General features: G+C 36.8%; 1 protein-coding gene across 3 annotated transcripts; it reads right to left on the reverse strand.

Moving 5' to 3' along the window:
- Positions 1 to 38,692: 38,692 nt before the first annotated feature.
- On the reverse strand, positions 38,693 to 100,733 carry LOC129896345 (uncharacterized). 3 transcript variants are annotated; one of them, XM_055972215.1, is made up of 33 exons: positions 100,544 to 100,733; positions 100,349 to 100,449; positions 97,114 to 97,201; positions 94,020 to 94,128; positions 92,872 to 92,970; positions 91,968 to 92,010; positions 83,856 to 83,927; positions 83,615 to 83,710; positions 83,208 to 83,453; positions 78,645 to 78,828; positions 76,666 to 76,777; positions 76,505 to 76,591; positions 76,187 to 76,325; positions 71,662 to 71,758; positions 71,514 to 71,576; positions 71,224 to 71,333; positions 70,372 to 70,476; positions 69,765 to 69,838; positions 61,937 to 62,012; positions 55,893 to 56,111; positions 49,496 to 49,567; positions 48,956 to 49,027; positions 46,470 to 46,534; positions 46,260 to 46,362; positions 46,057 to 46,188; positions 43,912 to 44,055; positions 40,447 to 40,554; positions 40,184 to 40,234; positions 40,003 to 40,080; positions 39,811 to 39,921; positions 39,388 to 39,584; positions 39,127 to 39,196; positions 38,693 to 39,018 (listed from the first exon to the last, which is right to left on the reverse strand). In XM_055972215.1, the coding sequence occupies exons 2-33, from the start codon at positions 100,439 to 100,441 to the stop codon at positions 38,830 to 38,832; spliced, it is 3,504 nt and encodes a 1,167-aa protein (XP_055828190.1). In that variant the 5' UTR covers positions 100,442 to 100,449; positions 100,544 to 100,733; the 3' UTR covers positions 38,693 to 38,829. The 3 variants fall into 3 exon arrangements, with proteins under 3 accessions (XP_055828190.1, XP_055828189.1, XP_055828191.1); XM_055972214.1 differs by having other exon boundaries at positions 100,349 to 100,463; XM_055972216.1 differs by lacking the exon at positions 40,447 to 40,554 and having other exon boundaries at positions 100,349 to 100,463.
- Between the last annotated feature and the right edge of the window lie 43,446 nt (positions 100,734 to 144,179).

Raw genomic sequence — 144,179 nt, forward strand, 5'->3', positions numbered from 1 at the left:
AAATCTCAATACATCTTAGACATGTCCGGATGAATTAAATACCTGAAATTATGGGTCGCACTAAGGATAAGTGGTATCAAACCCCTAACTCTCGGAATGCACAATTGGCCATCGAATCTCAAAACCTGATATGAATCTAGAGTAGCCTGACCAGTATTACCTGTTAACAATCTATCTCTGACTGCCACCAATGACCCAACCTCAAACTGACGACCCTGAATTTGATCTAGCAAAGATTATTGAACCCTCACATAGGCTAATACTCATTTAGGATTTGAGATGTCAAGTCAAATCATCTAGTTAGCTAAGGACTGGATTTCTGAAGCCAATGGTTGCTCTAAAATAGAAAGGAAGGCTAGACTACCCATACTCACTGCCTTCCAGCTCAAGGCATCCGCCACTATATTTGCCTTGACCGGATGGTAGAGAATAAAGAGGTCATAGTCCTTCAGAAGCTCAATCCACTGACGATGCCTCAAATTAAGGTCCCTTTGACTCATAATGTACTAAAGCTCCTATGATCAGTATAGATCTCACAATTAACATCATACAGGTAGTGCCTCTAAATCTTAAGCACGAAAACAACTGCTGCCAACTCTAACTCATGATTGGGGCAATTGTGCTCATGCAACTTAAGCTACCTCGATGCATAAGTAATAACCTGACCTGCTGCATGAATAAACAACCCTAACTAATATCAGATGCATCACAATATACCATGAAGTCCTCACCCTCAATTGGAAGAGTCAGTACATGAGCGACGGTAAGAAACTCCTTGAGCCTCAAAAATCTCCTCTCACACTCCTCTGACCACACAAATGGAACATTCTGGTGAGTCAATGGGTACCAATAGTAGAAAAGCCCTCAACAAAGCCTCTGTAGTAACATGCTAATCCGACAAAGCTCCGAATCTCTATAATAAAATTAGCCTTGTCCCAATAACGAATAGCCTCAATCTTCATTGGATCAACCATAATACCCTTCTTGGACATCACGTGCCCCAAGAATTCTACATACTTAATCAAAAACTCACACTTTGAGAACTTGGCATAAAGTTGTTAATCTCTCAAAGTTTGGAGCACTATCCTCAAATTCTACTCATGCTCACTCTAGCTCTGTGAGTATACCAATACATCATCAATAAAGATAATGATGAAAGAATCAAGGTATGGCCTGAACACTTGGGTCATTAAGTCCATGAAGGTGGCAGGGATATTAGTTAACCCAAAAGACATCACAAAGAACTCATAAAGGCCATAACGAGTCCTAAAGGCGATCTTAGAGATGTCCGCTTCCCTAATCCTCAGATGATGGTAATCAAATCTCAAATCTATCTTAGAAAAAATTGCGGCACCCTAAAGTTGATTAAGCAAGTCATCAATGTGAGGCATAGGGTAACAACTGTTCATCATTATCTTATTCAACTGCCTGTAGTTAATGCACATCCTCATAGTCTCATCCTTTTTTTAAACAAACAGAATAGGAGCACCCCATGGAGATACACTCGGACGGATGAACCCCTTACCCAGGAAGTCCTTAGGCTAAACACTGATCTCCTTAAGCTCTATAGATGACATCCAATAAGGTAGAATAGAAATAGACTAGGTGCCTGTGTAAGACCCCGTAAGATGAAAAGTCAAACGAAAGGAAAAATCTCAAGAAAAATCTACTGACCCCAAGTCTACGAGTTGGTCTGCGACTTGTAGGGACTTGTACGGTTCATAGCAACGAGTCATAAACATGATTTCAGGGCTGGAAAATTTACTAAGGCAAATATGAAGTTGACGAGTTACTTGAAAACTCATAGAAATGAAGACAACTAGTAAGAACGAGTCATGGTAAAACTTTAGAGACCTTCCACTTGCAGGTCCTGCAAGACGAGTGGTGTTTACGACTCATAAGGAAGATCATAAGACACAACCATGAGTCGTAACCAAATTTCAAAGACTTCAAAATTTATAGGTTTTCGGAATTGCAAGATAAGTCAGTTTGATGACTCATAACTCTAACGACAAGTCATAAGAACGACTCGTCGAAACAACTTCAGAGACCTTTTTTAGGTCTTTCTCAGGAATTTTAGAATGAGTCATTCCTACGACTCATCACTGTATCTATGATTTGTAGACCTTGTCATAGAATTTTCCTATTCAAAATTTAATGAGGTGTAGTTTGGTACTTTTCGTACATTCTAATAATGTATGTGGAATTTTTTAAAGACTAGATTCATTAAGTATTGTATCCTATATACTCCTAATCTCTTTTATTCCCTCGTTATTTCCCCAAACAAATTCTAGACTTTTCTCCCAAGGTTCCTCAAGAGTTCATCAACATTTTATTAGGAATTCTTTAAGATCAAGCCTCCTTTCTCAAATTCGAATCCACGTATGTGTTGATTGATTCACGAGTCCCTTCCAATCATGGATTCCAAGGTTTGTCTCAAAAATCTCATAAAATCTCATTGGTTTTAAACTTCAATTTTGATGAATTGTGTTGGGTTGTTTGAATTTTTTTAAAATCATTATTAATGATCATTATAAGTATATCTCTATGTAAATTATATGATTTCAAGTTGAATTATGAATGCACATGTATGAAGCTATTTTTTATGATGATTTATATGAATTATGATTATAGAGTTCAATGGTTTCAAGGTATTCTTATGGTTTTCAATCAAATTGATTATGTCTATGAGTTTTTCTCTAAATTCAAGTATGAATTACGATCATGCTTAAGATATGAATATCATGAAAGTTATGAAAAAGGTCACTTAGGTCCCTATGTGGTGACGTTGGACCTTTTGATATGAATTATACAAGTATGATTTGAAATGATGAAAGGTCAATTCTCACATTGCAACTATATTATGAAATGAGCTATTCTATGAATTATGAAATTTATGAACAAGTTATGATATATACTAAGTATGTTTACTATGCTATGTATTTCGTGGAATTTGACTTAGCACCAAGTGGAGTTGAGGTGGAGGCCCTACCAAAAGCCTTAGTACCAGCTTCATGTCTCTTAAACTATGTTCCATCGTAGGTTGTCTTCATGGCTTAGCTAGTGGATCCACATATAGCATATAAGATGATTGTGATTGGAGGATATTCTAAGGGCATGTGTGATTGATTTGAAAGGAAGTTGGGATGAGCATTTGACATTGATTGGATTTGCTACAATAATAATTATCACTTTTGTATTCAAATAGCTCCTTTTGAAGCCTTATATGAAAGAAAAAGTAGATCCCTAGTGGAATGGTTTGAAGTGGGAGAGATGACATTGATTGGTTCATATTTGGTAGTTGATGAAATGGAGAAAGTAAGGCTCATAAGAGAAATATTAAAGATGGCTCAAAGTCGTCAAAAGTCCTATTTGGACACTAGATGAAGAGAGCTTGAATTTGATATGGATGATTGGGTATATTTGAAGGTTTCACCTATGAAGGGTGTAATGCATTTTGGTAAAAAGGAGAAATTGGGTCCTAGATATGTAGGAACCTATAGGATCTTGAAGCGTATTGGTAAAGTGGCATATGTGTTAGAATTACCATTGGAGTTGGCTATGGTTCATTCGATATTTCGTGTTTCAATGTTGAAAAAGTTTTTGAGTGATCCAAACTCTATTGTGCCTTTAGAAATTGTGAACATTGAAGATAATTTGACTTATGAGGAAGTTTTGGTGGAAATCATAGACCGTCAAGTGAAAAGATTGAGGAATAAAGATATTGTATCAGTCAAGGTATTTTGGAGAAATCAACAAGTAGAGAGTACTACGTGGGAGGCGGAAGCGGACATGATGAAGCATCATCCATATCTCTTTCCTTCCACTCAAGCCAAAGGTACTAAGTTTTTCATGATCAAATTGATTGAACCCCTACGTATTCAGTTCCATATGTCATTCATATGTATGTATGTTCATGAAAGTTGATTTTAAACCATATTTTAGGTTAAGTGTGAAGTTTACATGTTCTATTCATTTTAAAGTGTCCCTATTTTCATGTTGGGTTACTAGTCCTCTTTTCATGTCATTCCTATGCTAGTTGAAGCTCATTCGAGGATGAATATTTCGAAGGGGGAGATATTGTAAGACCCCATAAGATGAAAAGTCGAATGAAGGCAAAAATCTCAAGAAACGTCTACTGACCCAAAGTCTACGAGTAGGTATACGGCTCATAGGGACGTGTACTAGTCATAGAAAAGAGTCGTAAACACGAGTTCAGGGCTTGAAAATTTACTAAAGAAAAAGTGGAGTTGACGAGTTATTTGACGACTTGTAGAAATGAAGATGACTCATAAGAATGGGTCGTAGTAAAACTTCAAAGACCTTCAACTTGCAAGTTTCTCAAGACTACAAGACGAGTGGATTTTACGACTCGTAAAGAAGACTATAAGTCGTAACCAAAATTTAGAGACTCTAAAATTTATAGGTTTTCAGACCCGCAAGATGAGTCAGTTTGATGAATTGTAACTCTAACAATGAGTCGTACTCATAGAAGCAACTTTGGAGACGTGTTTTCAGGTCTTTTTCAGGCCTTGCAGGATGAGTCATTCATATGACTCATCACTACGTCAATGATTAGTAGACCTTGTCGTAGAATTTCCCAATTTGAAATTTAATGAGGGGCCATTTAATACTTTTCCTACATTCTAATAATGTATGTGGATGTTTTTAAGAACTAGATTCATTAAGTATTGTATCCTAAATACTCCTAAACTCTTTTATTCCCTAATTATTTCCCCGAACAAATTCTAGAATTCTCTCCCAAGGTTCCTCAATAGTTCATCAAGCTTTGGTTAGGGTTTCTTCAAGATCAAGTCTCCTTTCTCAAATTCAAGTCTAATTTCAATCAAGGTATGTGTGGATTGATTCATGAATCCGTTCCACGCTTGGAGTCCAAGGTTTATTCTAAAAATCTCATGAAATCTCATTACTTTTAAACCCAATTTTGATGAATTGTGTTGTGCTGCTTCACTTTCATTTTAAATCATTATTAATGATCATTATAAGTATGTCTGTATGTAAATTACATGATTTCAAGTTGAATTATGAATGCCCATGCATGGAGCTATTTTCTATGATGATTTATATGAATTATGATTATGGAGTTCAATGTTTTCAAGGTATTCTTATGGTTTTCAATCAAATTGATTATGTATATGAGTTTTTCTCTATATTCAAGTATGAATTGCGATCTTAAATTATAAGTATGCTTAAGATATGAATTTCATGCAAGTTATGAAGAAAGGTGACTTAGGGCCCTATGTGGTGACCTAGGACCTTATGATACGAATTATGCAAGCATGATTTGTAATGATAAAAGGTCGATTCTCACATTGCAACTATGTTATGAAATGACCTATTCTATGAATTATGAAATTTATGAACAAGTTATGATATATGCTAAGTATGTTTACTCTGTTATATATTTCGTGGAATTTGACTTAGCACCGAGTGGACTTGAGGTGGGGGCCCTATCAAAAGCCTTAGTAGCAGCCTCATGTCTCTTAAACTATAATCCAAGTAGGTTGCCTTCATGTCTTAGCTAGTGGATCCATATATAGCGTATGTACATGACCCGCTTAGCAGGGTGGAGTCTACCTTGGCAAGTAGATTCCCTTTTTCTTTATTGTATAGGGAGACAACGGAATTCCATGCTATAGCTCGCATGGTCTTATTGTTGGTTATGGTTTCTATCTCACATATGTATATGATTATTATGTTATTTTATGATCTTTAACTATGCTTCTTAAATGCTTTGATCATTATGGTTTTTCTCATGCTTTGATCATTATACTCTCAACCATTGCATCTTATGATTTATATTTTATTTCATGCCCACATCATTAGTACATTCAAACGTACTAATTCATATTATTCCCTAAGTTGTCTTATAATGTAGGGTTGGGGTTGAGGATCATACCCACACATGGCTAGTTGAGTTCATACGGTGAAATCTTGGTGAGTCCTCATCCATCGAGAGTGGTGCATGAGTTGTTTCTTCCTTCAAAGACTTTTTGTTATATTTCATTTTGAGGGTGAGCTAGGGATATGTCTTAGCCCCCTCCATGTTCATGATTAGAGGCATTAGTTGGACAAATACTTTTGAGTCTATGTTGTCAAGTTACATTCTTCTTTTAAGATTAATGGTTTAGACTCTCTTATGTTATTTCTGCATTTACTTTACCTTATGTATGCTTTATGATATGTCAAGAGGCTTGGTTGGAGTCCTATCAGAGTTTTGATCACTGTGTTACGACTAGGCCCTAGGTCGGGTCTGACAGCCTGGCTCTAACTCTATGACAAACTGTAGATCACGATTTGGGGGAAGGCCAGGTAGATACATACGGAACACGTCCATAAATTCACGTACATAGGTGAAGTAAGCTAGACATCCCAAGGCAACCAACCATCGCATCCGCATAAAAGAGATAATCCCTATCGGTGTGTGACTGTAGGAACTATGCTATAACACCATAGGGATGCAAGGCATGACTAAGGTAACGATATTGGCATAGCAGTCCAAAATCATATAGTAAGGGGATAACCCGTCCATGCCCAGAATCACAACAAAATCTAGTATATCTAGCAGAATAAGATTAACACTAGTATCATAACCCTAGATGGTCACTAAACAAGACTGAAACACCTGATCCACTACTAAATACAGGAGGGTGGCATAATTACTTATCTTTATAAGCATCTAAATCATGATTTCATTCATATTATGAACCAAACCTTTCACAATTCATTGGTACATACTTCATCATTCTCATAAAACATGAATAAATCTTTCATTAAAATCATGACCATAGTTCATAGTGAAGATCATAGGCATAATGCATATGTCCATGTGAAATTAATTTTAAATACATAATAAAGTAGAATAACATCAATTGAAGCAAATTAAAAAGGACCCATGAGATTAGACATAAAACTCTTGTTGAATTGGGTGATATTAGATTTGGAGAATTGAGATCTTTTGGGACCCAATGAATGAAAGAAATCCATTGGTGAATTCCCATATACTTTGATAATCAAATCCCTAAAAGCAAGCTCTAACAATAGAGAGCCATTTTAAAGAGAGTTTCTTCTAGTGAACAATGTTCCACTGATTAGGCGGGGATGATCTTAAAACCCTAAATTTTCCTTGGAGAAGAAATCTTGGGAGAATATCCTTGATGCCTTAGGTGGTTTTAAGAGAATCAGAGAGAATGGGGTTAGTTTGAAGGGTTTGGAGAGTTATAGGTCATCCAATTTAATCAAAATGACATAGTTTAAGAGTTAAGAGGGTAGGAAATGTCCAAAATAACCTTGAATAAAATATTTCAGAGATGACCTACGACTGGGACCTATGGGTCGTAGGTCCTTAGACGATCAATCAAAAAGGGTTCATAGAATCCCATACCCAAAAAGTGAGGTTACTGAAATTGTACCCAAGTTCTATGACTTCCTTTGGGTCGTAGATAGTCCTACGAGTCATAGGACTCGCCCATAGAAATCGTGCACCAAAATAATAGCTACTAAAAATTGAACCTTAACTGTACGACTTTAGCCTATGGGTCGTCGAGTGGGCCACGGGTCGTAGACCCTTTCTTGTGCAATCTGAAAATTTACTTTCTAAATCTCTTCTTATAACCACCTTCCATGACTTGCTCAAGCTTCTATGTACCATCTTGTTGGTCCGTAGTAAAATGTTCAGAGGCTTGAAATTTTGGCAACCTTCAAGACCCTTCTACGATCCCTACTTATGGACTATAGGACCTTATATGGTCCTTAAGTTCAACTTGTAGATCGAACTCATACTTACTCATTTTTCCCAACTCCTCTGTCCCAACATACGACTATTTCCTATGGTCCGTACGTCCTTATAAGGGCCATAGGCAGGCTTGTACAAACCTACACTAGAAGAATTTTTCGCACCATTTCTTTCGTTTCAGCTTTCTAAATTCTGGGGTATTACACTTCATTTGAGGAAGAATGATCCCAAGCAGGAGATATTTTAACACCCTAAAAATTTCTAAACTAAGACTCGAATTATTATGCATATGCATATAGATTTTATTAAGCTTTCCATCGATAGTGATAATCAATCAAGCGGAAACTAAGGAATAACGGAACTAAGGGATTCCACATAAAATAAGAGTCCAATTCATTAGAAGATCATACATATTGTCCAACCAAACCTTCTACTTTAAAGACTTGGCAGGGTCTAAGACATTTCCATATCTTACCCTCAAGATATAAGTCAAACAATGCCAAAAATAACTCAATAGTCTATGCAAGCATAAGCTAGAAAGATAGGAATGTTGTTCCCGAAATATGTGAACTCACCAACTAGTAGTAGCCTTCAATGACAAACTTAGCCATGGAGAGGAGAGTGTGGAGCAACACCGGACCCTATATGTTGATATCATATAGGCAAAAGTATGCGTTATTACTTTGAATGTACTAAGTATATGAGCATGCTATATAATAAAGAATATTAAGACATTTATAAGCAATATGAATGAGTGAATTTATGCATGATAAATCATCATATGAAACCTTAAAACATTCATTTTGTGGGAAGATGAGTGTAACCGACATTAATACTATGCGAGATATTACATGGAATCCAGCATAACCCCCTTCATTGGCACGGGAGACTACTTGCTAAGGAGAACTCCATCAACTTTAATTATTTTTTTAACTTTAAGTTTAATGGCTAATGGTGGATCCACTAGCCTAAATAGCCAATAAGGGCTCCTATGTTGGTGCATAGTTAATGCAATATGAGACTTTACTTAAGGAATCCTTAGGTCGAGTTCTTGTTACACCCCGTACTTTGGTACCTTAGAATGCTTCTTAAGCTTCTCAAGTTTCTGGGAAAGCTCTTAAGTTTCTTAAAAGTCGTTATTGAGTCGGATAGTTAATAATGCTATCAAATAACTCCAAGGAAAGGAGAACGAAATGCTTCATAATAAGGAAGATTGGAAATAGGGTTATAAAAATTCGAAAGGAGTTGGAGGCTGAAAAATGAGTCGTAGGACTCGATTGAATCGCGTAAGCTACCAACTTTGAGGTCTTACATACTTAAGCTACTCGAGTGCGTGTTGATACTAAGTAGCAAGGAATACATAGGCTCTTAAAGTGCGATGAAATTACGAACCCACAAAAGAGAAATAAGGAAACGACGCACCTACTTGAAGCAAGTAGGTGACTCACCTACTTGACACATAGAAGCACGTGATAGGTACACATGGCAGCACATGAAAGTGATACATGGCAGAAGGTGACACACCATGGGGTGGACCCCACCTGCCATGTGGCAACTATGGATTTGTTGCATAATTGAGGTGGCTGCCTAAGGGTGTGACACGTGTCACCCTTAGAGGCTGACATGTGTCACTCTCCAAAAAGATATATATCTATGTATGGATAACTATTAAGTCATTTTTAGCCAAAAACTTGAACAAAAATAGGGAGAAAAACGTGGAGAAGAAAGCAAAGGCAGTCATGGTTTGGAGAAACACTAAGTTGGTAATACGAGTATAACTCCTTGTGTAAGGCTTATTTTTGATGATTCAAGATGTTTTGGAAAGCTGTTTCATAGGACTACAACTTTCATTTAGCCTCTAAAACCTAGTTTCGCTTTTCTCTGCTCGAACAAAGGTGATGAAGTATGGGGGAGGTGCTGCCCAGATGTTGTTTTGGAAATCCTACACGGACAGCTGTGGGTATTTTGGGCATATCTTTTCGTACAAAATTGCCGTAGGGGTAATTCAAAATTGTATGCGACTTTGATACACATTTCTATAAATTTCATTGAGGCCACAAATCCTATTTCCCTCAATTACCCCTTCGAAACTAAGCGACAATATAAGACAGTGGGCTGTCCAGATTTCATGCTTTGATAGTTTTGGCGAGTTTGACGAGTTTAACGTAAGGTAAGGCCTTTTCTTTTAAATTGGAGTTTATGGTGTTGTTATAGAGGGTATTATACATTATGTAAATGGCTGGAAATATGAAAATATGATAAATATGCTTGACGTTCGAAATAAACTAAATTAGAATCGCTATAGTTAAATTGTAGTCAAAATGAGGCGTTGTGGGTGTGGGGGATGTTGCAGGTGTGTGATGGTGTGGTTCAGGTCCTAAAGGCATTCTAAAAGAGGTGTGGGAGCTTCTGGTTGCAGCCACATGACCCTTCGTTCCATACGATTAAAGGTTTTACGAAATAAAGGCTAAAGACCCTATTTTGATATCGTAATGTTAAGTAAGTTGTTTGGAGCCTATGTTGTGTAATGTTTCCATGTTTTATGTGTATATGAGTTACAGGTCATTGTTGTTGGTTGGCTGTACTGATTAGGTATGGAAGCGGGAATTCGGATAGGGCAAGTTATAGAGGAGATGCTGCCTGAATTCCATTAACTTCTTAATTAATTAATAAACTAGTCGAGACTAGTCGAGAAAGGAGAATAAGGAGTTGGTTCCTATGGGTGCTTGGTTGTGGATTTAGAAGCTGGAAAGTTGAAGGTTACTAATATTAGTATTACCTTCGTGTTAAATAGGTTCAGAGGACAATGAGACAAGTCGGGCTAAAAGCAGTCGACTAGAGGTATGTAAAGTTATTCCTTCTTTTGGCATGTTTTGGTATAAATATGTAGAGCCTATCTGTTCTTTCTTTTGTGCATGTGTTAGATCTAAGTGACAAGTGATATTTGTATGAAGCTTGGGGTAACTCTATTCATGAGCTCTGAACATGATTCATGATTCATAATTCGTGTTCACAATTGAATGTTAAGACTCTTAAAGTAGTTAAGCTTCCATTCCTCAAGTATTCTATATACTGAGAAGTAGTGTATGTAAAGTTATTCCTCCTCTCCTTTGGCACGACTTAGATGTAAATAGTATGTATATGAAGTTTGAAGTTATTCCACTCTTAAAACTCTGAGGGTGAGTTAAGACTCTTGTTCACTTCCTACTGATTAGAACTCCTGTAACGAGTTGAGTCATTACTTTTCAAGTCTTCCATGTGATAGGAAGTGGTGTATGTAAAGCTTGTCTTTTCCTGCTTCGAGAAAGACTAGACTAAAGGTTCTATAGGACATGGATTTGGATATAGCCCCATTTATAGATTATGGATGTAACTCATGACTTGTACCCACTTTTGAATGATAAGGACCTTGAAGTAGTTGAACTACGACCCTTAAGCCTCCTATAGGTTGAATAGTGTTGGGATATGTAAGCTCGTATATCTAGGGGCTCTTAAACATGATTTAGGATGATATATGTGGGATGTTTGATATTTTACAGAGTTTTACGCACACATATATGCATTATGATATATATGGATCGAGCCGAACGTACCTCGACACTTTTTGCTATGTAAGGATCGGGTCATACGTTCCATAATAGATTATGCATTATACTGATCGGGTCGTCATACCTCGGCAATATTATGCATTATATGGATTAGGCCGTCGTACCTCGGCATTATTATGTATTATACGGATCGGGCCATCATAACTCGGCATTATTATGCATTATACGGATTGGGCCATCGTACCTCGGCATTATTATGCATTATACGGATCGGGCCGTTGTACCTCGGCATCATCATGTAATATATGGATTGGGCCATCATACCTCAGCATTATCATGTAATATATGGATCGGGCCATCGTACCTCAACATTATGATATGACATATGGATCGGGCCGTCGTTCCTTAGCATGTGCTTGTTGTATACATGAATCGGGTTGTACGTCCCACAGTGCTAATAATATGCATATACCTATCATGATAGATGATGTGTATGTAACACCGAGTCCCCAAGCGGACCGGATACGGTACGTGATAATGGTATACATGACTTTATTGTATGAGATGCAGGTACAATACCCTATTAAATGTTATACTTGGTTTCCTGCATCCCTATTTCAGTTGTTATCTCAGTTATGTTATGCTTATATACTCAGTACATGTATCATACTGACCCCCCTTTCTTTGGGGGGGCTGCATTTCATGCCCGCAGGTATAATATAGATTTTGGGAGTCCACCAGCTCAGGATTCCACTCAGCAAGTTTAGAAGAAGCTCCATTGATTCGGAGCCAAGTTTTGGTACCAAACCACCGATGTATATATTTGGTTACACAGGGGTACGGTGGGGGCCCTGTCCCGCCATATGTTGCTGTTTCTATTCTTAGAGGTCTGTAGACATGTATGTGTGGGTTGTTCATGAGTTTATTTTGGATGTGCCTATACGGCACGTTGTAAATGTTTTTACGTTATAGCAGCCTTGTCAGCTTGCATTTTCTTTCATGATATGATATGAATGAAAGAGGCCACACGTACACGAAAAAGTTTTAACTCATTGGGGTTTTTGTGAGTAGTATCGCTTTGCTCATAGTTCAATTTGCCTACAGTTGACAAATATGTATACCGGGGTCCAGGTCGGACCCCAGTCGCGGCCTATGGGGTTGGGTCGTGACAGAAGTGGTATCAGAGCAGTTCGTCCTTAGAGTGTCTACAGACCGTGTCTAGTAGAGTCTTGTTTATCAGTGTGTTGTGCACCACATCTATAGACAAGAGGCTACAGGACATTTAGGATGTTACCTTTCTTTCATATCTATGATCATGCGATAGAGCCGAGTCATAGAGAATGAAATTCCTCATACTAACTTGTGATTTTAGCAGAAGGACAACATCGATAGAAGAAGTTTACTGATGATATTGGAAGTTACACAGCACGCAGGTAAGCAAGGCACGAATGATAGGTGCCAGGTAAGGTATTGAATTACGGTTGACATGTAAAGTTGAAAATTGAAAGGAAAAGTAGACGAAAAGTCTAAACAGGTGCAGTTCGAGTTGGACATACGAGGTAAGTCCATTAATTTATACTATTGCTTATATTGGGCGCCCTATGAGGCTGCGATATGACGTGATATGATACGTATATATGTATCTTTATGCGTATTGCCCCTGTAAGGCATTGTTGGCATTTTCTGCGTGCAGGTGTTGAGATAGTAAGAAATACAGAGGAAACTCTGCCTAAATTTTCCTTAAAATAAAAGGAAAATGATTTAGGAAAGACTGGTAGTTCTGGATAGAACGATATATTAAGAATAAGACTAACTAAGAAGGGTAAGTAACCCATAATAAGAATCGTGAAAAAGGTTAAGAAGTGTTATACTATGGGGTAGAATGCGAACAGGATATGATGTGAATATAATGAGGATAGTTATGAAAATAAGTAAAGCCTTGTAAGGAAGTGGCTAAAGATAGGATGTGGTCCGTGTAATAAGAATATAAGGGTAACTTGGGCGGTGCAGCTTAGCCTACTGGATCAGCTGCTGGGTCATCATCTTCTTCGATAGATATGCGCCCCACGGGGAAGGGTGCGATCATACCAGCACTAACGTATCAGATCCCATCAGAACTCCGAAGTTAAGCGTGCTTGAGCAAGAGTAATATTGGGATGAGTGACCCCCTGGGATGACCTGTGTGGCTGTGATATGAGATGATATACATGTATATATACACGTTGGCCGTGCATGGCATTATTGATATAAAGAAGTATTGTGGATACGTAACTCCACCGTGAAAGATGATAAGACCCCTTAAGATAGGGGATGTAGCTTTGCAAAACAACTAGCGCATTGTGAATTCATTAAAGGGATAAGTGGTACCCACTGGGATAAGGCTAGGACTATGACAAAGCTTGGGACACCGAGCGTCGGAAGGTAAGTACTGCCTATTTGAGAATTGGAAACGACTATAAGCCCTAGCTAGTTGTTGATCAAAATAAATGGAAAATGGCTTCAAATAAATTGCTACGTGACTCGAGTACCCATAATCAGACTGGATTAGCACCTCATGATTGTGTTAAGTTGTCATACCTAGGCAACCAAAGGTATGGAAGATATAAAAGAAGGCATAGATATGGTGCAGTATACCGAATGTGTTGGAAAAGAATCATACGTATTGGAAAATTGGAAATAAGAGCGTAAGGTAGAACACAACAGATAGTGACATGGGTACACCCTAAAGGGGGGAAGTGGCTTCAAGTGAGATCCCATACTAGCACGAGTTAATAAGATCTAAAGGCCAGCAATAAACGGATAAAAGTCATGATACCGGAGACAGTGCGGAGAATTAATAGTAAGGACTTGAATAGTATGACATCAAAGAATAGGTGCATACAAAGGGGATGAATACAACAAGAGAATTACGATGAGAACTTAAACATACTGTAAGGAATAGCCAGGCTATACTCGACTGCAGGTAAGATGTTGGTAACAAAGTTACTGACTACTAATATTGTGGTGTACAAGCAGCAAAATAAGAAAAGGATGAGAGATCTCTCCTATACTGGAATATGAGGAAACTCAAGGGTAAGTAGAGGAAGGAAGTAAGAAATGATACAGGTTTACGTACAGACTAGTATGGTGATGCTAAAGCATCTTTTGGGCTATTTTAAGCTCCTACACATGTTCATGTAAAGGGTGCAATACGATGTGTGGTAAAGAAACTGGAAAGAAGTAATGGAAAAGAAATATCACTTGTTCCCTATGACTACAGGTAATCTACCTTCTTAAATAAACCATATGAGTTGATACAAGGCCTATGAACGGCAGCCAGTACAGAAGAATCTTGAAGCACTCGTAAGACCTTATGAGGCTAGTTAACATTCGGGGACGAATGTTCTAAAGGTGGGAAGGATGTTACACCCCGTACTTTGGTACCTTAGAATGCTTCTTAAGCTACTAAAGTTTCTAGGAAGGCTCTTAAGTTTCTTAAAAGTCGTTATGTGAGTCGGATAGTTAATAATGCTATCAAATAACTCTAAGGAAAGGAGAACGAAATGCTTCATAATAAGGAGGATTGGAAATAGGGTTATAAAAATTCGAAAGGAGTTGGAGGCCGAGAAATGAGTTGTAGGACTCGATTGACTCGCGTAAGCTACCAACTTTAAGGTCTTACGTACTTAAGCTACTCGAGTGCGTGTTGATACTAAGTAGCAAGGAATACATAGGCTCTTAAAGTGCGATGAAATTACGAACCCACAGAAGAGAAATAAGGAAACGACGCACCTACTTGAAGCAAGTAGGTGACTCACCTACTTGACAAATGGAAGCACGTGATAGGTACACATGGCAGCACATGAAAGTGACATGTGGCAGCAGATGACACACTATGGGGTGGACCCCACCTGCCACGTGGCAACCATGGATTTGTTGCATAATTGAGGTGGCTGCCTAAGGGTGTGACACGTGTCACCCTTAGGGGCTGACACATGGCACTCTCTAAAAAGATATATATCTATGTATGGATGACTATTAAGTCATTTTTAGCCAAAACCTTGAACAAAAATAGGGAGAAAAACGTGGAGAAGAAAGCAAAGGCAGTCATGGTTTGGAGAAACACTAAGTTGGTAATACGAGTATAACTCCTTGTGTAAGGCACTTTTTTCTATGTAAGGATCGGGTCGTACATTCCATGATAGATTATGCATTATACGGATCGGGCCGTCGTACCTCGGCAATATTATGCATTATACGGATCGGGCTGTCGTACCTTGGCATTATTATGCATTATATAGATCGGGCCGTCGTACCTCGGCATTATTATGCATTATACAGATCGGGCCGTTGTACCTCGGCATTATTATGCATTATACGGATCGGGCCATCGTACCTCGACATCATCATGTAATAATGAATCGGGCCGTCGTACCTTGCCATTATCATGTAATATATGGATCGGGCCATCGTACCTCGACATTATCATATGACATATGGATTGGGCCGTTGTTCCTCGGCATATGCTTGTTGTATACATGAATCGGGTTGTATGTCCCACAGTGCTAATAATATGCATTTGCCTATCATGATAGATGATGTGTTTGTAACACCGAGTCCCCGAGCAGGCTAGATACGGTACGTGATAATGGTATACATGACTTTATTGTATGAGATGCAGGTACAATACCCTATTAAATGTTATACTTGGTTTCCTGCATCCCTATTTCAGTTGTTATCTCAGTTATGTTATGCTTATATACTCAGTACATGTATCGTACTGACCCCCCTTTCTTTGGGGGGCTGCATTTCATGCCCGCAGGTACAATATAGATTTTGGGAGTCCACCAGCTCAGGATTACACTCAGCAAGTTTAGAAGAAGCTCCATTGATTCAGAGCCAAGTTTTGGTACCAAACCACCGATGTATATATTTGGTTACACAAGGGTACGCTGGGGGCCCTGTCCCACCATATGTTGCCGTTTCTATTCTTAGAGGTCTGTAGACATGTATGTGTGGGTTGTTCATGAGTTTATTTCAGATGTGCCTATACGGCACGTTGTAAATGTTTTTACATTATGGCAGCATTGTCAGCTTGCATTCTCTTTCATGATACGATATGAATAAAAGAGGCCACATGTACACAAAATTTTTTTAACTCATTGGGGTTTTTGTGAGTAGTATCGCTTTGCTCATAGTTCAATTTGACTACAATTGACAAATATGTATACGGGGGTCCAGGTCAGACCCCAATCGCGGCCTACGAGGTTGGGTCGTGATAGCTCCCATCTACATGCTACATTCGATGCTAGGTCAATCCCACAGAATATCATTTAGATATCATAATAGCATAAATATCTATATAACTTTAGACACCAAATCATCATTCGGTGGAATAGCTCATTAAAACATTTTATTTGATTCAAAATGTGAGAATTGTCCTTTCACATTGAATCCTCTCTTTGGGCTAAGAAGCCTTTTCATCATCATTCAACCACTTCATAAGACTCCCTTAAACATAAATATTTACTTTATAAACTTTCATTTGGAGTCAAGCTTTCAATGTAACTTCATTTCAACATAAGGAAACTAGATGGGTGCATTTCACATAACCTTCAAATACATTTAAAATGATACTTCCATGCATGAGAGTGATGGAAATGCATCAATTTAAAAAATCTCAAAACAACCCACCATTTACACCTTTAAGGCTAATTTCAATTCTTCATATAAGAACCTTGGTAAATCTTTCTATTCATGAAATTGGAAGTCAATACATATCAATATAAGTAAACAAACTTTCGATAAGCCATAATCCATGCATTTAGATTCATCATGTAAAACCCATAAGAATTCATCATTTAGAATTTGAAATGTCAAGGTGAGAAAATATTTGGGATCTATGGGTGAAGGAACCCATGGATGAAACCCACATATCTTGGGGAAACAAAAATCCCTAATAAAGACTTTAGGACGAATGGAGACCTAAAGATGCCTTGAGATGAAACACTAGCTTGGCTTGAAGTTCTTGGGAGAGCTTGAGAAAAGAGGATTCCAGTGTCTTGAGTCTAAGTGTGAAGAATGAGGGTTTTAGAGGGTTTAGGGTCTTTAGATGAGAGAATTCAACCCTCAAAATGACTCATTTTGATTTAAAACGCAAAAAAGACCAAAATGTCCATTTTAAAATTTGACTAGAACTAGCTTCATGAGGACTCTTCACGGTCCATGGTGGGATCCTGTGGTAAAGGACTTGGAAAAATATTTTGGAAAGCCTTCAGGGAAGGTCTCTAAAGTTTCTCCACGGAGCCCCTTCATGGTCCATGAAGGGCACGACGGGCTTTGAAGGGTGGCCGTGGTGCAGGTCCTGCAGGAGGCCTGCAGAGTGACCACCACGGGGATACACCACGGACCGTGGAGTGTTCTACGATCCATGGTGGTCATCTGTGGCCCTTCCCTTGGGGAATTTCCTGAGGGTCTTGGGGAGGGGGTCACCACGGAGGGCTTCGGGTCCGTGGTGCTCACCACGGTCTATGGTCCTCCATCGTTGTCCCTTCCTTGCAAGTCTGAGTCTCTGACTATCTACCATAGTTGCCCGCCATGGTCCATTATGCTTAGCATGACCCGTGATGGCTTCTGTGGTCAACTCCTAGTGCCAATTTCTGCAACTTTCTAAGATTTTTCTCATTTATTCCTTGGTTTAGGACCTCCTACATTTTTGGGGTCTTACAATAGCTCCCCTTTGGGAACATTCGTCCTTGAATGTGAATAATTAATCATAACTTTAAAATTCAACTTCGTGAACATGCATACATATGAAGACTTTAGAAAACTAAAACATAAGAGTCTTAAACACTTGAGAAAGAATAACTTAATACCTTAGGTTTAAGTAGAATGAAAGAGATAAGGGTATTGTTTCATCATATCTGCTTCCGTTTCCCATGTAGCATCTTGTTGATTCCTCCAAAAGACTTTAACGGAGGCAGCTTCTTTGTTCCTCAATCTCTTGACTTGTCGGTCCAAAATTTCAATCGAGACCTCTTCATAGGTCAAGTTTTCTTCAACATTCACTATCTCCAAAGGCACAATGGAACTGGATCACCCACACATTTCCTCAACATACACACATAGAACACCAGATGAACCATGGCCATTTTTGAAGGCAATTCCAACTCATAAGAGACTTTGCCAATAAGTTTCAAGATTCTATAAGGCCCTACATACCCAAGGCTCAATTTTCCTTTCTTACCAAACCGAACCACATCTTCCATGGGTGAAACCTTCAAATTCACCCAATCATCCACACTAAACAAGATCTCTTCTTCTAGTATCGGAATAGGACTTTTGATGACTTTGGGTCATCTTCAACCTTTCTCTATTAAATCTCACCTTCTCTAAAGAATTTAGCACCAAATAGGGGCCCAACAAGGTCTTCTCACCTACCTCGAACCAACCAACCGGAGCCCTGCATTGTCTCCCATACAAAGCCTCAAACAGCGCCATCTCAATGCTTGAGTGGTAACTATTATTATAGGCAAACTCAATGAGTGGTGGATGATCATTCCAACTCCCTTTTAACTCTAACACACAAGCCCTTAACATATCCTCTAGTATTTGAATTATTCTTTCAGCTTGCCCATCGGTTTGAGGATGGAATATAGTGCTTAGCTTTACCTTAGTACCAAGGCCCCCCTTTGAAACGACCTCCAAAAGTGAGAAGTGAATTGGGTACCACAATTTGAAATGATTGACAATGGCATGCCATGTAACCTCACCAACTTTTGAATATACAACTTAGCATAATCTTCAGCACTATAGGAAGTCTTGACAGGTAAGAGGTGGGCTAACTTAGTCATTCTATCAATAATTACCCAAATCAAATCATGACATTTCCCAATATTAGGCAAACCCACTATAAAATCCTTATTCACGTCTTCCCACTTCCAAGTAGGGATTTGAATATATTTTGCTAGGCCACCCGGCCTTTGGTTTTGGTCCTTCACTTTTTGGCAATTCGGATATTTAGACACGACCTTGTGTCCTTTTTTCATGCCACCCTACCAATAGAACTCTTTTAAGTCTCAGCATATTTTCATCGAACCGGGATGAATAGAGTATGAAGAATTATGAGCCTCCTTCAAGATTAAACTCCTCAGACTAACCATATCCAGAACACACAACCGACCCTGGTAGTATAGCACCCCATCTCCCCCTTGTGAAAAGAACTCTACCTTCTCCTCCTTCACCAATTTCTTTAACTCCACTAATGTCAGTTCAAGGTCCTGCTCTGACTTGACATCTACCACCAAGGAGAATTTGGACCTATTATAAACAATCATACCACCACCATAGGTACCACTCAACTTCACCCCTAACCTAGCCAACCTATGAACATCTTTCACCAACTCCATCTTGCCTTCATCTACATGAGCCACACTTCTCATAGACACTCTACTAAGTGCATCGACAACCACATTGACTTTACTCAGATGATAATGCACACTTATGTCGTAGTCCTTGAGAATTTCTAGCCATCTCTTTTGCCTTAGGTTGAGGTCCATTTGGGTAAACACATATTGGAGAATTTTATGATCGGTATACACATCCATATGTACCCTATAAAGGTAGTGCCGCCAAATCTTCAAGGAAAAAACAACGGCCGCCAACTCAAGGTCATGGGTAGGGTAGTTATGTTCATGCACCTTTAATTGCCTAGAAGCATAAGCTATAACTTTACTGTTTTGCATAAAGACACAACCTAAACCAATCTTTGAAGCATCACAATAAACCACAAACTCTTCTAATCCTTTCAGTAGAGTTAAAATAGGAGCGGAGGTAAGTCGATCTTTCAAAGTTTGGAAACTCTTTTTACACTCATCCGTCCATATAAATTTTTCTTTCTTTTAGATCAATTTATTCATAGGGGATGAGATAGAATAAAACCCTTCAATGAACCTTCTATACTACCCGGCTAGATCCAAGAAACTCCTAATGTTTAAAGGAGATAATGGTCTAAGACAATTCTTGATCACCTTCGTTTTCTTATGATCAACCTTGATCCCATCACCGGACACTATGTGACCAAGAAACGCCACCTCTTTCAACCAAAATTCGCACTTACTAAATTTTGTAAATAATTATCTATCCCTCAAGGTTTGAAGCACAACCCTCAAATGGTTCTTATGTTTTTCCTCACCCCGAGAGTAGATCAAGATGTCATCAATAAAAATCAGAAAAAAACATCAAGATAGGGTTTGAACACTCTATTCATTAGGTCCATAAACACTGTCGGTGCATTCATCAACCCAAACAATATCTTAACAAACTCGAAGTGACCATATCTTGTTCGGAATGCTGTCTTGGGAATGTCACACTCCCTCACCCTTAGTTGGTGATAACCAAATCGAATATTGATCTTGGAGAAGTGACTTTCCCCTTGCAATTGATCAAATAAATCAACTATTCTAGGGATCGGGTACTTATTCTTAATGGTCACTTTGTTCAATTGGTGGTAATCTATGTAAATCCAAAGCGACCCATCCTTTTTCCTCACAAATAATATGGGAGCCCTCCATACTGAAATACTTGGCCTTATAAATTTCTAATAAGTCCGTTAATATTCCTTCAACTTCTTCAATTTCGTCGGGTACATTCAGTAGGGAGAAATAGAGATAGGTTGGGTATCGGGGAGGAGATTGATACCAAAATCAACTTTCCTTTTCGGAGGTATATCAGGAAGGTCATCAGAAAACTCATTGACTACGAGGACTGACTCAAGAGGAGGAATTTCAGAGTCGACATCCCTAACCCTCACAATATGGTAAAAGCAACCTTTAGCAATCAACTTTTGGGCCTTAAAACAAGAAACGAACTTACTTTCACTATCTAATCATGACCTTTCCATTCAATAATAGACTCATTTGGGAATTGAAACTTCACTCGACGAATCCTGTAATCTATGGAAGCATACAATAAATGTAACCAGTCCATTGCAAGTATAACATCAAAATCTACCATGTCAAGCTCAATGATATCACAAGGAACAACTTTATGCAAGATAGACACAGGACAACTCTTATAAACCTTTCTAGCAACAACCGACTCACCAATGGGGGTAGACACTAGATAAGACTCTACTAACATTTTGGGCAATATGTCAAACTTATTAGCTAAGAATGGAGTAACAAATGAAAAGTTTTCACCCAGATCTAACAATGCATACACATCAAAATAAAAAACCTTTAACATACCGATAACAATATTTGCTGCTTCCTCAACCTCTTGTCTTCCATGTAAAGAATAGAAGCGGTTAGTGTGTTGGTCACCTTCTTGAGCTTGTTGACCATGAGCAATTTAGCCTTGATGCCTACCACCACCACCACCTCTACAATACCAAGCATGATGACCCAGTTTGCCACACTTGAAGCATGCATTGGAACTAGCCAAGCATTTCTCTTTGTAAGTCCTTCCACACTTCTTGAAAGTAGGGAAAGGTTGAGCACCAACACTCTCTCTTGGGACCATACCCTTTTATTTTGTTGAACCTTGGAGGAGGAGTATTAGTGGAACCTTGTCCCATAAATCATTTCCCACCTTGGCCCTTTCCACTACCACCATAATCGAACCTTTGAGGGTTGAACCCTTCACTATCCACTCTAGTCTTCTTGAACCCTCATGACCTCTCCCTCAACTTCTCTTCTTAAATTTATTCCGCATATGTCATGAGTCTAGAGATGTCCATCTCTTTGACCAACATGTCCATTTTGCATTCTTTAGACTCTAAGCTAGAGACACCAAAAATGAACTTCCTCATCCTTGCCTTCAGGTCGGAGACCATGAAGGATTCATACTTGGACAATTTAGTGAATTTGAGGGTTCATACTAGATCGTCCTTCTTATTTGGAGGCACACCCATGATATCCATAATCTGGTATACCTCATCAATGAACTCTATAGGGTCCTCATCCATTTTAAAACCATCAAACTTGGGCGGGTTCATTCTTTGGAAATCCTGAATTCTAGAAGCCGTATTTCTCACTTAAGGATGAGGCACACCTTAGTTTTGTTGGTTGGCTACGTCTTGAGCCAACAACGTGATTATATTCCAAAATTCTGTATGGGTTACACCTTCCTCATGATGGGGGGCATCGGGAACTGGAGGAGCTTGGTCCTCATCATCAACCCTTGCTCTTAGAGGTGCTCTTCCTCGAGGCATAATATAGAGAACATAAAATTAGTCGTTAGTTAGTGGAATTCTTAGGACACTCTAGGGTACGAAATGAATTTAAAAGAAGTGAACACTTTTCTAAACGTCCCATAGTTTTCTATTCATAGTTGTGGCGCGCTTCACATCCATGAACAAGACCCTATTTGAGGCGGTATGTTGGACTCCAAGGACCATTTCAAAACCTTTGGCTTTGATACAAAGTTTGTCACGACCCAAGCCTAGTTCCTAGACGTGACACGGCGAATGAAGTACCCGGAAGCACCCCATCCAAGCCTCTTAGCATTTCATTAAGTTTTTCATCAGTAATGATAATCAATCAAGCAGAAACATAAGTCATTTGAAGATCATACATTTTGTCCAACCATACCTTCTACTTTAAATACTTGGCAGGGGCTAAGACATGTCCCTAGCTCACCCTTAAGATATAAGTCAAAAAGTGCAAAAAATAACTCAATAGTCTATACAAGCAAAGCTAGAAAGATAGGAATGTTCTTCCCGAAATATGAGAACTCACCAACCAGTACTAGCCTTCGACGACAAACTTAGCTATGGGGAGGAGAGTGTACAGCAACGCCGGACCCTACATGGTGATATCATGTAGGTAAAATTATGCGTTAGTACTTTAAATATATTAAGATGTGAGCATGCTATATAATAAAGAATATTAAGACATTTATAAGCAATATATATGAGTGAATGCATGCATAAGAAATCATCATATGAAACCTTAAAATATTTATTTTGCGGGAAGATGGTCGTAACCTACATTTAAGACCATGCGAGCTATTATATGAAATCCAACATAGCTCCCTACATTGGCAAGGGGAGACTACTTATCGGGTAGAACTCTGTCAACTTTAATCATTTCCTTAACTTTGACTTTAATGGCTAATCGTAGATCCACTAGCCTAAATAGCCTACAAGAGCTCCTATGTTATCTCATAGTTAATGCAACATGATACTTTACTTAAGGACACCTTAGGTTGAGTCCCCATCTACATACTACATTCGGTGCTAGGTCAATCCCATGAAATATCATAATAGCATAAACATCTATATAACTTTAGATATCTAATCATCATTCGGTGAAATAGCTCATTAAAACATTTCATTTGATTCAAAATGTGAGAATTGTCCTTTCACATTGAATCCTTTCTTTGGGCTAAGAAGTCTTTTCATCATCATTCAACCATTTCATAAGACTCCCACAAATATAAACATTTGCTTCATAAACTTTTATTTGGACTCAAGCTTTTGATGCAACTTCATTTCAACATAAGGACTCTAGGTGGGTGCATTTCATATAACCTTCAAATACATTTAAAACGATACTTGCATGCATGATAGTGATGGAAATGCATCAATTTAAAACATCTCAAAAAAACCCCACCATTTATACCTTTAAGGCTACTTTCAAGTCTTCATATGATAACCTTGGTAAATCTTTCTTTTCATGAAATTGGAAGTCAATACATGTAAATATAAGTAAATAAACTTTACATAAGCCATAATCCATGCATTTAGAGTCATCATGTAACACCCATTAAAATTCATCATTTAGAATTTGAAATATCAAGTTGAGAAAATATTTGGGCTCTATGAGTGGAGGAACCCATGAATGAAACCCACATACCTTGGGGAAATAAAATCCCTAATGAAGACTTAAGGGGGAATGGAGACTTGAAGATGCATTAAGATGAAACCCTATCTTGGATTGAAGTTGTTGGGAGAGCTTGAGAAGAGATGATTTGAGTGTCTTGAGTCTAAGTATGAAGAATGAGGATTTTAGAGGGTTTAGGGTCTTTAGATGAGAGAATCCATCCCTCAAAACGACTCCATTTTGATTTAAAATGCAAGAAAAGACTGTCCCTCTTAAAATCTAACCTGAACTGGATTCATGTGGACTCTTCACGGTCCGTGGTACTCATCATGGCCTGTGGTGGGATCCCATGGTAAAGGACTTGGAAAAATATTTTGGAAAGTCTGCAGGGCAGGTCTCTGAAGTTTCTCCATGGAGCCCCTTCATAGTCTGTGAAGGGCACGATGGACCGTGAAAGGTGGTCGTGGTACAGGTCCTGCAAGAGGCTTGTAGAGTAACCACCACGGGGATACACCATGGTAAATGGAGTGTTCCACAATCTGTGGTGGTCATCCGCTGCCTTTTCATTAGGGAATTTCCTGAGGGTCTTGGGGAGGGGTCACCACGGAAGCCTTCATGATCCGTGGTGCTCAGCACGGTCCGTGGTCCTCCATCATCATCCCTTTCTTGCAAGTATGAGTCTCTTAATCTCTACCACAGTTGCTCACCACGTCCGTGATGCTTACCACAAACTGTGATGGCTTCCATGGTCAACTCCTAGAGCTAGCTTCTACAACTTGTTTAGATTTTCCTCATTTGTTCCTTGGTTTAGGACCTTCTACATTTCTGGGTCTTACAATTCGTAAGTGTGGGAAGTGTTTTAAAGATGAATTAAGATTGTAAGGATCCTCTAGCATAATGTTGAGGTTAAAGCTTGGTTACCGAATGAGTTTCGGTACAAGATTTTATTTGGATCAACTTCAAATGAGCATATATTTTAGAATATTAAGAGTTATGTGTCCCATCATCCATAGAACTAAAATTCTTTGAGTCTTCTTTCCAATTTATCAACCTCTAGTCAATCCGAAATTCGAGTCAAAAGTTATGATCATTTTAGTTTTGTCCTACATTCTATTTTAGACAAGTGTTTCACCTTTATTGAATGGTTTTGCATAGACAAAACATCGATGTGAAGTCGATGGAGGAAAAATTTTGAGGTATTCTATTTCTACATGTGTTTCATTTGTGTTGGACTATTTTGCATCTCCTAAATACATGTCCAAAGCAGATGGGCTGACGCAAAACTTTTAAGTTGATTTCAATCTGATTGTTTTCACTTTCGTCCATTCCTTCAAGCCCAAGAAGTAGTTTTCTCATCCTCTCATCCTCCTTCATCAAGGCAAGTACTCTCTATGTATTTCAAGCCTTCCAACTAAAATTCTTTCATCTATTCATGAATCGTTGATAGAAATATTAACCCTCGATCATAGAATTTTTAAGAAACGAATTCAAGAATCTCAAGAAAAGATTTCTTGATCGTTCTTCATTAAGTTAGTGAGGAGCTCAGTTCTTCCTCAAGCCCTACATCTACAATTTTAGTTAGTAAGATGAAAGTTGGGATCTTTATCCAAAATCTATGATTTTAAATTTCCTCTATCTCCTATTAGTGATTCTTGATTTTATTGTCAAAATTATGATACTTCAAATGATAAATGATCTTTGATTCATGGTTCATGGTTCATGGTTCATGCTTATTATATCACATGGCTTACTTTTAGCCAAAGTTATTTAAAATTCTTTTCATAGTATTTCATATGTGTTGTATTCATGAAAGAAGTCCATGATTTTCAAGAAGTATTTTAAGAAAGTATTCTTATTTTAAACTTCAAGTGAATTATTCAAGAAAGAGTTCAAGAAAGTATATTTTCATGAAATTTCTTGATATCTTAAAGACTATGTTTTGACGGAAGTTTAGTCACTTCAAAAATTCAGTACGAAAGTTTATAATTCTTCATTACAGATAGATATGATTTCGAAGAGAATTTTCCCTTATCATAAAAACTCAGAACATTAGTATGTTTCAGATAGTTATGAGCTTAGTCTCACTAAAAGTACAGTTTTACAAATTTGAGCAAAGACTCATAGGATGATTTCAATAACAGTTTTCATGGTATATTATGAGCATATATAGATTATTTTGGGACAATTTTTTAGAATCGAGCGGATGCGGGTTAGAAAATTCAAGTCTCAAGTAGAATTTGAATATAATGCTAGTCGCTCAACTCCTTTAGCCCTTTGAGACTCAGTTAGTGGAATATTAGACAATCAGGTTTTACATCCTAACAAGGTGTAGGTCAGCCCCCTCCCCACAAAATTGGGATTGTAAGTTGATGCATCATGAGTTAACATGATTTATGTCTGTTGTAAGAAACTCCAACATAAAGATTAATATACATACATATGGACTAATATGATTACTTAAGCATTCATAGATATAATGATTTCTCAGATTTACATTCTTAAACATGTTTTTCGCTCAAGTCATAGTAATAATTTTACATTATCAGATGATGATAGCGTTTTCAAACAACTTGCATACTATTTCACGTTTTATCTTCTCAATCTCAAATATTTTAAATATCATATTTTAGTTAATCAGTTTTAGAATATCTTTCAACTTTTCAATTGAAAATCTAATTTTATACTACTCAATTGGCTTTATTTCAATTTATCTTTAGAGTTATTCATTCAACTCAGCGTTTAGTTTTAGTCAGTTATTTCATTGAACTATTTTATATAACGTATATTTCATAGAATGACTTCATGCAACACCGCATTATTTTACGATGTAAATTCAGGTATACAATTTGGACAATAGACGCATCATTAGGATCACTTTCATCCATCTTTGGTGAGACCTCCTTACGTTCGGGGGACTCCAGTTTGTTTCAATATTAGTAGTTTGTTTGTGTTGTTAGTAAAGTATTCAGGAAGCATGAGGATTTGTCCCAATAGTATTTCTTTAGTATGTTAGAGGCATTATAGACTAGTCAGTTAAGTTATAGTTTTCTCCATATTTCATAAATGTATGCCTATAGTATTCATATTCGTATTATTACTTTATTTTATTTTATAAAGGTGTTGTTGTTGTTGTTGTTGTTGCTGCTGCTATTGTTGTTGTTGTTGTTGTTGATGTTGCTGCTGCTTACTTTAGGACTTTAACTATATGGTCATTTAAATACCCATTAATAACTTTCAAGTGAATTAAGTTCACCCTAAAAGTATAATATCACTCTCACCAGCCACATCCTAGACATGTAAGCACAACATCACAGCCATGTAAGCACCACGTCATTAATTTATTTATTTTTGGCTTATTCACCTTTTTTTCTTAAACACTTATTAAAATTCATTCTCTAATTAATTAATAAATTAATGCATTTTCTAAAATCAAAATTTAAAATGTGGACCAATTTTCATTAATTTTAAATACTTTAACAAGTGGGCCCACCTTCTTAAATTCCTTCGTTGCTATGTCCCCCTCCCCCCTTTCTTCTTCCTTGATTTTCATCATTTCTACCCTTCACTGATTTTTTTTCCGACTATTTCCAACCTTCAATAGTTTTTTTCTGCCATTCACCATTATTTTTTAAAAAACTACACTTACTTTTTCTTATTCGAACCCTCCCTCCCCCACCCCAACCCCACAAATCTGTCCCTAGGAAAATGAATATTATTTTAAAGTCATTTTTCTTAACAAAGTAAATAAAAAATGAAGATTGTATAAAAAAAATTGATAGACCCACATTTTTTGCATCACAAGTAATAGAAACTAAAATGGACCACTTAAAATTTAAGAAAATTTATATTTGTGAAATCGACGGGGTTGGTGGAATAGAAGTAGTAGACAGAAGTGGGGTATGAAGATGAAGGAAGAAATGACTAATTAACATGGAAGGAGAAAGATATGAGGAGTTCTTCAAAGGAGAAGAAGGTATTTGGAGAAGACAACAAATAAAGAGAGAAAAAAAAATTAAATATTCTTTTTTTTAAAAAAATGAAACCCACAAATTTCATTTACCTCTAAATAAGAAATTTCACATATTTTTAAAAAGTTAATTTATAAAAAAATATTTAAAATATAAATTATATATTGGCCAATAAAAAAATATTGTGTACGATCTTATAATTCAGTTGTTTATTATTTTTTTTCACGTACTTTGAGGAGAATTATTGCACTCACCTTGCCACGTCCCCCCTTAAGGGGATATTTAATTCACATGAAGGATGTTAAGAGGGTAATATAAACGCACGTGTAGTTTAAATGCTAAAGTAAGTTTTACTATCAAATTCAGGGTAGATATGATGTATTAACTCTTGTATTTTACAATGGTATTAAGTTGTTTTTTTACGTTATTGCATTGCATGTTTATCTTTTATAAAGTTATGCATTAATCAGTATTCAACCTTATAGTATGCCAAGCCAAGGATTTGCTCAGGCCAATAATGATTTCAATTGTCGGCCATGTCCTAGATGTAGACTTGAATCGTGATAATCATAAGCCTTTTCATGGTCAATAAACACCTTATGTAATCTCTAACGGTCATCTCTAACGGTCATCTCCTCCCTCTCTATCTCACACTGTTCATCTCCGGTCAGTTCTGAATGGCTTCACCGCCGCCGGTGAAGCTCCCGTGGCCACCGAATATAGATCATCAAACATCACCAGCTAATGACACTCTGAATCTGCAAAATAATACTGCAATTTCAAGTGAAGCCGGTTTGAATCAACAACAATCGATCGGTCAACAAAATACTGATGCAATCACTGTCTCTGAAGAGGAGCTGAGAATTGCACACAAGATCATCAATTTTCAGAAACATGGTTTGATTCGAGTATCAAGAACTGTGGTAGATGATTCCTTATCTTTTGGACTACATACAGTCCAAAAATTGGATCAAACCACCGCACCATTTGAGAGCACTGATCAGGCGACGCTTGAGAGAAACATCGCAGAGTCGCCGGAGTTGCGCCTTCATATTCGAAGGGGCTCCGGCGACATTCGAGACGGCGGACCCCCTGGGGTTTGTTCCCCACCTCATGGCGCTCCTACCACCAAAATTTCAACCCAAATGGACGGTGAAATCATTAGGGACGATGGTACCGGCGAGGTTATCGGAGCTCAGGCGACATTTTCAGGTGGAAACCAATGCAAAACAGGGCGTTTCATTGATACAAATACACCCCACCAGCAACTCACAAACACTAGAGAAGGAATCAAATCCTCTCAAATTAGCTCGAATTTGCCAAATCAACATGGTCACTGTCAGAGTGCCGGCGCCGGAGCTCCGGCGAACCATTTGTCACAAGATCAAATCCAAAATATCCCTAAGGGCAATGCGCAACTTCCCATCCACAAGAGGTGTCTCGAATCATCAACAACAAATTCAAATTCAAAAAGTCGTCGAGACACTCGTCAAGGTGATATGCATATTTTCACAGATAATCAAGCTGAAGAACACACATTGGTTCAAGACCAATATCAACAATATGGTCAATTCAATCAACTAAAGGATGATATGCACACAATTGATAATGCAAAGTCGATGCATCCTTTTTCCAAAAATAATAAACATGCCTCAGGAACTTCACAGCAATGTAACAGTGCTAATGTTACAGACCTTCAAGGTAAGACCAATCCTTCCAACTTGATATACTCTGAGACTGCCAATTTGAAATCCAGTGGAGTTCTTTTGCAACCTAATGCAAATGTAATCCCTAGTAATGCTGTAGGTAACTCCTTGCAGGGCACTGATCATACCAAAATCAATTCTAAAAGCAGCCCTAAAATTCCTACCAAAATGCCTAACAATTCTATTCCTCAAACTAGCAATCAGCTACACACTCAACAGCCTACCACCACCACAATAGCTTTCCTAAGGTGTCTAGTAATTTTGACATCCAGGTTCAAACTAGCCAACCTAAGGTGCCCACCAGCTATGCTAATGTTGGTCCTAGACATGTTGGAACTAAATCAGTCAATACCCAACCTCAACCAAATTCCACTAACCAAAACCCCAGAAATATATTTTTCCCAACTTAAAGGACCAGGTCCTTCAGCCTGCCCCTTACACTGTAGTTCAGACCTTTGCTGCCAAACTCAGAAATAATCAAGCAAAGAATGAGGCTCCTATTGAATTAGACACCCCTGAATACACAACCAAACAGGGCCTGCCTGCTGTGTTTTTTGAATAAGAAGACTTTATGCACAAACTAGCTCAAAGATGCAAATACACCTTGGTTGGCAAATTTACCCACACCATGCCAAAGATAGAGTTGATAAGAAGGAGCTTTATCATTCAAACTCAGCTCTCAGGAGGTGTAAAAATTGCTCATTTCAATGCTAGACATGTCTACATTGACTTGGACAATGAGTTGGATTACAATACTGTCTGGACCAAACAGAGAATGACAATAGAGGGCCAACTCATGAGGATTCAGACATGGACACCTACTTTTAAACCGGATAAAGAAACCCCAATAGTGCCAATCTGGGTAGCCTTACCAGAACTACCTTGGCATTATTATAACATGGAGTTCACCACTGCCCTGCTAGCTTCTGTAGGGAAGGTACTTTATCTAGACAATGCTTCCATACAAAAAACAAGGGGAAGCATAGCCAAGGTGAGACTTCAAGTGAACCTCACCAATAAAAGACCTCCCCATGTTTGGCTGGGATATGACAAAACTGATAAAACTCTAGGAAGGTGGCAAGCTATTTTATATGAAAATGTACCTGATTACTGCATGTATTGCAAACATCAGGGTCACTTGATACATGTTTGTAATATTCAAAGAAGGGATGAAGAACGAAAAAAAAGAAAAAAAGAAGAAACAGCAAAAATGAACAAAAACAAGGAGGTCATGCTAACCAAGGATCATGATGACACAAATATCAATACATCTGTAAAAGATGCTCCTGCTCAGCCACAACAAACACTTGACAATGCAAAAGAAATGTTGTGGCAAGTTCAGAGGAAGAAACAGTCTAAGGGACAAAACAAGCCCCAACAAACAAATGTGATCAACTCTATTCAACCACAGCAGAACAGGGGAGTTGATAAACCTCAGCAAAACATCACAGGTCCAGGTAAGCCCTCTACTCCTATTTATACTTCCAATAATTATGTTGATCTTGTTACCCAGGATCAAACCAATAACTAAGATGCAGGAGAACCAAGTAACCAAAGGAATTCCACTTTGAAGAATTCAGCAAAAATGCAGGAAAACACCATAATTCAACAACAAGGTACTACTCAAGGGATCAATGTAACAAGGAATGCAGGTATTGACTTATTACTCCCCATACCCATTACACCCCCACATCATATCTCTGTTGTTGTTGGTTGAGTAGTTGATGGAGGAAGGGTTGGAGGAGTAATGGAGAACCCCACTAATCTGCAGGATGGGGAACCCAAAAGGGGAGGGATCCTGTCTCATGTTTTGCATGAGAATATCACTGACCTTAGGAGTGCCCTTACAGCCCCTACTGATGATTCTACCATGCAAAACATCTTAGGCTCTATGGCCAAGGATTTGGGATCCATTGCAAGCAGTAGTGGCAAAGACTCTAATGCTAAAAAGAACAATTTAAGCAAGAAAAGGAGAGAGGCCATCAAAAAGAAAACAAACCTTTCTGAGAAATGCCAAACTCCTTTAACTGACAGTGTTGCAATGCAGCAAAGTGAACAGGGATGTCAATAATTTGTACTTGATGAGGATCAGGTGGGTATAGATATCACCCCTTTTCAAACTCCAGAGGTAGCTACAGATCACTTCACCTTCAACACCAACATACAGGACCCTATTGATGAGTATGATGTATGTGATTCAGAAAATGAAGAAGATAATAATTATCAGCCCTTGCATGATCAGGAGGAAGATGATATTATAAGTGAGCATTTAATCAAAACCATCAACCCCTCTTCTGAGAATATATATGAGGAAGACATCCAACAGGTGGCTAGTTCACAGGGTCTATCTCCTAGAGGGATACATACGACCAGATTTAGCAACAAGGCAAAAATTTCTACAAAAACTGCCCTCACAGGCAGACCAAGTACCAGGTCCCATACTTCAAGAATTTCTCAATGATTAGTACCCTTAGCTGGAATGTAAGGGGTATTAATACCCAAGGAGCCATGGATAGAATAAAACTTCTCAAAAATATCCATCAAATTTCTCTTATAGCTCTAATGGAACCTTTTTCTGATAACTCTCAATTACAATACTTCAGAAACCAGCTCAATATGGACCATGCCATCCACAATCCCAATGGTAAGATTTGGATTTTCTGGACCAAAGATATGAATTGCAAGATTTTGGAGAATGATGAGCAACTAATCACTTGTGAGCTCAATCATGCCATGATCCTAAATCAATTCATCACTACCTTTGTCTATGCTAAATGTAAAGATCATCTCAGAAGACCTTTATGGGATAGCCTTCTACAGCAGTCTACTACTTCCGATCCATGGTGCACTATAGGAGACTTTAATGTTATTGTAGACCCTGAAGAAAAATTAGGGGGTGTCCCCTATAATATGAGAAAGAGTTTTGAGTTCATTAGCATTATTGAGGCTTCAGGTCTTCAAGACCTTGGTTTCTCAGGTCAGAAATACACCTGGTCCAATCTGAGGGGTATCAACTTTAGAATTTGGAAGAGACTTGATAGAGGGATGGTTAATGATAACTGGCTAGAGACCATGCCCCATACCAGCATTACTCATCTTCCTTCTGTGGGTTCTGATCACTGCCCCTTGCTCTTGGAAATGATTGACCAACAACAAAACCCCATCAAGTATTTCAAATTCCTGAATTGCTGGCCTGAGCAACCTTCTTTCATGGATACTGTCAAGAATTGCTGGAGCAGACCTTCTGAAGGAAATCCAATGTGGATTTTTCATCAGAAAATAAAAAGACTTACTGCTACTCTTAGCTGCTGGTCAAGAAATCAATTTGGAGGCATCTATGCTAAAGTCAAAGAATATGAGGAGAAGGCTAGACAAGCTGAAGAGAATCTGATCAGTATAAACACCAATGAAAATAGGTCTCAACTGCATGCTATCAATGCTGAGTACATTAGATACATGAAGATGGAGGATTCTATCCTCAGATAAAAGTCTCAACTTCACTGGTTCAAAGAAGGTGACAGGAACTCTAGCTACTTTCATGCTCTCATCAGAGGAAGGAGAAGAAAGCTTTACATCCACAGGATCCAAAATGAAGAAGGCTCTTGGGTGCAAGGTGATAAAGAGATAGCTGATGCTGCTTGTGAATATTTCCAACAAATTTTTACTGGAAAGGAGGAGCACATCCAATAGCAGACACTCCATTGCATCCCTACAATGGTGACTGACAAAGACAATGAAGATTTACAAGCCATGCCTACTATGGAAGAAGTAAAAACTGCTGTTTTTACTATGAATCCTCACTCTGCTGCTGGCCCTGATGGGATGAATGGAACTTTCTTTCAGGTGTGCTGGGACATCATCAAAGAAGACCTCCTTAAAGTGATCACATCCTTCTTTTGTGGACAAACTATGCCTAAATATTTCACCCATACTTGTTTGGTTCTACTCCCAAAAGTAAACCATCCTACAAAAATCTCTGAGTTCAAACCCATAAGCCTTAGCAACTTCACTAACAAAATCATTTTCAAACTCCTCTACCTAAGACTTGCTCCTATTCTCCCCAACCTCATTTCCTTGAACCAATCTGGCTTTGTCAAGAATAGAAACATCTCTGAAAATATAATGCTTGCCCAGGAAATAATCCACCAGATCAAAAAACCAAATGTTGGAGGCAATGTTGTGATAAAACTTGACATGACCAAGGCTTATGATAGGGTCTCTTGGAATTACACTTGTCTTGTGATGAGAAGAATGGGGTTTAAAGAAACTTTCATTGACATGGTTTGGAGAATCATGGCTGATAACTGGTACTCTGTTGTAGTCAATGGTTCAAGACATGGTTTCTTTCACTCCACAAGGGGTCTCAAACAAGGTGATCCTCTCTCCCCTGCTTTATTTGTCCTAGGTGCTGAAGTGCTGTCCAGACTACTGAATAATCTTCATCAGCATCCCCAATTCCATGGTTTCTTTATGGCAAAAAAGGGACCTCAGATTAATCATCTGAGTTTTGCAGATGATATCATCATCTTTACTTCTGGAAGAAGGCACACCTTAGCTCTCATTATGGAAACATTAACTACCTATGAAAGAGTTTCTGGACAATTGATTAACAAGCAAAAAAGTCATTTCATGGTTCCCTCCAATGCTTTCAAGTCTACTGTACTGAGAATCAAGAGTATCACTGGTTTCAACCAAAAGAGTAGTCCTATAACATACTTGGGATGTCCTATTTATATTGGTAGGCAAAGAGTTATTTACTACTCTGATCTTATTGCAAAAGTTGTAAGCAGGATCACTGGTGGCATGCTAAAATCTTGAGCTATGGGGTAGAGCTATTCTTGTGAAGCATGTTATTCAAGCCATGCCAATACATTTGCTTTCAGCCAGCATCCCTCCCTCAACCATTATCAAGCAGATTTAGAGCATCACTGCTAACTTCTTCTGGGGATGGAAAAATGACAAGAGGAAGTACCACTGGTCCTCATGGAAGAACCTTAGCTATCCTTATGATGAAGGGGGCATAGGGTTTAGACAAATCACTGATGTGGTTAAATCTTTTCAATACAAGCAGTGGTGGACCCTTAGAACCAAGAACACCTTATGGGGAGAATTCCTTAAATCCAAATACTGTCAGAGGGCCAATGTTATTACAAAAAAGTGGGACACTGGTCAGTCCTTAATTTGGAAGCACCTCATGAACAACAAACACAACAATGAGCCTCACATTCAGTGGAAAATTAAGTCTGGCTCTTGCCTTTTTTGGTGGGACAACTGGCTAGGTGTTGGCCCTTTAGCTCACTTTTCTGCTAACAGCTGTAGGTTTAACCACACCCAAGTTTCAGCTTTTCTAACTAATGGCCAATGGAATGTTGATCTCATTATCCAAAAAGCCTCTCCTCAGTTTGTTCCTAACATTTTAGCAACTCAATTCAGCTACCATCCTCTCAAACAGGACCATCCATGCTGGATTCCTAATACCAATGGGGAGTTCAGTTGTTCTTCTGCCTGGGAGCTCATTAGAGACAAGAGGACAAATACTATGCTGAATGCATGTACTTGGCACCGACTAATACCTTTCAAATGCTCCTTTCTTGTTTGGAGAGCTCTTAGAAGGAAATTACCTACCAATGAGAAAATAACCAGCTTTGGCAAAGCCCCCTCTCAGTGCCATTGTTGTGATAGACCTGGCCAAGACACCATTGATCACACCTTTGTTGCAGGAACCTTTGCCAAGAATACTTGGAGGGTGTTTGCTGATTCTTTGGGCATAAAAAAGGATTACACACCTCTTAGAAATATGCTTATGAGATGGTGGACATCTAAATACAAGAATGAAGCACATAAACTCCTGTTACAAGCAATCCCTGTCTTCATTTGTTGGAACTTATGGAAGAATAGATGTGCTTCCAAATATGGTGGGAAGAAATCTAACCTTTCAAGAGTCAAATTTTCTGTCTACAAAGACATCTCTAACCTGCTCATCACAGCTTTTCCTTATATTGAATGGCCAAATAACTGGAAGGACCTAGTCATTTCAGTGGAACAATGCTACCATGACACCAAAATTACCCCTGTATGCTGGATCAAACCAGGTGATCACATGGTAAAGCTAAATACAGATGGTAGTGCCCTTAACAACCCAGGCAACATTGGTGGAGGAGGAATACTTAGAAATACTCAAAGTGACCTTATCTTTGCCTATGCAGTTCCATTGGGGGAAGGAACTAACAACCAAGCAGAAATCAGGGCTGCTATCTTTGGTCTATCTTGGTGTATTCATCTTGGTTATTTACAGGTAGAGTTAGAGGTAGATTCTCAACTCCTAATCAGGTGGTTACAACAAGAAGCAAAACCCCCTTGGTCAATAAAGGAGCTGCTGGACAATTTAAACAACATCATCAACCAATTCCAAACTTTCAGCTGTAAACACATCCTTAGAGAAGAAAACTACACAGCTGATGTCTTATCCAAACACAGCCACAAATGCAAATCTCCTGAACTCTATTTCACTGTGCATGATCTCCCCAAACAAGCTAAGGCATACCTAGAGATGGACAAGCTGGAAATGCCTTCTTTCAGAAGAAAGAAACTCAGGAGAATCGAGAAACCTCCCTAACTCATTCCATTTTGGTTCTAACTCAAACTTCAACATGGTTTTGTCTATGCATAGCTATAAATACCTTGAAGATCTCACAGTTAGAACTCCTGGCAAAAGGAAAATTTCCCTTCCTTATTACTATCTTTATTATTTTCTTAGAATAACCAGTCTAACTTTAGAGGTAAGGAGTAGAGTAGTTTATATTTTGTCTTCTCTTCCTTCTTGGCTTAACAGGTATAGGAATCTTGATTGGAAGCCCAGGCTGGTTTCCTTGCAACACACATGGGACACATTCAAGTTCTTGTTTTTGTTTTTGTTTGCTGGTCTGTGCAGATACATCACATTACACATCCTGGAATTTTTCTACATCAGTAACAACAAGAGGAGCCATAAGGAAAGTGCTTCTTTTTGGGGTGACAGAATTGTTTCCAGATTTTGCCTTTTGTTTCTGTTTCTGTGCAGGTTACAAACTACAGCAGGAACAACATTCCAGCCTCTTCCAAGATTACAGCAGTTACAACAATACAAAAGCATTCATCAGGAACACCTCTCAACAACTCCTACCAACCTGAAATTGCACCTCTTGAGCCATCTGTGTTTGTCCGTTTATCAGTACAGATTCACTACACACTCCAGCTGTGATAATTTGAACAACTTGCAGACATGCATCTCTACAGATTCAGCAAGATCCCAGGATCAAAAACAAGAGGAGTTGTTCCTTGCAACAAGTTTGTCAAAACTAAGGAGAAGTAGATGCCAAAAACAAACCTCAGCAGCAGCCATCAGCCCTCAACAACATGCATCATGCAACATCCAAAATCCTCCAAATTTTGCAGGATATTAGCATCCCCAAAGATGGTTGAGCCCAAGAAATTTCAGCTCGAACGGATAACCGGAGACGTTAGTCGAGCGACATTGAAAAAGACAGCCGATGTTGCACGCAGAACAGTAACTCTCAAGAGGAGCAACAGTATACATCATCAAAAATGCTCCAAATTTTGCAGGAATACAGCAACTACAACAATTGTAGAGCCCAAGAAATTTCAGCCCGAACGGAGAATCGGAGACGTTAGTCGAGCGACCTTGAAAAAGATAGCCGATTGTCATGGAACCCCTTTGTTTCTTCTTCTTTGGCAAAATTCGAATTTTAACAACTTTCAACAACTTGTATGCTAGCTATTATATGGACCCAAGAATGTAAAGCCCGAATGTATTCTCGAAAACGGTAGTCGAGCATCACAGAAGATATGACCGATTTCGACCCATGCAAAGGAAATTGGGTATACTTGATTTTCTTCAATTTAGCTAGGTTCTGTACCTTAGTTAAATAGAACTAGTTTTCTATACTTGATCTTCCTAGTCGAGAGGAGTCCTCTCATTACATATCTTCCATTTTATTTTTGGAGGTAAGGCCTTTCACGTCCCCCTCCTTGTACTCGTCAGTTTACTTTTATATATATAAGATGAAAATTTTATTTTTAAAAAAAAAAAAAACACCTTATGTAGGTCCCTCCCTCTTTCTTTTCCTATATTTCTCCACCAGTCTCCACACAAAATGGATGATTTTATTAGTCGATCACCCCTCAAGAAAAAAATTGATTCATGAAAATGAACCCCCCTCTTCTCACCCTCACCTCCACCATACTCTCCCAACCCTTCATAGGATGGCTTAGCAATTTGATACCCTTATAATTATTACAATTTTGAACATCACCCTTGTTCTTGTACAATGAAATTGTTGTACTCCATTCATCAGAAATTTGTCATAAAAATAGCATTAAACAACCCAATCAACCACTCTATGCATGCCTTGTTTGTGCTCTTCCAAAATTCCACCAAAATCTCATCAAGTATGGTCGTTCTTCTCTACTCATCCTTCTAATTGCACATAACCTCATAAACCGTAAAATACCTACAGTACACAAAGTCCCAAAGTCTTTCAAAGTGGCGCTAATTCACCGAACACAATATCTCTGTCCCTTTCTTAATTTAGAAGTTTTAGAAGTTTATTAAAGTATGCTTGTCATCTTTGCTTAATAGAGGTCTCTCCACCAAAATATTGTCTTCCACATCCGTCGCGAGCCTTTCTCTTGCTTTTGCAAGCCTAAACAATGTTTTATTCGTACCTTTGTCCCCAAGCTCGACATACAAGTGTCTCAAATGACATAAGGTACGCCAAATAAAAAGAAACATGCAGAAAAAATTAGACCATATCCCTTTCCACTTAGGATAAGGTAATAACCAAGAAAAGGAAACGAACTCGAAAAATCTTCCAGTCAAATTACGGATAGAGAGAATATATACACTTAGAGATGATTCTGTAAACACATCATATTGAAATTCTCATTACCACTTTGGATAACGTACACTGGAGAAAAGGAAAACATACAAAGGAGAACACTTAATAGAATGGCCTTGAAAGAAAGGTAGATTTGCAAACTAACACAAAACTATATTTTTCGGAGGAATCCACGAACTTCAGTAAGAAAGTTATGCAGATTCTTTCTAAACTTCTGGTAATTTGGCCGATCAAGTTTGGAAGAGAGACTGTTGGAGCTTGTGAGTGATTGGAGTGCGTTTGCCAACCTTGTTCTGAAAGCTGTGTCAGACTGGCTCTCTATCAGTTCACTTCCCAACTTCTGCACGAAATGTAACCTTGTTTCACTGAGTAACCAATATTTTGCAAGAAGTCACTTTGATATAAAAACTTATAACTATATACAGCGATTCAAGAATGTGGATTATGCCTGGTATAGAGTTTGTTCACAAAGGATTAATGGAAGAAGAGCATCCGCAGCTGGGCCAACCAGATCAGTGCTGAAATTATTATTTTTTTAAAAAAAGAGAATAAAATATTAGGGCATTGCAACAGTTTCCATAAAACACCGCAAAATTTGTCAATGAAATACTAGTGGGCAATGACATCTTATACATTAACTATGGATTATATAGTAGTCCAAACATTAAATCCTTCAGCCTCTGCTGGCTATGTTTTTTTCCCAACTCACCTGTAATCCTGAAAGAGGAGAAACTGTAGCAATGATCGAAGAAATTGGCTCAGAATCCCTTCCTGAAAGTTTCCTGTATGATCCTTGTAACCTGAAGCATGGAGACCTAACCCCACTTCTCCAGCAATTTTTTGCTTGTAGTGGAAAGAAGCAAGCCCTTTTATAGCTCTTAGACATAAATCAACAACCTCTGCATCCTATCACACAAACAACAGAACATAGTGATCTTGGCTTCTACCTCTAGTAGTATCATTAGGCACAACTCAACTACGGAACTATTTCTGGTTCATCAGTTAAGTAGCATGGTGGACAATTAGACCAAATTCATCTTGAAATGATGACTAGACTCTCTTGGGTACTTCCCAGCATGAAATAGTATATAAAATCATGAACCATAGACATCTTATTGTGTGGAAAGGTTACCTGAGACAGACCGAAATCAAGAGTCTTAATGATATGAACAAAAGCTTCTGCATTTAGCTGTGTAATCATTTCAGGGTATACCTCCAGCATATGTGATAGCAGCGAGAAGTACTGTACAGATGAAATGAATTATTAATTTTATTATATACGGTTATTATCACTGCAGAGAAAAAATAGAAGGGAAAAACCTACATCATGACAAAGCTTGGGGTACTTGAGCAGGTCCAAACTTATCAGAGGGGTAACTATGTGAAGACCCATATATACCACCTGCAACGGAGTTGCTTTGAGATTGTTTTACAGTATCATAAGGTCGAGAATGTACCTTGGCAGGAAAAGCAACAAGTAAAGGAAGAAACTGCATGAACACCACCTGAGAAGTATTTGTCCCGTGAGCCTCAATAGGTTCTGATGAGAAGTCAACCTGCAAATAACAGTTATATACAGGTCACCTCAGACGTAGAACCTACACCAAAGCAAAAGGCTATGTTGCTCGGACTCTTCAAAAAAGTCTACGGGTGCGTGTCAGATTCTCCAAAAGTAGTGTATTTTTGGAGAATCCGACACGGGTGCGGCATCGAAAGTGAAAAGTAATTGGAAAATAATGATGATAAGATCAAGGAGTGCAGACAACACCAGATCTTTCGAACAGAGACTAGAAAGTAATTGGAGTACAGCACGTAGATCCTTGTATCTTTCGGTATCAGCTTCGCTCCGCAAGCTGCTTGAAATGCTCAGAGATATCTGAAGGCATATTGGTCATTCAGGACAGTATCTTCTCATTTTCTATAGAACACAAAAAAAATTGCACACAAGGCGTCATTTGTACAAAAGGGAAGTTTTACTTTGTTGTTTCTTCATTGAGATAGCATTATGATTGATATAACTCAATGAGCTATGACTCACTCCCTGCTAATATTTTTTTACCGAGATTGCAGTGGACGCCAACAAGGATCTTTCTAGATAGAGAGCACGAAGTGACATTTCTTGTGAGCCCCGCATCAGCTCAGTGGGGAATGTGTTTACTTTTCTGTTTTCATCTTCTATTTAAACTCTTAGAGTTGCTTCATTAGTCGGTTTGTCAGAATTTTGATTATTATACACTTGTGACTAGTGTTAGACTTTCTTTTTATATTTTGTAGATGAACGTAGTATAACTGTGTTATAAACAGATGATGGATGATGGTGATGACTTGTTTTGGTTGGATGTTGTTTCTTGTGTAATTTAGTTGAGACAGAAATTTTTTGGATAACACTAGAAATAGGAAAAACTGTCTCATTTTCTATAAAATACCCATAAAGTTTGCTTGGGGGCTCTACCCCCAAATGCCAGTAATGGCCTGAGATTGGATTGTGACCTATTCTGTCAACAATTAACAAAATCACTTATGTGTTATTGTTTGGTGTTCCCTCATCAACAAGCAATGAGGTGCATGGCATACCACCTTGATGTCGGCAGCGAGGCGCAGAGTTCCATTACATTTCACCCAGCTCCATGCTTTAAGCAACTTCAACAGGGCCATTAAGAACACAATTCGTTCTAATCTGTTCTCTTAAATGCAGTGAAAAGCTCAAAATATGTTTCTTACGAAACAACTACAGACTTCACACATGAGGCAAACAGTCAGAAATTAGAACTCATAAAACATTAACAGTATTTTGGGTCGTAATCACAGTTGATCTTAATTCTGAAACTAAAAGTATACCAAAGTGAAAACATAACAAACTACTGAACAACATCAACAACTATCGCACAGCTGATCAGTATTATGTTTGAGTGGACTTTACTTATATAAAATGAGATATTGGAATTGTAAATAGCATGTCACAAATCAAGCTTTGTGCATTGTTAATTTTTTAAAATATAAGTGGAGTAAGTTTGGTAGTTTCATCCAACAATTCTAACAATTGGGGACAACAAGGCAGTTTTAGTGTGACCAATTTTGTGACGCATCTTCTTCCCATAATAGCCTCATACCCACCCACTAGCAAGAATATAGAAGAGCTAAAGAGGTAAAATATAAAAGATTTTTAATTCCACTGCTCCACTTTATATTGTGAGTATGTTATATTCTTGTTTTATCTCCAATTTACATCTATTTTTCATGGGCTTTGAACATATATTTCAATATTCAGACTAAAGTGTGTGCCCAAAAATCTAGTTTCAAGTACTACAGAATAAACTTAAAAGACACTTACACAAAGAAGAAAAGAGCAAGGGAAAATATATCATATAAAACCATTTCTCTTAGGCAATGACTGCATAACTGAATCAAACGAATAATATCTACTGATCAGCTATTGGTGAAAGTGATGATTGGTAAGACTCACTAGAATGGTAAGCTTTGAAAAGAAATTTGTGATTAGGTTTATTTAATCAACCAAACACTAAGGGCTCATTTGGACATGCAATATGAAATCATGATATGAAATAAATTGATATGAAGTTGAAGTTTTATTTGGACATGCAATTTTGAATTTCTTAAGTTGTATCTTTTTTTCATAAAAACATGAAAACCCCACAAGTTGTGAAAACTATCAAAATCTTACACAATCTTACCAAATGAACAAACCATAGTTCATAAACAAAATATCAAAATATCCTATGGCACCACATTAATAAATCACAATATCTCTATGTTTTTCTTATAAATAAATATTTGTGATTACAAATATTCAAATACACATAATTATATAAAAATCTACTAGTCAACAATAGTAGTAACTAGTTATTCTTCAATATAATCATTTCAAATGGTACGAATCTTCACGCTGAGCATGAGTCTACTTTGCAAATTAAAAATGAAAGGTCTTTTTTTTACAAAATATAAATTTATGGGTCAAGTTTTACATTAAAAAATTTATGAAATCATTATTTGGAATCCCAAATCATGTTATTTGGAGAATTTGAGATTTGAAATCATGATCCCAAATCGCATGTCCATACGTTGATTTAAAATCATGATTTCATATAGCATGTAGTGTCCATTGACCTAGACAAGGCCTACAACAAAGTCCTGAAGGAAATCTTGGGGCGATGTCGGGAGGCAAGAGACAAAGCATATTAGGGCGATAAAAGACATGTACGAAAGAGCTAAAACATGGGTAAGAATGATGGGGGAAGCTAAAAACACTTCCCTGTGGAGATGGGGTTACACTAGAGATCAACTCTTAGTCCGTTTCTGTGGAGATGGGGTTACACCAGGTTATGACCTTAGATAGGAGGGTCTGGAGGATGCGTATTAGGGTAGAAGGTTAGTAGGTAGTGTAATGTTGTCTTGCTTCGAGAGACTGGTGTTTGCCATGATATTAATTGTATTATTGTAGTTGAATTTTTTCATTGGTTATTATTGTATTCAATAATCTATCCTTGTATGTTGTTTATTGTGTTTCGACTATCACACTTTTGTATTGTAGTTTTCGAATCCTTTCCAGTAGACTTTGCCTTGTTACCTTGTTACTTGCTATATTCTCTTCACTGTCTCCTTCTTCTTTGTACTTCGATTTGTTGCACTTGAGGCGAGGGCCTTTCAGAAACAACCTCTCTACCTCCATGAGGTAGTGATAAGGTCTACATACATTTTACCCTCCCCAAACTTCACTTGAAGAATTTCACTGAGTATGTTGTTATTGTTATTTCATATAGCATGTCCAAACGCAAGTTAATTAATAAAGAATAAATGTTTTTGGTTCAACGACAAGCTTTATAGTTTATGTTGGAGGTGTAACATTGTAACAATCATGGTTATGAAATAATTACACTACCTATCACAGGTCAATATCTCTTCCAACTTCTGCTAGAACAATTTTTGGGTAACATGTTTTAAAAATACTAGAGCTAATGATCAAATGACCTTTGCTTATACTGTGGGAAGAGTAAAGCTGAAATAGGTGCTTACAGAATTCACAACCGTTATTTCACAAATAAATGTTTTTGGTTGAGTGACAAACTTTAAGGTGTATGTTGGAAATGTAACATTGTAACAACCATGGTTATGCAATAATTAGACTATTTTCACAGGTCAATATCACTTCCAACATCTGCTAGAAGAATTGGGTAACATGTTTTTCAAAATATAGAAGAGCTAATGATCAAATTACCTTGCCTATATTGTGGGAAGAGTAAAGCTGAAGTAGCCGCATACAGAATCCAACAACAATAGCCGTTTCACGAGCTTCTAGGTAAATGATTTGTCCATCCACCCAATCAACCACAAATCTGAGTAACAGATACACAACTGTGGACTACAGAAAACTGGAAGATTAGATCATGTAGTTTCACTTTATGATGTCACACTAGGTTAGCTAAAGCTGTTCAGAAATTAAGACAGGCTAATTTATTGCATTAGAATTCATAAAAAGAATGGCATGGCCATTAATAAAAATCATTGACATGTTAGGCCAATCATCATCAGTAATCAACTAAAGTTGGTTCACTTAAATTGAACTGGAACCCATCACGTAGGTAGAACGAGAACTTGAGTGCAATATCGGACCTTTTCTTTTAACCTTTATTAGAAAAATGGATTAGGGAAAAGGGTCTGATATACCCCTCAACTTTGTCATTTACAACTGATATACCCCTCGTTATGAAAGTAGCTCATACATACCCCTACTGTTACACAAATGGTTTACATATACCCTTTTCTTCTAAAGGAAGTGAAAAAATTAATTTTAAATTAGTTTTTTAAAGTTTTTATTAAAAAAATAATACATATAGGGGTATATTTGATCCTTCTCACACAATTTAGTTTTTTGACTTTTTGGATTCAACGGCTAATTTGAATTTATTATTTTGATGGTAAAATTTATTTTTCTCACTACTTTTATTGTAAAATTTATTATACATGCCCCAATTTTTTTTTATAGATACAAAAATTAATTACACTATAGTAGCAAAAAAATTAATTTTAAATTACAATATAACTGCAAAAAAATAGTTTTAAATTTTTTTCTTATTTTTTCTCTTTTTTCCATTCCCACTTTTTTTTTATTTTCTCTTATATTTACACCAAAGAATGAAAAAATAAAAATAAAATAAGAATTAAAAACTCAAATAATGATAATCAAAGAAGTCAAAAAACAATTCATGTGTGACAAAGATTATATATACCCCTAAACTTTGCTTTAAAAAATGCACATGTATGGGGATATATATTTTTTATTATATTTTTACTAGCTCAAAAAAAATATATACCTCATGCATGAATTTTTTAAAAAAATTAAAAATCAAAAAAATATTTTTTTTTCACTTTTTAAGATGATAATGGTATATGTGAGCTATTTTTGTAAAGGTGGGGGTATATGTGAGCAACTTTTGTAACAGTGGGGTATATGTGAGCCATTTGTGTAACGGTAGGGGTACATATGGGCCTCTTTCATAACGGGGCTATATCAGCTCTAAATGACAAAGCCACTTTCATAACGGAGCTATATCAGCTCTAAATGACAAAGTTTAGGGGTATATTAGGACCTTTTCCCATAGAAAAATAACCTTTTCTTTGGCGATACTACAAACTATTAAATTAATGATCAAGTGGTCCTAAATATTTCTGCATCTGTTTAACCCTAAAATTACAACCCCACTTGCAAATTTAATTCTCAAGCACCACTTTTGAAATTGAAATGTTGTTCTCTGGTTTTTAGCTGCCCATATCAGAAAGTGAGAAATTGAAGAATACCAATCTGAATATCTATTGTGCTGGACAAGTATTAGGAAGACCACATGTAACATTTAATCTATAGTTGAGCTCCCAAGGGTCAGCAGCATAAGAGATGCATACTGGACAACAAAATGATAACAGGCAGCACTCGAGGTTTTATCTCGACACCAGGGGGATATAATTTAAGGATGACAATAAATCAGCACTGTATATCTTTAACAAGTTTAGCAGCACGGAAACTTAAGCAACCCTATCATCCATATAACTTTCTGGTATAATGAAAACATTATCAGCTTTAGGGAAAAGCTCAAAAACAAGTGGGTGTTTGGATTGGCTTATTTTAAGTGGTTTTTGGCTTTTAAGCTCTTTTTTAGTTTTGGGAGTGTTTGGGTAACATAAAATGTGTTTTTAATCACTTTATTTTAGGTTGAAAAAGTTGGAAAAAAGTCAAAAGCCAAAAGTTGGATGCCCCCAACTTATGGCTTTTAGCTTATAAGACACTTTAAAAAAGCTCATTCAAACACCCCCAAAGCCTCCAAAGCACCCACTTGAATCAACAGCTATTATCTCATACAGTTTATACCTCATGTTTGTAAACTTCCATAAACATCAAGAGTGGATTCAGTACTGAATAACCCATCTCATAAATAGCTCTTTGTGTTCGAGGTTCTGTCGCACTAGCAGAGCCACGAAGTCGCTCCAACAAGCAACTGACCTATGCATAATCACAGATTTACTAAGAAACCAACGATTAAAAGATAGAATTATTTTCTGGACCATTCTTACCAATAAAATAATATCTGGCTGTTCAGCAACACATTTTAGATCACTTCGGCTTGAGAGTTCCACCAGATTAGCTGCCATATAGTTTGTCAGATTTCTCACATACCTAAGAACAATTGCAATGACAAATCATCCAATATTAGAAGTTCAACAAATTAAAATAACAAAAAGGTAAAAGAAAAGAAAAGGAAATAACCTAAAATATCTACTTACTGGCTAGAGGCCTCTGGAGTTTTCATGCCAGAAGCTGAAAGAACAAGGGTTTGAGCAAGTGAACGCTGTAATAAGACAAAGAACAGTTTGAATTGGCCGGAAATATTACATTAGCAATTTAAGGGAAAACCATGTTTGGTGTAGTGGTATGTAGGTACATGAAGCTATGAGAACCTACAAAATCATAAGGTTCCAGCATCCATGGTATTGAGGGGAAAAAAGTACAGAAGGGAAAAAGCCCTCTCCACTCCAAGCTCAAATGATGGAGGCGGCTTTGAGGACTCCTTTCCCTTCAAATTTAAAGAGATAGCAAAATCTAATACCAACTCACCTTTATGAATATGTTCTCTGCCTAATAACAAAAACTACGGAGGAAGAAAAATGAGATACCAGTATAGTAACACAACCAAACTGAAAGTTAACATGTGACCAGATTCATACACGTCTAAAGTAATCGTACTTAAATAAGAAAAATCATAGAGAATATATTATAAGATACCTTAAGCTAATAAATACAACATTTACTTATTAGCACTAGGATAGATTACCTACCATATTAGATGTAGCCTGAGGGCTCATATGTTTGCACTTACCAGAAGTCTGAATTTGAATGGTTCAGACCTTAGGCCATTAACCATTAAGATTTAAGCACTTATTTGGCCTAAATAGGTCTTAACCATTAAAATCTTGAACAACGTCTCAATATCACTAAGAAGTATTTTGTGTGGATAATTTTCACCACCACCCTATTCACAATCATCGGCCACCACCACTAACCATATTTGCAATCACCACCATTGTCAACCACCATTATCGTCGCCAACCACCACCATCCACCACCTTTGTCAGCACAACAACCACTGCTACCAGCCACTACCACATCTACCACCTCTATCATTATAACTATATCCGCTATCACCGACGCCACCATTGCTATAAGCCACTACCACTATTGCAATTAATCCCTACTACCAATCACCTCCACCATCACAACTAGAATTGTCGCAAACTACCACCAACACATTGTCAACCACCACTCATTTTGCCACCACCACCAACACAACGTCAACCACCACGCATTCTTCCGCCACTAGCATCAACATCACTGACGACTAACATCAACCAATGTAACCACAAACACCACCACCACCACTACAAACTTCCAATGTAGGACACTACGAACTACCATCACCATTGTTTGCTCCTATGCTTCATATTCCATAATTTTGATTTCCTTAAAAAATTCATCTCCAATCATTACCAACAATATGTATAGCTAATTTGTATCAGAATTACTTTAAGTTTCGTTTCCATTGATTCCATTGGTACATATAGAATCGTCCCACTTTGGCTGAATTTCATGCTTAAAGAATGAAAAATTGGTACCATAGCTAACACGTTTGGGTGGTGAGTTTTACATAACTTATGATATCAAATGTTATTAAAATAAAATAACTTATATTATAAAAATATATTTTAAATCAATTTATAACATAAAGTGAGTTGAGACACAACTTAATTCGTATTTGAATTACTTCTGGAAATTTAAGGTCATTTTTAGTGTCAACAACTTTAAGGGCTGTTTAGTCAATTTAACAGGAATTCATCAGATAAGCACTTTTCCACCAAGCACATCAACGGCTTATTTCTGTTTTAGCACTTCTAGACAAGCATGTAACTAGCTTTTACATTCAGCTCCAGCACTTCAAAAGTGCTTTAAATCCCAAGTACTTTAAAGCTACTATTATTCAACTAATCCAAACGGGCTCTAAGTCGATGAGTTCTTTTCTATTTTCATATGGTATAAGAGCCTCTATGATCTTGGTAGAGACTCAAATAGATTCTACTATCGACGGGCGGCATGCCACTTGGCAGACCAATATTTTCTTTTGTTCTCTCTTTGGGTGTTCAACAACGATCCTCTCTTCGACAACCAGTACCTTCATCTCCACGTGACTATTCAAGTACCACTAATCTCTCTATGATCGCTTACGCACCATTTATTTTCAACAAGCAGCCCAGCTACTTCTTCATGAGCAATGCCCTCTGTCATTGTTCTGCTGATACAAGTTACATTGACAATGTCCTTGAGATTTCCACCACCAGTATTTTTTGTGATTGTGTACTACTCTAACAAGATTTAGGCGTGAACTTTCCATGTTTCCAAAATAAGCAAACTCAATTTGGTTTCTGCACATGGAGTCTAGGAGAGCATGTGAGAATATAAAGTGAGTATATGTCTAGATTCTTACAAGTCATTATACTTGAATTAATAAAATCATATAGGATATTTTATAGGATACCGTAGGATATTATGTATTTAATTATTGAATAATTTATTACCCTAGTAGTATAGGGATTGATTACCTACCATATTATAGTATCCTAAGACAGTAAGATTCCTATATAAGGTGCACCTCTTGTACATTGTCAATTAAGTCAATGATCTATTTTCACAAAACAAAATCATTAGTAGGGATTGGTACCTGGTGAGCAGCATTTAGTGAGAATAGAGTTTGTTCATTTGCAAAAGCATTTGCCAACTCACGCCAAGAGTCCTGCAGGACAAATAATGCAGATTGGGATAAATACGATATTCCAATCATTACTCCTGAACAAGAATCCAGGATGCTTTTGCCTGTTTCAGCACATGGAAATTAAGTCCATATAAATTCACTCTAACCATTTAAACTTTTTGGAGTGCGACAAATAATATAGAACATAGATACTTTTGGTCTTAATCAACATCTCCATTTATTGTGGATGAGATAGGACTATACAACAACAATAAACAAAGCTCAGTTCCGAAGGTGGATGAGATAGATCTAAGAACCAAAATCTCTATCCACAAATGCTTGATATAAGCAATAACAAGAGGAAACATAATTCCTGTGTGGAAGATACCCAATGCCATGCAATTTCATCTGGAATCCTCCACACAAAATTAAAACCCAAAGAGAAACAGAGCCACCCCATTTAGGGTTCAAACATGATATGAAAATAGTACTACTCGTCTAAGGACCCACCAATTCAACAAGGTGCACACAAATGTTCTTCCGCCGAACAAGTCCATGAAGCAACTCATGACAAGTTAGTGCCTATCAAAATGAAAGGAAAGTGTATCAGAGCTGCTGCAACAAACAGCCTCAATAAACAGCAAGGAAATAATAGATTACCGAAAACAAAACTAGAGAAGTTCAATCATAGTAGTAAGTTCCTTATATAACATTGATGTGCTGATATTGTTTATCATACTGACAAAAACTGATTATTGTTTCAGACGGGACGCTCTAATTTTAAATAAGAACAGTACTGGCATTTACCCAAATTCACAGACGTTACCATGTATTTATGCTAAACCACTTTATCAATATTTTAATGGAGATACTTTGGTTGTTTGTTATATTACCTGGCTTTGAATTTCATAGTTTTATGTTAAATTAAGAAGTATCACCAAATTTAAGAATTGATGTTAGAATAGGAATAGGAACAAGAATAGTATATACAATCCTACTTATAATAGGAATAGGAATAGTATATACAATCCTACTTGGAAAAGGATTGTAATGTAGTGTCCTAGTTGGAAAATGAGTCTAATGTAGTGTCGATAAATAGAGTCTCAATGTAATAACATAGATACATAATTCAGTAATATTTTTTCTCTTATATTTCTCACATGGTATCAGAGATTCTACAATATTGATAGAGAATCAAAGAACTTCCGCTGTCGGCAAGCGGCTATGACCCATATATGAAAGTCGTCTGGCCAATGGTTATGCTAACAAAAGTAGGCCAATAATATATGCATGAACCCCATATTCAAGGGAAGAAAACTCAGTCAAACAAGTCACCGTGCATCTTTCCGGTGACTACTTTCCCATATCTAATTTGTGTCGCACTGTGCTATCTTTCTAGTGACTACTTTCTCATACCTGTCATCCAATTTGCGTGGCAAAGAGTATCTTTTCGATGAATACTATTTCATATCCGATTTGCGTAGCACCGTGCATCTTTCCGATGACTACGTTTCCTATCTGATTTGTGTAGCACTATGCATCTTTCCGGACTACTTTCTCATATTTAAGTTGTGTAGCACCGTGCGCCTTTTCGGTGACTCCTTGGATATGACTTACGTAGTTTCAATTTTCATCAATGTTTTGCAAAATCCAACACCACCTCAAGGTTAAGCAATCTCCGGCGACCAAGGCCCAACCAGCGGCACCGATCGCAAATCCCTCATGTGTGGCTAGATCTAGGGTTCTAGCAACCGGGTCAGTGCGTGAGCCTATCCAACCAGTTTTCTAGCGACTTTCTTTTTCAATATCGACTAGTTTCTTGATTTCTAGACGATCTATATATTTCATACCAAATTTCGAGCACTTTCCGGCGACCACTGCATTGGTTCCGGTAGATCTGAGATTCCAACAGTGTTTTTCTCTATTTCAAATACCCTTTTGCTAAAAGGGTATACTCAGATATATGGGCTAGATTACAGTGATACTTTCTCTCCAGTAACTAAAATAGCATATGTTTGCCTTTTTATCTATGGTTGTCGTTCACCGTTGGCCTTTTAATCAGTTGAACATTAAGAATGTTTTTCTCCATGGTGATATTGGGGAAGAATTCTACATGGAGCAACCACCGGGTTTTGTTGCTCAGGGGGAATCTAGTATCCTTGTATGTCAATTGTGCAAATAACTCTATGGTCTGAAACAGTCTTTTCGAGCTTAATTTGGAAAGCTCAGCACAATAATTCAGGATTTTGGCCCGACTCATAGTGGAGCTAATCATTTTGTGTTTATCAACATTCTGTATAACTAAATACATTGAGATTGACTGTCACTTGGTCAGAAAAAAGATACTCTCAAGAGTTAATGTTACAAAATTTGTCAAGTCGAGTGATCAACTAACAATGGTCTTCACCAAGCCTCTCACTGGTCCTTGTATTAATTACATCTGTAACAAGTTAGGTACATATGATTTGTATGCACCAGCTTAAGGGGGACAGTTCGAATAGGAATAGGGACAAGAATAGTATAAACAATCTTACTTAGAATATGAATAGGAATAGGAATAATATATAGAATCCTGCTTGGAAAAGGATTGTAATGTAGTGTCTATAAATAGGGTCTCAATGTAAAAATGTAGATACACAATTCAATAATATTTTTCTCTTATATTTCTCACAGATATTTTAGTTCGGCGTGATTGATGAAGAAGAAATAATTTGGATATAAGTAGCAGAACTAGAAAAGAGACAGAGAATCAGGAACTTGCTGAATAATAAAGCATTCTGCTTCATCGGCTAAAAAATGTATTGAACAGATCATGGATTCCATGAAAATAAATGTTCTTGGATCTCAAAATACAAGGCAAACCGATTCATGATTTACTGATTGATGATAAACTAGAGAATTCTCTTTAAAAGGATTGTTGCCAAACCTTTTGCAATATTTTGGTTAGAAAAACTTTACCTCCCTTAAAAATAGTCATCCAAAAAATGAATGACTTCATATTTAAATAATATTAAATAAGAAGAAGAAAATTCACCAACCTTTCCAGTAACATAGCAAAGTTGCAAATTTTACTGATGATTAGTCAAAGGATGATTTCAGCTGTTAGTGTTTACTTTAAAGCTTTAGTCAAAGGTGCTGACATACTAGTCCCTTATGGTATGTCCTACACATTCTGATGGTTGCCTCAGCTAGCAGGTCAACTTCAAGATTTCCTCTTCATTTTTTTGTAGTCTACTTCAAGCTTTTCTTTTGTTGACGTAATTTGTCACATCACCCTTTTAATTTTTAATTCAAGGTTATCACAACTCTCTACTACACAAATTGTCCTTTACAACCCAATACCTCTCACATGAGAACCTGAAGAATTCGTACATGGTATTTGGTGTTATTGCTTGACATCTACTTTTCCTCTAATTTGAATTGATTTCAATTTTCAACTTTTTTCTCTTTCTTTTAACCATTGGCAGTCCTAAAATTATTCTAGCCACACATGGCATATTCGACGCTTTGGAGGGAAGCGGCAGCTGTTGTTAAACTATCTGAAAATTAATGGGAAAATATACACAAGAAAACTAAACAATTCACATATACTGTACTTGAGATGTTTACCGTTATTTTAGATGTTCTCTTTGTTAGTAGACATGTTTTACTTGTTACTTGAGATATGATTACCGTTACCGAAATTAAAGTACATGATTTGATAAGAAACTTGAATGCCCTGTATTAATTTGAAAATGCTTTCATATGAGTACTTACTGTTTACAAAGAAAAGTACAAATAGAAGTAGACCTTGATGGATTCCGTAGCTAATGGTGGGTTCGTTAGACCCGGTGCACCTTGTATTTCTAGATTATCGATACAACCTTGTTAGTGGGAAGGTAGAACTAGCATATTGTTATTGATCTCCCTAGAACAGGGACCTACCTATATTTATATTTGTCTTTTTTAAGAGGGGTCCACAGTTATTGGCTAGTTCATAAAGTACAAAGCCACATCGATAAGATGATTCATTCTTGAAAACCTCCGAAATATAAGATTTGTGATGACCGTGTTTACCATGTTTATTACCAAATTGTTAAAAATGATTTTGCTTACATGAAACAAAAAAAAACTTATAATTGTTACCGTTTTCCTGAAAGGGCATTTATTTCATGATATTTTTTTTTAATGACTGTGGTGTCCAGGTCATCTCTCACGCACCTTGACTAATTCCACGAGACACCAGTCACGATAACAGGTAACTCTGTCTACCAAGGCTAGGACAGAGGGGAATAATCACCTAGTGTTTCTTTTTGTCTCTGTTGAGTTTAGAACTTGAGACCGCAGAGTTCTCAACCACTAAATTGACCACTAAACCACACCTTGGGTGCATTTCATGATATTTCTAATTATCATACTAGCATATTTTATGTCCCCATTAAAAATAGTTGTGATTAAGTGTTATTACTCACTGAGCTAGTGACTCACTCCCCACTTATTTTTTTCTAGAGAACGTAGGTGATGTTGGTGAGGACTTCATTAACTAGTGCTTATGAGTCGACAATTCCTGGTGAGCCCCGCACTTGTTCACATGGGCAAAAAGCTTATTTATCTGTTTTGGTCTTTACTTTTGAACTCGCTCCATAGTCATTTTTATTAGATAGTGTTTGTCCATGCACAACATACCCAGTGAGACCCCACTTCCTGGTGAGCCCCACACTTGTTCGCATGGGCAAAAACTTATTTATTTGCTATGGTCTTTACTTTTGAACCCCACGTTGTGGGATTTCATTGGGTTGTTGTTGTTGTTGGTCTTTACTTTTGAACTCTTCGAGCACTCCATAGTCATTTTTAGTAGCTAGAGTTTGGCCATACAACAACAGAACCAATGAAATCCCACAAAGTGGGGTCTCGAAAGGTGTAGAGTGTGCACAAACCTTACTATAGCGTTTGGCCATAGATTCCTAAATACTTTTTGGCAAGTCATTTTTTGGTGAAGTTTCACCATGCATTTGGCCATAATTTTTGGGAATAATATTTGACTTTTAAAAAAAATATGTTTTATACCCATAAGTTCTAAAAACTATCAAAATACCCATAAGTTAGCATTAGCATTTTATAATGAACATGTTCCATGAAAAGTCATGACAATAAACACAATTAATATGAATCTAAAAAAAGAGTAAGAAGACAAAAGAAAAATACCATTGATTTGTATACAAAAAACTACTATTACTACTTGTAATTGGAAGTAACTTCAGAGAGCAAGCTCGGATAAAAACTGTATAAAAATGTATATAATTGTATAACTTGTGTACAACCAACTTGGATTGAAATTCAATCCAAAACTATAAATAATGGGTGTTTTTATAAAATATAAATGTTTGGGGTAATTTTAAAATTTTTAAAAGTTTCCAAATAATAGAATTTGGCTTCTAGTATTTGGGAGTTTGGATAATTTGCCCAAAATATTTGCCAAAGAATGACAAGTTGTATGGTCAGACAGTACTTGCCAAGTTTTTTTCCAAATATATTTGGCAATATCTATGGCCAAACAGGTCAACAGTGTCGTGAGTATTCTTTTATTATTATAGACTTATGGCAAGTATTGGACTTCTCTTTGTAATTGGTGATGATTTTAGTATTATTTATTTGTGAATAGTTAGGTGATAAAGATTACGACTTGTTTGGTAAATGTCTGTTGGTTAGCTGTTGACTCATAGACAGAGAAATCTTTGAATAGGGCCAAAAATAGGGAAACTCTGCTCAATTTGTTGTAAATTTCCGTTAAGGCATGCTTTGGGATTCTACCTCTTAGCGCCGGTCATGGCCCAAATTGGGTTGTGACAATATTCTATAATTAAGGGCATAAACTACGAAGTATTATGTGCGTCAACTAGAATCAATTAAGAGAATTAATTAGGAAATTCAATCTTCTAATTGTGCATCACTTCATACTTTAAAAATATGTCTATAGATTATCTGAGCCCTATTAGCTTGAGGGACTGATCAAGCTGAACCTTCTAGAAAGACCTTCATTCTTTATTTTTTTTATCAGCGTGATGTCCGGACCAACTTCCGTACACCTCGACTAATTTCTTGGAATACCTTCCACCTCCCACCAGCAACCGGTATCAGGTAGTTCTATGCACCAAGGCTAGGATAGATAGAAAGAAATCACCTAGTATTTTTTTGTCTCCGCTAGGATTTGAACTTGAAACCTCATGGTTCTCAACCCATTTCATTGACCATTAAGCCACACCTTGGCTACCTTCATTCTTTATTTTTCTTCTAAATTCTTTTTTCATTCTACCGGATACCAATAAATTACCCTTATACACTCGTAGTAAGTCTAGACCCCAACAGTTAATTGAGTCAGGTTGTGCCAGAGAACACCTAAATTCCAACAGAATATGAAAAAGGCTCAATTTAATATTAAAAATGCAAAAAACTGGACTCGCATTGATGCACTCCTGAGAAGCTGCTGTATCTCAAACAAGGAAAGAAAGTTATAAAACCAATTTATTTCCATGAGGTAATAAAGACTTCAGAAGTGAGGAGAAAAGTTTTCGTTCTCTACAATAAGAGTGGAAAAATGCCAAGTTGGCCATACAGGCAATAAATCCAACTACCAAGTTTACTTGCTTCTATCATTTAGTGAGAATAAATATTTGAGATGATGGGACACCCAAAAGAATAAGGGGCTGCACTAGTAAGCACAAAATACCAGTCTTAAATTGAATGTCTTGTTTTATATTTGGAATGACAACAAATTGTATTTTCCTTTTCAAAAAGTGCACAGTTTTGGGACTGGCCAATGGCCAAAGAGGACATGTGGACATTTTGGATGACGGCAGTCATTGAATTATGCCTGAATACAGATACAGTAAGGTCATTCTACAACGAAAGGCTGTTCTACTTTGCATACCTGCAAATCCCTCTCTCCAGGATATGAAATGAGTGTTGTCTTCGAAATGTGAATAATAAGGTCAAGCACAGCTTTCCCCTGGTTGTCCTCTTCACAAAAATTAAGCAATACGTTTTTGTGATGTTTTGGCTTGTGATTATCTGAAGATGCACTCCCCTTATTTTCATCAGGTGGCATCAGATAAGTAGTTGACCATCTTGCAAGGAACCATATAATCGCCTGAACAGAATGAGCATATGAGTTAACCCTGAGTGTGTAGCATGAAAAATATAAGCAGGTGCTGAAGATAGAGTACATAACTATTGAAGTATATTAAAAAATGGGAAAAGACTCATAAATACCCCTCACCTATGAGAAAAAAGGCTCATAAATACCCACCTTCCATCTTTTGATCTAAACATATCCCCAACCTATTTTTTGGCTCAAGAATACCCTTAACATATTGGAAATGCCTCAAAAATACCCTCCTTTGTCCTTTTGGTCTAACAATACCCTCAACCTTTGTTTTTGGTTCAAGAATACTCCCTTCCACTTTTTACTCTAAAACTACCATCATCCTTTGTTATCTATCTATCTATATATATCTAATATTTATGATTTTAATCTCGATTAAACTTTTACCATATAAAAATCCATAATTTTGTTATTTGAACTAAATAAAAATTTTGTTCCTTTTTTCCTTTAAACTGTTTGTGCTTGAAATCTTAAGTTGAAGATAATCCTACAAAGAACATTACTAGACCGATTGTCATATTTTCTCTAGGCCCTCAAGTTCAAATCTTTGTAAGAACATATATATATATATATATATTCTCTTGATTAAACTAAAATTTCCTAGCTCTTATAACATTGTCAAATCTCAACACAGCTCAGATTTTAAATTAATTCACTAAAATCTATCATTTTTTGTATTTCTTTATTATTAAAAAGTTATCAATACAAGGACGTATCATTAGCATTATCATAAACAAACATAACAAGAGATCAACCTGTGATGTAGAGAGTGTCTTTGAAGGATCATTAACCGTCGTTATGTTGGTAAAATTTAGAGTTGCTTATGTCTCTTTCTATATAGTATTATTTCTAGAAAGTTGGTTATCCTTATGATTAGGCAATGAAGTAATCAATGTGTTGGCAGAAAGGATCTCTGGTGCAATTATTACCCAACTAAAAAAAATTAGTAAATAGATAGTCTATTAGAAAATCATATACTTAAAATTTGAATCAATAAATAGTAATTTTCTTTAGTGTTGAGGATAAATCGTTAAGTCTATGAATAAATTAATTAGCCAAATTTATCCTTTTTCCTTTACTCTCTGTTTCTAAAAAGTTTGATAACATAAAGAATTTATTTTTCATTTCAAATATAGTTAAGACTTTAATATTTAAATATTTTGGGATGAGCTAATATTAAGAATTTAAATTTAAAAAAATATCTTTTAGAACAAATAAAAGAATTAACTTAATTAGTAAAAGAATTCAATTCAATTCAATGTGGGTTGATGGTATTTTTAATCTAAAAGGTGGAAGAAGGGGTATTCTTGAACCAAAACAAAGTTTAAGGGTATTTTTAGACCAAAAGGTTGAAGGAGGTATTTTTGAGCCATTTACAATAGGTTAGGAGTATTCTTAAGCCAAAAACATATTTTTAGACCAAAAGGTGTAAGGAGGGTATTTATGAGCCTTTTCCCATAGGTGAGGGGTATTTATGAGCCTTTTCCCTTGAAAATTGATAGCTGAGAATCTAAGCATCAAAAGGAATCCCCTGCAAAGGGCCATACATTGGAGGATAACATTAGGAATTATAAAAATTGAAAAAGCATACCTAAAAAGGTTATTGACATAGAGGCCGTTTGGATTGGCTTATAAGCTGCTTATAAGCTGTTTTCAGCTTTTTTTGACTGTTTGACTGGCCAACTTAAAAGTCATTTTGTGCTTAAAATAAGCCCCAATAAATAGTTGGGTTTATTTGGATGAACTTATTTTAAACAGCTTATAAGTCAAAAAAAAAGTTGGTCTACTATTTTTTTTGACTTATAAGCAGTTTTCAACTTATAAGCTGCTTAAAAATAAGTCAATCCAAACAGGCTAATATAAACCTCGTCATAAGGATAATCTGGGCTCAAATTTTTTGGCCCGACTTAAGAGACAGCACAGAGTACAGAGTTACAGAACTAAATATTGCCAAACTTGTGTAGAAAAGATCACAAAAAGTTGAACACATGTTCATGTATCTGGTGCGGCACTTAGGATTAGGAGTAGATATTTAGTAAAGATAAGTTTACTCCCCTTGTACCACATTGATTGTCATGTCCTCAAGTCTATCATTTTTAAATAAAACAACATGTTTTGATCAAAAGCAAGGTGGGTAATTTATGTTGGTGCTGACAGTGTCAAAGCAGCTCCCCCCGCCCCCAACCATACAATGGCGGCATCAAACTCGTATTAATTTATTAAAAACATTTTCTATGAAGTACAAAACCCTACATCACTAGGTATCTCCGTATAAGTTTATACGACGTTTGGTTTCTAATATATGCACCAATGCCCCAGTGAGGAGGTGCGAAATGTTGGATGTAGAGGGTACGCAGAAGGGTAGAGGTAGGCCGAAGAAGTATTGGAAAGGGGTGATTAGAGAGGAAACGACACAGCTTCATATTACCGAGAACATGACTTTAGATAGGAACGACTGGAGGTCGCACATTAGGGTAGAAGGCTAGTAGGGGTAGAGTGTTGTCTTGCCTTGTGAAAGTTTAGTACCGGTAATAGGACTGGTTGTGCCCTTATAGTTCTTTCCATATGTTGTTTATTGCATTTCGATTATCACATTACTTTCTTGTTACTATTTTCTCTCTTGTAGACTCTATACTTCTTTTCTTTTTAATTGCTATGTTTTCTCCATTGTTTTCTTCTTTTACTTGGGTTTGATACACTTGAGCCAAGAGTCTTTTGGAAACAGCATTTCTACCTTGACGAGGTAGTGATAAGGTTTGCGTACACTCTACCCTCTCCAGACCCACTTTGTGGGATTTCACTGGGTATGTTGTTGTTGGTTTCTAATATATTTATCCACATAAGTTGACTTTTAATACCAAAAACCAAACATTGTATGAAAATCTATGTATTATTTATACCATATAGAAGGTGGAAAAAGTAACACGTGTATTAGCAATACGTATATAAGAGCTATGTAGTCCTAAATAACGATTCCCGTATTATTTATTCTCCCCCATAACAATCCTTGCATTATTAATCAGTATATAAGAATTTATGCATTAAAATTCCTAAACTGAATTATCAACCAAACAACCCCTTAAAGGAATTATTATGGGATTGTGGCTCTTACGGAACACCTCCCAAGGCTTTGTTTTAGTATTTTATTGCAATCAAGTTAAATACTTCACCAACCTAGTGACGAGCACATTTAAATATATCGTACTTTTAAAAAAAATATATCTTAGATATTATAGTACATCAACCAATTATATCTCAAAATAATTAAAAGGTATACAACAACAACAACCCAGTGAAATCCCACAACATGGGGTCTGGGGAGGGTAGAATGTACGCAGACCTTACTCCTACCAAGGTAGGACGGCTGTTTCCTGGAGACCCTCGGCTCAGTAAAAGCATAAATGCATAAAAAATGTTAGATAAGAATAGAAAATTAAAAGCTTTATGAGAAAAACAACAAACAAATAACAAATAGATAACAAATAAATACAAATAAATAAAGACTAATAACAAATAACGATTAAATAAATAATGAAAGCGTCACAGGTAAAATTGAGTAATCAAAGCATAGAAAGTAATAAATAATAACAGAAATAACAGAAATCAGAAGTCAAAGCGCAAGAGATCGTAATGCACTACTACACCTATGAATAGAGAAGAATAACGAGACTATGAACTAGACTTCTACCCTAATGTGGGTCCTCCACACCCTCCTATCTAAGGTCATGTCCTCCGTAAGCTGTAACTGCGCCATGTCCTGTCTAATAACCTCTCCCCAATACTTCTTCGGCCTACCCCTACCTCTTCTGTAACCATCCATGGCCAGCCTCTCACACCTCCGCACTGGCGCATCTGTGTCTCTCCTCTTCACATGTCCATACCATCTCAGTCGTATTTCCCGCATCTTGTCTTCCACCGAGGCCACTCCTACCTTGTCCCGAATAGCCTCATTTCTAATCCTGTCGCTCCTGGTGTGCCCACACATCCATCTCAGCATTCTCATCTCAGCAACTTTCATCTTTTGAATGTGAGAAGTCTTAACTGGCCAACACTCCGCCCCATACAGCATAGCCGGTCTAACCACCACTTTGTAGAACTTGCCCTTAAGTTTTGGTGGCACATTCTTGTCACATAGCACTCCGGAAGCGAGCCTCCATTTCATCCACCCTACCCCAATACGATGTGTGACATCATCGTCAATCTCCCCGCTGCCTTGCATGATAGACCCAAGATACTTGCAACTACTTCTCTTTTGGATGGCCTGAGCACCAAGCCTAACTTCAACGTCAACCTCCTGAGGTGTCTCACTGAACTTGCACTCTAAGTACTCTGTCTTTGTCCTACTCAACTTAAACCCTTTAGACTCCAAGGTATGTCTCCAATCCTCCAGCTTAGCGTTAACTCCGCGGCGAGTCTCATCGATCAGGACTATGTCATCCGCGAAAAGCATACACCATGGCACCGCACCTTGAATTTGTCGCGTCAATCCATCTATCACCAAGGCAAATAAAAAAGGACTAAGAGCTGATCCTTGATGCAACCCCATCACCACTGGGAAGTGCTCTGAGTCCCCTCCTACTGTCCTTACACTGGTTTTGGCTCCCTCGTACATGTCCTTGATCACCCTAATGTATGCCATAGGTACACCTTTAGCCTTCAAACATGTCCATAGTATTTCTCTTGGGACTTTATCATAAGCCTTTTCTAGGTCGATGAATACCATATGCAAGTCCCTCTTCCTCTCCCTATGCTGCTCCACCAGTCTCCTCATAAGATGGATGGCTTCTGTAGTTGAGCGTCCCGGCATAAATCCAAACTGGTTCTCTGAAATAGACACGTCTCTCCTCACCCTCATCTCTACCACTCTTTCCCACAGTTTCATAGTATGGCTTAGTAGCTTAATACCTCTATAGTTGTTGCAACTCTGGATATCCCCTTTGTTTTTGTATAGAGGGATCATTATGCTCGACCTCCATTCTTCGGGCATCGTTGCCGTTTTAAAGATGACATTAAATAACCTAGTCAACCACTCCAAACCTACCGAGCTCGTGCTCTTCCAAAATTCCCCAGGAATCTCGTCAGGTCCGGTTGCTCTTCCCCAGCGCATCCTACGAACGACACTCTTAACCTCCTCGACCTTAATACTCCTGCAATACCCAAAATCGCAACGCCTCTCTGTATGTTCTAAATCTCCCAACACAAAGTCTCTGTCCCCTTCCTCATTCAAGAGTTTATGAAAATAGGACTGCCATCTCTGTTTAATGAGGGTCTCGTCTACCAATACTTTTCCATGCTAAAGGTGAATTGTTTACACTCTCCTGGTTTGAGAACCTTGTGATTATCTACTTTCACCCAAAAAAAAGGAACAATCTCGTCTCCCTTTTTAAAGTCAAGTGTAGAATATAGAGAAGGTAACAGTGCAGATGTTAGTGTGGGAGTTGACTGCCATGTGAGTTTAAAAAAACAAATCTTGTCTTCTCCTCAGCACCTAGTTGATGCATGAACTTACTGTCAATTACCTATTTTCTTTCCTTCTTTTTTTCCAGTTGCTGCCTAGCGCTAAGAGAGAGTGGGAAACGAGGAACTTAATAATCAATATGGAGAGAAAAGGATTTACGTATTAGCATAATTTCATGAAAATAGTCTTATTGGGTTTACAGAGAAATAATACTTCACAAATATTTGAGGATTGAGGGAGCGTGTCAAAGGACATGATGGGATGGAGAATGCTGAGCTATTAAGGATGCATTGCAGATGACATAACAATTCATGTTGAAGATCTTAATAGAGCAGAAATTTTGACGAATTACCTCCATTAGCCTTGGACTAAAGAACGACGCTCTCATTTCTGGATTTAAACTCTGCTCAGCAAATTTTATTATAGATCTGCACCAGACAAAAGAAGACAAGTGTAGGAAGTTGAATACAATAATACGGCAATCATAAAAATAAAGAGAAGGTAGAACACTGTAGGATCACAAGTCCCCATTGTATGGCTGAGATGAACTCGGTAAGTAAAGATGACCTATTAAATTTCCTGCTCAATCTTTTGGAGCCATATGCCCCAATCGAAAATTTTATTCTGATGAGATACAGCAAACAGCTACTAGTGTAACACTTTTACAGAGCTTTACCCCACTTATGAGTGTTAAAGCTGCAAGACATACGCTGTACAAGAATCCACTTAAAGGTGATGGAATAACACAAGGTTCATCTTGACGCAAAGAAATTACCATCAGTGATCTCCAGGCGGTGAGAAATGCAGGAAATAAGAATAAGACCCTTTGTCATAAACCACAAACCACTTGGGAGGAATCACTTCACTAGCCCTCTTATCTGTAAGAGGTTTTGAGTATTTAATGCTCAGTGAAGTATGAAGAAAAAACCATCTTATTCTTGTGTTGGGGAAAACTTTTTGTTCAAAATGACGGAAGGCAAGAAATAGGCCGACTAGGATGGCTAACAAAATAAAAAAATAATAGAATCGACACTCTGATTTGGATAATTCTTACATTGATATTCAACATTCAATATAATATTACAAGACCAACTTCATTCATGTCTATACTCTTTTTGTTTTTTTTAAAACTGGTAACTTTTTGTATTCCACAGCATTAAGGGCTATGCTGGCCACCTCCAAAAGATTTTACAAGAAAAGAAGTATACAAAAATACTTACAAAGATCCTATGAAGTCCACTAATTGGATCTCCTCTTCTATATCCTGTTCTTTACACCAAAAGACTAGAGTAGTAATTACTTTCCATTTGATCTTCTGTATTGTACACTTCTTTCCTTCAAAAATTCTTTCTTTCCAGATAGTCCACCAAATACATGCTGGAACTGTTCACCATTTTAACTGAGTCTTACTGCCTCCCCTTTTGATCCAACAACTTAGGAGGTCAGAAGTGTGTTCTGGCATAGTCCAATATTCATTAGCTATGCTAGTAAACAGAGCCCACACCTAAGCAGTAATCTTACACTGCATGAATAGGTGCTTGTTAGTCTCCAGAGCCTCTTTACAAAGGAGAAATCTAGATGCTATGTTGATGCCTCTCTTCTGCATTGCTTCAGGAGTTAGGCAACTCTTCCTAGCAACCAGCCAAGTGAAGCACTTCACCTTGGTAGGGGCCACACTTTTCCATATTGTACTAAAAGGTCCTGTGGATCTTTCTGCACTTCCTCTAAGTCCCCAATTGTATAATCTGTTCACAGAAAACATCCCATCATTGTTATGTCTCTCTATGCTAATCTGTCTGGCTCTGGAGTAGTGCATGGAATCCACCAATCAAGCTCAAGAGTTCTACCACTCTATCAATCTCCCAGTCATTAAGCATCCTTCTAAATACTAGGTTCCAACCTTGTGGAGACCACATCTCCTCTATCCTGCTATCAGGATTTGTGCATATTGAGAAAAGACGAGGGAACAGGTCCCTTAAAATCCCATTGCCACACCAATCATCTATCCAGAACTTAATTTTATCTCCTCTGCCCACAATAATCTTTGAGCTGCTTTTGAGAGCCATCCACAAGTTCCTTATGGTCCTCCACACCCCAACACCATAAGTGTCAATGACTTCACTAGTACACCAGTGATCATGTTGCCCATATTTGTGATGTACTAACTCTTTCCACAGAACCCCCTCCTTCTGAACATACCTCCACAACCATTTTGAAAGTAGGCTCTTGTTATAAAGATTTTAAGTTCCTAACTCATAGTCTACCATTTTCCTACTTTGTTGTACTATGGGCCATTTAACCAAGGGCTTCAGTTGAAGCCCTTTTATATCTTATTTCCTTGCCAAAGGAAATTTCTTCTTAGAGCATCTATAGACTTGACAACCTTACTAGGAATAGGGAAAAGGGACATCACATATGTGGGTAGAGAGTCCAGTACTGAGTTGATTAGTGTAACACTTCCTCCTAGATATAAATATTGAGACTTCCATATAGCCAATTTCTTCTTAGATTTCTCAGTTATGCCATCCCAAATATTTCCTGGTTTGTGCTTGGAGACTAAAGGCATGCCTAGGTAGACTGTAGGCAATTCTTTTGTCTTGCACTTCAAAATATTTGCAAGAGTCACAATCTGCTGCACCTCCTTTATTGGAAAAATACTACTCTTTCTCCAGTTAACTTTGAGTCCTGAGGAAGCTTCAAAAAACCACCAAGATCACTCTTAAGTAGCAAATTCGTTCCTGCTCTGCTTCACAGAATACCACTGTGTCATCTGCATAAAATAAATGTGTCAGTTCCATTGTATCATTCGCCCTGTTCTTGATGGAGAAGCCCCTTAACAATTATTATGAGTAACAACTCTCATTAAACTGTCCAAACCTTCCATAGCTAAGATAAAGAGGAAAGGGGACAGAGGGTCTCCTTGTCTCAAGCCTCTCTCTGCAGGAAAAAAACTAGCTGGTTCTCCATTTACAAGAATGGAGAACTTGGTGGTTTTAATGCAAAAAGAAATCAAGTTGTGCCATCACCAGTCAAACCCCATTGTCTTAAAGTATTGATAAGAAACTCCCAGTTCAATTGATCATAAGCTTTCTCAATATCTAGCTTGCACATCCACCCAGGGGTTCCTCCTCTAATTCTAGAATCAATGAACTCGCTAGCTAGAAGAGCAACATCCATGATTTGCCTTCTCTTGATGAAGGTCATTTGATGTTTGTTTCCTGGCTTACTGATCACTTTATTCAACCTATCTGCCAAGACCTTAGCGATGATCTTGTAGACCCTTGTGATCAGACTAATAGTTTTGAGATTGCTTAACTCATTCTCTCCTACCTTCTTTGGGATTAAGGCTACAAAAGTGGCATGAAATCTCTTCTCAAACCTTTGTTGAGTATGGAATTGTGGAAGGTCTGCATCATATCTTCTTTGATAACCATTCAGTCCAGGTGCTTTATCTACAACACACCGTTTTATACCTTCAGAACTTCTTCCTCCTCAAAATCTCTTGATAGCCATGCTTGTTCCTCTACTGTGATTCTTTGAATCTCCATGATGGTGTGAAGACATTTCTTCATTAATCAGTAAGGACTCTATGGTGTTGTTTCTTTTGCGAGCTGTAGCCATTCTGTGAAAGAACTTGGTGTTCTCGTCCCCATTCTTTAACCACTGAATTTTGGATCTTTGTCTCCAGTGCAACTCCTCGTTTCTAGCCACTTCCTCAAACTTCATTGCTAAATGAGCCTGCATTAACTGCTCATCATCTGTTAGTGCTCTAAGGACCTGTATATCTTCAAAACTGCCAATTTGTCTCAATATCTGTTCTTTTCTAACCCTCTAGTTTCCTCTATTCTCTTTACTCCATTCGTTGAGTTTCTTTTTTAGGAGGCTCAGCTTTGAAGCTAAAATGAAATCAGGGCTGCCTGTCACATAAAAGGATCCCCACCACTCCTCCACTCTATCTCTGAAACCCTCCACATTTAACCACCACTTCTCAAATTTGAAATATAATTTTTTGAAGGCCTCATCCCCACAAGTCAGTACTATGGAGTTGTGATCAGAGCCTAGGCTAGGCGGAACACTTTGTCTAATTTGAGTGAAAAGTTCATCCCAAGGGAAGGAGTATAGAAATCTATCAATCCTTGATGCATTTCCCTGGTTTGCCCCTCCTCTCCATGTGTAGGCCCCCCCAAATAAATGAGGATCCACCAATTCCAATTCATTGATGCAACTGGAAAAATCAGACATTGCCCTAGACAATCTGCTACAGTTGGCCTTTTCTGAGGGGAAGCTAGTGGAATTGAAGTCCCCACGTACCACTCATGGTCCTTCACAGAAGCTCCTCATCGCCCCCAACTCCTCCCACAATTCCTTCTCTCATTTCTATCACATGATGCATAAACTGCATTGATGAACCAAATGAACTCTTGGTTTAGATTATAGCAAGATGTTCTGATTGCCACTTTCTATAGCTTCCCCTTTCCAATTTCTGTTGTCCCACATTATCATGATGCCCCCTGTGCTACTTATAAATTCCAACCACATTCCCCCCATCATCTGTTTCCCCCCGGTTGTTGCATAAACTCTCCCACCTCCCCGTTAAGTTTTGTCTCCGCCAATACTATAATGTCCACCCCCTCTTGTTGTATTCTACTCCTAACCAAATTTCTCTTACTGTCCATATTGATCCCCCTCACATTCCATGAAAAGATTTTTAGCTTCATCATAAATGAGAGTTTGTGCTTCTCCTTCTACTCCTTGATTCACTTCTAGGTTCCTTATTTTTGAAATTAACACCAAATATTAGATTTCTTATTTCTTTGGGCACAACCTGCTTATCACCACATTCTGTTGTTAAATCTTTGGCCCTCCTTTGATCAATTTTTGGCAATAAAGCAAAGGCTTCCTTGGTACACCCCTCGAAAGCTGCTCCAAAACCCTTGCTTAGCCTCAGCAAATTTTCTTGTATCCATATCTTTGCCTTGTTTTCAGCTTCCTTACTGCATTCAGAAGCATCGCATTGGATGGGTGTTGGGCCCCCCCGGACTGTGATCTGCTTCAAATTAATCTGCCCCGGCAGATTGTTTACTTCTCCAGTTATTTCTCCCAAAAACATGGATGATATTTCTGCATGTGACTGAGTGTCGACTCCCGCTAGTAAGGAATTGTGCTTTGTATCCTTCCCCCTTGCTTCCTTCATTAGATACTGATCAGTGGTGGAAAATAAAATTTCATGTGCTCCTTCCCAGCAATTTAATTGATGGCTATAAGGCTCAGGAGAGTCTTTGTGGTTTCCTTTAAATATTGGGCTTTAAACTGGCCTAATTGACTTGGCCCAGGATTTAAATTCAAATGACTTCTGGGAAACTCACAAATGGGGGGCCCCCACCTCCTGCTACTTTCCCCCAAAAAGCCCTTTTTCTCTCTGTTAAAAGGAAGATTTTGTACCTCAGATCTCTGTATATTTCTGAGCCTCGAGATCTCTGACAGATCTTTCTCTTGACTTCCTCCCTCTTCTCTCTCCTTGCTCGTTCCCACTCCCTCATCGAATTTTATAGAAGGTCACCAGAGTTTCCACCCAAATAGGTAGAGAGAAAATGTTCTCATCATCAGCAATTTCGATAGATGCCGGAATTTTTGCCACTGGTCATTTGACACGAATTCTGGCCCACCACCACCAGAGATGATTTTTGAGATCGGTTTATTCTTTCGTCTCGATCTAGCCACTGCATCGATCTCCGATCTTCTTCATTATCGGCCTGGACCAAAGATGCAGAGCCAACCCTAGAACTCGAATCCATAACCACTCGAACTCGTGAGCTTTCGGGAAGGCCCTTATGGTCCGCTACAACCATTGGAGCTTTAGTCTACTCCCTTGTCTGTTCCAGTCGCTCATCAAGACGTGTTCTGCTGCCTTTCTAGACTGATATTCGAAGAGGAATAAAATTCCATTCATATTGTAAACTTGGACTCCCTGTGCTCCTTTCCATGTCTATTGAACCCATCGTCTTAAATCATTTCTGGTGGATGCATCATCTTCTCCAAAGAATTTCCCAACCAGGCATCTGCCTAAAAGATCTTTGTCTTCCAGCTTGACTCGAGCCTTCAATCTAACACCTTCAACAAATTCTTCTGCTACCTTTGATTCTATCTGAGACCATTTTTTTTTTTTGCAATGAGTCCCAATAACTCCTTTTCCCCTTGTTAGCAGTTGTGTCTGCCTCCCCGGTGAATTTAATGTCTTCTGCAGGTTTTGTACCCCTATTAATGAAGGACTATTTTTTTGCTAACTTATCCCAACCTTCATTGAATGCATTTTCTGGTATTATGATAACTGCTCTGTCATTACCTTTTACTGAAATTAAGGATATGAATCTCCTGTATTGATTAAATTTCAAAGACATAAAAGAGATTTGTACAAAATCCCTGCTTCTCTATGACTTGGAGACTTTCCCTTTGAACCCTGATGCTTTTATTAGCCTCTTGCATGTCCAACCTTTCTAAGAATCATTCTCCTCATATGATGCCAAGCACTTTCAACCCAATCATACCATACTTCAGCTTTTGACCTTGACATCGCGATGTCATAAGATTTTCACCCAGCTCTGAAATATACTCTATTATCCATCTAAATGAGCAGCCCAGAAAGATAGGAAAAAGAAAGGAAAGAGAAGAGGAAGAAGAGACGAGAGAATGGTATTCCGCTGGACTTCCACCGGAAGAATGAAATCCAAAGTCCAGAAGGGACTTCAGAAAGGTGTCTCAAAACTAGTGTCTGGGAGCATTATTTTCTTCTAATGTATCCTTTTATACAGTACGCATATTGTAAAAGTTCATTCATGTCCTATAATAACATTCTAATAACTCATCTCTTAACACATCTCAAGGAAATTCCACTTCCATTAATGTTACAGAATGAATGTAATCATATTTTGATGTAATGGAGAGAGCACATTTAAAAGGATTCACAGAAGATTTATAGGATTCCTCTTTTTTATTCTTTCCATATTTAGAACCAATGCACATTTATTTTTACCTGTTACTTTTTGGAATAATATATTATACAAGTTACTCTCCAATACCTTGTCTCTTACGTGGTATCAGAGCCTGCTGGGCTCAAAATTTTGGAAACTTTTCTATATATTTGAGGAAGGTTTTAGTATCATGGGTCTCCCTTAAAGAGTGACCGCCTTTCCTAACCACCACCAAAAGAGGAGACGGAATAGCTTTGAATAAACATCTCTGGCAACAGTGAAAGAAGTGTGGGTTCTTTACGCGCCATCTGAAGTTCAATATTGCCTCTCACGTGTTGGTGCATGGAGGCGCATGCTCCGATAGAATCACACGCAGCTTGCATATTCAACTTCTTCTCGTAACTCGGCGCACCCCTGGTGTTCCTCTGGTCTAAAAACCCTAGTCGGAAGTAAAAAGAGTTGATTCATTTGTTTATAAGAGTCTATTTCTCTTTTTACAACAGAAAAACTGGTAACCTGGCTCACACTAAAAATTGGGTGAATAATGGGCCCTCCCCTTTACTCTTCTCCTCTTAAATGAAAAAAAACTTGTTGTCCACAAAGTTAGAAGCTGTCACGTGCATCTAACACACATTAATTGTTGTGCTTATACCACTAGACCAAATCCCTGGGAAAATTTCTCTAATATTTTGTTCATATAAATTTTTATCACCATTATATTACAATTGTATATTAATTATGTTTAATATACACAATCAACGTTCTTATCCAGAGACAAGATCTTAATACATAGATGTGTATACAAATTCAGACATCTAAATCTTAATAAAAACAAATGTACTCCAAGTAACTCTAAAGATTTATCCTTAGCATGGCACCCAAAAGTGTGGCTTAGTGGTCAATGAAGTTCTCAATGAAACAAAATACTAGGCGCTTTTTTCTTATTTGCCCAAACCTTGGGTAGAGTTACCCGCTACATGTGTTGCTGGGACGTAGCAGATACCGGATGGAATTAGTTAAGGAGAGCGCAAGTAGACTCAAACACCACCGTCATCAAAAAAAGATTGACACTTTGCATGTTAAGCAATATGGGAGCCTTCAAGTCAGATAAATTGAAGTGATACATTATGATATTGACATTTCAATAGTGATAGAGAATGGTTGCATATCTTACTTTTTGTACTATCTACGGAAAGGAAGTAAGGAACTTACCCACAAAGTATGACAACTGGATGCTTGTCCGTCTCCATAACATCCATAAATTGAGATTGTATAGCATCAGGCACCTAACGAGAAGTAACAAATTTCACCCCATGTGCAGAACCACAGGAAATGGAATCACAACAGAAAATAAAATAAAGCATTTCAAAGATTTGTGTTTACAGCCAAGAAACTCATAGAAACCACTAATGCAGCATAAGCAGATGCAGGGCGTGTATAATAGAGCATGTCTATATTTATATTGGAAAAGAGAAATAAACCAATAAATGCACACAAATCAATGATCCTGCATCGGCCTCTCTGCACCATATCCCAAAGGGACTGTTAAAGGAGGACTCTAAGGCCAGGGTGCAGATCTAAAAAGCATATCAAATGGTTTCGAAGGTAAACTATTGTCTGTTATCATTAAGCTAAAAGCTTAGGCTAGCCAGCACACTGATGACATAAAGAACAACGATGATAAAGCAAGTAAAAAAGTAATCATGCATCGCATTAATGCAATCAGTAATGCTGTCTCGAAGGATTTCCAGAATCAACATTATTCCAGCATAAAAATCTCTTCACAAAAATCACCAGCATAAAAAAGGATTTTCATTACCAATGGTGTTTCACCCTGTCCTTCATCAGCTATAACATGCCCAGTTATTAACAAAAGTGAGTAGAGCTCTTCCAAAGTTTGAGTTGGATCGCTAAAGCCTCTGCCCTACACATGACAAGAAGAAAATGTGCTTACACCCAGCAACTTATACACACATGTACATATGATTAGCAGATATATAAGACTGTAGAAGGGAAGGGAATTCAACTATTGCTAGATTAATAAAACAATTGGACTACATAAAAGGGGGGAAATGTGAAAATGAGGTGCTTATACATCCTGGAAAAATTGCCTACATGTCAACAAATAATCATATAAAAGGAAAGAGTCCAGCAAGTCAGCATTACCTGTATGAAGAATATACTGAACTAGCAAGAAAACATAAAAACATAATTATACTGGAAATGCATTTGATCCAAAATTGACTCTTCTAACATGAAAAGAGAGACTTCACAGGTAGGCAAAGCAGAAAAGACAACACCAAGGGAAAATGGAGCAAAGATCTCATAGGGAGGATTTTCAAGATAGGAAATGCAGATAGACAACAATAGTGGATCAACAATTAAACACCTAGATGATGCTATCACATCGAGAAGAAAGACAAAGGCAGCAGGTTGATGGAGTTTGACATGTAACAGTATTTCAAAAAGTATCATTTTTTTAAGGAACTCAAAGATTTGTACGGATAACTAAAATACTGAGAAAAGCTAAAGGATGCTCAGAAATATAAAAGGATAATAAGTTGAAAAGATAAATTCTGAAAGGGGATAAGTTTGGTAGGTGAATGTACAGTCTGAATGACCACACCGCTCCCCAAGCACGTAACAACAAGAGATTAGGGTGACGAAGTACCTGTTGTAGACGGGCAAATTTCTCAGAGAAGCGTTGTGTCAGTAAAGGAACAGTAACATTAATAGCTGCTCGAGCAATAAGTGCATATGAACTCAATCTTTCATCCATTGCTAAAAACAACAATAAGACGGAATAAGAAATAAGTGCAAGAAACGGAAGAGAAGAAAAAAGGCAACTAAGAAGTTATAAAGGATAAGTAGGAAGGCAATTGAAACATCATAATAGACATTAAAAAAGAGGAATCAAAAAAAGAAGCTTAAATAAATAATTAATGAAGCATATTTAACTACCAGCAATAGAAGCCTGAAGATAATCAGCCTCATTCTCATCACTGAAGGCTGATGCAGAAGCAGCTACACAAGGGATCATGTTACAAAGTGACCAAGACAGTAAGAACTTTAAATCAAGAATTTATATTCGTATTAGATCTAGAATTACCTCTTAATTCAGACTCAACAATCAGGGCAAAGAGATGAGATGCAGCACTAATCCCTTCCGAAGGAATAACTGCATGGCTACTAGAACCATCCAAAGGCTGAAATGTTGTACATAAAATATATAAACATAAGAGTACGGATATGTAAAAGACTATTAGTGCAGGTGTGTGAATAAATCACACACAAATATATAGATATCTATATATCTGTGTGCGTACGCATATATCATGATCTCCATCTGAAAAGCTGCGTTTTACATATTTTAACTACGAAATTTCATTAACATAACCATACCATTACTAGGCTGCGATCGTCCTAAGCGATATTTAATTCTATACACATTTAAATCTTCAAAGTTTAGAAGACATGTTGGCATTTTTAAACAGGGTAGACATTATATACTAAGAAAACAACAAAGAATCTCACAACCGCATAAAATCAGTGACAGACAGTGCACCACGAACATTCTTGCATCCTGTGGAAAAGAAATTCTAAAATAGGTTCAGGCTTTGTGAAGCTTGAACCAATATTTTAAAGCTGAAGAATCTTCAAATTATGGAAACTAATTATATTGTGAAAATAAACCCACATAATAAGTACACCTAAAGCTGCTAAAACAACACTCTTCCAACCCATCAAAAATTATAATAACAAAAAGGAAAGGTAAAGAGAGAAAGAGAAAGGAAGCAACTAAACCACTTCAATTACTGTTAATTCAAAACGCAATCCACAATGAGATTGGATTTATGAGTTGTTAATTTACAATTATTGTTTTTTTCTACATCAGTTGCTTGTGGAAATATCGTAAAAGCTCACAATTTTTATTTTATTTTTTTGAATACGGCAACCATGTTCCTTTAAAAAGAAATTGAAAAACAAATGGCACACGGGAGCCCAATAGGTATTTCCACTTTGCTCCCTTGCTGACTGAAACCCTAAACCTCATGCTTGAAGGTGGAGGGCTTTAACCATTAGATTATCACTCCCTTGTTATTTCTGTTTCTTTTTTTCCACTTTATTACCTACCATAACTCCTACAGAGTTCGTGATCTACAAGAAGCTCAGCATTGTTGAATAGCATCACTTGCACACTTTTGTATATCTAAGGTTTTCATACATGCATGCAGTTCCTAACTCTTGTTGTTTATGTATGTTTTTCTCTAGGCTGAAAAGGCAGACGAAAAGCAATTGTACTAGCACTTCAATTATGAAAAACTATTAGAAATTAATATAAACCTTAAGGCAACAGGTGAGGTGACCAATACCTTTATAAACCCCTTAGGAAGTCTTTTACACGACCATGTGAGACAGCAAAATAACTTAATACAAACAATGAGGGCAGCATAGAAAAGCAATGCCTCCTCCTCCATCATGACATGTACTTAAAAGGGAAAATGCTCCTAAAGCATGAGTCCAAAAAAGAAACAAATAATAAGCAATCAGGCCACCGCTCCAAGATCAAAAGGTGTTCTTGCAAAATTGGTATTTGGGAGTACAGAAACCAACACTCCAAAACCTTTGGACAGTTCAAACGGTAATATTGATTGCCGGTGCCCAAAAAAAAAAACAGAGCACTCTGCTCAAAAATAGTATACATATTGTTAGAACAGGAATAGGCATATATAATCCTACTTAGAGCCTGTTTGGCATTGTTGTTGGGAGGCCAAAACACTTATTTTGAGAAAAAAACACTTTTTTGAAAATCTAAGGTGTTGGCCAATCAGTAAAACTACTTTTAAATGGAAGCAAAAGCGGTTTTTCTGTTGTTGGGAAGAAGCTAAAAAAAATTGTTTCTTCAACAAAGCAGAAGCAGAAGCAGAAGCAGAAAATTATTTCTTTCAAGACCAAAATATCCCATATATATATATATATATATATTATATATATATATATATATATTTATTTATTTATTTTGGTGGTGAAATTTTGGTATGTAGTGATTTAATTTGTAGAATGATTTTCAAATTTATTTTACTTGATATCTTAAATTATATTTAAATCAACATGTTAATATTATATCAATATTTAATTTATTTAGATGATATTGATTGAATATTTGAATATATACATTTTAATTTAATAAAAATAAAAATTTAATTAAAAAATCTATAATATATATTTAAAATAATTTCTCTCTATAAAATAATCTTAATATGAAAAGTGTATTGATACTTGTCCTTTTTCGAAAACTTGACTCTCAAAAGCATATTTTAAAAAAGATTACCCAAACATAATTTGCTTATCAAAAGCACTTTTCAAATAAACTAGCCAAACACGAATAGCTTTTTGTCAAAAGCACTTTTCTGAAAAGCTATTTTTAAAAAGTGCTTCTAAAAATAAGGAGTTTTTAGCAGCAATGCCAAACATGCTCTTAGAATAGGAATAGGAATAGTAAATAGTATCCTGCTTGGTAAGGATTGTACTGTAGTGTCTATAAATAGGATCTTTATGTAATAATGTAAACTACACAATTCAATAATTTTTTATTTTATATTTCTCACATTGCATCAAAACAATTTTTAGAAAATTATTGTTGCGATCATTCCAGCGAAATCAGCCATCAGTGTGCAGTTTTCAGGTGACCTGAATTGTTGTCCGAGTGAATATAATATTCTATCCGTCTTTTTTAAGAAAACCACCACCACCACCACCACTAGGTTCGGAATCCTACGGCGAGCAAACCCCAGTCAGACTCGCTAGAAACAAGTCTCACACGCGCCGCCAGAACCAATTCTCCGTTGAGCGCGTCAGTTTCACGCGTGGGCGCATGTGCCAGTTTCCGGCCATTTTCCAGCAGTTTTCTTTTTCCAATGGGGTCGCCTCTTCATTCCTAGGCTGACCATATAATTTTTTCCTGATTCCAACCAATTTTTGAAAATCAAATATACTTTTCTGGGAGTCAGATCTTATCCCAGCGACTGAACCCTTTTTTTCCAGATTTCGGCCGCATTTTTTTCCCAATTTTTTTGTGAGAAAATTCTAATTTCACAAAATGTCTTTCGGGATTGATATTTTTGGCTAAAAAAATATAGGAAGTTCAAGACTTATGATCACTTCAGAACCATTAATGGGAAGCTAAAACTATTTAGCTTGGGCTTCCTCGGTTGAGTTGTGGTGCAAGGGTCAAGGTGTCCAAGACTACTTAACGAACAATGCTTATGTGGAATATGAAAAAGCAAAGGCTAGTGAGGAAGATACAAAAGTCAAAGCACAATGGGAGAAGGTCGATGTTCTATTATGTAGTCTCTTATGGCAATATATTGATTCTAAGCTGATGCCCTTGTTTCGCCCATTCCAGACATGTTATTCAGTTTGGAAAAAGGCGCATGCATTATACAGTAATGACATATCTCGAATAACCAACTTAAAGAAACAAGAATTCGATATGTCTACTTATTTGGGACAGGTACAAGCAGTCATGAAGGAATTTGAAATGTTGATGCCAGTAACTGCAAATGTGAAAAAGCAACAAGAGCACAGGCAGACGCTGTTTCTAATTCTTACACTTGCTAGACTTCCTACTAACCATGATTTAGTGTGTAATCAAATTTTAGCTAGTCTAGCAGTTCCTACAATTGATGAATTATTTTCTCATCTACTTCGTCTTGCCGCGCCTCCAGACACAAAGTAGTTTATTCAACCCACAATTGACTCCTCTATTCTCGCATCTCAAGCCATATAAAAATGAACATATCTATCTATGGAGAATCGGCGAGGAGGAGGTTGTTTTAGAAAACCTCGATCCAAGTGTAGTTATTGTCATAAGCTTGGACACACGTGACATATGCCATATTTTGCATTGTCCACCACCCAATTATGATCCTATTGAGCTAAAGGAATATAATGCGTTTTTTTCAGAATCAAGCAAGTAAGCAGACATCTCCACAAGTCGCATATGTTGCTCAACATGCTCAACCATCCAATAATGCCCATATTGGTCAGACAGAATATGATGAGTTTTTTCAATATCAAGAAAGTAAGCAAGCATCTCCACAAGTAGCTTCGGTTGCTCAACCTGATGTTTTTGTTGCGGGTAATTTTTTTTCTTGTGTTTCCTAGTCTAGTATTCTTGGATCATGAGTCATGGACTTAGGCGCTTCCAATCATATTTCTGGTAACAAATCAATTTTGTCTGATATTGTTTATTCACAATCTCCTCATCCTATTACTTTAACCAATGGGATCCAAACAAAACCAAAAAGGGTTGGAAAAGCTAAATCCTTATTTTCAATCACCTAGATTCTGTTCTTTATGTCCCTACTTCTCCTTTTAATCTAGCATCTGTTAGTCGTTTGACACTTGCCTTACATTGTGGCATAACATTTTTTGATGACTTTTTTCAAGTAGATTGGGTCAAACAGTTGCACTAGGAATAAAATTTGGAGAAATCCATCTGATGGAACTTGTGTGTGATAATCGATACTGCAACTAACTTCAGTGCTTAAATGCACCTCAAGCATGCCTAAAGAACATCACATGCCCATAACTTTTCCAGTAACATCAGTGGAAGTTGTATAAAGAAATACCATCAGAAGTGTAGTCCAAGTGTCCAACAAGATATCACGTGCTACCCAGCTCCACGTCTCCTCTTCAGTGTGGTTTGCCATAAGGTCTTTAATGACTTCACACATCAGGACGGACAACAAACTAAGAGTGCCATAAGGCCTGAGCATAGAAGTAGAAGTGATTAACATAATCAAATATTCTCACCAGAGAAAAACTAAAGGATAACCATTGAACTGCAACAATAAAGCATGAGTGTTGATGGTTACATTCATATATATATATATACACACACACTTAAAGACTTCAGCAGTTCATGAAATACTAGCAAGGTGGCTGACCTTATAGACTTCAGCAGTTCATCAAATACTAGCACGGTGGTAACAGTTGCCATGTATAGTAAGGCTCGGCATCCGTCAAGGAATTCACTGGACAAAATTGAAAAATAGGTCAAGCATAGCACATTTATAGAAAATATGCAGGCATTGGTGCCAATGTTAACCTTTCACTTTTTCCGTTCTCTATTGCTTTTGAAATGACATCAGGGGGGTCTATCCATGGTATAACTCCAGATAAGAGATGCAGAAGGTGCTGTTTTTGAGTATTCCCATCATCTGCATCCACGTAAAGAGGTATACCGAATGAGCACCCAAATGTCCCACAGTCAAATATTTAGCATATATGGGAAAAGAAGGAAAGAAGCAATAATCAAGACAGAGCTGCCACTTACTATTAACGTAAGAGCAGTAAGATGAATCTTTTTTACAGAAATTCATATAGCAAGTTGTCACGATCCTCAACAACAACATACCCAGTGTAATCCCACAAGTGCGTTCCGGGGAGGGTAGGATTTACGCAGACCTTGCTTCTACCTTTACCTCAAGTTCTCACGATCCTCGAGGTATCAAAATCAGTGTTGAGTAAGAGAAGAAAAATGAGAAGAAAAGGGCTCTAAAAAGAAAATAGTGGTACTTTAACTAGATTATAGGTCTGTAACTGATTACTTGGTGAGATATTGCCAACGTGTGATCAGGGGAGGATCCAAGATTTGAAGAAAATGGGTGCACTATTAAAAAGAGGTGGATCCTGAATTCGAATTTGATGGGTTCAACCTTTAGGTTCTTACCATTGAATCCATTACGCTTTCGAAACTATAGGTTCAAAATTATTACTATTATTATTTGAAATTCCGTATTCTTTTTAAACATAAAAATCTATACACTGTGTCGAAAATGTCGGGATCAATTGAACCCATTGATAAATGCTATATATTCCACTGCAACTAGTTTCAACATAGACATTCAATTATATAAAATTTTACAGTGACAAAGGGAGAATAGAAATTTAAATGTGCCGTACATGTGAATTTTAAAGAATAAGCCAAACAAAAGAAAGAATAAAGAATACTCAATTAAAACACGAAAAGGAACATCAAACATACCCATGCCCAGGGTGTACCCAATTCTAGAAAAGAAAGGAAAAAAACACAAGAAGCCTCACTTATAAAGGTGCACTTAATAACCATTGCCACCACATGACTCTTTGAGTTTGAGTGCATGCATATATATTTAAGTACTTTTGAAGAGCTACAATATTGTTATACATGATCTCTAAGAATGGAGCATGAGGGCACATGAACTCATGCCCACCACACAGATCCACCACTACTTGTGATAAGTATAAGAGGTATAGTATGAGATAGAAAGTCATAAGCATAGTTCAAAGGTTACACCTTCTCACAAAAACTTTTGAAAAGTTTCATCTTTTTGATACAAGAAAAGAATTTGATTGGGGTTTCAAAATTACAACACTTCCAGCATATTATTACAAGTTTCCAACTTTTCCTAAGAGATTATTGAAATAGAAGTTACAGGAAGTTAAACCATATCAATTGCAAAAAGAGGAAATAAATGATAAAAGATTAATGGCACTCTGCCTCTGTCTCAAAAAGAATGACCTACTTTTCTTTTTAGTCTGTTTCAAAAAGAATGACCCCTTTCTTTTTTTGGCAACACTTTAATTTCAGCTTTCCACGTAGCATGTTTAAGGCCACAAGATTAAAGGACATTTTGGTACATTTGACATAACTTTAATTTAGAACCACACGATTGAAAAGTCTTCTTTATTTTCTTAAACTCAATGTCAAGTCAAACTAGGTCATTCTTTTTGAAATGGAGGGAGTAATTCTTTTAAACAAAATGAGTGAGTCTGAGATTTATCAGGCATGAAATACTAGTGGGAGAGTCCTGGTCCAGCATAACATAATATATTAGGCCGGAAGAGTTCCAGCTTAGCTATAGTATTCACTCTTTTAGGGTACTCAATATGATAAATACTAGATTAGCATTAATGAACAAGTTGACAATTATGAAGAGCAATCCTCAATTTCAATCAAAGATGTATCACATCTATCACAGGAGTCAGGAATAATGTAGTAAAAGAAAAGGAACGACAAATTTGATAGCAAACTAGTATGAGTACCAGATGGAAATATTGTTCCCCACAAGGAGTAGAACTGAACTATAAGCTTTCGAGCAGAGACTGCAAGAGGACAATCAATCCAGTATCCTTCACATGAAAACTTCTGCCTCAGTGCCTCATAAAAGCTCAAAAGCCACCGGATGTGACCACTTGACACAAGTATAGCCCGCCAGGAGGATCCAGGCTATAAATAATGAAAAGAACAAATACAAATTATTAAAAGATTAGCAGCTAGAATGTCTAGTGGAAACAATCCAACATCTGACAGGAAAAACAGAATTAATAGGTATTTTAAAAGAATGGACATTTTATCATTACGAAGAAGAAAACCAGGTATCCTAGAGCAAAACAAAATAATTAAGTACATAGAGCTAACAAGTGGTAGTGAAGATCAGTCTAGCAGATATCATGAAGCAGCCCAATTGGTTAGCAACATATATAATCCCTCCATCCCACTTCTGGTAGTAAAAGAAATTGATCTCGTAACACATTGCACCCCTAACCAAACACACAATAGTACAGCAAACTAAGCCCTCTGTAAAGAATATCCCCACTGCTTGTACGACCAGAACCCCACTATCTGATTGATACAAACCAGCTAGATCAGGTGGCAAAGCAAAGAGATCCAAGTGCAACAACAACAACAACATACCAGTGTGGTACCACAAGGGGGATCTAGGGAGAGTGTGTGTATGCAGAACGTACCCCTATCTTTGTGGCGTAGAGTGGCTGTTTCCGACAGACTCTCGACTCAAGAAAATAATTTCAGAACAGGCATGATGAAAAATGCAAAAACAATGATGAAAATTTTGAAGACAAAAAAGTAAAGATAACCAAAGTAAAAGAAATAATAGTTAGTAATAAAATTGAAGAATAAGATACTGCTTACATAATAGTAATAATACTGATAAGGGAGCAAAAAAATAAGTTGGCTACCCTAGCTTTTTTTTTTGGCTTATAAGTTGTTTTCAGCTCATAAGTTGCTTTAGATAAACTAAGCCAAACAAACCCAATTATTTTTTGGGGCTTATTTTAAGCACAAAATGGCTTTAAGTTGGCCAACCAAACACTCAAAAAAGCTGAAAACAACTTATAAGCAACTTATAAGTCAATCCAAACGGGCTCTAAGTCAAGGTGGACAACAACCTTCTCTTTGGCCTTGGAAGCAGATTTGGAATCCTAAAATCCCTTTCAAGGTGGCATGTTTCGCTTGGCTTCTGGCAAGAGAAGCAGTTTTGACACAGGAAAATCTCAAGATAAGGAAGTTCTCCATGTGTTCTAGATGCTATTTATGTGGGGAAGATGTTGAGACAGTCAACCATGTGTTTCTCCAGTGTAGAATAACATCCCAACTGTGGAGAATTTTTATTAGTCTCAGGTTTTTTGCTTGAGCTATGCCTAATAGAATCACACATCTTTTGTACAGTGGGGGAAGTAGGGGTGGGAGCTGCAGATAGAGATAGACGGAGGATTGTCCTAGCCTATATTTGGTGGAGTGTTTGGAAAAAAGGAAATGCTAGATGTTTTGAGGGCAAGAACTGTGATCTTCAAAAGATCAAACTAAATTGTATCAGGCTTTTTTGCTTCTGGTGCAAACAGATGTATTTAGAGGACACAGAATCCATTATAGATATCCTAGGTTCCTGTTAGGATTCAGATTCAGTTTTCTTACTTTTTTGACAAGCTGTAAATATGGTTTTCAGTGCAACCAATGTACTGGTTCAATGGATATACACAAATGTCAACTTCTCAAAAAAAAAAAAAAAAAATATATATATATATATATATATATATGCCCAAATTATGGTGGACTATTTGGAAGTAAAGGAATGCATGAATCTTTGAGAGCAAGTATAGATCTGTAATTATTATTAAATACAAATGCATCTCCTTACTGTTTTTTGATGTAACATGGCTATTACAAATGATATAGAAGCAGTGATAGACTTCTTGAGTTCGTTGCACATTCACCAGTAATATCTTTGAAACACCTTCTTGTTGTGGACTTTTTAATACAAACATCTTTTAGCGATGAGAAAACATGAGTAAATTATGATTTCATCATATCCTTTGTTTTGATTTCAGAAATCATTGTATTTGTCTCAAATTTTTCAATTGATTTTTGGTGAAAGTACCCAAAATCAATTGACCATATCCAGTATGGATCCAACGCCCATGTTGTGTTAACACGGGTGGGGCAGCAAAAGTGAAGAGTCCGCGCAACTTAGTTGACTCCAGCATTCCTACATGGAGGCTGCAGAAGTCGTTACCAGATTCTATATATTAGAGAAAGGGTCTTTGAGGGACCCATGGTCATGCCAATTGTCATTCCAAAATAAAGTTTTCCTACCTTGATGTTTGCATTAGCTGCAAAAGTTTGCCAAAGATTCCCTTATACTTCTCCACAAGATGAAGTCACTGTTTTTAGAGCCCAATGCCCTTTTAAACAACTTTTTACCTGATCACTTCCCTCCATAAGGCTCGTTCCTCCATGTTAAACTTCCAGAACTACTTCAGGAGCAGACTCTTCTTCTCCTTGTTCCCTTGCCAGATAAAATTTCTCCTTAAAACATCTATTCTCTAATGTACTATAACAGGCATTGGAAATAAAGACATCATATATGATGGAAGTGCATCAAGAACACTATTTGTAAAGCACTATCCTGCCTCCCAAAGAGAGATCGACTTTTCCACCTTGTTAATTTTTTCACATTTTTGCAGCACCTCATTCCATAATTCCAGATATTTGCTCTTTGATCCCAGTGGCATACAGTTACTCAGTAGGTAGGGTACTTCAGAGCACCCAAGTGTTGTCATATATGCATATAAGAAACTTCATTTACTAGAAGGGAGCTCTTACATGGAGACCAGATACAGCTTCAAAAACAGACAAAATGAGACTTAAATGCCTAAGTTGTTCCACTTTAGCATCACAGAAAGCTAGAGTATCATCTATGTATAACAGATGACTGATTTTCAGCCATTCCCCTCTCCTCTTTGCAGCCTCCACATCTAGTAACCAACCCTTCTGTTTAGCTTTCCTCATCATGAAGGCCTTCGTTTGTTATAATTTCTTTATAAAACAAAAAAGAGATAAAGAATCTCCTTGCCTCATCCCTCACTGTGAAAGGAAAAGTCCTTCAGCTGACCCATGGATTAAGATGGAGAATCTTACTGTGCTAAAACAGAACTTCATCTAGTTAACCCATTTCTCTCCAAAATGCACCCTTCAGAATGCTGATAAGAAAATTCCAATTGACATAGTATATCAAGCTTGCGTAAAATCCCTATTCTTTTGCAATCGAAGAGGCATCAATTATCTGCATTCCTTTAATGAATTCAGTTTTATGTCTATCCACCAGCTTGTGAATCACTGTTTTAAATTTCTCTGTTAACACTTTGGAGATTATCCTATACACCTATACACACTACCTATCAAACCTCTGATAGGTCTGAAGTCCCTCAGCTCCTTTGCCCCATTCTTTATTGGAATAAGAGATACAGTATGTTGCATTTGAAACTCTTTTCAAAAATTCCCTTGAATGAAATTTCCCATGATCTTCATAACATCTTCCTTAACTTAGGTTTGATCTTTGTAGTTTGTGACGGGTTAGTTCTTCATTTCTTTCCAAACCAATAATTTAGTCTGCCTTTTCTTGTTTAAGCTAGGTTCTAAGTTTCATATATTTGGATATGTGTATAACTCCTACCCTTTCTTGATTCCTTGTAATAATTATTGATTCGTGTTCTTCAATTCCTGTTCTTGCGTTCTTGAACTGATTATACTCAATTGGGAGGTTTCATGACTTGATCTTGTGTTTCTGCATCATTGATGACTAGACTAACCAAACAAAGATGGAGCTAAGAAAGTTTCCTCAAAAGATTTGATGTTCTGAACATCTCTGCCACAAGATTCTTACAAAAGACAATGCAGAAACAAATGACTGAGTTCCATTGTTTTTCCTATATCTAATGCAATGAACCAAGGTCATGTATATATAACATTTTTCAACCACAGAAGGTAGTCGTACAAAGCCTCTAATGTAGTTAGGACCAACCAAGCTATGTTGCTCAGACTAACAAAAAATATTGTTGTACCTGTGTCAGATCCTCCAAAATTGCACGGGATCCGACACGCATCCACCGGTATTTTTGAAGAGTCCGAGCAACAAAGGACCAAGTACATGCATAATTTTCAGAGGAAGCCTCTCATGTAACAAGGACCGAGTAAATAAATTAATTTAAATGGAACTTTTATTTGACAAATAGAAGGTGTTGGATAGAAGCTTCTTGCAGGCTTAGAACAAACTGGGTATAGAATCAAAGTTTACAAGTGAAGATCTGGGGGTCCAAGTTAACCAGGCTGCCTGCATTAGAGTACTTTTATTTTTTGGCCTATTGTCCTCTTGTTTACGCTGCACTTGTGGAAGTGTTTGGTCACTCTCAGATACAACACCAACAAAGCTGTAGCATGTAGAAACATCGAGCACATGAATTGACTCTTTGTTCTTTCTATTTCATTCATGAAAAAAAAAAATCACTGGTGCAGAACTAGTTTATTACCTGCACTAGGTTACACTCAGTCCTCTTAGGAAAGCTTACATCACCCCTTACCCCAGCAGAGAAAATGTTGATGGCTCGTTTTGCATTGTCTGGCACATTTGCATCACATTTAAAGTCCCAGTTAAGGATCTGAAGCATCAGACGCAATGCTGCTGTACAAACTTTAACTTCAGGAATGGCAGAATCAGATTCAGCTATTTTATGGGAGACACTAACAGCAGCATCTTGTGCCCAGCAGTAAAACAACTGCACATTGGAAATAGACAAGAAAAACAAGGAACAAAAAACACTTGTGAACCATATAAAATTAGTGAAAATTGAAGAAACTGCAAACTGAACTGAGGGGGCTGATGCAAGCTGTATCCAAGTCAGAGAAAAACATCAGTGCAGATGGCCAACTGGCTAACCTTTAGATATTCTAACTCAAAAGAGACTCGGCATTGCTCATGAAACTCCCTAGGAAGAGCCATAGCAGTTGAAGTAGATGGTGAAAACTCAGATACCTGAAAGAGATGCAGAACACATTTCAACAGAAAAAATTGTGTACTTGAACACTGAGTTTGATTCTACCCACATAAAAGAGAATAAATGTAAAATAGTAGTAACGGCTTTCATTGAAATTTATAAGATATCCCATGTGTGATGTACCAAAGATTCCAGAAAGTTCAATCCAATGAACTGCACATCAAGACCACGGCCACCAACTATCGCCTGTCTCACCTGTAGTAAAACAAGAATAAAGATCCTACGCAACGAAAAATGATTTCGCACATTCAATTTGATAAAATTTTGTTACTAATTCTACTGTAGCATCAAAAGACACAACTGTTACTAAAAGTAGTCTTAAGTAGGTGTTTGGATAGATTTGGTTGAGATTTGAAACATAGTATTTGAAGTTAAGTTGAAAAGGGATATTTGGAAGTCACGAGAGCAAAAATAATGGAGTAGTGCTATCCTATACCAATGGCGGAGCCAAGATTTTCACCAAGGGGGTTCAAAATATGAATTAGTAAACACGTGAAAATTACACATGGAGAGGGGCGGTGAAGGGAAACACTACCCGCTAAATTTTAACTCGCCTTGTTATACTCCTTTAACATCTATCCCTACTTATGTCCTGCTCCATCGAGCCCTTCTTACAAAAATTTATGCCTTTTTTTCTTTTCACTTTATAGTGTTTTACTTTATTTTAACTTTTTTATTCATTCGAATTGGTGTCCTTCAATCATATATTACTTTGGAAATTGGCAGGGTTCTTTAAAAATGTGTAAAGATTGAATTATTAATATTATAATGCATATTCAGTACTCAACCAAAAATAAATTAAAAGGTAATCAACAATATCAGTATGTTAAATCAATGAAAAACGCAGGATTTTATGTAAGCAATGTTAACATTATAATAAATGAATCAATGAACAAATCACAATAACAAGATCCAATGGCGGAATTAAGAAGAGAGTAGGGTGGTTAACAAAATCTCTTTCATAAAAAAAATTATACTATATAAATTAAGCAAAAACAATTTTTTGATAAATTTAAATTTGTTGAGTCTCCTTGATATTAGAAAAAATTCTAGCATTATAGAAAAAAGTGTTCAAAAGTTGCTATAGGTTGTAGTTTAAATTTCAACTGCGGCATTCTAATTATTTTTTTTAATCCTTCGTATACATATTTGGTATGCCTTGGAACTTTCTCTTACAAGTTTTGAAATATATGGAAATATATCGCTCAATTAAGTTCTTAACTGAATTATAAATTAAGATTCTTCATAGCATGCCCTACATAGCGGGAAAAAAAAGACTCTACATAGTATATAAAGAGTTGTTCATATTTCTTGATCTTTCATAAGCAATTCATATTTATAATATTTTAGATGCAAAAATTTATGCTTCTATTGAGCCGAGTGAGGTCTGCGTACACTTTACCCTCTCCAGACCCCACGTTGTGGGATTTCACTGGGTTGTTGTTGTTGTTGTAGATGCAAAAATTTATATTCCAAATCCCAATCAATAGAATATTAAAAGTAATCACAGAAGCTACTAAAAAATAAACATATAGATTACTTTATGGGAAAAAGAGAGAAGAAACTAAAGTCACGTTCCTATTTGTTAATTAATTAAAAGGTTGATAAAGCTCTGTACTTGTTAACCATCAAGATAAAAGATAATAGACGCTTGCAAAGGCTCGAACTTGCAACCATTTGAGTGTAAAGGCAGCTGAATAAAGCATTATAAATTTAGTGTGCAGTGACCAAGAATCGAACCGCCAACCTCACGAAAAATTTGAACCAACCTAACCATTAAGCCAAGCTTCAGGATTGTAACAAGGGGGTTCAATGTATGGTATACATTCATAAAATACATATTTGACCTTATATATACAATATAATTTTCCGACGAAGGGGATTCATCCGAACCCCCTGGCTCCCACGTAGATCCGTCCCTGTCCTATACTCTTCATGGTTTAAGGCTATAGGCCTCATTCTGGGAGATATTTCTTAATGTGCTAAAAAAAAATTATGATGTTACTAGGGGTGTTCATGGTTCGATTTGGGTCGGTTATTGATTAAAGCCATAACCAAACCAATTTAATCGGTTATTAAATGTCTAAAACCATAACCAAACCAAGTAAAATAATAATCACGGGTTTGGTTATTGTCGGTTTGGTTCGGTTTGATTCGGTTATTCGGTTTATGACTAGCCGAGATAATTCAAATATTCTCTCTCTACATTCTTCAAATTTTTATGAAGCTCTTTTTTCCTCACGACCCACAGAGGTTCAAAACAGAAAATGAAACAACTTAAACATTCGGAAAAAAAAGAAAACAACTTTAAATCAATTTAAAATTTGAAAAACTCCTTACAAACCTTCTCAAAATTTGACAATCTTATACTTGGGGTTGATGAGTTGAGGTTGCTCTTGAGCCTTCACTGTTAGTCTATGACTGTGAGTCTGTGACTTTGTGAGAAACCAACGTGAGAGGAACAAAAATGTAAAAGGAAAACAGATACTATGGTTTTAAAGTTTTAACTTTTACTTTATGTTGTTGCCTGCTGCTCAAGTGCTTAGTGCTTATTAGAAATTTAGGATTTAGAATTTAGGATTTAGAATTGGGCTTGAGAGTTGGGCTAATGGGCTTGGATTGTTGGACTTGGAACGCTGTTTAGTGTTTATTAGAATTTATAATTGGACTTGAGAGTTGGGTTTGGATTGTTGGGCCTTAAAAATAAGTATATTAATATTAAATTAATAATTAAAACGTATAAAATATCTTTAATTATTTATGAAAAACTAATATTATACATATAAATAATTATAAATTTTAAGTATATAATTATCGGTTTGGTTCGGTTATTTATTCGGTTATTTTTTTCTATAACCATAACCAAACCAAATATTATCGGTTATTCAAATTTAAAACCAAACCAAACTGAATGTCGGTTTTTTTATTCGGTTTGGTTAAATTTTCGGTTTGGTTTTGGTTTTAACCAAAACTGTGAACAGCCCTAGATGTTACTATGACAGATAAATTATCTTAGGGAAAAACTTCCGCATTTGATGGTTTACATTGTTTTCATTAAAATAAAAGCACATGGGTTACCAGTACCAAAATAGCTCTATCCATCCTCCTTCTCAAGGCTTCTATAACTAAAACAAATAGCATCGGTGAAAGAGGATCTCCTTGTCTCAAATCCCTCGAACTCCCAAAGAAACCACACAGGTTACCATTCACCAATACTGAAAATCCCACCGAAGTGATGCAAAAATAAATCCATTTCCTCCACTTTTCCCCAAACCCCATTTGTAGCATAATAGAATATAGAAACCTCGAATTCACATGATCATAGGCCTTCGCAAGCCTTTTCAAGATCAATATTGCATAACACATGTTGCACTCCTAGCTTTCTCCTACAATCCACCACTTCATTTACCACCAAAGTTGCATCCAAAATTTGTCTACCCTCGACAAAAGCTTTCTGCGAAGAAGAAACAGTCTTGTCCAGCACCTTCTTAAATCTAATGGAAAGCACCTTAAATATGATCTTACAGATGCTTAAAACCAATAGCTTTTTTCGGTTTGGTTTATTGGCCGGTTCGATTTTTGCATACCCCTAACAATATGTTTTGAATTTTGGTATTGTAGTCCTTTTTAACAAGATTTATCTCAAGACCCAAGTACCAAGGTTCAAGATACTTATGATTTTTAATTAAACATATAAAAAAGTTATAAATATATATATATATATATATTCAGTTCGGTTCGGAAATTTTTTCATTTTTTTTATAAAATATATAATTCACCCTACGTATTCGGTATGGTTATAGATTTATATTGAAATTCTCAATTTTATTCAAAAAAAAAAGCTAAAATCGATTCGGTCATTTTAACCGGTTTTTAAAAGACATTGACACCCCTAGGTCCAACATTCACTTTCATATAATATTTTTTAGATTAATAATCACCTATGGAACTAGCATTATTCTCATTTTGAAAAGGTAGAATCAGCATTTTTACTTTTTTTAAGCTATCTTCAATTTTATTTTATTTTTGAAAGGGGTAACATGTATGTATGTATATATATATATATTAGATCTGCACCATACCAGTGCTATCTACCGTTACAAAAACCCAACCATGCTTAGGACTACTGTTTCACAAGGAACCTATCATATCAATTAGTGATTCAGTCACCTCTACATAGTTTTCTTTACACCAAAAATAAAACAAAAAATACAATGCATCTTGACTTTCTGCACAGAATTGCTTTTGTCTTCAGAAATTCTATAGTTCCTCTCCTTCAAAATTGTCCACCCTATACAAGCTGGGACAAGTTTCCACCACTTCTTTTGTCTCACTGCACCACCATTATAGTTCCAGCACTTCAATAACTCACAACTTGTTGTTGGAATAGACCATCTTAGCCCTACCCTACCAAGTTCAAAAAAAGTTGCCACAATTAGAAACAGATGGCTATTGTTTTCTCTAGCTGCACCACACATACAACATCTATAGCATAGATGAAATCCCCTTCTTCTTAAGTCTTCCCGAGTGAGACATGCTTCTCTTGCTACAAGCCAAGAAAAACAAGACTTTGCAAGGGGCCTTGTCTTCTAGATGAACTTCCATAGCCACTAATCAAATTGTGCATTTTGCCTAATCTGTTAGTTGTATGCAGATTTGACAGTGTAGACTCCATCACCTCCAGGTTTCAAGCACAAAGTATCCTCAGATTCTTTGAAACCTTGGAAAGATTCCAAGGTCTTGAACAAGTTTACGACTCTTTCCAATTCCCCATCATGTAATAATCTTCTAAAAGTGATATTCCACCATGCACTCCTTTAGCTGATTCAAGGTTAATATCTGGTAAAGTAGCAAACTGCAGAAATCTGGGAATAGAACTTTTAAAGAACCATTCCCAACCAATTGTCATGACAAAAGAGAATGTTCCTCCCGTAGCCAACTTTGAAACTGATATTTCCAACCAAAGATGGCCACAAGGATCTAATGGCTCTCCAAACTCCAACTCCAAAGGGACAATTCACAAGATTAGAACACCACTGGTCATCTTGGCCATATTTATCATGCACAAATCTCCTCCATAATACATTAGTCTCCAAGTTATATCTCCATAACCATTTCATCAACATGCTTTGGTTATGGGCTTTGAGCTCTCTAATGCCAAGTCCTCCATCCTTTTTGCTGGTGATGAGGCATTCCCATTTGACCAAATGAATTGCTTTCTTTTCTTTGTTGCCTTGCCAAATGAAATTCCTCCTTAAGGAGTCTAATCTTCTCAAAACCTTAGAAGCGATAGGAAACAAAGACATGACATAAGCAGGGAGAGCATCCAATACACTATTGACTAGAATGATCCTGCCACCCAATGATAAATATTGCCCCTTCAGTTAGAAAGCCTTTTTTCACACCTTTCTATAACACCGTTCCAGATTTCCAAAGCTTTACTTTTTGCACCCAAAGACAGCCCCTAGATACACAGTAGGTAAGGATCCCACCGCACACCCTAGAACTCCTGCTAACACTTGGGTGTTGTCCACTTTGTTGACTGGGAAAAGCATGCTCTTATTCCAGTTTACACATAACCCTGATACTGCTTCAAAAATCACCACAATGGTTCTTAAAGATTTCACTTGGTTGATATCAGCATCACAAAAAACCAGTGAATCATCAGCATATAGTAAATGAGTGATCTCAATACCATTGCTCTCCCCAGTTGCAGCTTTGAACCCTTTCAGGAAGCCCCTTTCCTTTGCAATCTGAAACATCTAGTTCAGCCCTTCCATGACAATAAGAAAAAGAAAGGGTGAGAGGGGATCACCCTGTCTCAAACCTCTTTTTGAAGAGAAAAAGCCTTCTGGAGACCCATTCACCAAAACTGAAAATTTTACAGTCTTTATGCAAAAAGAAATCCATTTGATCCACTTCACACCAAATCTCATATCTTTTAGAACATTAAGAAAAAAGTTCCAATTAACATGGTCATAGGTTTTCTCAATATCAAGTTTACATAGAATGCCTGCTTCCTGTCCATTAAGTCTGGAATCGTCACACTCATTGGCTATCAAGGATGCATCCATAATCTGCCTACCTCTTATGAAAGCCATTTGGTAACCATTTACCAGCTTGTTAATCACTCTCTTAAGCCTTTCTGTGAGTAGCTTAGATATGATTTAATACACACTCCCAATCAAACTAATGGGTCTGAAATCTTTAAGTCTGCTAGCACCATTCTTCTTGGGAATTAATGCAATATAAGTTGCATTAAAGCTCTTTTCAAAGTATTCACTTCTATGAAAATTCCTAACAGTGTTCATCAGATCTTTTTTCACAATCTCCCAGCAACAATGAAAAAATCCCATAGAGTAGCCATCTGGGCAGGGCCTTTGTCAGCAACACAATTTCAGACATTCTAACACCTCTTGTTCTTCAAAGTCCCTCTGTAGCCATTCATTCTCCTCTTCAGTAACTTTATAATCACCTTGAAAGTTGAAGTTGGGTCTCCAAGTTTCTGTCTCACTGTAAAGTTTCAGATAAAATTCCGCAGTCTCTCCCTTTAATTCTTTGTGGATCAGTGATGGTATCTCCCTGCATTTCTAACTTTTCAATGTGGTTATATCTCTTATGACGGTTTGCCATTCTCTGAAAAAACTTAGTGTTCTTATCTCCTTGCTTCAACCATAATATTCTAGATCTTTGTCTCCATGCGATTTCCTCATTTTTTTGCCACTTCACGATACTCCATATGTAAACTTGCTTTCAATAATAATTCATCCTATGTTAAGGGTCTTTGCTCTTGTATGGTATCCATAGAGCTGATTTTGTATAGGATATCAGCCTTCTTAATCTTTAGGTTCCCCCCATTTGAAACACTCCACTCCTTCAATTTTGATTTCACGAACCTCAATTTGCTGGCCAAGATGTAATCTGGTCTGCCTGAATCTTCACAAGATGTCCACCATTCCTCCACCCTTTCCTTGAAACCTGCAACCTCCATCCACCAATTCTCAAATTTAAAATAGGATTTGGAAAAATGCCACTCCCCCACATTTTAAAGAAATAGGGCAATGGTCAGAGATAATCCTAGGTAGCACAGATTGTTTAATTTTGCTGAACTTCTCATCCCATTCCACAGAGTGCAGAATATATCAATTCTTGAGGAACATTCTTGATTATTACCCCTAAACCAAGTGTATTTTCCACCTAGAAGAGGAGGGTCAATAAGTTTGAGGTCTTCAATGATTTTAGAGAAGTCCTTCATAGCTCTAGATAAAACAGTGCAGTTCCTTATTCCATTTCAAGAGAGTGATATGTGATCCCAAAGAAATCTGAGATTCTCGTTTTCTTGCAGAGAAATGTCAGGATCATAATAGTAATCACCCTTAAGACCCTATTCCCAATGTATGGCCTCAGCTGAAATCGAGGCATAAGGCCCTCTTTGAACATGTCGTAAAAGCAAGAAGGTCTATGCTAGCTAGAATGTTTGCTGAGATTGGAGCTTACACCTAAAACCCAACCAGGATGATGGAGCATTTTCTCATTTGCATAATTTCAGAGGAAAAGCTAATTATGATGAACATTTCCTCACACCACGTCCTTGGGAGGGAGATCCACTAAGAGAATTACCAAGAGTTGGGATCTAAAAAAGATTTCAGTCCCTTATGTTTAAAAGGTGAGAGGGGTCTGATATCCAGTCAAGCTCTCGGAGAGTTATCAGGCAGCTCAAGTTGGTCCAACCAGCTCATGAACTGTTTTTGTACTGTGTCATTGAGACAGTTCATATAACATGACAGTATCAACACACAACTGACAACTTATCCACTTGTCATCTCATGCTGAGGAGAAATCTCTAGTGGAAACAACAAACAAGGGATTGCTTTGTAATCACGTTTTATGATGAGGTGTTAGAGATGTCACCTTTACAATACATAGTGGGTGTTTCAAGTGGAAAACAAGTTTCAAAGTCTAGGCGGAATTTGAATGCTATAATAAGTCTGTCTAGTCTAGTTAGTTCACTTCATGAAAGTACATCACCTAATTGAATTATAAACACAAATCATGAAACCGTCTTGACTTCTCAGTTAAAGGAAGCAATCAGCAAAAAGTTCTACATTTAACATATTACCAAAGAAAATAAGTCTACAGACAACAGTCTTGGATAATGCAAGAAAAGCATGTACTTGGACCAGAAATATCCATTAAATGCTGAAATTATAAACTTGAAAAAAGAATGCGACAGACCTCAAGGAAAAATGTCTCCTTCTGAGCAGCACTGAATTCTATCCTACACATGGGACACAAGAACCAGACATGAACGACTTTTAAGTACCTATTGCTTGGAAATTAATGATATCATGTACACGAAAGCTAAATTGAGGAACTGCACATATCAAAGATAATACTTGTGTTGGCTAAGAACATCAATACTAATCAAAGGCAGTGATAATCATAGCATGCTAGAATTAAAAGATTCCCATGAAAATAAACTGTCATTTTGAAGAAATTGAAAAGTCCCTTGCACCCCTTAAATATAAAACATGGTTTCCTCGTATGTTTTAACTTATCTAGCAGTCTCCAGGTTACAAAGATTCCCCCAGTTATTTCCCTGTTTATGTATATTTTTTAATTCTAAGCCAGCAATCACAACCACAAGAACGTATTTATTTCCCTTGCTGAGGTATTCCACTATCATCCATATACATCTTTTATAACTGAAAATCCATTAGGGCCAATGGCTCGTGGTTCAAAACTCAGTGGATAATGGGCCCATCCCTCAACCTTCCTCCAATTATTACCAGTCTTTTAACTGTGGAACAGTTCGAACCCGTGATGTGCACCTAACACCCACATCACGCGCTATGCTCTTACTACTAGACCAAGCCTCAAGGGGCAATCTCCTTTTATTTAATCACAAAACCTCAGTACATCAAATATAATTAATCACAAAAATTACAGTACATCAAAAAAATATGATGCATACATGTGTGTGTGTGTTCCCAGATATGTGTATACAGAATTCAGCTTGTTCAAGAGCATAAAAAAATTTACTTTTGGAATCACATAACAAGGCGCATTAGCAGTACATATATATGACCCGTGAATTATGATCTGCTTGACTGCAAATTTTCAATATAGACCCACTTACCAACCCCTTTTTATCAACTGGGCAGCTACAGATGCAACTTTTGCTTGAACATAGCCCTCAGGTGAACTAGCATGTTGTAGAGCAGAGTGAAAACAAAAGCTGCAGTAAATGACTAAATTTTAGAAGAAGACCAGAGTAGAAAGATGTATTGTATCATTTTTTTCCCTTTTATTTTTGCGGAAGAGGGTAAATTCTTGACAAGGGTGGGGGAGTTGTATATTTTACAAATTTGGTGTTGATGAGAAAGACCTATAGAAATAACAGAAAGCCTAAGCTATTTTTTTAAAGGAAAGTAACAGATAATCTATATATTCACAAGTATACTACATCTAAAAATATGTAGTCTCCCGTCAAAAGTGTAGTATCTTACATAAGATTCCTATACTTTACTAGATTACAACCAGTCTATAGTTGTATAAATGTCTTCTGCTTGACCTATCACTACCTGTTTACACCGAAATAATACAGAGCTAGACAATTTAACTTAAATTTCTGAATGAGCTCTGCTACTCCTCAAAACACCTCTGATTTCTCTCCATCCATACTGCCCCCCCCCCCCCCCCCCCCGCAGATGCTGACTGAGACAATCATTGACATCCCTATTCCAACACTTCAACACCTATTTTATGCTTCTTGCCTTCACCCATTTGATTTTCCTCATATTGATAAAAATCTGCCACAATTAATCGATCCTGCTCGCAATGTAAAGAGAGATGGTTGATCGTCTTTACTTGTTCTTCACAGAAGAAACATCTGGAGCAAAGCTGAAAACCTCTTTTGTTAAGGTTCTCATGAGTCAGTAGTGCCTCCTTAATCAATAGAAGATCATCAAAACAGACTCACAATCAACGGAAAATTGCAAGGCAACAATCTTTCTTTCTCCCGGAAGTCGGTAGTAATGTACAGCAACTTACATCCCTAATCTAGCTCTAACACTATGTGAGAAATTAAACACGGAAGAAAAAAGCAAAGAATGAATGTCTTGGTTTTTCTCACAAACTATTGGGTTTTTAAATAGTACATGCATGATACAACTATTCTAATCTGGGAAGAAATAAGGAATACATAATTACAATATCTCCCTAACTGATTCTAACTAATATACACGACCGATATTCTCAACAAACTTCATTTAAGCAACAGCATACCTTATTAACCCTCTCTTGTCATTAATCTCAAGGAATACCCATTCCCTTAAAGCTGCATCTCGAATCGCTCCAGCAGCCTGGAACCTAGCATTTGCCAACTGAGAATTTTCTGGTAAAAGAAAAGTAGCATTAATGATAAATAGAACATTATTCTGCAATTTTTAGCTACCAGTAGGCGAAAGTTTCTAATCAACTTTTGAAAATCCTGTATATGGTGATTTTTTCATCCTTAAGAAAGAAAATGTATTGGCATATCTGCTTAGAAAAGTCACAAACTCTGGTATTTCTATAACAGCAATACAGAAATACAAAAATAGACGAGCAACATAGATACAACCCCCACGTAATTTTAGATATTTTTATAAGTATCTCCATGGTATATGTTTTTAACATTTAGACCATCTTCTTTTATTTGATCAAGCAAGAGCATTTAGACTATCTTTTCTAGTCAACAAAGGAGAGAGAATATAACGTGTGAATGGGTGACTATACATATTTACCAAATCATTGGTGGGCTAAAATTTATCCCAATGTTCTTTCATATTCCCTTTTTGGATGTCAACATTTATGTCATGGGCTACTTTCCATCCAAGCCCCATAATTTGTTGGTCTCATCCCATGGAGTGTCTGAAGTTTCTTAGTGACTAGTGCCAAGCTATGTTGCTCGGTCTCTTCAAAATCTTTGTTGCACCCGTGTCGACGCAACATGGGTGTGGGGTGGGTGTGAGTATGGGATCCACACCAGATTTGATAACGTACATTGAGTGCTTTGACTACATATGTGACCGAGAAGTATGGATTGATTGGGAAATGTTTTTATTTTTAGGTTAATGTCATATTTTGAAACTGGTAACTGTGTATATATATCATCATGAGCAAAACAGTACATGAGAATGTACTATGTCAATGTCATATATATATAAACTATGAGAATGTTTTGTTATTACACGAAACCTCTCAAAAAAAAATTAGGTGCTTATAACTAATTAAATTTTATTAGTTTTAGTTTAAAAGCTTTAACTAATCGATATATATACTTAATATGCTGTAATATACATTTACTGGCCTCATCCCAGCACTCGGATCCTACTCTCGAATCCTAAAATTTATGTGATGAAGAATCGGACCTTCAGATCTATACCCATACCAGATACACGCAAACAAGTCCAAACAACTTAGGTGTCAATGCCACCCCACCCGTCGCAAGCAGAGCCCATAGTGCCCACACGCAAACAGCACAGCCAATGTCATATGCAGTCCGCAGATGCCACATAGTAAGGCCACATCCCTACCAAGAGTCAAACAACAACAACAACGAACCCAGTGTGATCCCACCATGTGGGGTCTGGGGAGGGTAGAGTGTACGCAGACCTAACCCCCACCTTAAAAGGTAGGGCGGCTGTTTTCGAAAGACCCTCGGCTTAAGAGAGAAGAACAAGGGAGGAGAAACAAGGAAAAACAAGACATAGGTCAGTAAAGCCAGGCATATAACAGACAATATAAAGATATGAATAATGAGAGCGATAAAGCGATAAAGTCAGGGTAGGAAAGATCGGGGATAAAGGAGCATTAACTACTATAGATAAAATAGGATACCCAAAGTAGACTGGGCCAACTAATATAAGCAGTAATCCCATGCAAAATCATATGTTAAGACAAATGAGCGCGACTACGACAACTATGGAGAACCGATCGGCCACCTAGCCCACTATCTTAGTCTGAGTCCTCCATAGCCTCCTATCTAAGGTCATGTCCTCGGAGAGCTGCAACTGTGCCATATCATGTCTAATGACCTCTTCCCAATATTTCTTCGGCCTCCCTTTGCCCCTCCTGAAATCCCTACCAAGAGTCGCCTAATCCAAATGAAGTTCCATCTTGCTACTACAAGTTACTCGGAGTACTCGACCCCGGGTCTTAAGGCCATTTTCGTTGTTAATAGCTTTTTTTTTCCTATTGTGCATTTGTAGCCATATTTTTAGTTTATTTCTACAGCTTCAGCTCGGGGGGGGTTCCAAACATATAAGTAGTCAAAATCATCAAGCTGACAAGAGTCTTTTTACGGGTAATCCCCCAACCACCACATGCCTAATTTTGTATTGTACTATTTCACTCAATCAATCTACATTCACTTCTCAGTGAAATGAATTCTTATTTCACAATTTCCGTGTTGCTTTAAAGCATTGCACGTAATTGCAGCCCAACAACTTGTTAGGAGGAAACAAGAGCATCATTGTTTTGCCTCACATTATGTTTCCACATTAGCCAACAAAGCATCAAGTGACATTATCATTAGTTATGGAAACTTACTGTACTCACTAAACAAAGAGTTTGACACTTATCCCATCAAGATGCATCTAAATGACAAAATATCTATCGGTGTCATTATTATCAGTAACAAGCCATTAATTTGTAAACAAGTGACTCACCACACTACAACAAGACATAGAGCCCGTTTGGATGGGCTTTAAGTTGGTCAAACCAACTTATAAGCCCCTTTTTAGCTTTTGGACATGTTTGTCTAATGCTAACTTTAAGCCATAAAGTTCTTAAAGTCAGTCAAAAATGAAAAGTTAGTATTTCTAACTTTTTTTTTCTAAGTGCTTAAAGCCATTTTGTTTGACCATGAAAATTACTTTTATATCCTTTATATTTTAACTAAATTCTCAAACTACCATTTTTATTCTTTTAACCCTAAAATCCAAACACTTATTTTCAACATAAGCACTTTTATTCAAACACTCAACTGCTTATTTATAAAAATAACTTTCAGCACTTCATACATAAAAGTTACTTTTTTTAAGCCCATCGAAACGGGCTCATAGCTGACACTATGACATCATATAGCTTGTTCTACAGCTATGGAAGCTCATCGAATTTAGCAACTTTGTTTCTGATAGACACAAGGAAAGCAAACCTCCTCATCCATTAAGGCAACAACATGACTATAAAAGATAGGACTTTTACTCCTCTAGAAAAATGATTATCATTTCATATGCTCGCCTTTTATTGTTTCTTGAAACAATGCAATTGTGATAGTGAGTCTGAACTTTGAAACTTTTAGACAGCTATGAAGAGGGTGATTACAAAGACCTACCCAGAATATATTTGCATGCATGGTATGGCTGAGGAGACTGGCTTAGTGACAAAATGGCTTCCTCAGCTGCTGCTGGATTCATATGCATCTGCCAAAATAAAGTAGAATTCTACAAAACTTAATATCCAAGTGTACTGGCCACTAAAAAGAAGTTACAGAGAAAATGTATAAGGCGTGTATCCACAGGAAAATCGTAAGTCAGCATCATATACTAATTATTATGAGCTAGATAAATAACCTCTACAGCTCAGTAATCTTTTGAGGAACCAAACTCTCTATATGGTCCACTAATAAAAATTTTAGATAATTAATACTTTCAATACAAGGATTTCAAGATACCCACGTGCCAGCACATAATTTTGTGCGTATGTAAAGGATAGCTGTAATGTGGTATATGGAATATAACCACTGCGATAAAAAGGGGACAAAAGAATCCCTTTCATCCTACCTTATAAATTGTTGTTTGACTCGACACAAACTTAAAGATATTAACTTTTGTATATCAAATTTGTAGTAGTGGAAGAAAATATTAGAGTAATTGTTGAAATTAATCGATATAGAAAATATCACATCAATGTTGTAGTTTAAAACCTAAATAGTCAAATGAAGCTGAATTCTAGAAAGCTGTGAAAGTTATATATATAGAACAATATTATTAATAGAATGGTGTTGTGGACATCCCAAAAATGAAAAGAGTACCATATAAACTGGGAGAAAGAGAGTTTATTTATAGAACTATCCAGGACACTTGTTAGAACAAAAGATCAACACCAAATGGTGAGTAAGAAGGTAAACCAATTCAGTTAAATCTAACTTCATTTCTAAGGTCCTTAAAAGTATTAACACGAAAAAGATTATATGCTATAAGGAGGAAGAAAAGATTCTATGCTCAAACATATTCCAGATGTCCGCATTTGTGATTGATCTAATATAAATATGATTATGATGATTAACCAACTTTGAGAACAATTATCAGGTAAATTACGTGGAACCAAGAATCATCTCAGAACCTATCAGCAACAAAAGAGAATAGAATGGGAAGGGGGCCTTATGGATTATCAGCAAAAAGACAAATAGTTAACAATTGAACCACTCAACAGAGGCAGCAGGAGAAACAAAAAAAAAAGCTTTCCAGGCCATTCATACCAACAAATTGGGATTAAATGAAATGGTTATTGCAGTGAAACTCTTCCAAATCATAACGAACAAGTGAAACATACCTCCATTGCAGGTTCTAGTGTGTTAAACTGAGCTCTGATTCAATTTTATTAGGCCTTCAAAATTATGCAACATCCAATACCACAACTATAAATTCTACAGATAAGTATGACTAAACTAACCAAAATTTAATATTTCTCAATTGAAGGCAGCACAAACCAAATTTTTAGCACCCACACAGTACTTTCCATCCAGAAGTCCTTTTTCTAGAAGTTGAACCTCATAGCATGTGTATTGGATCATTTGATTAGGTAAAAAGAAGTTACTCTGGTATTGTTAGGAAAATCACTAAGTTCCATAGGATCAACTCATGGCTGCTAAAAGCAGTACATACCTACAACAGTACGGGCATATACGTCTTAACTTTACAGCTGCAGTTGAACATGGTGATAAATTCACACTTTTTCAACTTGATTCCTATTTTTTATCTTCAATTTTAAGATTCTTTAAGTACAATTTAATAGCCTAAAACTAACTTAATTTGGTTGTTTTCCGTGTTTGAGCTCAAAGGAAACAAATGATAAAGAAATGAATCAAAATAGCTGAGAAGAGATGAAATTTGGAGCAAAGAAGTGAAGCGGCAGAAGGTTGAGGATAGAAGCTTAAATGGGAATGAATTGAGGAGCCGATTCTGAGCACTCAAAAATGCTGAAAATTGGCTAAATGCTGGAGCATGACAACTAAGGAAAAACGTGAAGACGATTGGGAAACGTCTCCATGGACGAACCTAGGTTGATGGCAAAAGTCTGTTAGAGTCTGCCCAGCTTCATGAATTACAATTTCACTCCACGATTTCTACTTGAACCTGATGACCAAGGACCAAATGTGGAGCCAATTTCCAATTGTCCATGTTTTGTCTCTACATGCTAGCTCCGCAGAGGTAATTTTGTCCAATAGTTTCAGCTTGTATAAATAGTAATCTAGGTCATTTTTTATTATTATCTAGAAACCTTGGTAGTAGACTAAAGTGGCTTTGCCTACTTTGGACAGATTTGGAGGCTCAACATCATTGTGTTTGTTTTTTTTCTTACCTTTTTAAGCTTAATTATTAGTAGTAGTTTGATTTCTTTTGTCATCTCTTTTTCTTTTATGAGAAGTGAAGCATTCTACTAGGGTTGTAAACCATCCCTAGGTTGTGACCTTGATGGATTAATATATACAAGCTTGTATGTGATTGGGTTCAATATCATCTAGTTAATTTCTTGCTTATTTTATATAATAGTGGTTGCAAATACTTATGCCGTAAATGTCTTGATTCTCATTTGACACAGGGAAATTAGGATTGATTATATTAATATCAAGGAATTATGCTAGTTGAAAGGTCAATTAGTTCTAATGGAAGTGATTGGACTAGTGATAGGAATATACCACTTGGGTAATTAACCAGTTGATCTTGAGCAATCCTCTTGACCCAATGGAGTTAAATTTGGCTTAGGCCCCTAAATATTGAGTGGATAACTGAGAATTGGTATAAAATCCTAGAGTTTTTCCATTAGATTTACACCTGGGTTAGGTATAAAATCCTAGAGTTTTTCATCATTGGAATACAACATACTTAAAAGTCTTAATTTAGTAGTTTTAATACATTCGAACATATTTAAGAGGATAAACTTAGATTGCTAGATCCACACATAATATCTATATCTAATGCTCAAACTCCTTGAGGTTTGATAACCGACTCTTGCGAGTCACATTATTTGTTAGGGCCGCTCCTCATAGATGTATTTGAGCATATCACAATATATGCCTGAAAAATGGTTTAGCAGTTGAATTGATTTCAGATATGGAAATACCACAGTGCTCTTAGCTTGCAAGGATCTGGAAGCTACTAATCCTTGTCCAATAACAATATAATATACTTGGACATCAATACTTTTCTGTTTGGGTGTTTTTCTTTCTTTTGCCAGCACAGTAGAAACTATTAGTATCCACTTTCTCACAAACCAAACAAAGAAGAACTCGAGGACATGAAGTTAAATATACTTTTATCGAAGCAATTAAACGAGATGAATTTGACCTGAATTGAACTGCAGGCTAATTCGATTGCTTGCATGGTGGCTTGAAGCTGAGCCAAATCGGCGGCTCCCCTATTCTGATAGCCTTGATGCATCTTCCCTCCTGAATCAAACAAACTAATATCGAAATGTATGTGTGGATATAGAAAACAGTAGAACATATAGATACTGGATGTCTTCAGAGAAACTTGCCATACCGTGATGAATGTCTGCAGGAGAGAGAGAGGAAATCGCCGGAAACAGATAGAGTAGGTCAGTGGGGGTTTTGGAGGCGCGCTTTTAAAAATCCTTCACTGAACAACTTTAGGAATTCAAAAGGGAAGGGATATTTGGAAAAAGGGGCGATAGAAAAGATGAGTTTCTTATTGCAATATTCGTAGGAAAAATACATTAAGCCCCTGAACTTGTGACCTTTTCTCGACGATACAATGAAATTTTGCTGGGTCCTACCTTCACACATTGTTTGGATGGCTGGGTACTAATTGGTTCTTACGGGTCATTTGACAGAGTGTATCAAAAATTTTCAGGTAATAATGGCGCTATTATGATCCATCAGTAGGTAAGCCGACTTCTATCCTGGAATTGTGAGTAATGGATGTGGATGTCAGGTAGAAGACCAATAATTCAATCTAAAAATAAAAATGTAATAATAGGAGCATAAATGAACTGGCGAAAGTAAAACTAAATATATACAAATAAAAGATCTCTCCCAGAACCTGAAAGTCATATGTACAGAGCTACTACAAAAGAGTACAAGTCCCAAAAATGGACCATTGAAACATGATTGTCTCAAAAAGCAAAAGACAGGCGACATAAATGTACAGATGGAGACGGGTAGATCCAAAACGCCATGTGCTTACCCTCGCCTCCGATCACGACCGCAGCTGACTCGAATCAACGCCGGTAGGTAGTACTCGGACCTGCATCACAAAAACAGATGTAGAGTGTAGTATGAGTACCAAAACAACAGGTACCAGTAGGCATCATAGGCCGACTGAGCAAGATAAGCAAAAGTAAACTGATATGCGAGAAAGTAATCACAACCAAAGACAGGGCAAGAAGTAAATGTAGGTATGTATATGAGCGTACTTAACACACAAAGAAAAGTAGAGTAGCTAACTAAATCCACCGGGCTTCCATAAACCTGACGGGTACGCTCGTGCACAAATCTAAAGTTCCAACAATACCACCAATTTTCCAAACTTGAACCGAACCATCCCGAAAGCCTGAAATCTTAACCCAAAGCTGAGAGTAGATAAGAACTTGAATCGATGATTCATCAGAGGATCAGAGACCAGAACCGAGATTTGAAAACAACCACGGACTTGAATTGGGTGATAGATAATCGTGGATTTAAACCACGTGTAAGCTAGACCACGGACTTGAACTGGGTAACAGTAGCTAAGGAATCGAACCAAAGTGAGTAAGGAGAGATGAACTTGAATCGAGGCTGTATAAAGGCAATGGGCTTCAACCACGGTTAAGTGAAGAGTGATAGACTTGAACCGAGGTGATAATAAAGGAGGTGGGATCGAACCACGGCCAAATGAGGAGCGACGGACTTGAATCGAGGCTATAATAATAAGGCAGGGGCTTGAACCTTGTCGGTGGAGTGAAATGGAGACTTGAACCACGAATAGAGGCGAGTCAATCCAAATTAGGATCAGCAGCTAACCGAGCATCACAGGGAGTACCCCCAAATCGAGTATTGCCAATGAATCACTCCAGCCTGAACCACATCCAACCAGAATCATCAAAAAGACTTCCAAAATCTAGAACCAGGCGATACAGGACTGGTAGGAGAATAGGGCATTATTTTCATGACCCAAGCCTAGGGCCTAGATGTGACATGGCGAATGAGGAATCTGAAAGTACCTCAAACAAGCCTTTTAGCATTCTTTTAGTCTTTCATAGATAATGACAATAAATAAATAAGAAGAAATCATAATAGTAAATCTTCAACTTACATATGTCCAACAATACCTCTAACTTTTAGATTTAACGGGGCTAAGACAAGTCCCTAGCTCACCCTCAATCATAATAGAAAGAAATGTCATAGTAAGTGTCTAAAGATCTCAACATATCATAAGCTAGAAAGATAAAAGAGTATTGTTTCCGAAACATGGGAACTCACCAAAAGTATTCTTCAAATGAAATTTTAACTAGCCACGTGAAGGAAAATGAGGAGGAGCATCGGTCCCTACATGGTGATATCATGTAGGCAAAAGAGTATGCATTAATACTTTGAATGTACTAAGTATGTAAGCATGCATGAACATTGAGGAAACATTAAAACATTTATGTAATATGAAACATAATGCAATGCATACATAATCAATTATATAGATATTCTTTAAAATATTCATTTTGTGGAAAAATGACCATAACCGACATTTAAGACCATGCAAGCTATTACATGGAATCTAACATAACCCCCTATGTTGGCCGGGGAGACTACTTGTCGGGTAAAACTTCGTCAACTTTATTCATTTCTTTAACTTTAACTTTAAGGGCTTTCATGGATCCATTAGCCTAAGCGTACAAGAGCTCATATGTTGGCACATAGTTAATGAGACAAAGGGTTGCTATAAGGATTCCCTTACCGAATCCACCTCAATGACCCATTCGGTGCTAAGTCAATCCCACAGAATAGTTTAATACTTCAAAATAGTCATAGCATATAGCTTGAGAATTTAAAACATCATATTCGGTAAAATAGCTCATTAAAACCTTTGGTAATTCAAATATGCAAGAATTGTCCTTATTGCATAAAGAATCAATCATTCATATCATTTCATCATTCTTTCATTTTATAAGACTCCATTTTTTATCATAGATATTGCTTTCATAAACATTCATTTGGAGCCAAAGCTTTCAAGTTAAACTTCATTGAAAACATAGTAATACTAGGTGGGTTCAAATCACTTCAACTTGCAAACATATATGTAAATGAATATGCATAAATACTTTGAAATCCATTAATTAAAAATCATGCTTTAAACAACTACCATGAATTTTAAGAACCTTTAAAGAGATAAATAAAGAAATTACTTACAAACCATCAATTCATACATATGAAATCATGTTGCATCAAAATAGACCAATAATCATTAGTCTAACCATGATTCATGCTATTAAGTAAAAATAGAAATTATCCATAAGAAAATATTACTTAAAATCAAAAAATTTAGTTGAAAGAGTGTTGGACTACATGGGTGGAAGAACCCATGGATGAACACCATATAACTTAAAGTAAAGCTTAAAGAAAATAAATATAATTTATCATATAATCAAAATACTTTAGGCATGAGAGTTGAAGAAATACTCTCATTGAAACCTTACATACGCTAATATAAGATAAATAATTAAACTTCAAATACCTAATAATCTATGCATTTGGAATCATGATATGAAAACCCATAAAGTTTCATACTTGAATTAAATAGAAGACTTTGATAATTTATTTGGGCTTCATGGATGAAAGGATCCATAAATCAATACTCACATACCTTAGAGTAAAGCTTAAAGAAAATAAACATAATTTATCATATAATCAAAATACTTTAGACATAAGAGTGGAAGGAACACTCTCATTGAATCCTTACATACCTGAAATTCAAAGCGTTACTCGGAATCGAATGACTTAATAAATACTCTTAAATCCTAGCATTTTCTCCTCGCTGGAGCATTTTGTGTACTATCCGAAGTATATAAATCACCAGAATAGTATTTCTACACTACTAAGAACTTAAACTATATTTTGAGAATGAGTAAAGGAGTGTATAGAGAGAAGAGTTGTTTGAGAAAGCTTGATGAACAAAATGATGAAATAAGATGCGTATTTATAGGTGTGAAAGAGAGACCTAATAATAATTAAACTAATTATAAAGAAAAATCTAAAAATTTAATGAAAGATTGTGATGTCATGGGTGATGTCAAATGGAGGACTATTGATGTCAAATGGATCTAGATATTTCCATAGTTGGTGAGATGAAACTTTTTTAACGAAATAGCCTTTTTTGGAGTTACGCTTGAAAAAGATAACTTCCTTATTAAGATTTGGTGTCTTCATATGAATTGTTTCTCTAGAAGTCTACTTTTATGTCGTTCAAGAATCAATGGATTTGGAGCATCTTATAGTGACAAATGATTTTTCTTCTACAAATACTTCATTTCATCACAACACCATGTCTTACAATAATTAATTTATTCGACCTACTTAACCTCCGAAACATAAAATATAGTCATAAAAGTTGTAGGTAATGATGTTCGAGTTATTTAAAAATTTGAATCACTTAATTTGGACCATCCTATGAAATATTATGCCTAGAATACAAAAACTGTACCATTATAGGTATGAATAAGGGACCTAACAATAATTAAAATAATTATAAAGAAAAATTTGAAAATTTAATGAAAGATTGTGATATCATGGGTGATGTCAAATAGAGGACTATTGATGTCATGGTGATGTCAAATGGATCTAGATCTTTCCATGATTGGTAAGATGAACTTTCTTTTAACGGAATACCCTTTTTTGGAGTTGCGTTTAAAAAAGATAACTTCTTCATTAGGATTTGGTGTCTTTACATTAATTGTTTCTCTAGAAGGCTATTGTCATGACCCAACCCTGTAGGCCGTGACGGGTGCCCGAACTAGACACTCATGTATATCCCTGCTATTTGTAAGTAAATTTGTCCCATGTTTAAGTCATAGCACATCAACAGGCAAGATAATATATAAGCCGGCGAGGCTTATCATAGGCACCACTGTACATACATGTATATACAACCCATATACAACCCACAAACATGTTCACGGACCTCTAAGAGTAAGAACAGTAACATAAGGCGGGACACGGCCTCCTCCGTACCCGTGAACAAATAAATATATACATCGAGGGTTAATACCAAAACTAGACTCCGGTACAATAGAGCACTTCTGAACTGCTGAGTGGAACTCCTATGCTGACAGATCCCCAAAGTGTGTATCTATACCTGCAGGCATGAATGCAACCCTCTCGAGAAAGGAGGGTCAGTACGACATATGTACTCAGTATGTAAAGCATAGACATCATAAGGAGATTACAGTTGGATTAGGGATGCAAGGTGGAAAGTATAACATTTAACCATTTACCATACTCGCATTGTATAAAAGAAAGTCATACATATTACCATCATGTACTATGCCCGACCCGTTAGGGGACTCGGTGTACCATCTACATTATTCTGCCATCCTAAGCACATACATATTATTAGTGCTGTGGAACGTACAACCCAATTTAGTATATAGTAAGTACATGTCGAGGAACGTACGGCCTAATCCACACATCATATAATAATGCCGAGGAACATTCGGTTTGATCCACATATCATATAGTAATGTTGAGAAACGTTCGGCCCGATCCACGTATCATATACTAATGCCGAGGAACGTTCGGTCTGATCCACATATCATATAGTAATACTGAGGAATGTTTGGTCCGATCTACATATCATATAGTAATGCCGAGGAACGTTCGGCCCAATCCACGTATCATATAGTAATGCCGAGGAACATTCGGCCCGATCCACGTATTATATACCATACCCAGTCCTTTATGGGACTTGGTGTCATCATATCATCATATATCGTACCCGGCCCTTTATGGGACTCGGTGTCATCATATCATCGTATACCATACCCGGCCCTCTAGTGAGGGATTCAGTGAGAGATGTATTACAATATACACGAATAAAGTAATGAGTAACCATATACAATCTAAATTATTATTAAAGACTCAACAATGTAAGAAGATTTAGCTATCGTCTGAGGACCAGAATAGTAGTGTAGCCATTTCGAGTGCCTTATAAATACCATTACGGCCTATATCACTTAGGATCTCGGGGACCCTAGACATGTACTAAAGTAATACTAACGGTTCATAGAATTAGGGATACCCGTCGTCACATAATCCTTAGGACTAAGAGCTTATGCATCCAGTACTTCTCAACCTATGGAGTTCAAGGAAAGTAGTTCAACTTACTACAAGAGTTTGACATTCAGAAGTGAATAAGAGATACGGATTACATTTAGAACTTAAAAGTGGAGTTACCCCAGAGCTCGTATCACATTTTACTTACAATTAGGACATGCCAAAGGAAGAGAAAGAATAAGCTTTACCTAGTCTCTACTTTTCTTCAAGGAGTCATCATTTACATATATCATACTCGGCCCATCATGGGCTCGATATCATAACCTTATTATTGCATTACCTTACCATTATAGCACCACACTTATGTCTGTTATGTCCCATACTTTTGTACTTCAAAACGCTTTCTTAAGCCTCTTAAAAGTTGCCACGTGACCTAGATTAGCTACCACACTATCAAATAACCCTAAGAAAAGGAAAATAAGACACCCCGTTATAAGGAAGATTGAAAATAGGGTTATAAGAATCTGAAAAGAGTTGGAGGCCAAGTAATGAGTCATAGGACCCGATCTACTCCCGTAAGCTACCAAATTGGATGTCCTACGTAATTAATCTACTTGAGCGTCGAGCTTAAGCAGCAAAGAATACATAGGCTCTTAAAGTAAGATAAGATTATGAACCCATAAAAAGGAAGTAAGCAGGTGACAAGTAGGTGACGCACCTACTTGGGATAAGTAGGTGACTCACCTGCTTGGGGTAGACCCCATACTGCCACGTGGTAGCATGTGGGTGGCCGCATGGATGAGGTGGCACCCTAGGAGGCTGCCACGTATCACCCCTAGGGGGATGCCATATGTCACCCCTAGGGGGATGCCACGTGTCACCTCCTAGGAAGGTGTATATATTTGTGTTTTGATGACTAAGAAGTCATTATTCATCAAATTTCACTTTGAAAAAGGAAAAGAAACCCTAGGACACTAAGAGAGAGTACCTACGACCCTAGCCTCTACAAAGTAAGTTCTTTGATTTTTCTCCGTGAATTAATTATCTAAGGTATTACTCAACTAAGTAGGGGTGTTTAACAATAGAAATTGATAGTTGGGGAAGCAAGATAGGGCTGCAAACAGCCACCAAATCTCAGCCGCATCAAGGAGTTTCTGAAGTTAATTTTTAGCAAGTTTGGGAAGCCGTTTGTTAAGGTATGGCTTGATTCTCTTCTCCCATGTTTTGGTAAAGGTTTAAGCATGTTATGGGTGTATAAACATGAGTTGGAGATGTGAAATTATGGATGTTACAGCTGAAGGAAGTTGTAGGTCGTGTAGGGACTATTTTGACGTGTTCTAGTGGCTTAAAATATAACTAGTGTCGTTGTTATTCTAGTGTCATATTGGGAATTGTTTTGTGGTGTTGCGGGGCTGGAAAAATGTCTAAATATGTGTATAATTTCTTATAGTTGCATCCATATGACACCCCATTTCGTGTGGTTAAGATTTTATGAAATAAAGATTGAAAACAATATTTTGGAGTCGTAGTGTTGAGCGGGCTGTTTGGGACTTGTTTGGTGTGATGTTGAGGTGGTATAATTGTATATTGGCTGCTGGTTATTATTGTTGGTTGTTTGTACTAATTGAAAATGTAATGGGAATTTCGGATAGGGCAAGTTATAAAGGAGATGCTGTCCAAATTCTATTAACTTCTAACTAACTAATAGACTAGTCGAGACTAGTCAAGAAAGGCAAATAAGGAATTGATTTCTATGGGTGATTAGTTGTAGATTTAGAAGTTGGAAAGTTAAATATTATTAATATTAGTATTACCTTCATGTTAAATAGGTCCAGCGGACGACGAGACAAGCCGGGTTAAAAGCAATTGATAAGAGGTATGTGAAGCTACCCTTTCTTTTCTTTTGGCATGTATTCACGTTAAGTAGTGAATGATATGAGCTTGAGGGTAAGTCTACTTATAAATGCCAAGCATAATTCACAGTCCTCATTTACCTCTTGATGAAAGCACTTTTACAGTAATTGAACTAGGGCTTCTCAAGCCTTCCATACATTAGGAAGTGATGAGTATGTAAAGCTATCCTTCCTTTCATTTGACATGTCTTAAAGATAGATGATACATGATACGAGATCTAGAGTAATTCTATTCTTAAGCTATGAATACGCTATATGTCTCTTATTCACTCGTTGGTGGGAAAACTCGCATCGTAGTTGAGTCACCTTCCCTGAACCGTCTATATGTCAATTAATAATGGGATGTAAAGCTCCTATTCCTAAGTACTCTGTGATGGCAGATGTCCCTGATTTCCTTAAGTCAGTTGGCATTACCCTAAAATATGTCTATAATTCCTTAGACTTCTCTTAATGTAGACCTAGTGGCACTCAAATGGCACCTGAGATGATTATTATCCTGATCCACGAATGATAGTTCTATATGACTACCTTATTAAGTTTCAGATAATGATCTACCTGTGTGTGGTTGCCTATAACACCGAGTCCCATAATGGGCCGGGTAGGGTATGTAATGATATAATTATGACACCTAGTCCCATAATAGGCCGGGTAGGATATATGATGATATGATTATGACACCGAGTCCCATAATGGGCCAGGTAGAGTATATGATGATATGATTATAACACCGAGTCCCATAATAGGCCGGGTAGGGTATATGATGATATGACTATGACACCGAGTCCCATAATGGTCTAGGTAGGGTATATGATAACATGACTATGACACCGAGTCTTTTGTAGAGAGAAAAATATTTGAGTAGGTGAATTGTAGAAGAATGAATAGAATTAGAGGTTTAGGTTAATTTATAGAGTTGAATTAGGTTCTAAAAGCGTCTAGGTTCATTAGCTAACAATTTGGGAAAAGTCTAAAATGCCCATACTAAAAATCCAACTCAGCCAGAAAACCCTTACTAGGTCTACGACGCGGACTTGGCTCTGACCTTTTTATTTTGTGCAGTTTTTTAAGGAATCTATCTTTCGATCTACGGGTCCTAAAAATCCATCGAGACTATTTTCCTGCAAGTTTTGACCCCCTGATCGATATTCTAAACTCGGATTTTTCAAAAAGATTAAAGATAATGCATTACATGAGCGGCCTATTGCCAAGGCATTCTTAAGGCACTTGTGAGCATTTTGAGGAATGTTATAGTCACAACACCATGACTTGCAATAATTAATTTATTTGACCTACATAACCATCGAAACTTAAAATATGGTCCACAAAAGTTGTAGGTAATGATGTTTGGGTTATTCAAAAATTTTAATCACCTAATTTAGACCTTTTTATCGAGAATTGGAATATTATATAAAACGTTTTTAGGGGGTGTTACAATTATGGAGGCAAGGTCTCAAATCTATGTTACTGCCTAGCTAAGGCCTAGACTATCAGACTCAAGTTTGCTATATCAGTCTATAGAGAGCTAAGTAGTCCGAAATGACATCGAAGAAGTTTTAAGGCCCAACAGAACCAAAATCGTGCAAGTCTAAGGCAACACTAGTCTAAGTCTAGACTAAGGCCAAACATGCTTCCAAATACATAGCCACAGTTACAGTACATATCACAAGGTATGGATGATCAACAATAATGGAGACATGTTTTAACAGTCCGACAATACCCTGAAAATAACACCTAGGATATGAAATCTAGGAATTTAGCATGCTCGACATCCAAACCCCTCCAAACTCATACAATTTAGTATACAAATGCCTAAACATGCTTTGTCTAAAGAGGAAAAAACCGTAGCCTACCTATAGGTCGACCACGCACGCTCCAACTCATAGAACTGAAGCTTTTCCCTTCTAAAAGACCTCCGAATGCTGCCACTCTATCAACAATAGAATCACAATGTTAATACGGTCGTCATGACACTAAAATTATTGAATTCAAAGATGGGTAAATTTCATAGTCAAAAATCGAGAATTGCGGGACCCGCTCTGTAACTTACGAAATTGACTCCAAAAATAGGCTCCAATTACTACCCCCAGCTCATAAATGAGCCAAACGTTTAACAGATGGAATAGATAAATCTTTTCTCAAAGTTTGATGGCATATTTGAACCTTTTTTCATTTTAAAAAATAATTTAGTTAATGACGTGGTCGAATCATAATTGACCACATATACAAAATGAGCCTTTTCTCAAATAAAAATGACATAAATTAGTCAAACTTTTAACAGGTGTATAGATGAGCCTTTTTTCAAACTTCGATGGCATATTTGTGCCTTTTCCCTTTAAATATTAAAATAAGAATGAATTATATTTTTCAACTTTGGCCTTAGCAATAATTATTCTAGAATTAAAAGATATAAATAGATAAAGATTAAAGAATTAATAAGGGGTGTATATCAGTCAAATAACACTCGTAATTAATGTTTTTTAAGGGTTGTACAAAACATTATCATGACAACTAAAATGAAATGGAGGAGATATTAACAATTTGAATGATTAGGCTACAAGATACAACTACTATAAAAAGGTAGAATAAAAAATAAATTAACATTCTTAAATGATAAGCAAAGAAAAAATGAGAAAATAATAATAAGATAACGGTGCGGTCACACTAAATAGTTCGTTACACAAAATGGACTTTTCATTGCTACTTAATGATTGTCACGACCTGACCTAGGGCCTAGTCATAATACGACGATTGAAACCCCGAAGGGCTCCAACCAAGCTTTTTGTACATATCATAAGCATACATAAGGTAAAATATAAAAGCGGAAACATCATAAGAGAGTTTAAACCATGAATAGAAATCTGAAAATGTCTTTTGACAATATAGGCTCAAACATATGTCCAACTAGATGCCTCTAAATATGAGTATGGGTGGGGGCTAAGACATGTCCCTAGCTCACCCTCAATATACAACGTAAAAAAGAGTCTTTTAAAAAAAACAATAAATCATCATGTCATCATATCATCATGTATTTTATTTATCATATCATCGTATATGGTATCATATCATCGTATACGATATCATATCATTGTATACGATATCATATCATTGTATACGGTATAATCTTATCATGTATGTCATCGTATTACATCCGGTTCACTACGGGGCTCGGGGTCGCAAATGTATCACTCTAATCTCATATGCATGCCTACATAAAGTATCCGGCCCCTTTAGTGATGGACTCGGTGAATGGAGTGGTGTGCGTCTATAGCGTATTATCATAATATACATACCTTACCCGACCCTCTAAGGAGGGACTCGATGTTCCTTCCTTATTTTGCCACATATACTATCATATTACAGCCGGCTCGAGACTCGGTGAATAATTGTATCGTCATAACATATAACATATATCATACCTCATGTACGGCATCATCTCCTCGTGTATGGAACTATACATATCTGGCCTGGGATGCGGTGGAAGAAGTAGTAAAGCTGCACCCGACATAATATCCGGCCCATCGTGGGATGCAAAGAAAGAAGGATTACAACATGCACGAGTAGAGTAATGATAAACTATGTGCAACTAAGTCACCCTCTGAGACTCAATGAAACACTCTAGTGAACCGTCACCTGAAGACCAAGAAGGTACTCATCCAAAGTGCCCTTTAGATGTCATTAATGGTTACATCAATTGGGGCATCAGGAATCACAGACATGCATCAAGACAATGCTACATAGATTATGCAATCAGAAACATGGTTTATGTAATCAGAGACATGGTTATGCAATCAGAAACATAGTTATGCAATCAGAGACACAATTATGCAATCAGAGACATTGATCATTTCAAAGCCTTCAGAAAAGGAGCTTGTATCTCCACTTACTATTCATTATATAGCAGGCTCGAGAATAATAGTTTGACTACTTTCAGGCTTTTAATGGTCAGAAGTGACTACAAGTCACGAATTATACTCAGAGCTCATAATTGGAATTTTCTCCAAATCTATATCATATATCATTTCACTTAAAATTAAGTCATTGCAAAGGAAAGAAGAGATAGGCTTTACATGTACTAGTTTTCATCACATAGAAGACTTAAAGGCAATGACTCAGTTATTGCAGGAGTTCTAATATCAAGAAGTAAACGAGAGTCTATACTCATACTCAGGGATTTACGAATGGATTAAATCCCAAATGTCATATACATATCATTTATATCTTACATCTACGACATGCCAAAAGAAAAGAAGAATAGCTCTACATACTTATTCCAAAAATGCGCCAAAAGAAAGCTTCACATACCTTGTATGAATTATTCCTTATCATTCTTGCCTCACCGTCCTTTGAACCTATTCAATATGAAAGTAATATGAATATCAACCCCTTTTACTTTTCATCACCCTAGGTTACACCTTAGTGTTAATGGAATCTATTTCCTTAGTCGTTTCCCCGACTAGTTCTATTATTCGCTAAGGCGTCGATAAAAATTGGGCAGCACCTCCCCTATAATGTGCCCTATCCAAATTTCCAATTAGGTCCCTAAGACCTACAGCCAACCAACAACAACAACCTGTAGCAATTCACACCAACAATATACAACATAACTCCAAACGACTTATTCAAAAATACAATATCACAGTAGGGCATCTAGCCTTTATTTTGTAACGCCTTTCATTATACGCAACGAGAGGTCCTGTAGCTGTAACCAGCATCATCCACATTCCTTTTAGAATGCATTTAGGCCCTGCAACAATACATTACACCCCTGTAGCAACAACTCACTCAAAACTATCAAAATGTGAATTCTGGACAACTTACTGTTTTACCTTGTCGCTTCGTTTCAAAGGAGTAATTGAGGGTAACAGGATTTACGTCCTCATGAAAGTTATAGAAATGTGTCTTAGGGTCTCATACAATTTTGAATCACCCCTACCTCAATTCTTTACAAAAAGATATGCCGAAAACACCAACAACAGTCCATGTAAGATTTCCAAAACCAAAATCTAGGCAGTACCTCCTCTATAATTCATCACCCTTTTTCGAGAAGCTAAAGGCAAAACTGAATTTTAAAGTCTACATGAAAGTTATAGAAATATGAAATACCTTTCCAAAACATATTTAATCACCCTAAACGAAGCTATACACAATAAGTTATACCAATATTACTAACAACTGTCCCCTCCAAAAATGGGTTTGTTAACTAGTTTTTAACATTTTCCCTCTTTGTTCTTTCAACTTTCTCTCAAGTTCCAAGCTGAAGAATTAATTCCGTAGACATCGTAAGATACATATATACACCTCCACGGGGTTGAGGAACATCGTATATAATTAATTCACGGAGAGAAAATTAGAAACTTACCTTAGTTTTTCTCTTAAGCCGTGGCTGCCTTCTTTGGCTCTCCAACGTTTTGCTCTCTTCCTTTCTCTTATGTTTGCAGAACTTTTGGATAAAAAACTTACCTTAAGAGTCACACAACAAAAATACATGGGCTTCCTTGGAGGTGACACGTGTCAGCCCCTTAGGGTGACACATGTCAAGCCATGATTGGCCACCATATCATGCTACCAACTAGGAGATGCCACATGGCAGTGGGGTCCACCACCCAAGCAGCTGCATCACCTACTTGACCCTAAGTAGGTGCATCACCTGCTTGCTTGAGGTGCAGCTATGTGTCGCTCCCTCATTAGCTGCTACATGTCGTATTTTCTCCTTCCTCGCGGGTTCGTAATCTCGTCTTATTTTAGGAGCCTATGTAATCCATACTACATAAGCTTGGTATGTCCTTAAGAAATCCAAGCGTATACGACTTCTAAATTAGTATCTTACATAGGTAAATCGAATCCTACGACTCATTACTTGGCCTCGAATTCCTTCTGGATTCTTATGACTCTATTTCCAACCTTCTCTACTATAGGGTATTACATTCTCCTTTTCTTGGAGTCGTTTGATAGTGTCGTAGCTTATCTGGCTTACATGATGGCTTCTAAGAACTTTAAGAAGACATTCCGAGCTCGAGATTGCGGGGTGTAACATCAAATCTCATTGAATACATACATAACATAAGATCATAATTTCATATATCTTAGTCATGATCATAGGTTTGAAATTATACAGTAGATCATTTTTTATAACATAAGTGCAATGCGGGTATTGTCCTTCCACATTACAAATTATACATACATTGTTCATATTATTAGGACTTAAGGCACCACATTGGACCCTAGATCACCCTTTCCATAATTTATATGAAAATTGTCATTGAAAACATACATATAGTCCATGATCATAGTTGAAATACATAATCATAATTCATATTTGGAAATTCATGATCATAGCTTATACTTGAAATTAGGGTAAGACATGAATGCATGATCAATTGACTTGAAAATCATGAAATTGACTTGAAAACATGCATGATTATAAACTTACTTTCAGCCCATACATAATTCATGTAGATAATATTATTAGAAAGTATAATTTAAAATACTCATAATTTTCATCATGAACCCTAGAGATCAAAATAGGAGAATTCATGAAAAACTCTTCAATTTATTCAATAACCATCAATTTATATCAAAATAGACTCATGATCATACTTTAAATTAAAATTCTTGCAATTGGAATAGAGATCACAAAACCCATAAAATACCATACTTTAATTTGATAAAAAACTTTGAGAAATTGATTAGGCTTCATGGATGAAAGAATCAATGAATCAATACCCACATACCTTGAGTGAGAACACCAAATAATTGGAAAAACTTGAGAGTTTGATGGAGAAATTGAGTAGATTACTTGAATTCTTCAATGGAAACCCTTGAGAGCCTTTTTTATAGAGAGAAATATTTGATAGATGAATTGTACAAGAATGAATAGAATTAGGGGTTTAGGTCAATTTATAGAGTTGCATTAGGTCCTAAAAACGTCTAGGTTCATTGACTAATAATTTGGGAAAAGTCTACAACACCTTTTAAAAAAACTCAACTCGGCCAGAAAACCTCCCAGGTCCGCGACGCGGACCTATCGCGGACTCTGCTATTTCGTGAATTTCTTAAAAATCTATCTTTCAATATATGAGTCCTAAATATCCACCGAGACCATTTTCCTGCAGGTTTTGACTCCCTTATCGATATTCCGAACTCAAATTTTCTAAAAAGATTAAGAATAATGCATTAAATGAGCGGTTTATTCCCAAGGCGTTCTTAAGACATTTGTGAGCAATTTGAGGGGTGTTACAATGATGAATATGAATGATACGATACAATAGGATAAATTTTAAGTAATAATTAAATAAGCATGGTATTTAAACTAACAATTTAATACAACACTTGACAACCATCTAAACAAGGTCTTAGCAAGTTCTTTTTTTAACAATTTTTGAGCTCATGGCTCCTTTATTATTAACTTAATAAAAAGACCACTACAATAAAATTAATGGACTCAAGTTAGACCAAAATGAAAATAAAGTTATCTGAAAAAAGATTCAGTGCATAAGGACCCTGAATCAGACAAAAGGTAAGACCCTAAAATGTAGGGTTTTCTGCAAGGGATCTTCAATCCTAAATTCCTTTATATTCTTTTTCGGATCATCAATCAGCTGGATCGTGTCATTAGGATGAGCTTATCTTGCAACTCACAGAAGTAATTGTGTTTCTCTTTTGTTTGTTTCTTATTCATAGGAAAGTTTTTCACTCATTAATGCTTTGTTTTCCTCCTGTAGATGAGTTTTCCAGTGGATCGGAGTTTCCCATGAGCCCAAAAGAGGTGTAAAGTCATGTGCTTGGTGTTTCAGCTATAAGTGAGTCCATGTTTCCTTTTTTTGATTTGTTCTAATGTAGTCCTCTCATTTTCATGTTTCTATGGGTCAAAGTAGAAGTGGAGGTCTCTTGGTTATTCTTGATCTCCTTTCCTCGTAGCTTTTATCCAAGTGCAAGTGTATCAGGCTCATCCCGACTCTAGCTCTGTACTAATAATTAATTTCATAAATCTCCAACTTATTAAGGGTACTTGATAGACATGCCAATAAACTTAGGGAAATTGTAACATATATATCTTCATGTGTTACGCCCTAAACTCAAGGAGCACAATTGGTACCTAATGCCAAAACTTAGACCAAATACGACTCTACTGAACCACTTGCTAATGGCTCATGGTAGCCACACATAGTCAAGAAAATAAATAAGTATATATTGGCTTAAAAATAAGACCTCGGTCGGCAAGGCCCCAGTCAATAACTCCATAAAGAAAATAGCTACTCCCAACGGTTTATTTAAATCAATAACCAGCTAGTACATAAACCTGTTTGGGCCGTCAAGGCTACCATAGTATCTACGAAATATGGGTCATCAAAGTGATAACGCTCAAATACACTTTTTATAGTTCAAAGTGTAGGCGATCATTGTCAATAAAAATACTCAACTAAGAGTCGGGATCAAATCCCACAAGGAATGATTTTGGAATAGAATTCAAGTATGAAGTACGTAAGTGCTCTAAATTATTGTATATTTAGAATAATAAAGACATGACATAATATAAATTCGTAAGTTTCAAGTAACAATTTAAGAGAGAGGTTAATAGATTGTCACTAACGAAATCAATGGTAATGGAGATCAAACAAGTTTTAGGAGACTTCTAGGGTAGGTGCATAGTTAGACATGTAGTATGAATATGGATAAATGCACAACTCAATTTCACTAATTTTCAACAGATATGCTAGGTTAAATAATCATACGACAAGTATTTTTCAATCACTAATCGTCTATCCATGCATGTCCTCTCGAATCTTAACATGGGTTCTAACGTATTTTAATCTAATACCTAGAAAATTCTCCTCTCTCGAGAGATTTACAATTGACAAGCATATATAAAAGGCTATTTGCTAATTCAACCACTTCATATAACATTCTCAAGCCAATATGAAGATATAATATAGAATTATGTTTGCAACCATAACTCATGAATGAAAATATGTTAAATTAATAAAACCCATATCAAATTAATAAGTATTGAGCTGATACAAGAACCCAAATTCAAAACTACAAGTCAACTACATAAGCACTCCTTAGAGGAATGGCTTTTAGCTACACATTGCAAAATTGAAAGAAATTTTACCAAAATAATTGTCTTCCATTGAATTCAGCAAGATTTCACTTCAAATTTCAAATGCCCAAAGCTAGATTTCCCCTAATTCACCCAAAAGAAAGTTCAAAACCCCAAGTAAAAGGAATGTTTTATTCTCTAAGTTCACACTAGTACAAAGAGTACCACATTTTCTCTTCTCCATATTATTATACATTTCCCAAAAATAGGCTAAAAAGTCATGCATATATCACTTCGGCGATGTTAGTCATGCACGCCGAAGTGATCGGCGAGTAGCCTAAGGGAGTGACATCTCTCACTTCAAGTCATTAATCCTTCAGTCCTTAGGCTGACTGGTTGGCGAGCTCAATTGAGATCCCGGACAGATTCGACTAGTTGCTAGCTAGAGTTCCACTTCTCCATTTTCTTGCTCAGTCTACTTAGAATCTGCAAAACTTTTATCCTACTTGCCGTTTTGTTCGTTTACTTAAGCAATATCTTCAAGTCCTTTTTGTAAGAACGATCGGGCTAGACATTTGTGTTGGTGAATCACCTTTCAAGATCCTGGCTCCCTGGCCTTTTTTGATAGTAGGACTTAACTTTCAATCCTCTTTAGCAATTATGAGGTTCATTTGGTGAGTCACCAAGGGACTCTTTTGCGAGCTCTAGTTCTATTTTCCTACATTTTTGCCACCTTTTGGCTCTTTTCTTCAAAGTAGTGCCAATGCCTTTTCCTTGATCCCTTATATTTGTAAATCAATACTTTAATGTCAGTTTTGGACACAATATAGGCAAAGAGGACACTATTTCATTAGATTTTAAGCCCTAAATGAGTCGAAATTCTCGATTCATGAATACCCTAACTTAAATTTTTGCTTGTCCTCGAGTAAACCAAGAAACAAGTCACTTCAAAACCAATGTCTACAAATAGTACTCATTGAGAACTAACATAAAAGTGCAAACAAGGTTCAATCTCAATATGCAATGTTCAATTATGCACTCAATGCTTCAAACGATGACTAGCCAATCTTAATTAGAGTTCATGCTCACAAGTGTTCACTTCAAATGCAAATTCATGCTCAACGAATGTATTAGAATGCTCTCACATCAAGAATAATTCCATGCTCTCTCAAAGCCAATCAAAGACTATATTTAAGGAATCGAAAACAATTCTCACACTCCTAAAGAATTAAACATGCACAATTTCATCCATATGCTTGCCCGTATTTTCCAACCAGCCTATCAATTGGCTCATGTAAGATCAAGAATGTCTTTCAAGAGTTGTAATAGGGATGAGCGCATGGGTATGATCATTTTGATTTAGTGACTCACTCTTTTTAAATCATGGATCAAATTCACTTCTGTTCCTTTTCCAATATTTCCTCATATTCATGAATCATCCTTGGTCTATTCATAACACACAAACTCACTATTATAGATTATTGGAAACCCCTTTTATTTCTAAAATGAAACACAACAACCTTGGCATTCCAACACGGACATCAAATATAATTCTACAAATTAAGCTCGTGTACAATGATTATTGTACTCAAAATTGACATTTAACTAGTCATAATGAGATACCAAGAGTCCACATAAGACTTAAGCAACTCATATTACCTCAGGACTCACACAAAAATGTCGTTCATCAAGAGAACTAGTCAAGTCATCGATATTGATCAAAACCAACTCTCAAATATACAAGTGAACATTATTCAACATCCATAGCAATTTAAGAGGGAGAACAAGTTCCAATTGTTATATCCCGTATTTTATACGGTTGGATATTTAAAGGTAGCCGTGGTAAGGTTAAGGGAATGACCATCTTTCAATTTTTTTTATACAAGTTAGTTATGAATATTATTTATAAACATTAATAGTGTGAAAATATTGGGAAAGGCAAAGGGCAAAAAGGAAAATTCGCTAAGTGGCCTATGGTAATATTGTGGAAGGCTAGGGGTAAAACGGAAATTTCGCAAAGTGTTCAAGAAAATTCATGTAGGTGTGGGCCCCACATGCCACATGGCAGCCCTCCATTGGAGGAGAAAGAGGTGTTGGCCCAATGAAGGATTGACACTTGTCACCACTTAGGGCTTGACATGTGTCACCACTTAGGGGTCGACATGTGTCACCCCTTAAAGTAGACTATATATATATCTATATGTTGATGAACTTTTAGTCATCTTATGACTCATTAAGTTCCATACATTTCTAGAAAAGAAGAGAAGAGAAGAGAAGAGAAAGCTTAAACTAGAGAGAGAGCTACGGATTCGGGAGAAAAAGAGGTAAGTTATCCGATTCTGTTCCAAAAAATAATTATATAGGGTATACCATGATGTAATGAATGTGTTGGTAATGAAAATGTATGGTTTGTAGCAGCCCAAAACGTCACCAAACAGCCCCAAAGTTTTAGCCGCGCTAGGCGAGCTTCTGAGGCAAGGTTTGGTGAGTTTGGCGAGTTTCGGGAAAGGTAAGGTCTCTCCTTTCAAATTTGAGTTTATGATATTTTTATGAGGTGTATTATATGTCCTAAATATGGATGTAAGTATAGAAAATGTATAAGGATGCTTGATGTTAGAAACCACTAAATGGAAGTCGTAGTAGTTAAATCAAAGTCGCGTAGTGTGTTGTCGTTATGGTGATGCGGTTGCAGATGGTTGGGTTGCGTGTTGTAGGGATTGAAAGTGTTTTAAAAAGGGTGTGGGTGATTCTGTTTTCAGCCACACGGCCCCCCGATTGGTATGGTTAAAGATTTTATAAAATAAAGGTTAAAAACTCTATTTTGGTATCATAGTTTTATGCTAGTTGTTTGGAGCTTGTGTTGTGTAAAGTTGAGGTGATTTGATTGTATATATACTACTGGTTGTTGTTGTTGATATGATTGTTGACATGGTGGCCGAGTTGATATCTTGGGGATGGTGTATTTATAGGGGAGATGCTGCCGAAATTTCGGCAGATTAGAAATTAATTTGTTTGAAGGATTAAGACAAGTATATGGTGGTGAATCTAATGACTATGTCAACTCTCTTGAATGTAGAAAAACAAGTTGGATGCATAAGCGTAGCTAGTAAGGCGCGACACAGGTATGTAAAGCTAACCGTTCCTTCTTTTGGCATGTCTTTGGCATAAGTATGTAAGGCTTACCCTTTTCTTTCAAGGCATGATTCCGATGTTATGGTTTCATAAGTGCTTCCATATTTTCTTTGTTTTCAAAAGCTAGGTGTCAATGGTCCCAAGGAAATGACTACTTTTCCTATAACCCGTTAATGTTTTCCAAAATGTCTATAGTTTTTCAAAATAAAGGTTTATAGTATTACAAGCTTTTATGACAATAATGATGGATATGTTTTACAACGACATTGATGATGTCGAGGATGAGAATATGTCTATGATGGCTATGATAAGAACGGCTTCATGTATGTAAGGTTTACCCTTCTTCCTTTTGGCATGTTTTGACATAAGTATATAGAGCTACCCTTTCTTTTGGCATGATTTTTATGAAACAAGTATATGACATTTTATACAATTTCAAGGAAGTCCTATTCGTAGAGCCACTAGGATGGCCAATTTTCTTGAGTTTTCAAAGGATATTTTCTCGTTCTTAGATACGTGTATATGATTTCAAAAGTTTTATTTTGATATAATCCATGGTAATTTTTGAAAGGTACTTGACATGACTCTTGTCTTGAGTTTTTGAATCATAGCTCATTCCGATTATTCTACGAGTCTTGAAAATTGGTCCTATGTGCATATGTATACGATTTGGCGCCTTACAAAATTGTGACCTTCTTCTATGTTCTCTTAATATTATCCTTCGTTGATAGTCTCATCTTATAATAATTGTTCCTTCAAGGCGAGACAAAGCGACCATGGTTAGTCTATAATACAATCGGAGGTTACCGACCTTCCGTTACTCCGATAAATACATGACTTTTATTAGGCTCTTGTGCATGCTGTCTATAATATATGTATATGTATATGGGGGATATGGGGAGGTGTATATATGGCGCTATAGACGGATTCCCACCTGATCAGTTGGAGTAATTTTCATCCCGAACGCAGAATGCCTGGATGCGGGACATATGTGGGCGAGCCGACGTTGTTCGGTGCTATGACTTTTATTTTCTATGTATATGAAAAAGAAATGTTTTTAAAGATAAGATAAGCATGCATGACATTCGGCTTGAAAGACACTCATATGTACAGGTTACTTCTCTACCTCATGATATGTTCTATATTTCTATTCTGTTATTATTCATATTTATATTCCTTACTATGTTACTATTCATGACTTACATACTCAGTACAAAGCTTGTACTGACCCTCTTTTGTTCGGGGGCTGCGTTTCATGCCGCGCAGGTACACCCACATGAGTAGAAGCTATTGTAGAAGATGTTCCAGTAGGGTTAGCAACTCTACTTGTTCCTAGAGTGCTGCCGAGTCAGAGTTTATGCGCTATGATGTTTCATTTGAAGTTAGAGACTTTGCAGACAGAGTCGTGGGTATAGAGTGTCAGCTTTGTAAGCGGCGTCACCAGACGATATGTTATTATGTCGTATGTCACGAGTTTTATGGGATGATAGATTTTGAAAAAAATAATTCAGGAAGCTTAGTTATGTTTTTCATTTCTTATTGATGTAAAAGTCTAAAGAGATTAAGTATGTACTATAAAGCAGCGGGTTCGCTCGGCTCCAAGCATAGGGTCGGGTGCCCATCACACCCTATTAATATCGGGGTGTGACACCAATACCATATATATACAACCTATCAAAATAGAAAATTTATATTTACAACTCAAGAAGTAATAACATCATCAAAATATCAAAGGTAAAGTCAGTACAACCCAAAAATAAAGTAACTACAAATAAATGCCTAGGTACCTAAGGTACGCTCACCCTTCCAAAAAAAAAGAAGTGTCATTGCAAAATAAGATATAAATATAAAAGAGAGATAGAGATAAGGATCCACCTATCAGGCTAAGACTAAGGAGATAGCTGGACCACAAACGCATTCTTAACTAGGGCATCGACCGGTGTCTCTCTAGGAGGATAGAGGTTGGCTCAGGATCCTCAAAAGAACGTGCAACAGCCAACTGAAGCTGGACGACCTCAAAATTTGTGTGGACCTCATATTTGTCCTTTGTCCAATGCTCTGTCTCACCTATATCCTCCTCATCAGTCTCAAAAGTATAGATGGATCATCATTAATAGCATCGTCATCAGCTCTGGGCAAAGAGGATGGATAGACCTTAAAATAACCCCTATCCATGTACCGGAGGTAAATATGAAATAAGAATCTCGGAGGCGTCAACACCACCCCACAACATAGAGATGTTCATGGAATTGAGCTCATCCACATCCCTTTTCAAATCACGAATATCAGCCCATAGGGCTACCAAATCAGTTGAGAGGCCCTCTTCCTTCTTCAACTCCAGTGGTGAGAATGTCCAAACAAAGTACAAACTCAGTCAAAGTAGGACATTGTCCCATCACCTTTTCCTGTATAAGGGAAAGGGAAACCTCAATAGATGTTGCAATCATAGTGCGAACAACAACCTCAAGGCTTGAGGCCTTCACATCTACCAAATGGGAAATGTTGCCTATCTAATAAAGCATGGCCTGTGTATATGGAGGTCAAGATATAGAAGTAGGTGGAGGAACTATAAAAGTATAAGTGGTAGTAGATGTATCTGGTGCAGTAGGAGCGGAAGGAGTAGTACCTACCTCTAGAGACTCCGTTATATCTATCGGTGTCAGTTTTTGTCGGGCCTCAATATCTCTCAAATACTCCACTTCAATCTGATGAATGTCACTAGATGTGGTAGGGTCCACTCTCATATATATAGCCTCTCTAAATGAGACCCTAGCCTGCTCACACATATTAGTGATAAGAACGTGGAAAGGCATAATAGACGGGATGGAAAAAATTACCTTTCTATTGACCAAGAACAGTCCCCAATGCAATACCACTTGCATCAGATATAAGCTCAAAAGGAATACTCTTATCTCGAGCAACAATCATCGGAGCAGACACAAGCTTCTCCTTTAGACATAAGAATGTTTTGACATAAGCATCATCAAATTCAAACACACTTTCTTTTTCAAGAAGTTTGCAAAGAGGATATACCACTTTAGAGAAGTCTTTAATAAACCTTCGATAGAAACCGACGTGGCAAAGAAGCTTCGGACACCCTTTACCTAAATAGAAGGAGGCAACGAGCAATAACTTCAACTTTTGCTTGATCAACTTGGATGCCATCTCCCAAAATTTTATGGCCCAACACGATGCCTTCTTTCACCATAAAGTGACACATCTCCTAGTTAAGCAAGATATTTGTTTCAACACACCTTTGCAACACTCGCCCAAGATGTTCAAGGAAAGCTTCAAATGTATCCCCACAACTGGAAAATCATCAATAAAGACATCCATTGTATCTTCTATCATATCAGCGAAAATAGATAGCATACACCTTTGAAAAGTCACAGGAGCATTGCATATACGGAAAAGCATACACTTGAAAGCAAAGGTACCATATGGAAAAGTGAAAGTAGTCTTCTCTTGGTCTTCTAGAGCAATGAAAATATTATTATACTCAGAGTAACCATCCAAAAAGCAATAGCACTCACGACCCACGAGTCGATCCAATATTTGGTACATGAAAGGTATAGGAAAGTGGTCCTTTTCTGTGCAAGCATTTCACTTTTGTTTGTCCATAGATACCCTCCAATTGTTCACCAGCTGCATTGATACAAGTTCATTCTTTTCATTTGGCATGATGGTCAGGCAACTTTCTTGGGGACACATTGCACCAAGCTCACCCATTTTTTATCCATAATGGGATAGAGAACACCCACATCAAACCACTTGCTTATTTCTTTCTTTACAACCTCTTGCATTGAAGGATTCAACCTCCGTTGGTGTTTGATACTCGGTTTACTATCACTAGCCAACTGGATCTTTTGTGTGCAAATACCAGGAGGAATTTCCATGATATCGGCAATTGTCTACCGGTTAGCCTTAATAATTTTTTTAGCACACTAACAAGCACTTGTACTTGCAAATAATTCAAACCTGCTGCAATAATAATAAGCAACGTACTATTTCCCCCCCAAAAAATAGATCAAAGATAGGAAGAGAGTACCTTTAACTCGAGATTTGATGGCTTATCAATGGACGACTATGTGGGTGTAGTTTCTCTATTCTTTAAATAAATATCTGGCTTGATGATATTTTTGGGATAAGACCTAATACCCGAGCGAGAAACCACAACCTCATCATAATTGAGAATCTCTTCCCCATCAAACTTTAATAATATCGTAGCTAATAATTCCCCAACACTAGAAATCTTATGCACACTCGCAACCGCCTCATATATTATATCAATGAATGATATCACATGAAGGTCATTTGGTTGCTTCATAGACTTGCAAACATTGAAGGTAACTTCTTCACCATTAAATTGGAACTTTAATTCACCGCTTTCCACATCAATAACGACTCTACCGGTAGCCAAGAAAGGCCTACCGAAAATAGTAGGTACCTCATCGTCTATCTCACAATCAAGGATCATAAAATCAGCCAGAAAGATATAATTATCAACTTTTACCAAAATATCATAGAGGATGCTGGGGGATGCTTTATAGAATGATCAGCCATAAGGAGCCACATTGTGGTTTGCTTAGGCTCATCCAAACCAAGTTACTTGAATATAGCATAGGATATAGACTTTATACTCGCACCCAAGTCACAAAGTTCTTTAGAAAATTGATATAACCTAATGGTGAAAGGAACAGTAAAAGCCTAGGGATCATCCTTCTTTACGATAACATTTCTTGACATGATGGTGATACAATTATGAGATACCTCGATAGTCTCAAAATCCATGCTCCATTTTTCATCACCAATTCTTTCATAAACTTAGCATAAATGAGCATCCCTAATAATGCCTCAACCAATGGAAGATTGAAAGAAAGGGTCATAAATATGGAAAGGAACTTTTCAAATTTAGCGTTTTCATCGTTCTTGTTCAATCGGTGAAGGAATGGAGGCTTTATCTTGAGAAGTGTCTTTATACAAACCACGAGTGGAACCACTGCCACATTAGACTTTTCAACTCCACCTGGATTAACAATCGTCGGTGTGTCATTCACTTCATCAGATGCGTCATTGTTTAACTCTTCGGTTAATTTATCACTTTAAAAAACAATGACCTTCCCCTCTCTTGAGTTGGCTGCTTTATCATTGGGTACCTCATTTCTGACAATCTTTCCACTCCTAGTTAATATCGCCATACATTATGCATTGTCGTTCTTTAAATTAGCCACCATATTACTTGGGAGACCACTCTTAGGCCTCAAAAATCAAATGGGCTAAAATTTAGCCCATTTGGGCCTCAAGTTGTTTGATCGACACACCAAATGCAAGGTAACCATTTGGTTTAATAAAGAGAAGTTAGATTTCATCTGTTTGAGTACCTTTTTCGAACCTTCTATCTTGTTGAGAATACGAGCAAACATGTCCTCAGTATAGAAACTCTCGAGATTACTATTTAATTGTTTAGGCTTTGGCCGATCATAAGGAGGAACATACCAATCTCGCTCACCATGGTTTTCTCTCTAAGTGTTGCATCGATCACACCAATCCCTTTCATATTCTGTCCAACCACCTTCTCGATCTTTATTCCAACCTTGATTTTCTCCCAACCTTGGATAAGTCGGTTGTGAACCCCCCGGTTGATTTGCTAAAAATTTTATCAAACTTGACATCCTCTGGGCTCAACCCAATATTAAAATATTTTGCATTCACAGTTTCATATCCTCTACCTTGACATGTTTAGAGAGCAAATCAATTTGAGTCGTCATTTTTGGCATATTCTCATCTCATTCATGGTTCTTTTCTAGTTGTTCCTTAGTCAACCCAACATTGAAAGGAGACACATGGTCCTCTGTTGTGTGCCGTGCACAGTTGATTTTAGTTATTTCATCAAGCAATATTGATGTTACGGTGAATGGTTGGCACATAATAAAACCCTTAATAAGTTGATCAACCATACCTTTGTTCACTGTATCAAGGCTATGATAGAAATACTGCAGCAACACGTTGTTCGGTAGCCCATGAGTAGGATATTACAAGAGCAACTTTTGGAACCTTAGCCAAGTCTCATGTATTGGTTCCCCATCCACTCAATTGATGCTTTGGATTCTATCCCTCAATTTTAGCATCTTGGAAGGGGGAAAGAACAGTTCATAGAAAGCTTTCATGAGTTCATCCCAAGAAGTGATTGAATCCCTTGGTAGCTCGGCTAACCAGTTGGTTTCTCCTATTTGAGAGAAGGGAAAAAATGGCAGTCGAATTGACCCCTGTGAGATATTCTTGAAAGAGAAATGAGTACACATATCCATAAATCGGATATGGTCATGAGGGTCTTCATGAACAAGTCCCCAAAAACAACCTTTCATTTGAAGCAATTATAGCATCGTACCGGTCACATGGAAGATTGCATTACCCAGAGTTGAGGGTAACCTTATTGCACAGGCACTACCCATTTGGTCAACATTGACATCACTCATGTTCTCAATTTCATCATTTTGGCCATGTAAACCCGCAGTGTTACTCATGTGAACACTCATATCATCACCTAACAGAAAAAATAAGAAAACATAATAAGGGAGTTCTACTACAAATAAACTAGATCACAAATAAACTTCAATAAAAGAATTCTAATCACCGTTCCTCAGCAACAATGCCATTTTTTATAATGCTTAAATACACTTTTTATAATTCAAAGTGTAGACAATAATTTTCAACAAAAATACTCAACTAAGAGTCGGGATCGAATCCCACAAGGAATAATTTTAGAATATAATTCAAGTATGAAGTACGTAAGTGCTCTAAATTGTTCTAGAGTTAGAATAATAAAAATGCGACATAATATAAATTGTAAGTTTAAAGTATCAATTTTTGAGAGAAATTTAATAGATTATCACTAATGAGATCAATAGTAATGGAGTTCAAACAAGTTTTAGGAGACTGCTATGATAGGTGCGTAGTTAGACATGTAGTACGAATATGGGTAAATGCACAACTCAATTTCACAAATTGTCAATGGATAGGCTAGGTTAAATAATCATACGACAAGTATTTTTCAATCACTAGTCGTCTAGCCATGCAAGTCCTCTTGAATCTTAACATGGGTACTAACGTAAATTAACCTAATCCTTAGCAAAACTCCTCTCTCAAGAGATATTTACAATTTGACAAGCATATATCAAAGGCTTTCATAACATTGTCAAGCCAATATGAAGATACAGTACATAATTATGTTTGAAACCATAACTCATGAATGATAACATGTTAATTAATAAAACCCATATCAAATTAATAAGTATTAAGCTGATACAAGAACCTAAATTCATACCTACAAGTCAGCTATATAAGCACCCCATTAGAAGGATGGGGTTTAGCTATACATTGCAAAATATAAAGAAGTTTTACCAAATTATTTGTCTCCCATTGAATTCAGCAAGATTTCACTTCAAATTTCATATGACCAAAGCTAGAGTTTCCCAAATTCACCCAAAAGCAAGTTCAAAAGCTCAAGTTAAAGGAAAGTTTAATTTTCTCAGTTCACAACAGTGCAAAAAGTACCATATTCTCTCTCCTCTAGACTATTTATGCGTTCCCTAAAAATAGGCTAAAAAATCATGCCTAGACCACTTCGGCGATGTTAGTCATACTTGTCGAAGTGGGCGATGAGTCGCCTAAGAGAGTGGCTTCTCGTACTACAAGTGATCAATCCTTCAATCCTCAGTCTAACTAGTCGGCAAGCTAAATTGAGATCGTAGATAGATCCGATGAGTCGCCAGCTAGAGTTTCACTTCGCCATTTTCCTGCTCAGTCTACTCAGAATCTTCAGAACTTTTGGGCGAACTCAGTCGAGCTCTCCGTCTAAGTTTGTGGGTCCCCTTCCTCTTATCCTACTTGCATTTTGGTCCTTTACTTGAGCAACATCTTCAAGTCCTTTCTGCGAGCACGATTAGGCTCTCTATTTGCATTGGTGAATCGCCTTTCTAGCTCCTGGCTTGCCGACCTTGTTTGATAGTCGGCCTTAACTTTCAATCCTCTTTGGCGATTATGAGGTCCACTTAGCGAGTCGCCAAGGGAATCTTTATGAGAATGAGTGTTATTTTTCTTCATTTTTGTGACTTTTTGGCTCTTTTCTTCAAAGTAGTACCAATGCCTTGCCCTTGATCCCTTATATCTGCAAATCAACACTTTAGTGTTAGTTTTGGACACAATATAGGAAAAGAGGATTCTATTTCATTAGATTTTACACACTAAATGAGTCAAAATTCCTGACTTATCACAAAGCCACCATGATCTCTATACAGAAGCTAAAAATAGTTACATATCTAATTTGAATATCAAACAACTATCAAACTACAACTAATAAGCACACAAGGCCAACATGTCCAATAACGTGGCTATACAACCCAACACACTAGTCTACAAGCCTTTATGAATATAATACTTAGACGAGATAGGGCCCCGACCTACCTAAAATCTATAACCAGAAAAACAAATAAACCTCTGAGACTCTAGCGACCCTGAATGGAAAGAAGCCAACCAACCCGGTGAAGCTCGGCTAAGCTACTGGCCAAATATGTCTTAATTTTACTCAAATTTTGTAGGCTCAATGTACTGCCCTAAGGCAATGGGGCGTTAGTGTGAAATAATGTACTTATCCTATAAGGCAAATTGAAAGTTGAAACTGAACTATAAATACTGAATGAAAAGGGCAGGGGTGAAATACAAGTACAATAACTTCCCTTCCTGCAATAAGAATCATCTATAGCACATAACAAACAATAACCTTACCTATTCCCCTTAAGCCCTGCAGGTACATACAACATACAATTTCCATAAGTCCTCGTAAGTGAAAACAGTCGCTAAATACCCATACTGACCCCCTTACCTAGAGAACATACATGTGCCATGAATCGATGCAATCTCAGGCTTTGTGGTATAATATATATATATATATATTATTCCATAGGTACAACCTTTCCATCCCGTAGACTCGGTCTACCCAGCCTCGTAGGCTTGATATAATAATCAATATATATGCTCAAGAACTCTAGTGTTTACTGAGGCCAAAACAAGATCATAGAGGTTACTAGATGATAAAACATCACAACAATAACAAGTAATCATAATTGATCAAAACACAATTATACCATGCTCTTCTAGGCCACTAGGCAAAGAGTAGAGTGTCGTTGATATGTACAATTTCATATGGTGGTAGCCAACTCAATAAGATAAGGCTATATGTCAAATAATGACAATATACCGGCCATAATAAGCTTAGGCCATTAGGGTCATGCTAGAAGAGAAATTAAATGTCACGCCCTAAGCCTACACTCTGGATGTGGCCGACACTCAAAAATCATTATTGATCCCAAGCGAACCCTTGGCCTAGCTGACTGCTAAACTTGAAGACTAAACATACCTGCGAAAGCTTTAATTAGTGAACCTTTAAAATAATTTAAAACATCTTATGCCCAGTCTAAAATAAATATGAATATAATTAATAATGATAATAATAATAATGCTTAAAACTTCTTAATAAAAAAAGACTGAATTGACTTGCTAACTCTGACTATGAATGAAGCCTCCACCAACGAAGATAGGTGCTGATACTAGGCCCACGGCTTCCTGACTATAAATTAATAAATTGAACTAACTATATTGGAGCCCTCCGAAAGTGAGAAAGTCACACCAACTGTTGATGGAAAGAGATCTTACTGGACGTCTGCTTTCGTGAGTACCTTGATTTGCAGCATAAAATGACTCAGCACCAAATAACGTCAGTAAATGAAATGTAAGGTATGCAATAAAGCTGAATGGAACAGATAACTGTACTAAAATACTAAACATAACTCAACTAATATAAGGCATAAACATTAAGTAAAAATCATTAATGCTTGACAATAAAAAATGCTATGGAAGTAAAATATTAAAATAATATACTTACTTTATTGGGGAGTTTCTCTAACCGACAACCATCACCGATGATCCCAACGATGATACAACGTCCTTCCTACATTGCCAGAGCCATCCTATTCCTTGCTTGTCACAACCCGAAATATGGCCTAGCCGTGACACGATGATTAGGATTCCTGAGAAAATCCCAACCAAGCCTATTATCATATCATAATCATACATAAGGTAAGTAAACCAACAATAGGAAGTAAAGTGATGGGTAAGTCTCAAAATAAAATCTTAAGATAAAGGTGAAGCTTAGGACTGATTAAACAGACTTACATATTTTCTTTGTCTAGACATGCCTCTACTATACTGACATAGGTGGGGGCATAGAACAAGCCACTAGCTTACCCAAACAAGAAAACAAAACATTCTCAAACTAGCAACATAGTCTAGAGGTAGCAAGAAAATATAAGCTCAATTGGTAGTTCCCGAAGCATGAAGACTTACCAAATCAAGTGAACAAGTCTTCTATCTATCCAAAAGAGTGTGTAGGGTGATCGCCAAGCCCTACGTTATAAGACAATGTAGGCAAACAAAAGAAGTATGCATTAGTACGTTGAATGTACCAAGTATATGAGCATGCAATGCAATATGCCATGATACAATAAAGTGACACAATGGACCATTTTAAATCCATGTAATCATTTGAAATACTATTGGAAACCATGAGACTTGACCAATAATATAGGAAACATCATGAATCATAAAAGAACTTAAACACTATAATAGAAATCATGAGTTATAGTAGAAAAACATATACTTTGAAAATACCTTGAATCGTAACGAAGTATACCATTAATCCTTTGAGAGAAACCTAACCTTGTGAGAGCACATACTTTACTTTATGAGAGATACTGGTATAGTAAGAAATACCTTAAACATTTTAAGAGAGATGTTTACCTTTGTGAGAGAAACCGTTATAGTAAGAAATACCTTAAATATTTTGAGAGAGACTTTTACCTTTGTGAGATCAACCGTTAACTGAAATAAACCATGTTAGCTATAACATGGAGTCCCAATATTTACCCATACATCTGAGTAAATGGGGAGACTACTTGCGAAGGTAGAATCTATATGCCTAAGTGGATCCACTAAGCTGCATGAAGAATCGAGCTTCAACTACGGGTGACCCTTAAAGAAATCGAGCCTATACTATGGGTGATCCTTTATCTTATAGTGGCACATTGTTATGGGATAATAGAATCTTACTACGTGTTTCATGCCTCGACTACGGGAGAGAGCCTCTATCCCAAGGTCCACTCGATGCTAAGTAAGCTTTCAATGGAATAGTTTTAGCTATAAAATAATAAGTCAACATCATGTGGGAGGGGCCATATCTACTACCCGTCTACTTTTTATAAAAGCATAGTCATTGAATAACTCCTTAATTATTAACTAGGTGAGAGATCCTCCTCCATCATTCATACTTAACTCGAATTTTCATCTTAAAACTCAATTCATACTTTTCATGTAATTTACTTGAAAGCCTTAGCAAATCATACCCATAATATATAGCTTATCATTGGAAATCATAGTATAATGCATAAGACTATAAGGAATCATCTTAAAATCATGTAATTAAATGGAAGTCATGCTTAATCATATAGAAAAATATCAACTGAATCATAATCGAAAGAACCCATTAAGGAATTAATGAACCCTAAATAGATTTATCGAGAAATTACTTGTAAATCATAAAAACTCATGCAATTTAATAGTAATTCATACTTAATTAAGTAAATAAACAACAGTTAAATCTTACTTAATGCAATTGAAAAAGAATTGAAAAAGACCCATAATGAGATCATGAACCCTTGGTAGCTGTCACGACTCCAAAAATCGAGGTAATGATGGCACATATCCCAAATCCCATCCCGATGTGTAAGACTAAAAAATAAAACCATACGAGACTTCCAAAGGGAAGGCAGACCACTGTTAAACACAATAAATAGACAACAATGAAATTATCCCAAAACCTGTGTCATAAGTATAAAGAGCATCTAATACAAGGTTTGAGTCTGAATATACAATATACGTCTCTGAACAATACAAAAGACTGAGAAATACAAATAGACTAATGACAATCTGAATCCCGAGACCTCACTACTAATCTGAGAATACACAATCCGTTAGAATGTCAGCTGCCACATGAGGTACCCTGACTAGTATCTGCATCAAAAAGGGACACACAAGTAGGGGTGAATACAATTTACAAGTACTCAGTAGGTTTTAGTCGACTAAGTATAAGAAATTAATCAAATCTATGAAATAAACTAAGGAATACTTATATATATGCATATAGAAAAGTCCTACTTCGGCATGCGGGCTGTAGGTATACCACTTACGAGAAAGAACCCCAAGTCAGTAAAGTAGTTAACCAAACACAAGTAACAAGTTCGTCAGTCCTTCCTCCGATGCCTCCCGATGCTGTTAATTTATATATAATGGCACAAGTAAAGTAAACCCATAATATCAACTCGTTATCATAATTAACTAGATAAGTCAAATAATACAGATATCAATGCAATGCAATGCAATATGATGATACAATAATGTGGTGGTATGGTAGAATCAAGACTTTCGCACAACTTGTCGTATACACTTGCTGAGCTGTGCTACTAAGTAGGATCCATTGGGGTCTCGCAGACCATATACCTCAATCACAATATTTCATTATCCTTTCCACCTTCTCGTGGTTAAGGGATCACAATGTATCCACTACCCTGCCATAAAATTATCCCGGTCAGGGACTCAAGAAATAAATGTTTAAAGGTGTTTCATTTTCTTTATCAAAAAGTATTTCCATATTTCTCAACTTCCCATGTTTCATGATATAATGAATGAGGATGAATACATCATAACACATATGACATTGAAATAATATTCAACTCAACATGTAGAACAAGGTTCAAAGTTCTCAAAACTTAACCTACATATGATACTCACCCTCAATAAATAGCAATGGGAAGGAAATATTTTAATATAAGTGTTCATCCTTTCTCAATAATATTTCAATACTCAGACATGCTCAAAACCCCCAACTTAACCCCTTAGGTGGGCATCACAAGTCAAATAATATCATCAAGCCTCTCTCACAGACAAATCATGAATCACATGCTCTCAAAGCAAATAAGATAACAAATAAGGCCCCCACAGGCTATATAATACAAATAAGCCCTCACACGATAACACATTAATAAATAAGCCCACACACGGGCATTATAATATATATAACATTTTCTTCTCATACTTCAACCCCCTCCCAATGTCTAAGCATATGAATGACTAATTACCCCATCTCAGTCTAAAAGAAGGATAGCCTAACCTACCTCAATTGCCGAAATTACACTCGAACACCTTCACCGGATATGCAACTCTTGAATTTAATACCCAAAATGACAACCCACTATTAACAATGAAACATACACATTACAAGGAATCCAATGACATCCATATTGATAGGTTTCAAAATCGAGGGTAAAATAGTCCAAAACTTAATTATTTTTGATAAAGGTCAAATCTAGAATGTTATTTGAAAATTATGTTCTACACATCGAGTAAAGTTCATGACTGGAAAACCCATTAAAATTGAGCAAGAATCGAGTTCCAAATTATGAAAATACAATTTTCTAATTTGAAAGAAAACCCCATAACCCACCTTTGAAATCTTGATTTAAAGATGTTTTGGAAGATAATAATTATAGAAATTGGTAAAGGATAATCTCACCATGAAAAACTCATAATTTAGACCCAAGAATTCTTAAAAATGGAGCTAAGATGACCAAGAAATAATCCTCCAAAATCCATTAAAATTCCTACTCAAAAATGATAAAGTCAGCAACTAGATTAGAAAATATACCTTACACGAAGCTCCTAATCAAGTTTTTGAGCTCACCTATGGATTTCTACGAAAAAAATACACAACTTAAAGCTTTGAATCATGTAATTCGGATTTAAGATGGCCAAGAAATTATCTTCCAAAGTTTACAAAAATTTGAATCAAAAAATGGTCGAGGCAGCATTTAAAACATCATATCTTACCTCTAAAGAAGCTTCTAATCAAGATTCCGAACTCACCAATGGACTCTCAATGAAATTCTCTTGAACATAGCCTCTTGAATCATCAAATTTGGACTTGAAAAGCTCAAGAAATTGGGGTTTAAAGTTGAGAGACAAGCTGAAAAAAATCTGCACTATGCACCAGATTATCAACTTTTATTACATTTTAAATTCTCTGAAAGGACCCTCAAAATTCATTCAAAACTCGATAAAAATAAATCAAATATGCTACTCCATTACATTCGATATTCCAAACTCAATGGCGTATTTAAAAATTTTATATGAGGTCATTTTAATAAAAAGTGGGTCCCACACCCAAGTGCTATTTTAAGCTAAATTCCACAATGTGCCTCGGGATTAGATCAGAAACTTCAGAAAGTAAACGAAGTATCTTTCTAGACCAAAATCAATAATCCAAAACTAACTGCGCTGTCAAAATTATCACCCGAGTGCATTTTCTAAGAATGTTGACCAAAATCAATCATAGGCTAACTTTCAAAGTCAAAAATGCCAAATTACACTAAACTCGTATCAATTGCCTCGATAGTTATGAAGATAATGCTAATTGCCTAATTTTTCCATTCCGGAGCTGATGGAACCATCAGAATTCAAATTTGAGGTCTACTTGACCCAAAACTCAAAACATCGCAACTAAACCAACTTAGGCCTTCAAGATAACAAAATGAGCTTGAGACCTCTAAAAATTTAGCCAACACTTCTTCTAGACCAAAAACTATTCCCCGAATCTACGGAGTTGTTGGAATTCCATTACGAGTATTGGAAATCCAAAAATTGACCAAAGTCAAACCTTGGCCTAAAATTCCTCAAATTCCCAACTCAAGACCTCAAATCTTCGTTACAACTCCAAAACTAATTCCGTAAACTCTCCTAGACCAATTTCCATATTTTGGAGTTGTTGGAATTGACGGAATTCTATTTTGAGACACGTAGCTCTAGTTGGTACCTAAACTCACTTGTTCAACTCTTAACTCTATAAAACTCAAGAATTTGCACAATTTACAAACCATTAAGATTTACACACTTTCAACTACACAAAACAATCAAATAATACTCGGGGAACTAATAATAGGGGTAAAATGGTAATTTCACATAATATTTTTAAAAAATGACTCTCAAGATCATACGGTAGCATTGTAGAGGGTTCATAAGAAAATCACCAATTTCGTGCAATTATCATCAACTCATGTTGAAATAGATTTGTAATCATCGAATAAATCATAATTTATACAATTGAATGGAAATTAAGAAGAACCATAAATATACATACTTGAATTGGGTAGAAAAGTAGAGATTTCTTTGGGCTCCGTGGGTGGAAGGAATTGATGGATGAATATCCACATAGTTTGGGTGGATTCCTTGATTGAAGCTTGAAAAATAATGGAAGAATTGGAAACTCTGGTTGTTCCTTCAATGGAGTCTTGTAGGAGAAGAGGAGAGTCTTGAGAGGATATTTTAGATATTTGAATGTTTTAGACTGATGACTATGAGAAGAAATCTAGTTAATTGGATGATATATTCAGTTAAAACACTCAAAGGTGACTTAGAATAGGGCAAAAAAGCTTGGAAAAGGACCAAAATAGCCTCGAAAGACGTGAAATTTTTCTGAGAATTTGCCTTTTATGAATTGTAGAAAACTCTATTGTTCGTAGATTTGAGTCGTAACTACTAATCCTAAAATTTCTGATCTGGTAGTCTCTGATAAAACGGTTATAATTTTTTACTCCAAACTCGAAATGAAGCAAACTTGGCAGTGTTGGAAAGAGGACTTAGAATATATGATCATTTTATGTTGCCTCAAGTAAAATCTTTTATCGAAACTCAATCAGTAAGGAAGCTTTCAATTTGACTTTGTGCTAGAGGATTCTTGTGACCTTAAAACATCTCCAAACATATTACCATACTGAATAATTGACCTTAACATCTATGCAAAATTAAGCATCACCCGGTACGACCTAACAGATGGCCTTTGTGAGTCGTCATTTTCTCTATAGGTAATAGACCCAAATTGTCAAACTCAAGTGCGTAAAACAGTAGGTACAGAAACATACCTTTGGCTACCCCCTTTACTTAGTTAAATATTAGAACTCAGGACTTATCCTACGAGTCCTCTTTATGAATCATAAACAATCCTATGACTCATCCTGTTGAGTCATTTCAAAAGTACCGAGGCTTGTTATTTTTCAAAAATCAGACATTGACCCTACGACTCATTTCTACAATTCGTCAACTTTCTTACAGGTCGAAACTTGACTTGTAGACCTTCCATACACTTAACCAAAATTTTAATCCTTAGTGCCAATCCTATGACTTTGTCCTACGATCCATAGAATCCTGTACGATTCGTAGGTCGACTCATGGGAAATGGCCAGTCCAAATTTTTCCCAAATATCCCTTGTTTTGACTTTTCAACTTTTGAAGTCTTATATTTCTAGGGCATGGGACAAAAATTTTAACTTATGGATCAATCTAATGTGCCTTCTTAGAGTAAGTGAGGAGTTGCACGTATTTTGGTATGATCCTATCCTATGTTGACTACGTAGTTTATGGGACTTTGAGTTATATGAACTCTTATCTATATCGATGCTCAATACTACTCCCAAAATAAGAAATATCAATAATGCTCATATGTGTTTCAGATAATACTCAAAAGCCCTCTTTAGGAAAACTGAGCTTTACTTTACCTAACTGAAATACATCTCTGAAAATAATTATACTCTTTCGAAATTATGACTCTTTCCTTAATGTAATATTATGCATTTGAAACCATTTACATTTCATAAAGTTCTTTCCAATGGGACTATAAAGGTATCCAAGAGTCACTTTAATTTCCACCAAAACATTATGGGTTAGGTTGGAAAAGGGTGGAAAAAAGACCAAAACGCCCTTCTTTAAAAGTGAAAATAATTTTTTTTGACCTGTGGTGGAATAGGTGTGCGTCGTGGACTGGGGTAGCTCATTTTCTTCCAAAAATTTTCTATAGTAAAATTTGAACCAAGATTGGCTAAGTCCGTGATGCAGACTTGGCACACACTCTTCTGGTTAGCAAAATTTAATGCACCAAAAATTCTACCCAGGTCTACTAAGCAGACCTGGTCCAGTGTAGTTCATTTTTTTTTACTTTTCCTTCTATTATGGCTAATCTTCGCTAGGATAATATGGGGTGTCACATTAAAGCCTTGAAATACCTTTACATCAAATAGGAAATTTAACAAGAATAACACCAACAATAGTTTAGAAGCATCTAAATACCAACTCTTTGATAGCATGCTATACCAAAAGATAACAAACCTTAAGGAATCATGCCAAAAAAAGAATGAAATAACCTTCACATTTCTTCAATTTGAACTCTAATTACTTAAAATACATAATCGATTTTGTTTTTGTGAATGAACAAATTGTTAAAACATGTTTCCCCACAAAATTGTTGACGTAAATATATATTCGTAGATACATATGCAGTATCTATATATATGTTTTTTTGGTGATGAACTAAGAGAGAACAAGGGTACTGAAAAATAAAAATACAATGATACAATAGTAGTTTTATATAAATCAAGACAATTTTGGCCGACATAAAAGAAGTCATCTGCTATTAATTGAGAGTTATTATGAAGACCCTCTAAGTCAAAAATTCGTAATGAAGGAAAGATTTCAAGAAGGTGGACTGCATGAGCTTCTACAACTCAACCTACAAGTCATAAGTACTTCTACGAGTCATAGGACTACCTCGTAGAAGTGATGTAAGATTGAGAATTGGACTAAGTGAGGGAAAAAATCTACGAGTTGAGGTTACAACTCGTAGAAATGATGATGAGTCGTAGACATGACTCGTGTAGGAAGTTCAAAGACTCAGTTCTCAGGATTTCTTAGACCCTTCAGGATGAGTCCCTTCTTCAAATCATAGAAGATTTACGACTCGCAAAGACGAGACGTAAGAAAAGTTCAGAGGATCAGTTCTAGGGATTTTCTCAGACCCTGCAAGACGAGTTATTTCTATGACTTGTTGTCACCTCTAAGACTCCTAAGGACAAATTGTAGGGTCTGTCCGGCTTAGTTTAAAGAATCATCTTTTAGTCTTTTCCTATGTTTTATCACTAAAGTGTGGTAGTTTTAGGACTAAATCCTCCCTATTTGATGACCTTAAGCTTTCCCAAAACCCTCATTCTCACAATAACTTAAATTCACCGAAACCCTTTCTTCTCAAGGCTCTTCTCAAGGAATTTTTCATCATCAAGTAGATTCTAGGGTTCCTCAAGATCAAGTCCCCCTTCCAATCTCAAGTCAAAATCTATTAAGGTGTGTGGGTCTTTATACATGGATTCTTCCACCCATGGAATCTAAAACCCCTTTCAAACTAAGTCTTTAATTTCAAGTAATGATTTCTTATTGGTTGCTCTAATTTCTATTCAAAAGCATGAATCATGATTTAACCATTGATTATTGGTCTATTTTGATGCAATAAGATGTCGAATGCATGGATTGATAGATTACATGTAATTTCACTACTTAGTTCCTCAAAGGTTCTTAAAATTTATGTTGGGTTGCTTAAAGCATGATTTTAATTGATGAATTTTATATTTTTTTATGCATAATTTCATTTACATACATGTTGAAAGTTGCATTGACTTGAACCTACCTAGTTTTACTCTATTTTCATTAAATTATAATTTGAAGGTTATGGACTCCAATTAAATGTTTATAAAAGCTAATGATTATGATTATGGGAGTCTTTGAATGAAGGAATGAATGCTTGTGAGGGGCTTTCTTACCTAAGCTAGTGGATTCTTTATGCAATAAGGACAATTCTTGCATACTTAAATCACTAAAGGCTTTAACGAGCTATTCTAACGAATAATGATTTGATGTCTCAAAATATATGTATGTTTATGTTACTATGATATATTATTCCGTGTGATTTGACTTAGCACTGAATGAGAGTTGAGGTGGGGTTCAGTAAGAGAATCCTAGTAGCAATATCTTATTTCATTAACTATGTGCCAATATAGGAGCCCTTATAGGCCAGGCTAGTGGATCAACAAGTGGCCATTAAATGTTAAAAGAAATAAATGTTGACAGAGTTCTACCTTGGAAAGTAGTCTCCACTTCCAATGTAGGGGGTAACATTGGATTCCATATTATAGCTCACATAGTCTTAATGTCGGTTATAGTCATTTTCCCACAAATGAATGATTTAAGTGCTATATACTTGATTACTCGTGCTTGCACTTATCTATGTCTTTCATTCATAATTGTCTAATGTTTTCCATTATATTGCATGCTTACATACTTAGTACATCCAAAGTACTAATGCATCTCTTTGGTGTACATGATATCACCATATCAGGATTGATGTTCCTTCTCTTTCTCCTCTATGTGGCTAGTTGGGATCATTGAAGGCTTCTATTTTGTGAGTTCCCATGTTTTGGGAAAAATATTCCTTTACTTTCTAGCTTATGTTATGTTGATACCTTTATACATCTATCATGATACTTTATTTATATTTCGATTGAGGGTGAGTTAGAGACATGTCTTAGCCTCCGCCAAGTCTAAGACTAGAGGCATTATTGGACAAAATGTAAGAAAAATCTTGACTATTGATGTTTGTTATGATATTTCCCCATAGTCCCACTTTCCCTTTTTATTTTTGCTTATCATTTAATTTTTATTACCTATGAAAGGCTAAATGAATGCTAAGAGGCTTGGGTGGAGTTCCTCTTTACCGTGTTGCATTTATGCTCTAGACTCGGATTGTGACAAACTTGGAATCAGAGCCTGAGGTTTTGAATGGTCCTTGGAGTTTAATATACTACATTGAATTGGTCCTTCTTCATGGTTGTGAAGCATGACACAACTATGTATAGGAGACTATGAGGCATATAGGAAACTTTCCCTTCTTTCATGCTTTATGTCGTGCCCTAGAGTTGTTCTAAGACTTTCTCTAACTAATGAATCATCTCATGTTCTCTAGATAATGCCTCGAGAAAGGGTACCTCCATCTAGTGTAAGAGTGATGATGAGAACCAAGCTCTTCTGGTTCCCGAGACTCCCTATGATAAAGGAGTTACACATGCGGAGTTCCAAAACATCATCACCTTATTGGCCCAAGCCATAGACAACCAAGAAAATCAAGGTGTTGCTTCTCCTTCGCCTTAAGTACCTACTCGATCTTTTAGGATTCGGGACTTCAAAAGGATGAATCCACCCGAATTTGTTGGTTCCAAGGTAGATAAGGACCCAATGGAGTTCATTGAGGAAGTTTATCGAATTGTGGCTATTATGGGAGTGCATCCAAATAAAAAGGCCGAGCTAGTGACCTATCAACTCAAGGGCATAATAAGGGTTTGGTATGAACAATAAGTTGTTGAAAAGGGTGAAGATATGAGACTCATAGAATGGGAAAAGTTCAATGGTGATTTCATAGATTGCTTCTTTCCTTTGGAGCTAAGGAAAGCAAAGATTGAGTTCATCAATCTTCGCTAAGGAAGAATGAGTGTGAGGGCGTATGCCCTAAAATTCACCAAATTGTCTAAGTATGCTCCTTTTATGGTCTCTAATCTAATGGTAAGGATGAGAAAATTCATCTTCGGTGATCAGGCTAGGCCTCTCTAGCTGAGCTGGGCTTTCTAGTTTGGTGTCCAAAGAATGCAAGACGGCTATGTTGGTCAAAGAGATAGACATGTCTCAGCTTATGAAATATGCAGAACAAATTTAGGATGAGAAATTGAGGGAGAGGTCAAGAGGGTTAATAATGCTAGAGTTGATGGTGGAGGGTTTACTTACCAAAAGTTCGGTTATGGTGGTGGTGAAAAGGGCTAAGGTGGGAAAAGATTCATGGGGCAAGGTCCCATCAATAATCCTCCTCCAAGGTTCAACAAGGACAAATGTGCCAATCCTATGGTTCCAAGGGAGAATGTGGGTGCTCAAACTTTCCTTGCTTGCAAGAAGTGTGGGAAGACTCATAAATGAGAATGCTTAGCCGGCTCCAATGTATGCTTCAAGTATGAGATTTTCTAAAATCTGCACTTTTGGCGTCTTTTAACCTTGCATTTGAAGTTAATTATTTTTCCCCTGTAATCTCACTTTATCACTTTCTTTCCTTTGTAATCACATTTTATGGTTTGATTTCCTTTGTAATCACACTTTTTTATTTGTAATGTGAACTACATTCGACCTGATTTTCATAGTGGAAATATGTAGGCAACTGTCGTCGGCTTCAGTCACATTATTAGAAAAATATCTATTTTTCATTGTATTTAGAACTACATTTGATCTAATTCCTATCTCAACAGAATACATAGTCACCACACTAGCTTGGTCATATTTCCCGTAATATTTTCATTTCCCTTTATAATGAAATCTGAGGGCAGAATTTAGAGAGAATCTCAAAATTTTCTACAAGAAGATTTTCTCAACATGTCTAAATTAGAGATCACATCATGTTTTGCTACTGGGGCTGAAGTTTTCAGAGAATATAAAAATTCCACACCAAGAGGCCTTAGAAACTACGAGGAGGTTCAAGAGTTCTTCTATGTTCTAATTAGGGGTAGAATATTTGAAGAGGGTCCTCAATAATTATATTATTTTTTCTTCCTAAAGTGCCTCAAATATTTATGAAAATAATTCTTTAGATATGATATATTTTAGTATGTATTTATTTTATAATTTTTTTATAATTTGTTAATATTTTAAATGGAGATATTAAGTTTAACAATTTGGAGAAATTGTTATAATGTTGTAATTTTTATCGAAAGGTATTTCCACTATTTCTTTTAGATATTTTGCAATTAATAATTCTGCTATATGTGATGTCCAGTTAAAACTAAATGATGACTGTCACGACCTGATTTTTCATGTCATGATGACATCTACTATTACCCACCAGTAGGTAAGCCAAACCATAACCCGGAATGACAAATAATGGGTTTAAGGGCAGGAGCTAAACAAAGAATAGGAAACTCTAAAATAAATAGAATAGATACACGGAAGAAAACCAAAACATGACATATACAACTAAGGATCCCTCCCAGAACCTAGAGGTCACAAGTGCAGAGCTACTACAAAATAAAGGACAAGTACAAGACCCAAAAGTGGACCAAAAAATGTACAACCACTGGCTAGTCTCAAAGAAAAAGATGGGCCATCTATGGTAAAGAAGACAGAATTGATCCCAAAATATCAAGTGCTCACCCTAGTCTCCGAAGCTGACTGCAACTGGCTCTATTTATTTATGACAGTAGCTAGTGCTCAGTTCTGCATCACGAAAGTAGATGCAGAGTGTAGTATGAATACCAAGACAATATGTACCAAGTAGTCATCATAGGGCCGACTGATCAGGAAAGGTGAAAATAATATGAAAAAGAGAAATAAGCCTAGAAAGGAATCATAATAAGCATCTAAAGTGAAGAAAGTACCATCTAAGAGAGATACAACTAACTATACCCAACTGGACCCCCATAAGCCAAGCTGTAACACTCGTGCGCAAGTTTTAATAAAAACCTGGACGACCCCCGATAAGCCCGGTAGGTACACATAATCTCTACAACTACCAAGTCTAGGAACCAAGAATCCGGATGCTAAGAGCTGAAGAACCATGACATTTTCGAATGAAGAATCTCTAAAAATCGATGAACTACAAATGTTTTAGGGACAGAGGCCGGGGCTGGAACCTGGATGCTTGCTTGAGATGACAAGGTGGTCAAGGTCGGGCCTAGAACTCGGATACTTGCCTGAATATATTGGTACGGTCGAGGTCGGGACTGGGTACCTAAATGCTCACCACACTAGCAATCAACAGAGGCTGGGAATAGCTACCTGGATGCACCTCTAGAGAATGTCATAATGGAGGCCAGGACTTTAGACCCAGATGCTCATAGATAATTTATCCGAGGGTGACAATCATGCCCCTTTCCAATTAGATGCTATACTTACCAAGAATTTTCTGCCCAATGAACTAAAAACCGCCAAAGATTGAACTAGAGTCGAAATAAAATGATCACAAAGTCTAGTATTGCCGATGCATCTCGAAAGTTGCAATCATATAGAGTTATGGATAAGGGTTTCTATAAGAGCAAGGTTACCTCCTAGCTAAGGCCAAACTACTAGGAACTAGCATTCCACATCATTCTACAAGGATCTAAGCCCGCTAGGGTGACGCCGGAGCACCTAAAGCAAGTTTACAACCTATACTAAGGCTAACATGCTCCATAATACAACTGACATATACATTTAACTCCTCTTACAATACTAATAATTAACGGAAAGGATCATATGCTTCCAATTACCCATAATTCCCAATGAAAGACTAAAACATGATTTCTAATATCTAAGATATTAAAATAAGCTACCCAATCCAAATTCCATCAATCTTAACATGCTTTCACACATTTCAGCTACATCTAAAGAAAGGAAAGTCATAGCCTACATGTAGGCTGAACATGCGCACTCTAAATTATTGTGTTGAAGCTTTTTATTTTTGAACAACCTCAAAATGTTGCCACACTGTCAAAGATAGAATCACAACGCCGTTATGGTTGTTTAGACACTAATTTTACAATTTTTAGCGATGTACCACTTTTGGAATCTAAAACAGGAAATGTGGGACCTGCATCCAGAATTCTAGAATTGACCCCAAAAACTAGTCCAAAATAGCACCTCATGCTCAAGGATTAAATTAAAATTCAGTACGGGGTTGGAAAACAACACGAATCAATCATGGAACCAATTTTCCACAATTCAAGCTAAAAGGAACAACTATGAAAACATATATAAGCAGCAATATATCAAAAATGAAACCCCTAAGA

Source organism: Solanum dulcamara, chromosome 7, assembly GCF_947179165.1.
Source record: "Solanum dulcamara chromosome 7, daSolDulc1.2, whole genome shotgun sequence".
NCBI lineage: Eukaryota > Viridiplantae > Streptophyta > Magnoliopsida > Solanales > Solanaceae > Solanum > Solanum dulcamara.

What these genes read in the sequence shown, in the direction of transcription:
- LOC129896345 (XM_055972215.1), bottom strand. Translation starts at nt 100,441, where the DNA reads ATGCATCAAGGCTATCAGAATAGGGGAGCCGCCGATTTGGCTCAGCTT. An exon ending in TCTTCAGGCTTCTATTGCTG is followed by an intron (nt 71,334 to 71,513) that starts GTAGTTAAATAT and finishes TGTTGTTTTTAG; the next exon opens with CAATGGATGAAAGATTGAGT. An exon ending in GTGTGCACCTTGTTGAATTG is followed by an intron (nt 49,028 to 49,495) that starts GTGGGTCCTTAG and finishes TTTGTCCTGCAG; the next exon opens with GACTCTTGGCGTGAGTTGGC.